Consider the following 144179-nt stretch of genomic DNA (forward strand, 5'->3'; position numbering starts at 1 on the left):
AGTGTACAAGCACACACGTTGCACAATAGTTCATAATGACCTCGGACTTCCAAGACGACTGCTGCCCAAGCATATGCCCTGCAGATACTGAGGTGGAACATGATAAGGGGCCAGCATTAGTGACACAAATCCCTAGCATTTAACCGCCATAAATGCCAATCGACTGTAACGTGAGTTGGCTTCAGAACCCTGAGCGCAGAAGGTGAGGTGTAGGTGCATGAAGCATTAATCTACAACATGAAGAAGCTCCATCAGTCGCACCACAGCCGTCGGTTTTCGGAATTAAATGTCTCTTCTGGAAGTATATCAGGACAATGTGGAGCTCTAGCATAAGGGCTTATTAAGTGTTCTACGTAAATGAATGCCAGCCTTTGGGCCTGATGACATGAAGTCCCCGGTTTTTATGACCTAATATCGAGAACCAGAGAATGGATTTTGATGCGGTTTCTACCATTGTGTCAAGCATTTATTGAGGAAGGTGTAGGTGCCTGAAGCCTTAATCTACAACATTAAGAAGCCTAGCAGTAGTGACTTAGGCCAATAAATTCAAAACACTGCCATCTGAGCGCTTTCTTGTCTTACACTGCTTAACCCGTCAATGATAGATCCGCAGTGTGTGTAGCAGTACTGTTGTTCCCGGTGGATGTATCTATCCGTAGAAAGTAGGCCTCAAGAGTCCGGCTCCATGGCTAAATGGTTAGCGTGCTGGTCTTTGGTCCAGGGGGTTCCGGGTTCGATTCCCGGCAGGGTCACGGATTTTAACCTTAATTGGTTAATTCGAATGGCTCGGGGTCACAGGTAGGGCCTCATCCTCACAGACGCGCATATCACCTATACGGCGTCATATTGAAGGACCTGCACCAGGCCTCCTCGGAGGACACACGCTATTATTATTATTATTATTATTATTATTATTATTATTATTATTATTATTATTATTATTATTTCGTATAGGCCAGCTAAGGACCACGACATTCAACTATTACATTTTGGAATGGGCTTTGATGTTTGCCCAGTAGTTGCGCATCCTCAGGCTGTGTTGCTCCTTCCTCTCCTTTGTCCAAAGGGCGCCAGTCTTCTTCGTTGGTAGTCTGTCCTGGAACTCCTTACGCTTAAGTATCTTCCTAAGTGTTGTCCGATCCTTTAAGTTTCCTTCTGTTATTCCCAGTTCCTGTAGATCATTATCCACTTCCATCAGTCATGGTGACTTGGTCTTCCTATTTTGCCAGTAGCTGAGAATCCGGTTGGTCAACCTGGTCGAATGCATCCTGTAGATGTGCCCATAGAATGCTAGGCGTCTCTTCCTTGCTACATTCGTTATTCCTTCACAGTACTTGTAGAGCTCTTGGTTAGGCATTATTATTATTATTATTATTATTATTATTATTATTATTATTATTAACAAAATAAATTGTTTATTCACCTCAATATCCTTATCAAGATAAGAAGTACCCTTTACAGCAGAGGTTCTTAGACTTTTAGCCATGAGTGAGGGGTACAATCTCTCAAAAATTCAATCTACCCCACGAAAAATCCGTAAATGATAGGTTTAACAATATGAGTTGCTGGCTAATTATTGAGGCATCGTAACTGATTATAAACCATTCTTTTAAATACACATCGTAAATAAGACGAGACTGTGGAATTAAATAAGTTACATGTTTAAAACACATCATAAGAAATGTGTTTGTGTCTGTATCAAGTATAATACTATGACAATGAAGTAACAAAGGATACCCTGTTTGTACTAAATTTTCACAAAACACTAGATTTCAGCCTCAATATCAAATTAATAAATAAAGATGAAAAATATTCCATCTTAATTCTGGAATTCAGACATTGCGAACCATCAAAATTTCAACGGGATGGGTGCTCCTGCATGGCGTGACGCAGTTTTCTGATGTGTCGTAGTCCAGGTGAAACTTTCAAGCAAAAAGTGGCTCCAAATATACACGTTTGGCCTTCTTCTTATTTATTTCCAATTTTCAGTTTTTTCTTCATTTTTCCCTAAAGACTGCTCGCGTACCCCACTAAAAGTCTCAGGTGTACCCCCTATGAGAACCACTGCTTTACAGTACACAATTTGATGGAACGTTTTAGAAATTTCGTCGTTTTAGTGAAAGGACAGGAGTGGTTTAAATATCACATGGGGTCAAAGGAACGAGCTAACATGCAGGCGACCGAAAAAGCTTTGGAGAAGCGTCGCACTGAGCTACGTATAGTCGCTCGAAAGCAACGAGGGCATAGTGTTGTATGCTCCTAGCATTTAATATTTTATCAGATTTAATTTTAATTAACAGAAATTCAGCTCCCATGTAGATACAATCCGTGTTGATACCCACAACAAACATTATATATAAAGGTCCAATTGTTTCTGAGAAAAGTGTGCCTTCGAGGAACTTATAAAATGCTATGCGCTCATTCTTTTTTTTTTTTTTGAGTGACTAAACATACATACATACTGAACCCATGGCCTTTACCTTAAAGGGTTCAATACATACATACATACATACATCAGAATAATAACAACTAATGACGTCTACAAGGAATTCTTAAAAGGTCCATCAACATACATTTTAAATTGCTCATATCTGAACCCAGCTAAAGTAGCCAGTTGTCACAATACCGAAGATGTAAATTTCTGATAACCCAATGAATCACCTCGCTTTCTTTCCAGAATCCTTGGCTTAACGGTCACCATAGTGGCCTTAGGTTCACAGGGACCGGGTTCAACTTCCGAACGGATCGCGGAATCTAATCTTAATTAATTCCCATGGCTCGGGGTCTGGGTGTTTGTATGGTTCCCAACATCCCTGTAACTCACACTAAACAGTATCTTCCACCACACTAACTTGCAGTTTATTTTTTTTGCTAGGGGCTTTACGTCGCACCGACACAGATAGGTCTTATGGCGACGATGGGATAGGAAAGGCTTAGGAGTTGGAAGGAAGCGGCCGTGGCCTTAATTAAGGTACAGCCCCAGCATTTGCCTGGTGTGAAAATGGGAAACCACGGAAAACCATTTTCAGGGCTGCCGATAGTGGGATTCGAACCTACTATCTCCCGGATGCAAGCTCACAGCCGCGCGCCTCTACGCGCACGGCCAACTCGCCCGGTCTTGCAGTTTATTAAATACGAGAGATACCACACACATCCTCACCGGATAGTCTACCTCACAAAGACTACACCAGTCAAGTAAAAGACACATGAAATTATATTTTCTTCTATATGTAGTTGTAGTAGTAGTAGTAGTAGTAGTAGTAGTAGTAGTAGTAGTAGTAGTAGTAGTAGTAACGACGTTCGTCCCATGTAGTTCCGTAGCTCGGCGCTTTGTCATCACTTCATGCGGTTGGTCGTCATCATTACAGGTCATGGTGCAGGATATCAAGCCACATTACACGCAGTCCTCAGAACCGTGATAGAGCATAGTAAGGAAGTGGCTATAACCAGAGAAACTGCTTTTCGAACGATCAGATAAGCTCCCTGGACTGAAGTACTCATGTTAGTAGTAGTTTTGGAGGTCTATTTGTCCTCCTCAGTCGCGCCATTAGGCCCAGTTTCGAAATAACAAACGTCTGGTTTACAAGTTGTGGAACCTGACGGTAAATATTTCCACCTGTTTCCAGACCATGTGGCAGCAGCTCGTTCGGAAATTCACGGAGCATTGGGTTCTCTTCTCTTGGAAGGAACTTACTTCATGCTGTAATCGTGTAAAGACGATCACAGGAAGACTGTTTCCGTCAGAGACGTAACTTCTTAGCGATTAGAACTCACTGGTAGCGACCAAGTGAGGTACCATACCTCAGGAATTAAAAGAAGGGAATTATTATTGTTTATACAGGATGTTCGGGAGATAAGCACACACATTTGTTCTGCTGGTTACTGATCGGACCCTGGCGGGCTGTGTAGCTCGGACGGTGGAGCGCTGGCCTTCTGAACCCAAAGTGGCTGGTTCGATCCTGGCTCAGTCCACTGGTATTTGAAGCCTCGTGCCCGTACAGTTACTGGCACGTAAGAAGAAATTCCGGCACCTCGGCGTCTCAGAAAACCGGAAGAGCAGTTAGTGAGACGTCAAAACAAATAACATTATCAGTAATTTCCTATTTCAAAAATTACAAATGAGGTTGAAAATTTGATATTTGTAGCTTAGGTAGTATTTAATGATGAACGACTTACGACTTTTCTGACATATATCACAACATTTCTCAGTGTCAAAACGTTCGTTTCTTGTACTTAGAATTGTTCCTTGCACATAATATATGCTTACGTCCTGAAGCCACAGTGAAGTGATGTGTACAACTGCATTGCAGTGACTGGGCTGAGTGGCTCAGACTGTTGAGGCGCTGGCCTTCTGAGCCCAACACAGCGGGTTCAATCCTGGCTCAGTCCGGTGGTATTTGAAGGTGCTCAAATACGTCCGCCTCGTGTGGATAGAGTTACTGTCATGTAAAACAACTCCAGCGGGACAAAGTTTCGGCACATCGACGTCTCCGAAAACTGTCAAATATAGCCAACAGGAAGTGAAAACAAGATTATTATTATTATTATTATTATTATTATTATTATTATTATTATTATTATTATTATTATTATTATTATTATTATTATTATTGCAGTGCAGTGATAGAATAGCTTTTTATACGTTAAGCATTCATACTCCCATAAGTATGGTACGCTGGGTTTTGTAAGCAGAGGGGTAAACGACGCTACTACCTAGCTCACAAACATCACACTCTACTTCAAGCTCCTCCTTCAGCAAACCATTCATAGTTTACGAACTACGAATATTCATCCCTACCTTCCGAAAGGTTATTTGTAATTAAAAAAATGAATAATCAACCTCATTGGTTGGTCTCAGCCGCCATGTGTAGGCATTTTAATTGAAGCCATCTAGGATTCCTGTATGTCAATTTCGATATTCCGTTTTGCTCTACAAGATGGCACGGAAAAGGATCTCTGTTGGGCAATCTACAGCTGAGTTTTAATTAATGTTATCGGGTAAACGTCAAATCTGTCACCAGAAATTTCTTACCTGCCGACATCGTACGGTATCGAGTGCTGAATGATCTTCTTTGCGCCCTTCAAAACTTCGACTAGCTCTGCGATGGTATAAACCTATGAACGTGGGATCCGTAGGCCGGCACACTACCACTGATCCACAAATGAAGCTAATTAATTGTTTACAAAAACACAGGTTTATGAGCAAGTGATACCTAATCTCATAACCATCTATACCTGATGAATTTGATGGTAGAGTTGTGTTTGTGTTTTTCTTGTGCCGTAATCCCGAAGATTGCTTGGATCGTCGACAGTTCCACAACTATCCGTAAAGAAAGCCCATATATCACTGAAAACGCGTGCTAGGGAAATGAGCGGCCAGACAGTTTCCTTTGCATGTATAAGGGTAAAATAAGCTTCACCTTGCACACAGCGGCGGATAATGAGGTGATGCTAGGGAAAGCTTGCGCGTCCCTTACTATAATCCACCTTCTCCCTCTAATCACATGATCGAAATACAGTGGCGGTCAAAATAATAGAGCCACCTCTATTGACGGGATTAAAAACTAGGATATATATTAGCTCACAAAATCTCCACCAGTGCCGTGTTGTCAGTCCGTTTTAGACAACATCAGGGAAGACGTCGCTGCTATCTGTAGTCGTGCGAAAGGAAGCGTTTGAGCTAAACGTGCGAAAAGAGGCATAAAGGTAAGAATCTTATGGGTCAAAATAATAGAGCCGATTTACAGGAGTCCCGTTCAAATTGATTTTTTGCAGTTGTTTTGGGGGCTAGCGATATTATTTGTCAACAAACCTCCACTCAATATTATTTTGTATGTAAATTAACGTTTGGTTTTGTTTACATTCTTCTAGATGGGCAGAGCAAAGCATACAAGTGATGATGAGCATATAGTAATGTTCCGGATGTTCAAAAGTGGGATGTCCATGAATCAAATATCCAAAGATTTACACGTTTCGCGAATACAAGTCCAGAACGCCATTACACTGGCAAAACAAACAAAGCCACCGGTGGAGAACAGGGGGCAGCATCGTGTAACTACTCCTCCCGTAGACAGACTCATCACTAGGGAAGTAAAGAAAAACCCATTTTTGTCAACACCACGACTGGAAGCCATTTTGTTTAGCGACAAAAATGATGTTCAACCATCAAACTCAACGATTCAAAGACGACTGAGATCCACAAAATTGAATTGGCGCATTGCGAGACAGGAGCCACATGTTTCAAAAGCTAATGTTCGGAAAAGGTTGGCCTTCGCCCGGAGAAATGAACAAAAACCTAATATTTGGTGGAAGAACATCCTTTGGTCCGATGAATCCAAGTATAATAGGTTTGCCTCAGATGGAAAAGTCTATGTGCGCCGCCCACCAAACCAGGAATTTAATCCCAAGTTCACTTTAAAAACTGTGAAATACGGTGTCGGAAGTGTTACGGTATGGGGATGTTTTTCATGGTACGGCGTTGGTCCAATACACCGTATCAACGGCATAATGAACGCACAAATGTGCAAAGACATCTTGGCAAATGTGATGCTGCCTTATGCTGAAGAGGAAATGCTGCTGAAATGGAAATTTCAGCACGATAACGATCCAAACCATACTGCAAGGATCATAAGGCAGTTTTTTCAAGATCACCATATCGAAGTATTAGAGTGGCCACCTCAATCCCCTGACGCATCACCCATTGAGATCTTATGGGAGATCGTAGACAAGAGAATTGACCACTCAAAAGCTACATCTTTAGATAAATTTTGGGAAGAAATCCAGAGAGCCTGGTATATTATCAGCAGCGACGAATGCAGGCATTTAGTCGACTCTATGGGTAAGAGGTGCAGGGAAATCCTCAAAAATAAGTGTTATCCCACGAAGTACTAATGCACTCCTATGCAAAAATGACTGTTCCTGTAAATTTCATAAGACTGAGATCAAGTACAAAATATTTGTGTCAATTGGCTCTATTTTTTTGACCCTGTGGTCTGGTATTCTTTTGAATATTATTGATTAGTTTGAGTTGTGTTATCTATATAACTGACTATGGTACAATGTGACTCTGTTGTAATGGTTCCTGTACAACGTAAAATTTTGTTTCCATCATAGTACAAACATGTCTAGTGATAAATTTGCACTTTCTTCCAAACCTTTGCCAGGTGGCTCTATTATTTTGACCACCACTGTATCTCTGTTTTAAATCTCGCAATTTATCCTGTTCTACATTGTCTTAAAGAAAAATATGCGACCATTCGCCTTTGACAAAACTAGTTACAACAGTGCAGTAGAGCATTCAATTGTTTTCCTGACCATAGTGACAACATCGCGGTCATGGCGCTACTGAACTCAAGCTGCGATTGGACATAATCATAACAACACTGCATCATTTCACAGGATAGTTACCAACAGCTGTTTTGTGAGATACAAATCTCAAATAAAATTCGATTCAACCTGGGTTACTTAAGTTCAGTTCTCTCGCACATTCATGTCGTGATGGTGACAGTATTTGATATTTCATTCAGACACTGTTTAGATGTTCTGTTAGAATATCAATATTTTTCTGTTCATCTAATATTATGTTAGGAAAGGAAGAAACATCGCAGAATATTTCCGTGAAGCATGCTCCAGTATTGATAATTGCATCAAATACAAAAGGTTGACGGAAATGTGGACATTATGGACTGTGTCGAAAGTACTTTAGTGTAGTCTGAAAACAGTGCAATGGTGGAAATCGAGCCACCTTAACCTGAGGAGGATTCATATGGCAATGATATAATGTGAATGTGTTTTAAATGCTCACAGTGTCGTGTGTGATATAGTGCAATTTTCTTACGACGCACTTCAGCACCTTGTACTATGCTTGAGTCAAACTGATTTTGGCAGAGATAAGAAAAATTTCTATGCAGCATGATATGCAGGTCATGAACGGACGGAGTGTAGTGAATTAAAAGATTCTATTCCTTTCATCCCAGCCAATTTTTTCTAAGACATTGTAATGTTGTTCCCTCTAACTTTACAAGAGGTGGGTACACACATGCTGGCATTGACCTGAGTAAATACGAGACCTGTGGTCCACACGAAGAATTTAGCTTGCTTGGAACGAACTTAAACTTTTGAAAGAGAAGGAACGTAAGCCATCTATTCCTGCAATTGTTTCAGCCGGTCACACTGAAAATGTAAGAAGATAGCATTGTAATGGTTCAAATCCCGTTACAAACATCTGAAAGATGGCGTTGATTCAAATTTCCTGCAAATCGCATTAGCGTGGCGCTAGTAGCGGCCCCATGACGTTGCACACCAGATTTGCTTCAAATATGGACTGTACTGTGCAAGATCGTTAGTTACCTGTGAGATTCGACGGAGTGACTGTGACTGAGTAGGTCAAGCATGTCTTTGCGACGACGAAGAAGCCAGTATCAACAGATCATTGCCGAGGCCGTATAATAGGGCTACGTGGAGGTGGATTTTCTTTCCGCTATATTGCAGAACAACTTGGCAGGAATGTCTCCACTGTGCGTGCGTGCGTGCGTGCTGGCAGTAGTGGTCACGAGAAGGTACGCTCGCAAGAAGACCGGGCTCCGGACGTCCCCGTGCCACTACCGAGAGGGAGAACCGCCGTATTCGGCGTATGGTTGTGGCGCAGAGGACTGCGTCTGCAGTGGCAATTCGAGCGGCAGTTGGCACCACAGTGACGCAACGAACTGTTCGAAATCGGTTACTTGAAGGACAGCTCCGAGCCAGACGCACTGCAGCCTGCATTCCACTTACCCCAAACCACCGTCGTCTGCGACTTCAGTGGTATCAAACGAGAGTGCATTGGAGGATGGAGCGGAGGTCCGTTTGTTTTCCTTTGAAAGCCTGTTCTACCCTGGTGCCAGTGATCACCGTGTGTTGGTTAGGAGGAGGCCAGGTGAGCGCCTGCATTCCACTTGTCTGAAGCGTCGACACACTGGTCCTACACCGGGAGTTCTGGTCTGGGGAGCAAATTCCTATGACAGCAGGAGCACTCTCGTGGTTGTCCCACGCATCCTGACTTCAGATGTGTACGTCCGTCTGACGATTCGACCTGTTGTGCTGCTATTCATGAACAGCATTCTCGGAAGTGTTTTCCAACAGGATAATGCACGCCACCATGCCGCTGTTGTAATCCAACGTGCTTTACAGAGTGTCAACATGCTGCCCTGGCTTGCCATATTCCCCGATTTGTCCCCAATCGAGTACATATGGAATATCATTGGGCGACAACTCTAGAGTCATCCACAACCGGCATTAACCGTCCCTGTATTGACCGACCAAGTGCAACACGCATGGAACTCCATCCCACAAGCTGGTATCCGGCACCTCTACGACACAATACATGCACGTTTACATGCCTGCATTCAACATTCAGGCGATTACACCAGTTATTAGTGGACCAGCATGGCACATTTGCGATGGCTTTTCTCGCGCGATTATTAACCTGTAGGCCTAGTCTTTCACCTTTAATCAATTAAATATTTTACATCGTCAAATATATTACCAAAATTTCCGTATTCTACATTCTTTACATCATGATGTTTGGATATTTCTTCCCGGCAGTGTATTTGATGAAGTTATGGGCTGCACTTGTTCAAAATAGTATACCGTAGTAAAGATATATTATTTCAGACGGCACATGCTTCGAGGCCATCAAAATTTCCTGGTGCGTGGTATTTGTACTGCAGCATTATGCAAGAAAACGACAACAAATTCGTTGTTAGTTAAATCTTCTGAACATGAAATCATCGCACACCTGAAAGAAGATCCTCAGAAGATGTAGCATTCCCCTCCCCCCATTTTCAAGAGTTTTGCTATTTGCTATTTGCTTTACGTCGCACCGACACAGATAGGTCTCATGGCGACGATGGGGCAGGAAAGGGCTAGGAGTGGGAAGGAAGCGGCCGTGGACTTAATTAAGGTACAAACCCGGCATTTGCTGGTGTGAAAATGGGAAACCACGGAAAAACATCTTCAGGGCTGCCGACGGTGGGGTTCAAACTTACTATCTCCCGAATACTGGATACTGGCCGCACTTAAGCGACTGCAGCTATCGAGCTCGGTTTTCCAAGAGTGTACGATTGCTAGAAAACAAACACAAAGTTTACAAAGATGAAAAAAACTTCTGTGAAATAATTATGTACATCACCAACAAGAGCATTTTCTGATGGACTGTTTATAACAGAAGGACTTACATGTGACAGAAAAAGAAAAAGGTTCAACACCGACAGAATGAGAATGCTTGTATTTTTAACAAAAATTTACAACACTGTTAAGTCACTGTTCGCTTCATTTTGATTTTTTAAATAGTATCGAATAGATGTTTGGTTTTGGAAAGATGCGTAACTAACTACTAATTATCCTCGCCGCTAGATGGGGCTTCATTCATTCCATTCCTGATCCGGTCAAATGACTGGAAACAGGTTGTGGATTTTCAATGTACTTATTCTGATCATAAACCGATCATTTTTAATCTTTCCTGGGTTCATTTTCAAGAGTCATCTTTTCCTTTGGAGAACGTTCTTAGATTCTTAGTAGATTCTCCTGGCATATAAATAAAAATTTAAACATATTTGAAATAAACGATAGAAATTATATTGACGGTGCAATTGTTCACCTCTATAATAAGGTCAATAATGCACGGAAGTATATCATTCGTATCGCCAGAAATCCCGCACAGTTGCCTACGCGCGGCAATCGTGCTGGTCACATAGTCAGCAATGACAATGGCAGCAGATGTAATTTACCGCCAAGTAGCGGTATTGCATCTTCCTGTGGGGCCCTGAACATCAATAATAATAATAATAATAATAATAATAATAATAATAATAATAATAATAATAATAATAATAATAATAATAATAATAATAATAATAATGTTCTGGACCGTCGTCAAAATGTGCGGACCGCGCTGGAAACGGATCATGGCCGGGTAATGACTACGAATACAGTCCGGCCGCGGGTTCAGTATCGGCAAGGCACCCAAGACGACACCACGCCGGATCTCCTCAACGATTTGATCTATATTAAAAATGCTTATAGGAAAAGATGGCAAAGATTTAGGGACCCAACTGACCGGGTGGAATATCTGGACCTAGCCCGGGAAGTACGAAATCTATTGCTGGAAAGAAAGATTGAAAAATGGGAGGAACGTTGCCGTAATCTCTCAGAAAACGAGTCAGATCGCGAATTTCGGCGGATTACTGTATATATAAAACGTTAATCATTCAATTATACATTTCGATATAATGCCGTAGCGAAGCACTGGTATCTTGCTAGTAGCTACATAAAACAATATATCTATATATTAAAAATGCACTAAAACAGCTTTGTCCCGTTCTACTGGACCGATTTACTTCAGTTTTGTTTTATTCTCTCCTGGATTACTTTCCTGTGAATTACTCGGCGTTGATAGGTCTCTAAGTTCAGTCATCATTGAGTTTACTTCCCACTAACGTTTCAGAAGTGTTGGAATGTTGTCTTTCATTTTTCTTTACAACTTTCTTTACGTGGCACCAACGCAGATAGGTCTAATCGTGACGATGGGATAGGAAAGGGCTGGGAAAAAACGGCCGTGGTCTTAAGGTGAAGCACCAGTATTTGCCTGCTATGAAAATAGGAAATTATGTAAAACTATATTTAGGGCTGCTGACAGTGGGGTTCGAACCCACAAACTCCCGAATACAAGCTCACAGCTGCGCGTCCCTAACCACACAGCCAACTCACTAGAGGAAGGAGTTCTTGAGCGATTTCCAAACTCCATCAGACTGAGCCGAAATCGAACACATCAACATGAAATCAGACAGTCAGAGCCACTCGACCGGATTTGTAAATTTTAAAGACTAAAAGCACGTCTGTGAACTAGTTGGAGAGTCATTCTTTCTTATTCACCCTCGTACCTACTTCCTTTGTTTCCTTCCCGCTTCCTTGTTTGTTTATTTGTTGAGGCGAAGACACTTTATAGCAGCGCAGACAGTGATTTGTCGCGGTATCAATGTAATGGGGTGACACATTCATACCAATAGGTTCCCAAGCCATCTCTCGGACAATCCAATTTAAAAATCACATCTCTATTGGCTTCGAAGCTCATAGCACGGCGCGGTGAATGGTTTTCGGATATTGCAACGCTGTTCTGGGTGAGTTAGCTGCAGACGCCCGTCCTCTCCACTCACAACAGTTCTAGATGCAAATTTCAACTACAACCATGGACGAGTCATCGGCAGAAATCCCAAAACGGCAAAGCTTACTATGCACACCTGAGTAACAGAAAGAACACTGCAAGAAATGTCTATTTCCAGGAAAATTAGTCACTGTGCTACTGAGGGAATACATGTAGGCGTACCAAAGTGTTCACCGATTTCATGTTGAGAGACAGCATTGAAATTGGGATCGGTTATTTTTTGTGGTTTATTGTAATGCAGTAATTATTATCTAGAAATTACTGGAATGATTTATCTTTTTTTTACACATTGTTCTCACGTCGCACCAACACACATACTCGTAGGTCTTATGGTGGCGATTGGACAAGAAAAGGCGAGGAGTGTAAAGGAAGCTGCCGTGGCCTTAATTAAGCTACAGCCCTAGAATTCGCCTGGTGTTAAAATGGGAAACCACCATCTTCAGGGTTGGCGACAGCGGGGTTCGAACACACTATCTCCCGAATACTGGATAACGGTTGCACTTAAGAGACTGCACCTATCGAGCTAGGTGGAATATTCTATATATTATTTTAGAGTACAAGGATGAATGCACTAGACGTGACTACGGTATGTCAGTAATGCGTATGATGTCATCACAAGATGGCCGCCCAGTTAACGTACGATTTTGGGGGTGTAGACTGGACAGTAGATGTCGCGCAAAAATGAAGGTTGTGCAATTTGGTTCGTCTTGACGAGAATCTTAAGAAAACAGCAGAAAAATTAAAATGCTGTTGTTATTGTTGTTTTGCTGCTGTTGTTTGAATCATCCGCACATAGACTGGTTTGATGCAGCCATCCATGCCACCCTATCATGTGCTAACATTTTCATTTCTACATAACTACTAAATCCTACATCTGCTCTAATCTGCTTGTCATATTGGTTTATCCCTACCGTTATTACCACCTACACTTCCCTCAAAAACCAACTGAACAAGTGCTGGGTGTCTAAGATGTGTCCTATTATTCTATCTCTTCTTCTCGCCAAATTTAGCCAAATCGATCTCCTCTCACCAACTCGATTTAGTATCTCTTCATTCATGATTCAATCTACCCATCTCACTTTCAGCATTCTTCTGCAACACCACATTTCGAAAGCCTCTATTCTCTTTCTTTCTGACCTAGTTACCGTCCATGTTTCACTTCCATACATTGCCACACCCCACACGAAAATTTTCAAAAACATCTTTCTAATTTCTATATCAAAGTTTGAAGTGAGCAAGTTTCTTTTCTAAAGAATGGCCTTCCTTGATTGTGATAGTCTGCATTTTATGACCTCCTTACGTCTGCCATCGTTAGTTATTGTACTACCCAAGAAACAATATTTATTTACTTACTTTACGACTTCATTTCCTAATCTAATATTTCGTGCATCTTCTGACTTCGTTCGACTGCACTCCATTACTTTTGTTTGGACTTATTTTCATCTGGTACTCGTTCTCCAAAACTCAGGTCATACCACTCAGCAATTTCTCCAGATCTTCTGCAGACTCAGATAAAATAACAATATCATTGGCAAATCTCAGAGTTTTGATGCCCTCTTCCTGGATTGTGATTCCCTTTCCAAATTCCTCTTTGATTTTCTTTACCTTGTTCTACATGAACATTTAAAAGGGTAGGGGACAAACTGCAGTTTTTCCTCGCTCCTTTCTGTACTACTGCTTCTTTTTCAAAGCCCTCGATTCTTATCACTGTGCACTGATTTTTGTACTATAACTTATATTTCAAAAACATTGAAGGCTTTATGACTGAAAAACTTATCAACTTTGGAGTATTTTGCAACAACAACAAAATATCCAAATATCCACTAATAAGAATTGTATAAAAGCCTATAGAAAACATATGCATGTGGACACTAAACTCAATAAGTGGCTAAATGAGACCAAGAGAACATCTGCAGTACGAATGAGACGGCTGCCTGAGCGTCGCTAACCTGAGTCTGCAGAGCTGGTTTCTTGTAACTAACGACGGAACAAACGACAAACAAATGTTTTCTCTCTTTATTTGGCACTCACCAAGCAGCCTTGCAACCAGCTAAACAACATGCACAAATACATAAAATATTTCCTGCATTACCTGACTTCGTTGGACTCCACACATCTCATTCGTCTCCACGCCGGTCCAGTTCGGGTACGTAATATTGGCTGCTAACGGAAAAACTTGCTTCTTGAGTGATGTGAAAAAATCTGCTTCTTCGTAGGAAGATATTATTTCAGAGATATGAAATTTACTTCACAAAATCGTCATCGTGCAACACTTTTTAGTCACAACTCCAATGAAGGTGAGCTGTATGTACCATTTTAACCGCATACCAGCCCTCCTGCCATTCTTAAATTTCTGCCAGTACTGGGAATCGAATCCAGTCTTTCGAGGATGGCAGCTGATAGCGCTAACCGTTACACTGCGAGGGGGTACTATTGGCATATTCTGAATACGACGAAAACTGTACTAATAGATATACTCATGTTCATATGTATTGATGCTTTCTGTTTTTTTGTTTATTTTTTCATTTTCCTACAATTAATTTGATGGTCTATTTCATTATGCCATTTCTCTGACTCCTTGGCTGAATGGTCAGTTTCAAGGCCTTCGGTTCAGAGGGTCCAGGGTTTGATTCACGGACGGATCCGGGATTGTATTCGCTTCTGGTTAATTCTTCTGGCTCCGCGACTGGGTTTTTATCCCAACACTCTACTCTTCATATTCAGTCAATAAACTACACTACCAACCAGCACAGCAACACGCAATAGTGATTACATCCCTCCAAACAGGGTTGGCGTCAGGAAGGGCATCCCGCTGTAAAACAGGGTCAACTCCACTATTTAGACATAGCTCGCGCTCGCGACCACACAGATGTGGGAAAAGAGGTAGTAGAAGAAGAAGAATTCATTGTGCCATTTATAATAATTTTGATAGTTTTACACCGCACTAACTACTTGAGATTTGGGGAGACGTCAGCTTGCCCAAAATTGGCCCCGCAAGTGTTCTTTTAAATGCCTGTAAATCTATGGTCACGATTCTGACGTGTTTAAGCACCTTCTAGTAATACTGTACTGAGTGGGAATTGTGTTCGCCAACTTGGGTTCAAATACCCGGTCCTCTATCTTCTGAGCCAATAAGGTATGCCTTCGTCTACTTTTATTAATTTCAATTTTTCTAATTATCATTTGAATCTCTTCATCTATCTTTCATTGCTCGTGATTTAAAATATCATTGTTTATTCTCTCTTCTTTATGAGTCGGATGAAGTTTCCTCTCTGCATTTAATTCCATTCGTCTAACTAGCGTGTAAATATGGCAACATACACTATTATTCCAGGTACACTAGGGCACAGTGGCTTCTCTATCAACGAATGAGGGAATCATTTCAACAATAGTGCTACCATGACATTCTATTCAAAAGTGTCGGCATTATTAGAACAATCCTGATTTAGCTATAGCGATAGGATCGAGGTATTTGTGAAATATCACGCTTTTCAGCACTTTGTCCCATTTTACGTTACATAAGCCTAAAAGATTATTATGATTTAATTCATATAGTATCTGATTCTCCTACAACAAGTGGAAGTTTGATTTTAATGTTACTGCCAGTAAACGTGGTAACGATGAATACGATATACAAAAGAACTGGCACGTTGTTGAAAAGACGTAATTAAACTAATTTGTGGTAGCTATTCTGTGCACTGCCCACAGGATTCAATAGTGTCTGCTATACATGGCACCATTTTCTGATATACAAAGAACTCAAAGCTGTGTATATCTCGTTAGTCCAAACATTCACAATTGTTCTTTTGGGCATTCAACGCGTTAGCAGATTGTCATAAATATATATACAAATATTTTATCAACTTGTCTTAATTGTAAGTTACTCTACACGGAACCTGTTAACATTCTAATCGAGGTTGTGTCTAAGCCCGGAGAGAAAATGATGTGATGTACAGGTGTCTAAGCCAGGAGATAAAATGATGCGATGTACAGAAGCGGTGCCATGTTTTTGCAGAACGATTTTGTAAGACGAAGAGTACAGTAGACGTCGGCCAGCACCAGCTGGACTCATTGATACCATTGGTTAAATGGGGTGGAGAATAGACAAAGTCTATCAGTCACATGCTTCTAATTCACCATTGGTCGTGAGATCTGATTCTTCAGATTTTGACGACTCAACACATGGGAAGATATACAGGGTGTTTCCGTAAGAGCGTGCAAAATTTAACAAGACATACCATGCTCCACTGAATAATCTGAGGTAGGGAACCTCGGGTCGGAGATAATAGGAATACTGTGTACTTTTTGATTTACAATAGTTACTGTTAACTGCAAATATCATCATTGACACAATGAACGTACCATTTGCACTGTATCTTACAAAATGTGCTGAAACTGACGGCAATGCAAGCATGACACCGGCGAACAAGATTCTGACGCACCTGATAAAAATCCCCGGTGTGTTTCGAATCACATCACAAGCAGCTACAATTCTGGCAACTAACACCATTTCCGTATCCACTGGTGTCTCATACACAAATGACTTTAGGTATCCCAATGGGAAATAATCAAGGGGGTTCAGGTCAGGTGACCTCGCAGGCCATGGAATAGGGCCTCCTCTTCCAATCCAGTGACGAGGAAATACAGTATTGAGTTGGTTGCGGACATCCACACCGAAGTGAGGCGGTGCATCGTCATGTTGTATCTACATCTTCACACGAACAGCCAAGGGTACGTCCTCCAACAACTCAGGTAGAACTCTTTGCAAGAACCTCAAGTACAAGTGGCCATTCAGACGGCCAGGTAGAAGATATATCCCAATGAGATTGTCACCTAAAATGCCGGCCCAGATATTCACAGCAAAACGTACTTCATGGTGTGACTCTACTACAGTGTGAGGCTTTGCCACAGCCAACACATGGCTATTCCCGCTGTTCGAAATTCCATCACGATCAAATGAGGCCTCGTCAGTAAACAGCGCGATATGGAGGAAATCTGATCGCTCAATCCATTGTTGGAGCAACCACTGACACACTGTGACTCTTGGTGCAAAGTTAGTCACAAGCATTGCATGGACGCGTTGTGGGTGATATGGGTGTAATTGTTGTTCGTGGAGTACTCACCACACGCTAGTATGTGCAGTGCCCATTTCACGTGCAATACGACAAGTATTTGTAGTGGGGTCCGCTGCAGCACGTTCCAGCACCTCCTCTTCAAAATCGGGTGTGCGAGTGGCCCTCATGTTGCCAGGTCCCTCGTTTCTTCTTTCCAATGAACCAGTCTCCCGCATTCGTCGATCGAGAGAAATAAACACTCGTCGTGACGGATGATGCCTGTTAGGAAATCGTTCCCTGTACAGCATTTCAGTAGGGAGAGCACTTTAACGTACTTCCCCATACACAAGGTGCATATCACCGAGTTCTGCGAAACTGTACCGGTACCGCTCCATCGTATTGTACTGTACTTCTCTGAATAGCACTGAGTAATTAATGGGTCTCTCGGTGATTCATAGCACGTTCTATCATGGGACAATGTACATACGATAAAACACAGCCACCTTATGGACAGGTAAAGTAAATAAAACCTGCATCATGACTTCCTAGTAATCAGGCTCGTCCTCCTTGTTTCCTTGCAGTAAATAAACAGCACAGAACGCGTAAACGTGTACGCATGTTGGTTGTAAATAATCTGGAAAACAGTAATGTGAGACAAAGTGGTAGACATTTTTACTTCCGTATCTCCTGAAGCCGGCTTCTCCGACCCCAGGTTGCCTACCTCAAATTATTCTATGTTCTGTCAAATTTTGCATGCTCTTACGGAAACACCCTGTAGAAGAGATTTCTTTCAGTACTACGAGGTACATACCTCTTAATTATTTTTGTGCGCGTGAATTAGAGAATACAATGAGTGATCAATTAGAGAATTACAGCCACTCTTTAAAATGTGAATAAGAAATGTTCAGTAGATTACTGTGGAGAACAAATAGCTTTTCCCATAATAGGAACATAAAAGCCTAAGTCAAAAAATAACTTCCCCGTTTTATTGCTTAGGAATGGAATTCATTCAATCATACAGTATATTGTTTCTAGTCACGACGATAGATTGCATGCAAATGCATAAGTCGGTCAAGCAGAACCTTGGCACAGCGACGGTTGCAAAATGGTGGAGTTACTGAACGAGTGGTTATGAGAGAAGGTCCGTATGTTGATCCGTGTTCTTCTTGGAAAAAGCACGGAACCTGTTAACGTTCTAATCAGGATTATGTCTACACACGGAGGAGAAAAGATGTGATGCACGGAAGTGGTGCCGGGAATTTGCAAAACGATTTTGCAAGACAAAGAGCCAGTGGACGTCGGCTAGCATCAGCTGGACCTGTTAATGCCACTGGTGAAATGTGACGGGAGAATAAACAGAAGTATAACGCTGAATTATCTGGAAGTGTCCAAGGAACAGGACACCACACACTGTCCTCAAGGAAAGGGGGAAACCCATTTTAAGTGACGACATATGCCTGAGTAGCTTTGGGAATGTGCCTAAATATAAAGAAATGATTCCGAAACAAAGCAGTGTTCTTTAGTTTGTACTATTCACCTACAAAACACAGAAAAGCTTGACAACATAGTTTATAAAGATTTTATGGTCAAAGCGGAGTTTAAGTCTGAACGTCACGTGGAATTTCAATAATTTGATTCTGTAAAGAATATAGGAGCGCAAAGAAATAGTGGCAATATATCACACAGGACAGTTACAGCGGAAGTTTTGAGAGCCAGCATGGCTGAAATATGATAAATTCCGACTTTGAAGATTTGTACTAGTCAACAGATTCAATATTACTCGAGAAGGAGCTACCAAAATATAACTGTATTTCTGAGGAATAACTAGAATGAACATCTTTTGTATTCTCATATGCAGGATGAGTCACCTAAAACTACCACCACGAATATTTCATACTCGAGATGTTCAACTGATGTACTGTTTTCACAATGGCTCATAAACGTAACCCTCACAGCGATTCTAATAACGCTCGGAAATTGGTTTACGAACACTAAATTTCATGTTCCTTTCAAATGAAACAACGCCTGCTAACACTTAGAAAATAAAAATACAGACGATAAACATCACAATCGCTTTTGTTACAGGGCCCTAGTGTAAATGTTTAATGAAACATCGTCATTTCATCTAGAAATTCTGTCTGCTGCAGTTGACAGGCCACTACCTGGGTATGTGTAGCTCCCACGGCCGCACCAGTGTGTACGTTATAGACGATGGTATTTACAAATGCGTAAAAACAGACATCAGCCGAATGTATAGTGAATATACAGTAGATAGAATTCCGTGCTTCCGCACAACGTCTACGCTAAGAGATATCCTGATGGACGTCAGTTTTCTCAGCACCTATTTCAGAATACATTTAATCATGCACGAGAAGTGAAACAATAGTGAAAACTAAAGAGTGACTGTTGAACAGAATGAAATTAATGCCCTAGCAGCTGTTTCTGTAGAATCCCACATTATCTCCTAGGCTGTCGTAACTGGAACTGACATTAGTCAGAAAAGTGTTCTCTCTATTTTCACCGTCATAATGTAGGTTCTATCCTTATCATGTTTACCTCCACCAGCAACTACACAGATACGATTTTGATAATCGTGTCAATTTTTTGTAAGTGGTATTAAGACAAGGCACACCGGAGTTGTCACCTATCTTGTTCAAGGACGAAGCAACGTTTACAAATCATGGCCAACTTAACCTTAGTAAACAATCCCCATTTGCTTGGCCAAGAGGAACGTCAACATCCATGAAGTGTGAAGGTGCGATGCGGAATAATGCGTCAATATCTCATTTGACCATTTTTCGTAGACGGGTCACTGAATACCAACATGTATGTCCACCTTCCTAACACAGCAAATTCCACAGAACTGGAGATCATTACGTTACAGACGAGTAGGAACACATGACATCACCTTGTCTTAAACAAATGTTTCCCGATCACTGGATTGACCGAAGGAGACCTGTAAGCTGGCCATCCCGTCTTCCCCCTTCCCCTGTCCCCTAATTTCACATCCCTAGACATTTTTCTGTGAGGAAAAAATAGGCCGTCTAAAAGACATGCCGATTTCACAGCATGACATGAAACGCCGAACTGGAACAGCCTGTACAGATATTTCTTCTCAAATGTTACGTCATGGGCAGTGATCTTTGCATGAAAGACTGGAAGTATGCATTGTGGTAAACAGTCATCATTTTGAACACAAATGATAAACGTACACTTCCGGGCGAGGTAGGCAAACATACCTTTGTATTAGCCAGTCAACTTAAGCAGACGGTACTCCCACATGAGAATAACGATGCTTCATGAACTATTTGTACTATGTCCGTGCAAAAGCCACTATGATTTTAACTGTCCCTACTTTCATTTTCCTTGTGTATAGGCCCTTTTCCATTCAAGAAACATGAACTTAACTCTCGGAGACCACTTTCCGAGCATTGTTGGAATAACTATATGGGCTAAATGTATGACCGTCTGTACGTACTTCCATTCAGTGAAAACAGCACATCAATTTGCACATCTCGTTTCGGAAATATTCACGATGTTAGTTTTAGAAGGTTCACCCTCTATATGAACTATGGCAGAAGGCATGCCACGTCAGCAGGAATCTTCTGCATGAAAAGGTTTCCTGTTAGACCAGGGCCTCTCAAACGCCCAAAATCTCACGCGTGCAAAAAGAGGCGCAAGAGCTCCGTGCACTGTTCATCGGTTCCACTGGGTCCGGCTCGGACCAACGCTTCGTCTCTGGGCTACTCGGCTAAGCTCGGCTCAACTCGGCTCTACTCAGCTCAAATTTGGAGCGCTGCGGAGCAAGTGAGGAAGAGGGAGACAGGGGGGGGGGGCGAGCGAGACAGGCGCACCAGGCGCATGCACCCTGAGAGGCCCTGTGTTAGACCCACAACAAGTAGAGTCACGTTTTATGTCCTCTCCGTTTGTGGCCGTGTACATATGTCTTACGTGAGGCTCAGGATCCATAGTTTTGTTTCAAAATGAAATGCTGATGTGCACGTACGATGCGGTTGGGCCCGTGTTTAATTAACTGAAAATATAGCTTCCTTATACGTGTGAATAAACGTGTGACTGGGTCGAACCTATCATGTTGTAAACTTGACATGGTCGAAATTTGTCGTATGAAGGAAAACGTATCTTCAAGGAACTATCTGAGCAATATAGTTGTGACTGTCAGTATATCTACTGGCCTCCAAACTCACGACTTACTAGACCCTTTGAGTACTTACGATATTTCATGGAAAAGCACACTGGATGTCAGGATAAATTCTTTTGTTTTCAATTTGCATTACGTCGCAGACGATGGGATAAGAAAGGGGCAGTAGCGGCCGTAGCCTTAAATAAAGTACAGCCCTAGCATGTTCCTGCATAATTGCATCAATATTATGTTCCATAGTTCCAATGTGACTTGCAAAATCGTGATCTATAAGGAATTATTTACTGAGCCCTTTGGTCCATATTGAGGGATACCTACCTTTCTTACCTATCAGCAAAGTTCATGAGATCTGTCTCTTGGGTCGTATTGGGTTCTTCGTCACTTGCTGAGGTAAAGGTAGGGTTCAGTAATTCTAATCTATCTACTGGAATGAAAGGTCTATTTAAAAGATTCCTATTTATTCCGGAAAATTCTGAAGCAATCTGATATGTCAACGGTGTCATAGTCAATTGTGTCCACTGGACACCCCAATCATTTTTACATAAAGGTCAGAACACTGGTGTGAGACTTTAACGTAACTGCCTGACGGGCATTTATACTAGAAACCATTGTCTCAATTATTAATCATTTAAGAAAGGAAAGTTTGGAAATCCTTAAATTCGGCTTCCATGTGAGACCACATGTACCATCATAGTGATTCGTTATGGTGCAGCACTCGTAGCACGAACTCTGGACTCTGGGTATAATTAAGGCAGTCCAATCGGTGTGTGCCACACAGTGGTTCTACAGCATGGACCCTTAATTGAATCGATGTGACCTGCGTCTATGTCATGGACCGACATCTAATCTTCTAAGTTACTTTAAAGTCATTGTGGATGATGACCGCAAGGAAATGATGCTACAATGACATATGGCCCTAATCTAACTCACTGAGGTTGATGACCCCTTGACCATCCAAGTTTATAGGCTGAAGGCTAAACACAATTAAGTTACATCGGTTGATGACCAAAGTTTCCACTTTACTATCCCCAGCACATTCACTGCTCAATCAATCAAAGTTCAATAATTACAACAATAGCAATGCTCACAAACTTTGTGGCAATAAAATCCATTTCCTTCGGATATGTCCCCTTAATCGTTACTTTACATTTAAATATTCTCCAGAAAACAAACTAAAATTTCCAGAATGCATCTCCAAGTTATTCGCTTGATTAAAGTTATTTCAAAATGCGGTTTCACTGAATTTAATAATTAAATAAATTTAAATGATTTAACGAAATGTTAAAGAACAGTAAATTTTATCTCCACGGACTCTGGTTTCTTCACAAATTCCTACGCAGCTGTGATGTAAATTTAATCTTGTGATATTTATCTGGCTGGAAAATAATTGTTACATAATTCATGTCCAGTTATATATCTTGTCTCATGATCTCACACTTTAATCTAATCTAGTCCTAACCGTTATTAACACTTGGATATCCTAATAATCTACGTGCAAACCAAACAACTCGCCATATAATTACGATGTCATATCTCGTCATACCATTTATGAATTTTGCACACCCTCACAGACAAACCAATCATCACAACCATCGCTCTATATTTTGGACAACCCTGAATTTGGTTACTCTGTTCCTTATACTCGAAGTTCGTGATTTCAAATGTTCATTACGTCCCCAATTAAACAAATTTTACAGTATTCCACAATACTCAGATTATTACCGGCTATGAATTTCAACTAAATCCAGCATTTTAACGTTCTCCCCGGCCGAGAATACAATCTCAATTCCACGCCTGTCCCGTTATCATATGGTGTGACCCTCACAGCTGAGGCCTCTCGTCCCCAAGTTCGCTTGGCAGTAACATGAAACACCTGGTTTGTTCCAGTTGACTGGCTTCTCAAAATGCTCACCTTTAAACTCTGCCGACATAATTAAACAAATACGATATTCTAACCACCAAAAATGCACAGATTATGCTTCAAGATGCCCACACTAATTATACGCATCGCAAATTAATACCGCTATGGATTTCTATGTATTTCTTTCCATTCCCAACATTATAAAATATTCCTCGGGCTATCATGTCCCGGCTTCAATGACAGGTCCAACCTGATTCACAAATCTCATATCAACAAAACTAACCTCTGTCTCCCAGCTCCACAACTATCATCGACAAAGAACTGGAATAAAATCCTTACTAGAAATCTCGACGTCTAATATCGCACAATGCATTAATCATGAATACTTCGCATAAATATCATATTTAATAACTAGATTTTTACGGAAAAAAATGACTGAAACATTCTACTAGATCGTTTTATTGTCAGTCAGACACAGTTTAAAATGGGCCTAGAAAAACGTTTCTCTCCGTGACCAAATTCATCACCCTAGATTCTCACCCGACAGCGCGCTTCCACTCGATTGAAAATGGGTAACCATGGATTCCTACATTACTAACGTCAAATTACAGACAGAAAAAATTTACGTCGAATGAACATCTTAATTTGACATCACAAAATATAGGCAGTACACTCACACGGATGACGATCTACATTGGACGTGATATCACTTCGAAACCCTACTCAATAACTTTTTACAACATTATACGGCACTCGCAAGACTTCAAAAATTTATCCAAGTGGAAAATAAAACAAATGACTCTTTTAGTCGTATTCTCACATTTACAAAACTTAGTAGGGGTGATCACTGCGTCGTATATCGCCATTCAAATACACTTTTAGAGATCAGGAAACAAGATATAATAGGTAGTAAGATGGAAAGTCACCTACCTCATGTAGGCACACCATTGTTCGTCATAGGGCTCACCTGCGACCCTGGCATTTTATTTAGCCATTTTTACATTCATGGCTTTACAGATCATTATTATATTTCTTCAGGTTTCCTGGAATAAAGCATTTTAAAAAGAAAATACCCTTCACTTGTTTGCTGAGCGCACACGATGGACTATAATTACTTCCGCACACGAATTACTTAATCACATTAGAATTTATTCAGTACTTTGACCGTCCTATCTGGTACAATTATTTCACTTAAGAAAACTATCTCCTCATGGAGTCGAGACCTTGCCACAATGGCTAAAATCTGCAGTTGAACTCAGTCTACTGTTGTTGTTTGATTTCGCAGAGCAGCTCAACAATTTTTCGTCCACTTTGTATCACAAATGCCGGAGAAGGAGACTTCGTCATGGCGTCCCTTCATATTTATAGCAGTTACCCCCTCTCTTCGGATATCTCCTTTCGCCGCCAAGAAAATTTCTATAAATTTTCTGACTTAACTAAACTGTAATTTCAAGAGTTTTGAAAGTGACTACATGCTTGCTACATTTCTGGCGGTAGTGTTCATGGACATTTAAAATTTATACGGGTTCGATTTGTGAGATGTTTGACCCCCTTTGATAGGCACTAAATTTTTTTGACTTGGCTTGGATCACGCCATGTACACGCGCTTTGAAATAGTTCACAAAAATGACTTGAGATTCTTCCGCCGTCGACACGTGTGGCTGACGTCACGTACCCCAGAGCGTGGGACCGAAGGTAATCACCCCCTCGTCACGTGTCAAATCCATGATATCAAGAATCGAACTAAATGATTTGTCAATTTATGCATAATGTTCTTAGGGCACAAAGGTCATGGGTTCAATACCTAATGGCAATTTGGAGATCACTCAAAGTATGACTCGAAAGTCAGAATGGCCTTGATCGAAATAAATTTTTTTTTTGTCACAATAGCTACAGCCAGCCCTAAATATCCACACTCGTGTATCAGAAGGGTTCTGGACGTGTTTCACATAGGTAAGTAGGGAATATATCTTGTCCCCAAGTAAATTACGAGGGTTATAAATAATGTAGTAGCAATATTGATAGAACTCAATATTCAATGAACTAACAAGTAGAATTGTAATACATTCCTTCAATGTAGTCACTCGCAATGTCTATTTCTTTTTGCACCGCACGAGTTGGCCGTGCGGTAAGGGGCACGCAGCTGTGAGCTTGCATCCGGGAGCTTGTGGGTTTGAGCCCCACTGTCGGCAGCTCTGAAGGTAGTTTTCGTGGTTTCCCAATTTCACATTAGGAAAATGCTGGGGCTGTTTCTTAATTACGGCTACGGCCACTTGCTTCCAACTCCTAGACCTTTCCTATGCCATCGTCGCCATAAGTCCTATCTGTATTAGTGCGACGGAAAGCCAACTCTATTTATTTTTCAACTGCCGGGAAGCCGTTGGAGACCGTTGGCAAGGCGTTCTCTGTTGATGACAGCGACGTAGTGTCCTAGTGCGCGGAGTACAGATGCCACGTCAGGAAATCGGCGGCCTCGAAGGGGTTCCTTCAACTTCGGAAACAGGTCGAAATCACAAAGAACCATGTCTGGTAAGTACGGAGGTCTTTCCTAGACCCCAATAAGAGCTTGACATTGTTTGTGGTATGATAACATGCGTTGTCTTGTAACAATACACGTGGACGTTTGCGTCCCAGGGCTGGACGCAGACGTCGCTCCAGAAACCAGCAACAATAGTCACTGTTGACGATTTGTCCTCCAGGCACAGCATGCGTAAGAATAACAGTCGTATACCATAATTAGCATAAGCTTCATCCGGCTGGCTTCCTGTCGAGATTTCTGTGGACATGGCTAACCTGGGTGACGCCATTCATTCGCTTGACCCTTTAATTCAGGCTCGTAGGGCCGTAGTCACGTCTCATCAGTGGTGACAACACGCTGCAGAAATACGTCTCCTGTGCAGGTGAATGTCAGCCAGTGCATACCGGTGCCATTTCTGTACGTCGGTGAGTTAATGTGGAACCCAACTTTGCTCATGTTAATACATTTCGTCAGTACGTGCCACACCGTTCGATGACTGAGACCAACCTCTACGGATAATTCTCGGACAGTCCATCGATGGTCTATGGAAACAAGACCACTCACGATGTCAATCTGATCTTGTGGAATGGACGGTCGACGTGTGCGGTGCACATCTGCAGTTTCATTCCGACCCGCACGAAACGCTTTGACCCATCGTGCAACCGTCTTATACGGTAATGCATTCTCGCCACAGGCATCACGCAATCCTCGATAACATTCTGATGCATTTTTTTCCACGGTCTACATCAAGATTAATCCACAAACTCTGATCACCTTTTGAAAACATGTTTTAGAGCGGTTCAATCGACCCTCTTCACTTCAACGCCACACAGCAACAACACTCCCAACTGGATGTCCCTCAAATGCATAGTAGAGTGCACATCGACAACTGCGCCACCTGACTTTCCCCATATCCTATTTGCGCAAGCCCGATCTCCTGAGAGTGTCTGGACTACGTTACCACTACTTTACTTATACCACTCGTATTTAACCACTTCAAATCAACACATTTTTACTACGCAGAGAAGTGTTCTTTTTTTTTTTTTGCTATTATGCTTTACGTCGCACCGACACAGATATGTCTTATGGCGACGATGGGATAGGAAAGGCCTAGGAAGTGGAAGGAAGCGGCCGTGGCCTTTTCCCAGGCATTTGCCTAGTGTGAAAATGGGAAACCACGGAAAACCATCTTCAGGGCTGCCGACAGTGGGGCTCGAACCCACTATCTCTCGATTGCTGGATACTGGCCGCACTTAAGCGACTGCAGCTATCGAGCTCGGTACCAGAGAAGTTTCCAATGCACACTGAACTTTATTCGATGCTAAATAATGCAAATAAACATTACAGTACATGTTAACGATCTGCAGTTCGCAGAAATTAAATGAGGAATAATTCATTTCTCTGCAACACTGAATTAAATGTCCCCTATACAATTCTACTGTGACAAGCGGTATAGTCGCCTTGAAACTCTGAAATTTAAAGCGCATGGAATTCTCGCAGAACATGCATCATTTTACTGCGAAGAAATCCAGACTAGAGAGAATTTACACTTTAACGCAGCAATGTACTGTAGTTTACTCACACACACACATACACACGGATTTAATGTTTACTTATGTCTTCTAGACGACAAAATTTGTACAATTTATGAACGGAGAGGTATAACTGGTATTTTCCAGAAATAATAAGTAATAAACTGAACAGGTATCGGTGATGAAGTCGGGAATTGGTAGAAAAATTTGCCAGTTTGAGTGGCTCAGACTGTAAAGCGCTGGCTTTCTAACCCAGCCCGGTGGTATTTGAGGTGTCCAAATACGCATGTCTCGTGCCAAAAATTTCTTCAGTATGTAGAACATTTCCTGCAGGACAAAATTGCTGGAACATTGGTGTCCCCGAAAATATTAAAATAGTAATTAATAAGACGTAAATAGAATAACAAAGAAAATAGGAACCTCACAGCAAATAAATTCCTGCTCAGGATTCATGTTCAGAAATTTCTTGCATTAGCTAGTGGACACTGATATAATTAGTAATGTTTGGACTGAACACGGGAAGTCTTAGCGCAGGTATTCGTGCTGTCATACTTTGACATGTGCTGCGGTTCTGTGATAGCAATTTTTTTTTTTTCTATTTGCTTTACGTCGCACCGACACAGATAGGTCTTATGGCGACGATGGGATAGGAAAGGCCTAGAAAGTGGAAGGAAGCGGCCGTGGTCTTAATTAAGGTACAGCCCCGGCATTTGCATGGTGTGAAAATGGGAAACCACGGAAAACCGTCTTCAGAGCTGCCGACAGTGGGGCTCGAACCCACGATCTCCCGATTACTGGATACTGGCCGCACTTAAGCGACTGCAGCTATCGAGCTCGGTGTTCTGTGATTAGAAACTCAAGTCTATGCTAGCATTGGTCATCTTAAGCTCTTATCTCCAATCCTTACCTACTCTATTCATTGAAATAAATATTTCTGAAGCGTTATTGCCTACCTACTACTTTTTCGGTTTTCGGAGACGCCACAGGAGTTCTTTTACGTAAATCTACCGACACGAGGCTGAAGTGTTTGAGCACCTTAAAATACCAGCGGACTGAGCCAGGATCGAACCTCCCAAGTTGGGGTCAGAAGGCCAGCGCTTCAATCGTCTGAGCCACTCAACTGGGCGAATAAATATTCCTTCAAATAATACATCCATACACTACTGAAAACAATATCAGTTTTACGTATCCTCGGGTCTCATGAAATGTCATAAGATCTATGCTTTTATGAAGTATTGAAATCATTTCAAAAACCTCAGATTTAAATTACATTCGCTTTGATCAGAAGTTAGTCAATGTACCATTGGGATATTTGCCTGAATAATCAGATATACAACAAAAAATCAGTTATCAAATATTTACAAGTAACAAACTATACACGGCTAATTACCAGAATGAATATATCGTCGCTGCCGGGACAAAACCTCCTATGAAATAACATTTTTTTACAAGTTGCTTTACGTTGCACTGACACAGATAGGTCTTATGGCGACGATGGGACAGGAAGGGGCTAGGAGTGGAAAGTAAGCGGCCGTTGCCTTAATTAAGATACAGCCCCAGCATTCGCCTGGTGTGAAAATGGGAAACCACAGAAAACAATTTTCAGGGCTGCCGACAATGAGGTTCGAACCCACTATCTCCCGAATACTGGATAATGACCGCACTTAAGCAACTGCAGCTATCGAGCTCGGTGAAATAAATTTAGCTTAGAACTTTGGCCAGTAAGGTTCTGTCACCTAAGGAGCAACATTTTGTGAAAATTGTCAAGGCATTCTCGCTCTTCATAATGTATGTGCTGCGGTTCACTATATCTCCAAAAATATATATAATCACATAGGAGGTTTTGTCCCGGCAACAGTGATATTAACTCTGATAAGTAAAATAATCTAGGCTGCCAGGGTAAACGAGTTGCCTGTAAGTCTGAAAATGTTCAAAACAAGAAAAGTTCACGGTGTGGGTCCTGGAAAGGATTTCGGTCTTTGGTCTAAGTAGTATAAGTTAGAACTAAACTATGTGCAAAGTATTTCATTTTATCCTAACAGTACGAGTAAACATGTTAATATTGTTGATGTCTATCAAGGGAAGAAGAGTACAAGTCATTTTCTAACTTATACTCGTATTCTCTGACAGCCTAGAATTATGAGATGATCTACAGTAACTTTGAGGTAGCCCGTAAGCACTCATCACATCCTACCATGTCATTGATAGACTGCCGTCTGTTACAATATGATCGTAAAATTGTTCACGTAACTGATTTCAAAGAAAGTCCAATTAGGCTAGGAAAAGTGTACATTAGGTTCTGATGTAACTAAGTTCTTCAGTCTGTTAAATAATAAATATAAAAACGACAGCCCTGTAACATACCTGTAAAGAAACACGTTATTAAACAAATTATAATAATGAATTTCAAAAATGAGATTTCATAGAATCTGGTGTACTTTCATGAATGAAACGTGTCCATCTTCGTTTAATAATGTGTTTTACACGTATGTTCTAAGGTTGTACTTCTATTTAGTGCTCGACAGACTGGAGAACTTAGTTATATTAACTGAATCGACATTCGACTCAGCGGCTCCGACTTCGGGGACAGTGTGTCAGTTGCCCCCCTCCCCCCAAATTCTCCTTCTAGGAGTTAAGTCCCCTTAAATAGTGGAGTCTGGTAGTCTTCGGGGGCTGCTAAGGCGTTAAATCTGGAGAAAGTTGTAGATGGTTTTATAGCAAGAAATTTTATTAGAAAGCGGGCTTTCCTTCAGAGAAGTACATTTCTCAACGGAGACTATTCAGGCGGTGCATGTGATGGTAGTGCTTTTCACATTTCATGTCATGAAATGCATACCATACCGTACGGTAATAGCATATTTATTAAAATAATGTATTTATGAAGCAAGTTCTCATTGTTCTATCTGTGATTACTTTGACAGCTTCGTACATCAAACATTCCTTCAAATTGTTTACTGTATTTATGAATTAATTTCTATTTTTCTGGTTACTTGTGAATATTGTTGAAAACATTTTACATAAGACTCGTTCAAGAATGTATTTTGAGAAACAAGCTCTATTATTGTTCTGTTTTTTCCTGTTTGTGTGTGAAAATTTGTATTATATAGCAATGTTTGCGTTAAAAGTTGTTCCCCAATTCGCATGCCTGCGTTCATTTTAATCATGCTACCCCACCCCCCAATAATTACCATAAGTCGGTGGGCCTGACTGGAAAGCATGGCTTCATTTTTCACAGACTAGATGCTGAGGTAAATTCAATCTTCCTTCCTTTTTTTCCAGTTATTCCTATTGCTAGACGCTGAGGAGTTGGAATTCTGTCGCACATGAGTCTTTTTAAGAGCATGTATGTGCACTGATACAAGACTAACGTATTTGAACACATTCCAATACCACAAGACTGACTCAGGAGCGAAGCTGCCAATTTGAGGTGACAGCTTAACGCTCTTCAGTCTGAGCTACTCAGTCTGGCCCGATTTTCCACGACTTGGGGGACAGGATAATGAGCACACACTTATCTCTCTCTCTCTCTCTCTCTCTCTCTCTCTCTCTCTCTCGCTCTATCAAACCATATCAGACAATTGGCATGGACCAATGCCGCCTGCTAATAACAAACCACCAGCAACATTTCCTTTCTCGTAGCAAGGCTATTCATGTCATATGTGGTATATGGTAAAATTAATAGCCGGCATTCATCAATCCATCACTGGCTCATGTCAGTGCCACTAACTGCCAGTAGCATTACATTTCCATGTTCTAGTAGCCGGAGTTATCCAATGGCTGTTCGAATTTCAATAAAATTTAGTACGATAAAGACACATATTCGCACATATGCCTTTATACAGTACACATATTTTCATTACAGACTGCTACACCTTTCAACATTCAATCTGCAATCCTCTGTGAATGTACTAAACCCTTCCACAATCATTTATCTGCAACCATCTGAGAGACGTCGTTCAGTTCTATAGGCCTATTTCTTCTCTTTAAACCATTTGAAACTGAGTCCAACCATCGTCGTCTTGGTCTCCCTCTACTTCTCTTACCCTCCAGGACCAAGTCCATTATTCTCCTAGGTAGCCTATCCTCCTCCATTCGCCTCAAACTACCCCACCACCGAACCTGGTTTATACGTACAGCCTCATCCATCAAGTACATTCCTAAATTAGTCTTATCTCCTCATTCCGAAAACCTTCCTACCATAGTTCCTACCGGTTTGTATCCGCGATCATTCCCGCTGCTTTCGTGTCTGTTACTTCTAACTTATGAAGAAATATTCTGAGCCCACGCAGCTTTCACTCCCGTACAAAAAAGGTCGTCAGAACAAATACAGGCCGATGTAAAGGTAGTTTCGACCGCCAGCAGACTTCTTTCTTATAGAATACTGTTGATCGCAACTAAGAGGCCACTGCGTTAACTTTGCTGCACCTGCACTATATTGCCATCATCCTAAACACATACTTAAAATGATCTACTTGTTCCAATTGTATATTACCAACCTGATATTCAATTCTCTCCATCAATAAAGTGAACTATTTGGCTGGGATTGCTCCATCTGATATCAGAATAGAAGTGGCTACCAACAGTGAAAGGAGAGAATAATGTTCTATGGCATCACACCAAACGCGGATGCGAGCTCAGGGAGATAGTGGGTTCGAATCCCACTGCCGGCAACCCTGAAGATGTTTTTCCGTGCTTTTCCATTTTCATACCAGGCAAATACTGGGGGTCTACCTCAATTTAGGCCACAGCTGCTTTCTTCCCAATTCTACCCGTCCCATCGTCGAGATAAGACCTATCTGCGTCAGTGCGACGTAAAGCAACTTGGAACAAAACTCAGGAAATAATCCTGTATCCAATTTAAACTCCAATTCGAAAGGGAAGAGTGTGGGGTAGGGCTGTTCATCAGGAATACAACTGCACGCAACATTGTTTCTGTTAGGCACGTAAATGAGCGAATGATGTGGGTAGTTTTGGCAGTGGGAGAAATTAGGACGAGAATTGTCTCAGTGAATTCACCATGTGAGAATGCAGATTGAGGATGAAGTTGACAAGTTTTATGAAGCATTGAGTGCCATCGTAGTCAGGGTCAACAGCAAGAATAGGATAGTGCAAATGGGCGATTTCAATGCGAGAGTTGGATATAGAACTGAAGGATACGAAAGGGTGATTGGTAAATATGGGAAAGATGTGGAAGCTAATAGGAATGGGAAGCGTTTGCTGGACTTCTGAGCTAGAATGGGTTTAGCAGTTATGAATATATTCTTGAAGCATAAGGCTATTCACCGCTACACATGGGAGGGTAGGGGTACCAGACATATAATACACTATATCGTAACCGACTTCGAATTCAGGAAATATTTTAGGAATATACACGTTTTTCGGCGAATTTTCGATGATACAGACCACTATACTATCTGTAGTGAACTAAGTATCTGTAGGTCTAGGACAGTGAAAGTTAAATATAACTGCAAACGAATAAGTGTAGAAAATCTCCAGAAGGAGGAAATTAGAAAAAAATGCATAGATATGATTAGTGAGAATTTCCGAACAGAAGACAGTAAGCAAGTTCAGGACATATAAATAGAATGGGCGGCATACAGGGATGCTGTAGTAGAAACAACAAGGGAATGCTTAGGAACAACTGTATGTAAAGATGGGAAAAAGCAAACATCTTGGGGGAATGATGAAGTGAGAGCAGCTTGTAAACTAAAAAGAATGATTATCAGAAATGGCTCTTAACAAGGACTGATGCAGACAGGGAATTGTACGTAGATGAACAAAACAGACCGAAACAAATAGTTGTTGAATCCAAAAAGAATTCGTGGGAAGATTTTGGTAATAAACTGGAAAGGCTAGGTCAAGCAGCAGGGAAAACTTTCTGGACAGTAATAAAGAATCTTGGGAAAGTAGGGAAAATGGAAATGAACAGTGTTTTGGGTAATTCAGGTGAACTCACAATAGATCCCAGGGAATCACTGGATAGGTGGAGGGAATATTTTGAAAATCTTCTCAGCGTAAAAGAAATATAAACCTGGTGTTGTCGCGAACAACCGAGCCCATGGGGAGGAGGAAAATGGTGTTGGTGAAATTACGCTTGTGGCAGTGGATAGGATGGTAAATTAACTTCCTTGTCATAAAGCAACAGGAATAGATGAAGTTAGACCTGAAATGGTGAAGTATAGTGGGAAGGCAGGGATGAAATTACTTCATATAGTAGTAAGATTAGTATGGAGTGTTGGTAAGGTACCTCCAGATTGGACAAAAACAGTAATTGCACCCATCTATAAGCAAGGGAATAGGAACAACTGCAACAACTATCGAAGTATCTCATTGATTACTATACCAGGCAAAGTATTCACTAGCATTTTCGAAGGGAGGGTGCGATCAGTCGTTGAGAGAAAGTTGGATGAAAATCAGTGTGGTTTCAGACCACAGTGGGGCTGTCAGAATCAGATTTTCAGTATGCGTCAGGTAACTGAAAAATGCTACGAAAGGAATAGGCAGTTGTGTTTATTTTTCGTGGATCTAGAGAAAGCATATGACAGGGTACTTAGGAAAAGATGTTCGCCATTCTGGGGGATTATGGAATTAAGTGTAAATTATTAAAATCAATCAAATGCATTTATGTCGACAATTGGGGTCTGCAGTGAGAATTAATGGTAGAATGAGTTTTTGGTTCAGGGTACTTTACTTACCAGGGGTTAGACAAAGCTGTAATCTTTCATCTTTGTTGTTCGTAGTTTACATGGATCATCAGTTGCAGGGAGAGATTCAGTTATGTGAAAATGTTATAAGCAGTCTGGCCTGTGCTGACGATTTGGTCTTAATGGCAGATTGTGCCGAAGCCTGCAGTCTAATATCTTGGAACCTGAAAATAGGTTCAATGAGTATGGTATGAAAATTAGCCTTTCGAAGACTAAATTGATGTCAGTACGTAAGAAATCCAAGAAAATTGAATGTCAGATTAGTGATACAATGCTGGAACAGTTAGATTATTTCAAGTATTTAGTTTTTGTGCTTTCCCAGGATGGTAATATAGTTAGTGAGATTGAATCAAGGTGCAGTAAAGCTAATGCAATGGCTCGCGGTTGCGATCAACAGTATTATGTAAGAAGGAAGTCCGCTCCCGGACGAAACTATCTTTACATCGGTCTGTTTTCAGACCAGCTTTGCTTTACGGGAGCGAAATATGGGTGGACTCAGGATATCTTATTCGTAAGTTAGAAGTTACAGACATGAAAGTAGCAAGAATGATTGCTGGTACAAACAGTTGGGAACAATGGCAGGAGGGTAGTCGGAATGAGGAGATAAAGACAAAGGAAGGAACGCGATGTATGAAGCTGTACACATAAGGCCGCTTCGGTGATGAGGTCATGTGAGACGAATGGAGGAGGATAGTTTACCTAGGCGAATAATGGATCCTGTTATGGAGGGTAAGAGAAGTAGAGGGAGATCAAGACGACGATGGTTAGACTCAGTTTCTAACGATTTAAAGATAAGAGGTATAGAACTAAATGAGGCCACAGTAATAGTTGCAAATAGAGGATTATGGCGCGTTTAATAAATTCAGAGAGGCTTGCAGATGGAACGCTAAATGGCATAACGGCCTATAATTATGTACGTATGTTCCATATCAATAAAATACTGTTTTTATAAAGGAAGATAGTGTAGATGTAGTGGACCGCAAACCAAGAGGAATTCGACATTAGTAATATTTGTAAAATAGATTCCAAACGTTTGATTTCGCAGTATAGATTTGTACAACAGTATTTATGAACGTTTAGAGCCAAAACGTTTCCTCTAAGAGAGGAAGGGAGAGAGAGAGAGTGTGTGTGTAAAGGTTAAATTGACCAATTTTTGTTAGATATTCTCTCTCGAACACTTCGCTTTGGAGGAGAGAACAATTAATCAATCTTACTCTAGCGAGAGTTTCAGCTCTCAGTCCGTTAGCAGAGCTGATTAACCAGATACCAGAGGCCAACTAAGTGTAGAATATAACTTCTTCCTTGATAACTTCTTCCTTGACCAATTGAAAAGAAAAAGTACTTTACCTACCAATTACAATATTCCTTAAACGTTTACTGGCTCCACATTAATGAACATTTGATCGAAGTAAATACCACAAGGAATGCCGCTGCAGGCCTTGTGTGCACTACTGCACACCCGATCAATTCCTGCCTTCTTTGTGGGATAGGACCAAATGTCGTTCAATCAGTATATTAATGCCATCTACTTGACCGTGTTACCTGTACTTCGAATCAGATAGCTTCTCGATCATCGTCCTGAGGCTGCATGAACCCCACAGAATACCTGAAGCCAATTTCAAGTGGGTGACAAAGCTGGATATCCACGCTCCTCTCCCCTTCACAAGTCGCAAGCTGAAACAATAATAATAATAATAATAATAATAATAATAATAATAATAATAATAATAATAATAAACATTAGTAAATTTTAATAGAAGTCTTGGCGGAATATTATACCTTATGCTCCAGCACATCTTCTGACTACCCACAGTATAAATTTGAAAGTGGAAAGATTCAAATAAATTGGTGAATGGAGTGAACCCAACAATACTGAGAAACTCACCATCTTAACACGTGTCAACAAGTTTGAAAAAGCCTTCTGACTCACTCAAAACATAGGTAAAAAAAATTCATCTCTCGAAATGCATTAATTATACATTTTCAAACTGTAACCAGGCCTGAAGCATTGTATGCAGCAGCAGAATTTTTAACAGTTCTAGCACATAGCCTGCTTGAAGTACTGGCAATTAAGAAAAGGAGGATTACCCAAAAAGTTCTTGTTTCCAGCCTCAAAAGTGATGTTTATGGACTTCGGAGAGACTTAGAAATATATACACTGAAAAGATATGAAGAGTAATCCGGTAAAGAAAATTGTTTACGCTCACCTCTTCAGATTGCCTTCTGAAATAAACTGTAAGTGTCTGTTATTCTAATTCAGAAGTCTGAAAACAATTCCTCCTTGGCTGGTGGAGATCGACAAGAATCTTAAGTATGCAATCATAGAAACAGACATTCACATCTGAGCACCACTCAGACACAAACTTAGACAGGTTCATCAAGAAGAAGTTCCAACTCGATAGAAGCAAGTCCTCCATTCTAATGCATGGAAGAAAGCACACTCCGAAAGAATGAATACCTGGTGGGCCGCAAGAAGACAAACAGTTGAGATCTCACAGTCCTTAGTGACCCTAACAAAGAAGAAGGATATTCGCTTTCCGTCTTAATAACTCTTATTAACTCCGTTTACGGAGACGACAATGTGCCAGAATTTTAAATCTACGGACACGAGGCTGGCGTATTTGAGCATCTTCAAATACAATTAGGCTGAACCGGAATCGAACCCATCAACTTGAGCTCGGAAGGAGAGCGCTCTATCGACTGAAACTCTCTGTCCGATTTAACATTGTTAACTAGATCAGAGGTGGGCAATATTACATCCGTTATCACAGATTTCGAAGCACATTCTGTCTGGAACACTCCGCCCTTCCCTATCGCCTATCGCCACTGAACTTCAGCAAGTGATAGGGAATTGGATATGAATAATACCGGATGCGACAAAACAAACAACGTTTTTTTAGTTGCGTTGGTACAGTATGTGTTCAAAATATGTACCATCATGTGCCACATGTTCTTCACAACGGTTCTGAAGATTACTGATTATCTTAAGGAACAAAGGTTGGTGTAAGGACATAAAAAATGGCATTATCTCCTCGCCTATTCGGGAATATTTGTACGTCTTGAAAACTGTTTCTTTCAACATATCCCATCTGTAGGCATTTGGGGCCGTGATATCCGGGAAGCAAGAAAGGTACGGGAATGGAGTGTCACGAGAAATATGTGGCTTCTGAAGTGCCGTTGCAGAAGGGTGAGCAACTCTCCACGCGTTGCGGGCTGTATCCATTGCCGTTGGAGGGGTAAGTTCCTGACGCGAAAATCCCGCATGAATGCGGAAATTATGAGGTCTCTGTTGATTCCTTGGCCGACTGTTTTTGTATTCTCTGTGGCATCCTCAACGAAAAAATTGTCCAATAGCCGATGGTTACCCTTTGAAGACTACAACACCTGTTGGAGAAGTCGTCCATGATTCGCGTTCTTGTGACTGTTATTGGGCGTTCTCTTGTCCACTTTCCTCGCCATAAAACCGGTCCCACGTAAAGGAACTTGTAGACAACAGCTAAAATTGTTCTGTTATTTGGTGCCACCTTATTAAATCACTCCTCGTACTGTTCTTTAACGCGAAAAAAACTGTCCATTCTTTTTCCTTTCTTTTTTTGAATTCGCTTTGCGTCGCACCGACGATGGTGCAGCCCCAGCACTTGGCTGGTGTGAAAATGGCAAACAACGGAAAACCATCTTCAGGGCTGCCGACAGTGGGGTTCGAACCCACTATCTCCCAGCTGCAAGCTCACAGCTGCGGGACCCTAAACGCACGGCCAACTCACCCGGTAATGTCCATTCTGACGCCCCACTCCGCATAACTGTAAACAAATACAATATATTTGCTTTACATCGCACCGACACAAATAGGTTTTGGCAACGATGAGATAGGAAAGAGCTAGGAGTGTGAAGGGAGCCACTGTGGACTTAATTATTCATAGCCCCAGCATTTTTCTGGTGTGAAAAAGGGGAAACCACGGAAAACCATATTCAGGGCTGCCGACAGTAGGGTTCGAACTCACTATCTCCCGAATACAAGATAACAGCTAGTGACCCAAACCGCACAGCCCCACTTGCTCGGTTGACCACAAGTAATATCCTTCACTTGTGAGAACCATAACAAAACGCGGAATTCATAATATATCAAGCTATTATATACAATAAATACTTCGTTGCTTGGGAAACGTAAACATATGAGCAATAATTTTAGTGTCGTTTTGTTTTGGCGAAGGCCTATACCGTACAACCGTCATAGTTCCCCCAATTTCCCCGTTAACGTTCGGCACGTTTACTCCACGTGGGGACTGTTATTTACAACGCATGCACGCTATAGGTAGAGAATCCCCTGCTATTTGCCGATAGGCGAGCCGACCACAGATAGCAGTAGGCCTATATGAGCCATCTGCTATTGGCCGACAGTCGAGCCAGCGTGTGGTCTGCTTAACGTCTGGGTCACCCGTCGTTAACGAGGATATTGCGAGAACTATGCTCAGGAAAGCTACTTCTCAGACAATTTACTCCCTCTTTCAAACTACATTGTCTTGCGGGTTGGCAGTGCCATCAGTGATAAGATTTTTGCCCACCCGTGAAGTAGACTACAGATATAATACCGCTGTTCCCCGATACGCTCAATGTGATATGGTAAATTAATACCTCGACTGTTACTGCAATTCTCTGTCAAATTATTACGCCCACGTAGCATTTGCCATTTGTATCCTGTGCAGTAGATCTTAACATTGCGGACGGAATGTTTATGAATGAAAATTTCATTTTAACACGATTCTGCATCGTCTTAAAAGTAAAAATCATTTTCCTTAACATCAATAATAATAATAATAATAATAATAATAATAATAATAATAATAATAATAATATCGGTTTTACATCCCATTAACTACCTGTATGTCTTTCAGAAACGCCAAAGTGTCAGGATTTTTTCCGGAGGAGATTTTCTGCATACTGGTCACAAGACTAGTATTTGAGCCTCTTAAAATACCACCGAACTGAACTGGGATCTAACCCGTCACCTTGGGATCAGAAGGCCAGCGCCCTGCCAAATAATCCACTCAGCCCCGTGGCATTCAAAATATTCGGGTTTGAATCTGGCCAGCAAATTTGTCCGACCTCAGTAAAATACATAAGAAGATTGCATTTACAATATAACAAAAGATTACATACGATAAAGAGATGCTTCATTGCTGATGAGCGATAATTTCAGTGTGGTTTGTTTTGTTACATACCGTACAACAGTTACTGGGGAAAGCTGCCTCTCAGGCAATTTATTAACCTTTCTCCGCCACTTCTTCATTCTGCCGCCCCTTTCAAACTAAATTGCCTTGCAGATTGCCAGTGCCACAGTGCCTACCCGTAAAGTATACTACAGGTATAACACCGCTGTTGCCTGATACGCTCAGTGTGATATGGTAAATAAATAGCACTTACAACTTTGCAGTGGAGTATTTTCTACACATTTTTGATTCACGACTAATACTTCAGTTCTCTCTCAAATTATTATACCTGCGCAGTCATAGACTGAGGGAATGTGGGAAGAATTCATGATTAACACGAACAGTTTGATTGAAAATTACATGGAGCGTGAAGGGACCCACGCATGCAACAGATAGTCAAAAAATTCATATCACGTCTAACAATAAGAGTCACTTAATCAAAATGTTAACCATTGTTAAATAGAACGAGTACCTTTGTCCAAAATACATCTTACAGTTGATACAACGTTCATCAATTTTACAAAATGCTTTCCTGTTATTTTAAACTTTGTGCAAAGTTAAAATGACTATGAAAACGGAAAGTAAAATGTCAAAGAGCAGGCGTTTTGTACACAAGTAGGCCTATAATTATTTTTGTAGAGTCCTGTACATTTTCTGCAGTTTCCTCAGACTGCCGTCATGATCGAAGAGCTGGCATATTAGTTTTCCACTTGATTTGCTTGTATGTGATTCTTGGCATTTTTACGAACTTACGAATGGTTTTAACTAAGGGAAATACAATACAACTGAGAAATAAAGTGAATTAAAATCTTCCTTTTGTGTGGTTTCTCATTCTAAATCGAGATGAATGCCGGGAAGATTCTTAAGTTATGAGCAATGAACGCAATCCTAGACCCATTCACATTTGTTTAGCGTATGTCTTTGCAGATACATACATATATACTTGTTTACTGATTTAGAAAAACAAACACACACAACAATTTGTTTTACGTCGCACCGACACAGATAGATCTTATGGCAACGATGGGATGGGAAAGGGCTAGGAGTAGGAAGGAAGCAGCCATGGCCTTACTTAAGGTACAGCCCCAGCATTTGCCTGGTGTAAAAATGGGAAAACCATCTTCTGGGCTGACGACAGTGGGGTTCGAACCCACTATATCCCGCATGCAGAGTCACAACTGCGCGCTGCTAACCGCTCGACCAACTCGCTTGGTAGGAAAATAAACTATATCTAGGTTATTTACGTAACTAATTGTCTCTGGAAACTCATGAACAAAATCAATGATGTTGCCGCTGTACTTTCTTTTTGGAGAACTGTGATATGGTGGAGGGTCTGCTTAGAGGCACCACGATCGCAGGATATGTAGAAATTATTTTCCATTTGTTGTGGAAATATGCGCAGTTACCATGGCCCCATCGTATCCTGTTGAGAATAGACCGTTTTCCGAGGAAGCTCAAATCCAAGTGGCAGAGATGAACCAATGCGTGGCATGGAAGACTCGGGCTTAATATCTTCTCTTCCCTGCCATTGTTTAGTTATACTGTAGTTGGTATTCTTCAATTATATCGCAGTTCTTATTGGTGGATTTTAAGATGCTTCTGTTTGGTTGAATAGGCCTCACACCAACCTCATAGATACCCAGCTCAACTCTACGATTCGTTTCATCACTTGCTCAATAAGATCTAAACCCGCATATTGTATACCTATCCTCAGCCATATCTCCGCACCAGATCTTCCACGTAAAAACTTTCTCCTCGGGGAGTTCAGGAAAGTAATTAATAATCTCCAATTTCCGATACATGGCGACATAGCTAATCGTCTAGCTAATCACAAATACACCAGTGAAGACAATTCATTGGCAAACATTAGATTTATAGGACTGATGACCACGATGTCTCAGGTTCCCTGCATGAAACAACAAGAAGCTTTTCTCCATGTCCTACGAACGCTAAATAACTAAAATAAGTTTCCCGTAATGTTACTGGGCTAAAGTTGCCATTAACATGTTGCCAGGAAGGAGGTATCAAACAATACACGAAAATATGTAATACATTGAATGTAACATGTGCACAAAGTAAATGAGTCATGTTTAATTGATGAATGGCAAGGGCACTTTAATTTCTGCTCGTTCCTTTGTTCATAGGGAGCAGGTTGTGAATACAGAGATATTCTTATAGATAAAATACGGAAAATTTAAGAATCTTATATTCGATATCCTTTTGAATATTAATTTCACTTTAATAACCTGCCAATCAATATTCCAGGTCATATGACAGGTAATCTTAAAATTCTCGAGAACGCTTACTATTTTCCTTTAGAAAACGATATAATTTAACTGTGTCACAAATTATTTTTTATATTATTTTTTATATGTAATAATAATTAATACATTCTTCTATTATCACTTCGAATTCTGAAAAATCATCCGTATAGCATCTATATTTTATGTTCAGAATAACTGTCTATTTGTCATTTTTCTCATTTAAATATTTCATTTCTATATCGTTGTATTTTTGTTTCTGTATAGCTGGATTTTTTTTGTATAGGTTGTACATAGCAGCCTCCGGTTGGAGAACATAATTTAGAAATTAATTGTATATTTATTTATTTATTTATTTATTTATTTATTTATTTATTTATTTACTTCCAGTGGTAAATTCTAGAGATACATTAGTATAGACAATGCGAGTTTGATTTTGTAGCCGAATACTGTCCAAAATCACGCTCGAAGATAAAATTACTCCTAGACATGAGTATATTATCTCTATTCATTGTTCATGCCAGTTTGGTACAAGTCATTAATACTGAGATATCAATTCTCATTACTCACCACTATGGCTACATTAAACATGGTGTATTGAAAAGTTATATTAAGACTTTTACCGTTCTGTTTTAGGACATCTTGGATGCGAGAAGTACTGTACATTGCAGACATTGAACGGTTCAGTGGGTATTGGCCTTCAGGTTCAATACCCTGTCGGGTTGTGGTATTTTAATCGTAGATGGTTAAATTTGTTGGCTCGAGGACTGGGTGTATGTGCTGTCTTCAATATCCTGACAACTCACACACAACACTTAACACTACCCACCTCCACACTATCACGCAGTTTTCTGTACAGGGCAGACGCCACCCATTATCATCCGAGGGTGTGCCTTAGAAGGACTGCACCAGGCTATAATTTTCGCACGAATTTAGTATTTGTTGTTTATTGTAGACATTTCTGAGAAAGGAATAGTAAGACTGCAGTTACTCAGGGAACTTGTGTTTCCTTTTGATGTGATAGTTTCGAACCCGGTATCTTACAGTTATTTATATACGTTATGTTCACTTTTCTACTTTCTTTTCTACATGCTTGTTTTAATATTGCATTTTATTTGTTCAGAAGGGCTGATAATGACTACCACAACGAGGAATACTGAGGTCTGACTGCTCTCTGTTGCAGGTCACCATGGCCGTATGAATCACTGCTCATGGTGGTCGTGTACGAGACGCTGCTCCAGGAGCCTCTTCCTTTCAACGAGAGTACTTCACTTCCGCCACCATCAGTTGGGAGCACGTCGACGCTGCCGGCGCTGAACACCAGCACCAGTAGCGGAAGTAGCTGGGGACCGCGACGAGATCCGCTCTACGTAGTGATCCCCGTGACGGCGCTGTACGGCGCCATTTTCGTGGCGGGTCTGCTGGGGAACGTGAGTACGTGTGTTGTGATCGCTCGGAACCGCCACCTCCACACAGCCACCAATTATTACCTCTTCAGCCTCGCGGTGTCCGATCTCCTGCTCCTGGTGGCCGGACTGCCTCCAGAGATGTACTACATCTGGTCTAAGTATCCGTACGTATTTGGAGAAGCCTTCTGCGTCCTTCAGGGATTCGCAGCAGAGACTTCAGCCAACGCCACCGTCCTCACCATCACGGCGTTCACAGTGGAACGGTACGTGGCGATCTGTCACCCGTTCCAGGCCCACGCTATGTCACGGTTATCTCGAGCAGTGCGGTTCGTCCTGGCCATCTGGCTGCTGGCGCTGGGGTTAGCTGTTCCTCAAGCTAGTCAGTTCGGCGTCGTGCAGGAGCGACTGCCTGATGGACGAGTGTTGGACGCCGACCACGCCGTATGCGCTGTCAAACGCGTGCTAATCCCACACGCCTTCGAGATCTCTACTTGCGTCTTCTTCGTAGCACCTATGACACTCATCACTGTCCTCTACGTGCTGATTGGAGTGAAACTCCGGCGCTCCAGTCTTCTGGCACGTCGAGACGCTGGGGGCAGCGTTCGACTCAAGAGTCCCCGCCACCCTGATGGCCGCAAGAACTACGCCCGAAGTGCACACTCTACAGCCTCGAGACACGTCGTTAAGATGTTAGGTAATATTTCTCACTCCTTATCATACGAATTACATAATCTTACCTCCCTCCTTAAAGCTTCTGATCGGTGCCTTGCTTTACTATAATTAAATTCTTATTTAACACCTTGAGATTTTTCATTTTTGAGAGGTTTAACATCTTAGGACATTTCGGTTACAGAAGATTGGGAAAATGCTAGAATAGGGAATGCACCTATCGTAGTCTCGATGAAACTTCAACCCCGTCATTTGCTTGGTGATAATTTGAAACCAAGGAACTCCATCTTAAGAACTGGCGACAGTGATGTTCGAAATAATCACCTCCTTAATGAAAGCGGACAGCTACACAACCCATACCGTGTAGCCAATTCGCTTGGTCCAGACTTTTCTCTTATAAAATTCTGTCAAACTTTATTTTCGAATTTGAAACGGTATGTGAACGGAGATTTCTCATGGAGTAACCGGGAAGACAACCATTTTATTCATCAATGGCCTCGTTCTGGCGAGGATTATACAGCCAAAGAATAGAAAATCTGAAACAAATCGCACAGAAGACGATGGAAGTATTTTCAAATAACATGTACACTTATTATCAATTACATGAAAGTATGAGATAATTAATTTTTAAAATAATTGAGGTGGTTACTCATTAGTCCGGCTCGTAGTATGAATGGTTAATATAGTGCCATTTAGTCCAGAGGTTCCCGGAGTCGATAATCAACCGAACCAGGGATCTTAACCGCGTCTTTTTTGATTCGCCAAGCTCGGAGCTAGGTATTTGTATCCGTCCTGTTACACATTTGTTTTTAATTTTCCATCTGACAAGTAACCATGCAGCTAGCAAAACAACATGTATAAATACATAAAATAACACTATATATAAAATGCATGCAATAGATGAGATATTTCAATACAGAAGGAAAAAACAACTCATTTTACTCACTTCCCAGCACACGCAAAAATAATTCGGCGGCAGATGTCTCCTTTCAATATTCAGATCAGTTACATGTAAAATATATGAGCGATTGTGAGGTAAATGTTGTTATCATATCTTCTTAATAAACATATTATACTGGTAGGAAAAGAGACTTGAATAAAGGCCAGTTTTACATATAAAAAAACACTTTGCTCATGTGGATATTTACTGCAACCGAAAGTGTTGTTATCAGATCTTGTTAATAAACATATTATACTGATAGGAAAAGGGATGTGAATAAAGGCCAGCTTTACATATAAAACACTTTGCTCATGTGGATATTTACTGCAACCGAAAGTGTTGTTATCAGATCTTGGTAATAAACATATTATACTGATAGGAAAAGGGATGTGAATAAAGGCCAGCTTTACATATAAAACACTTTGCTCATGTGGATATTTACTGCAACCGAAAGTGTTGTTATCAGATCTTGGTAATAAACATATTGTACGAAAAGAGACGTCAATAAAGGCCAGTTTTACATATAAAACACTTTGCGCATGTGGATATTTACTGCAACCGAGAATGATGCCATTAAGATCGGCCATTTCCTTTTGGTCCTTGTCGTACATAGGAGAATCCACTGCTCTAAGAAGATGATTTGGGTAGCAGCCATGACCGAGACAGATGCGTATCACGGACCATGACGTAATTTCTCAAACTAGAGTCCTGTTGGCATGTAAGGCTGATGAGCAGCGTAGTGTCGTCCTTTAATCTCCTGCGTTATTCGGCCAATCATTGTGAGATTTACTGCGTAGTAATGGTATAAAGTCCATAGACTATGTGAAAACCACCGCAACAGCGTTGGAAAGATAAGCAATGAAATAGACTTACAAATTGATGAAGATGTGTTAATCAACAATTCAAACCGGTTCGAAAATATGAAACATGTCAACAACTTGCAGGTAGTGGACCAAACAAGAATAGCTATTGCCAAAACATGGAAGAGCCATGGCGTTATCATCGCCACCAAATGCGCCCTGTCAGCACAGTTTGGCGCCTCGTCTGAATGTTGGACAGTGAATAAATTGTATCTTCAATATATTAATGCCAGCGAAATGTTCTGCTGGAGGCAGATTATAAGAATTCCATGGACTGCTACGAGAACCAGTCGGTCGATACTTGATGAGCTACAAATCAAAATGCGCCTGAATTCTATGGTGAACCAACGAATCTTTTAGGCACACGTTTATGAATGATGAATTTTTAAAACTTTGCCTACGAGAGATATTTGAAGGTTCGAAGGACCGTGGAAGACTTCCAACAAGATAGATAGACCAAATTAAACACACTGCCAAACTTTCGTTACAAGAATGCATTAAAACGACGGAAAACAGAACTGTATGGCACAACATTACAAATAAGATTTTAAAAATAGTCCAAATTTCACAATACTCGAATTATAGGATCGGTGAAGTAGAAGAAGAAAAAGATTGTTGAGGTGCGTATTATATACAGTAGTTTCGTTTAATAATAATGTTCACCTCTTTGGTGTATTGGTTAGTGTGATTAGCTGCCATTACGGAGGCTCTGCCACTAAATTTGGAAAGTGGTACGAAGGCTGGAACGGGGTCCACTAAGGGTCGGGAGGTCAACTGAGTAGAGAGGGCGCAGGGGTTCGATTCCCTCCTCAGACATCCTCGAAGTAGTTTTCCGTTGTTTCCCACTTTGCCTCCAGGCAAATGCCGGGATGGTACCTAACTTAAGGCCATGGCCGCTTCCATCCCTCTTCTTCATCCCTCTTCTTTGTGTATCCCTTCCAGGCTTCCCATTCCCCCACAAGGCCCCTGTTCAGAATAGCAGGTGAGACCGCCTGCGCGAGGTACTGGTCCTTCTCTCCAGTTCTATCCCCCCAACTTGAAGTCTCACACTCCAGGACACTGCCCTAGCGGATGTAATGGTGGGATCACCCGTTGAGTAAAAGGGAAAAACCAACCCTGGAGGGTCAGTGGATTAAATAATAATAATAATAATAATAATAATAATAATAATAATATAAATGAGGAAAAGAATTGCGCACAATGCTCTTCATTAACCTGTGTGATTGTATTTTATGATATCTGTCCTTTAGAGCAAAGCGCGTAGTATCGATCCATTTGTCCAGGAATAGAACTTGAATGTTCTGGTATCTCTCCACTATACATAGCTTATGGGGGAGACCACGAACGACGTAATGTGTCATCGTATTTCTCGGTGTGCATTTCGGTCGCGCCCATTCCGTGTTGATCATAGGGACTCTGCCGTAGAACTCTGGTCATATTTCACGTCTCGTCTTCCTCTGTATCTCTCTCGGTCCAGTATTTGGTAGTGGTAGTTGATGGCATACGTCGTCAATGGCCTGCCTACTACGTATGTCATCCGCGGAGCTTTGAAAGGCACACTGTTCATTTTATAAATGTGGCTTTCATTCTTTCTACGCGCGCGCGAGCTGGTGTGTGTGTGTGTGTGTGTGTGTGTGTGTGTGTGTGTGTGTGTGTGTGTGTGTGTGTGTGTGTGTGTGAGAGAGAGAGAGAGAGAGAGAGAGAGAGAGATTGGGAGACGGAGAAGATTCCCCTTAATGTCATGTTTCCGAATAACTTCTATTTCGTACATCATGATTGTCATGGCTGAGTTTAGGAAGCTTCATAAGATCAGCTAGCACGACGTTGTCAAAAACGGCCAGCTGAGATTGTGTTAGGATGCGAGCAAGCTAATATGAATTTACCTGGAGCGCCCTACGCCAGTATTCAGAAACTTTAAATGCTATTGTGGTACAACAGACCCCAGTGTGGTTGTGCAGTGGTAAAGATCGAATTCCCTTTTGCTTCGCAATGAAAACCTACAACCTGTTTTCCAGTCATTGACCGCGTCAGGGATGTAATGAATGAATCATATATAGGTTATTAGTTCGATGGGGTCGCCACTCAAAAAGTGATTTATTAATGACTGATAGATGCTATGAAATGAGAATGAAGAGTGTTCCTGGAATGAAAGATGACAGGGAAAACTGGAGTCGCCGGAGAAAAACCTGTCCCTCCTCCGCTTTGTCCAGCACAAATCTCACATGGAGTGACCGGGATTTGAACCACGATATCCAAAGGTGAGAGGCCGACGCGCTGACGTCTGAGCCATGGAGGCTCTATTTGCTTCGCATTATTCCTCTAAAATATGACCTCGCGTCAGTCTCTGAAGGATGTCGAAATTCTGCAGCATTTGAAAGATATAACATGCTGAAATTTCTTCTTCTTCTTCTTCTTCTTCTTCTTCTTCTAATTTATTGGATATGGCCCGGGTTTACGGTCAAGTGTTCTTCCGAATGCCAGTCCTAAGCGTAATAGTGTGGTATGTTGTTTGTTCATGAGGAGAAATGTATCTATATATTGCACCCGCTCATGCAGCGGTCAGTGCCAAGTTATCCCGGTAGCTCTTGATTTCTTCTCAGGGTATTCCATTTTCCGCTCATAAAATCTGTGATTTTATATATATAATTATTTTACGTGGTTTCGAATGAGAATTTGTCCGCTGGAATACGCACCACAGGAGTATCTACACGCATAAGTTCGAACCAGTAACCAATAACTTCAAAAGAAACTCTTTCCGATTGTAGAACTAGTCAATTGCTTATTTCTATGAAACTTATTAACTAACTTACAACTAGACGCTACCTGAACAGAAATTAAAACACAGTCACTTACTAAGAAAAAAATATAAGATTATTTATTGACTAAAATAATGTTTGATGTTAGATGAAGTGAAATCTGGGTAGTATTAATTGATTAATATTTAATCATTGAAAGACTAGAGTCAGCGCTGGCTCAAATAAAATAAATAATTAAAGCTTAAAAAATGCTTACATTCTCTCATAACTAATGTTCAAATTCATATTAATACATGTCTCAATATTCGTAGCCATGTTCCGAAAAGTATTTCATTTTCACAAATTATGTTTGAGATCACTGAGCAATCAAGGAATCAAATAAAATATACATTGTGAATACTGTCCCGTTAATTATTAAAATTATCCTCACAACATATAAATCGTCATACTGAGATAAAATAAGTGATTCGTTAACTTGAAAAATGTAATAAAATTACATGGGAAAGACTAAGATTGTAAACGTGAATCTGTTCATATTTTCACGTAATTATTTCCCAAATATACTCTTGTGTGAGTATTAAATCGTAAAAGTGTTCATCAACTTTCATTCATAAATTATTGATTCATAGATCTGCACTCTGATTATTTGGTCACATATTTCGAGTACGCACAAATAACAACTCACGGGCTAAGACAATACCCCCCTAAAGCCTACGACATATGGCTCCTAACTAACCATTATTATATTCTTCATATTTAAAATACTCGAATAGAAATCATATTGCATGAAAAGAAATAAACATCTAACTAAATTTTTCAAGTAGTTTCAAATCCACACACTCCTCTATTAATAGCTCAATGTGCTCTAGCGTTCTGCCCTATCTCAATACTTCATATATATACGAGCTATTCAACTTATATGGATAGTATAGAATTAAATAATTGTAACGTCACCGCACCACGAAATATTATATGTATACTAAGTCATGAGTCTAGTAAACTGTACATTAAAGTACACTCTTATTCATAGTACCTGTTATTTTCCAATGTCAGACATAAATATAACTGTCACGATACACTATTCTACCATAATGCTTGCCTATCTTACCTTAAAATGGTCATCTGCGCGATGTTCTCTCCTTGTCATATCCTTTAAAATATGGCACAGAAACTCACCTTAAAATTCTAATATAACGTTATCTCGTCGAATAGCAATTCTTACACATCCCGTAGAACATAAACAAACCTCTATACTTTAACTATTCATCAATATACTCCAATAAATAATCACATTTCAACACTATTCCAAAGATACTTTAACATAACACTGGCTTTCATATAGCCGTATGCATATAGCGATTACTCCCAAAACTATATGCTAAATATACTAGAATTGCCTTGTAAAAATACGTAGTCAATAACCTTTATCTTAACACCAGTAGTACGAGTTCAATGCCCTCTTTCTATGAAGAAAGGAATACTTAATTTGACAATAATCATTGTATCGCACAGGTACTTCGTGACGTAATCTATATTCAGGTAAGCGAGATTAATCGAAATTTCACTAGCAAATTAGACTCATTGCTTCTAGGTATTCACAAGTAACACTTCCACCTTTTATCCAAACTAGTTTCCACTGTAAGTATTCAAATGCGGTAACCTGTATATGTCATATTAGCATTCTAATTCTACACTTCCATCTTAAAATCTTAGATATCTCACACTTCACTTTATATTACACACGCATTCTTAATTACTCCAAAAATATCACCAAATATTCAGCACATGCCAAGTTAGATTGAGGGTGCAGATTACAAGAAACTACTCTACTAAAGAAATGTATGGACTTAGCTCGTCAGTTGCTACGTCTGATCTGGTTGTTGCTCCATCCTACGGTTGCGGCTAGACCCTCAGATCGGATCTGGATCTCTGGTTGGATTGCACGCTCATGGTCATCAGCTGGTCACATGGCTCGCCGGTCCACTCCTTCTCGTCCGGTCCTTTGGCTGGGCGGTCCTCATCCACGTCATCATGTCCACTGGTTGGCCGGTCCAATCATCCACAGCTGGTCATCTGGCTCGACGGTGCATATCCCCAGTTCAGTCCATCTTGTTAATTTAGCAGACAGTCATCATTTTGAATCTGTAGACAACGAAAAGAATCCCATTTCCGCAGTAATTAGTCATGATATATTCCATATTTCTATTATTTATAGATATCGTCGAAGTTTTTCTTTGCTCTGAAAATTTCTCCGTAAAATAGTTATTAGATTTACTGCTACGGTAGTTACTATCCTCTCGTACGAAGTTATCAATATTGAAAAATGGTGTATTCCTATCCCTTCGATCGTAGAGTGGCTCCTCACTAATCCAAGTCAATCATATATCACCAAAAATTATTTATATATATATTTTTTGGCTCTTTTCTTAGCATACACCGGTGAATAATTTAATCGTATGCTATAGCCGATTATAAATAATCAATATTCTCCACAGTAGCCAAGAATATTCTTTAAATACGTAGCTCCGCTCGTTTCTGCGTCTTGCTTCTGCGAATGTTATTTCTTGAGTATTTTCTTAAACAATCCTTCCGCTGCTATATTTTTTTTAAACAATTCAAAATGAGCCTCTACTGTTCTGCAGTGTCTTCGAAAATTATCCGTTCCGTGACGTACATAGCCTCCTATACGCTGCATTAATATGAAGTTCATTGCCTTAGTAGATCGCATGGGCCATACCTTCCTACGCCGCCATTTTGTAGCTGGTCTTCGAGATGCGAACGGGCACAATATATATATAAAACTAGCAAGATACCCGTGCTTCGCTACGGTATTATACTGAAATTTATAATTGAATGTTCTTTTAGATATATAATCAGCCGAAATTCGCGATCTGACTCGTTTTCTAATAGATTATGGCAAGTTTCCTCCCATTTTTCAATCTTTATTTCCAGCAATCGATTTCGTACTTCCCAGGCTAGGTCCAGGTATTCCACCCTGTCAGTTGGGTCCCTAAATCTTTGCCATCTTTTCTTATAAGCATCTTTAATATGGAACAAATCCTTCAGGAGATCCGGCGTGGTGTCGTCTTGGGTGCCTTGGCGGTACTGAACCCGCGGCCAGACTGAATTCTTAGTCATTACCCGTCCAGGACCCGTTTCCACCGCGGTCCGCACATTTGACGACGGTCCATAACATTATTATTATTATTATTATTATTATTATTATTATTATTATTATTATTATAGATGTTCTGGACCCCACAGCAAGATGCAAGACCGCTACTTGGCGGTAAATTACATCTGCTGCCATTGTTATTGTTGAGAATGTGACCAGCACCAATGTCGCGCGTAGGCAAGTGTGCGGGATTTCTGGCGATACGAATGACATAATTCTGTGCATTATTGACCTTATTATAGAGGTGAACAATTGGACGGTCAATCTCATTCCTATCGTTTATTTCAAATGTGTTTAAATTTTTATTCATATGCCAGGAGAATCTACTGTAATATAAGAACGTTCTCCGAAGAAAAAGTTGGCTGTTGAAAACGAACCCAGGAAAGATTAAAAAGATCGGTTTATGATCAGAATAAGTACATCTAAAATATACAGCCTGTTTCTAGTCATTCGACAGGGTCAGGAATGGAATGAATAAAGCCCCATCTAGCGGCGACAGTAGGAATTGTGCCGGCTGCCGAAGCACTCCTCTGGGGCAATGATCGATGAATGACAAATGAAATGAAATATTGGACAGTGTTGCTGGAATGAATGATGACAGGGAAAAGCGAAGTATCCGGAGAAAAACCTGTCCCGCGTCCGTTTTGTCCAGCACGAATGTCACATGGAGTGACCGGGATTTGAACCACGGAACCCAGCTGTGAGAGGCCGGCGCGCTGCCGCCTGAGCAACGGAGGCTCCTTATAAGTACATTATGAACAGCAAAATCAATTGGTCTCACCTCCTTTTACACCCCACCGCCGTTAAGTTTATTTACCCCCCCCCCCAAAAAAAATTAAAAGAAGGAGTGTTTCTTTATGTTTAAAGGAGGTTCCAAACCCTAATGTTCACGTCTATTACCTTGAGTTTTGAGATATAAGCATCCTCATAAAAATAATTCGCTTTTTTTACTTCCTTTCACACTTCTCCCCCCCCCCCCCCTTAAGTGAATTTTCCGGCAAAAAATATTTGTTTCTTTAATAGTAAAGGATCTTCTAAATAGCAATTATCACGACTCTAACTTCTTCAGTTTTTGATTTATGTGTCCTCATGAAAGGAATTCAACTCCTTTCCACTCCCGCCCCCCAAGATGGTTTCCCCCACAAAACGCGTATTTCTTTGTTTCTAAAGGAGATCAAAATACCAATTTTCACGTCCGTAACAACTTTAGTTTTTATTAGATGTATGTATTCTCATACAATTAAGTCAATTAATTTTAGAATTCTTTCCCCCTCCCCCCTTTTCATTGGATTTTCCGAGAATACGCGTTTCTTTATTTTTAAAGGAGATCCCATACACAAATTTTTAGTTCTGTAATATATTCAGTTTCTGAGATATATGTATCCTCATTAAAGGCATTCAACCCACTATTCATCCTTTTATACCCCTCCTATTGGGATTTACAGAAAACGAAAAAATACTTATTCCTTTACTTTTAAAGGAGATTCTAAATACCAATTTTTACATCTGTAAACTTTTAAAGTTTTAAGATATAGACACATTCATTTTAAAAATTCTCCCCCCTTTTCACCCCCCATTATCCGGATTTTTCAAAAACGAAAATATACGTGTTTACTTATTTTTAAAGTGGATCCCCAATACCAATTTTCAGGTCTGTAATATCTTCAGGTTCTGAAATATAAGTAGCCTCGTTAAAGGCATTCAACCTCTTTTTCACCCTTTTCCACCCTTCCTATCGGGATTTTCCGAAAACAAAAAAAACGTGTTTCTTTATTTTTAAAGGAGATTCTAAATACCATATTTTACATCTATAAAGTTTTGAGATATAGATACACTCATTTTAAAAATTCACCCCCCTTTTCACCCCCATTATTTGGATTTTCCAAAAACAAAAAAATACGTGTTTCTTTATTTTTAAAAGAGATCAAAGGTACCAATTTTCAGGTCTGTAATATCTTCAGTTTCTGAGATATATCCTCATTAAAGGCATTCAATCCATTTTCACCCCTTTCCACCCCTCCTATTGGGATTTTTCGAAAACAAAAAAATACGTGTTTCTTTATTTTTAATGAAGATTCTAAATACCTATTTTTACATCTATAAACTTTAAAAGTTTTGAGATATAAATGCACTGTTTTTAAAAATTCACCCCCGTTTTCACCCTCCCATTAATTGGATTTTTCAAAAACAAAAAATACGTGTTTCTTTATTTTTAAAAGAGATCAAAAGTACCAATTTTCAGGTCTGTAATATCTTCAGTTTCTGAGATATAAGTACCGGTATTCTGATTAAAGGCATTCAACCCCCTTTTTTACCGTTTTTCACCCCTCCTATTGGGATTTTCTGAAAACCAAAAAATACGTATTTCCTTATTTTTAAAGGAGATTCTAAATACCAATTTTTACATCTGTAAACTTTCATAGTTTTGAGATATAGATACACTCATTTTAAAATTCCAACCCCCTTTTCACCCCCTTAGCGAAGGAATATCCAAAAATCCTTTCTTAGCGAGCACCTACATCTTAATATGAATCTATGCCCATCGCCGAGCCAAAACTACTGGACATACAGAAATGAAATTTTGGGGATACATTCATATTAAGATGTAGGTGCTCGCTAAGAGAGGATTTTTGGAAATTCCGTCGCTAAGGGGGTGAAAAGGGGGGTGAAATTTTAAATGAGTGTATCTAAATCTCCAAACTTGCAAAGTTTACAGACGTAAAAATTGGTATTTAAAGTCTTCTCTAAAAATGAGGAAATACGTATTTTTTTGTTTTCAGAAAATCCCAATAGGATGGGGGGAAAGGGTGATATTAGATATTAGATATTAGATATTAGATATTAGATATTAGATATTAGATATTACAGACCTGAAAATTGGTACTTTTGATCTCTTTTAAAAATAAAGAAACACGTGTTTTTTTGTTTTTGGAAAATCCAATTACTGGGAGGGTGGGAAGGGGGGTGAATTTTTAAAGTGACTGTATCTATATCGCAAAACTTTGAAAGTTTACAGATCTAAAAATTGGTACATAGAATCTACTTCCAAAATAAAGAAACACGTATTTTTTGTTTTCGGAAAATCCCAATAGGAGGAGTGAAAAGGGGTGAAAAAGTGGTGGATGCCTTTAATGAGGATACTTATATCTCAGAAACTGAAGATATTACTGACTTGAAAATTGGTGTTTGGGATCTCCTTTAAAAATTAAGGAATACGTATATTTTTGTTTTTGGAAAATCAAATTAATGGGGGTGTCAAAAGGGGGTGAATTTTTCAAATGAGTGTATCTATATCTCAAAACTTTCAAACTTTCCAGATGTGAAAATTGGTACATAGAATCTACTTTCAAAATAAAGAAACGTGCACTTTTTTGTTTTCGTAATATCCCAATAGGAGGGGTGAAAAGGGGTGAAAAATGGTTGAATTCCACTAATATGGATCCTTATATTTCAGAAACTGAAGATGTCACAAACCTGAAAATCGGTATTTGGGATCTCCTTTATAAATAAAGAAACATGTACTTTTCGTTTTTGGAAAATCCAAATAGTGGAGGGTTGAAAGGGGGGTGAATTTTTAAAATGAGTGTATCTATTTTTCAAAAATTTTAAAAGTTTACAGATGTAAAAATTGGTACTTAGAATGTCCTTTCAAAATAAAGAAACACGTATTTTTTTTTTGTTTTCGGAAAAACCCAATAGGAGGGGTGAAAAGTGTGAATAAGTTGTTGAATGTCTTTAATGAGGATACTTATATCTCAGAAACTGAAGACATTACAGACCAGACAGTTAGTATATGGAATCTTCTTTCAAAATACAGAAACATGTATTATTTTGTTTTTTGGAAAATCTAATTAATGGGGGTTAAACAGGAGTGACAAATTGGGGTGAATTTTTAGAAACACTATATCTACAGTATATCTCAGAAACGTAAAATGTTACAGGTGTAAAAACCGGTATTTGGAATCTCCTGTTAAAGTAAACAAACAGGTATTCTCGGAAAATCCAATGAAGGGAGGGTGGGTGGTGGGGGTGAAAAATTGAAAAATAAATTGAATTAATTGTAAGAGGATTCTTACATCTAATAAAATCTAAAGTTGTTATAGACGTAAAAAGTGGTATTTAGATCTTCTTTAAAAATAAAACGACGCGTTTTGGGGGAGGGGGGATCGGGGAATCATCTTTGGGGGTGGATCTGAAAAGGAGTTGAATTCGTTTCATGAGGACACATATCTCAAAATCTGAAGATAATCGGTATTTTGAAGATCCTTTACTATTAAAGAAACAAATATTCTTTGCCGGAAAATTCACTTAAGGGGGTGGGGGGAGTGTGAAAGTAAGTGAAAAAAGTTAATTATTTTTATGGGAATACTTATATCTCAAAACTGAAGGTAACACACGTAAACATTGGTATTTGGAATCTCCTTTAATCATAAAGAAACACGCCTTCTTTTTTAGGGGGGGGGGTAAATCAACTTAACCGCGGTGGGGTGAAGACGGCGGTGAGACCAATTGATTTTACTGTTCCTAATATACTTATAAGGAGCCTTCGTGGCTCAGGCGGCAGCGCGCTGGCCTCTCACCGCTGGGTTTCGTGGTTCGAATCCAGGTCACTCCATGTGAGATTTGTGCTGGACAAAGCGGAGGCGGGACATGTTTCTCTCCGGGTACTCCGGTTTTCCCCGTCATCATTCATTCCAGCAACACTCTCAAATATCATTTCATTTTATTTGTCATTCACTAATCATTGCTCCAGAGGAGTGCGACAGGCTTCGGCAGCCGGCACAATTCCTATCCTCACCGCTAGCTGGGGGCTTTATTAATTCCATTCCTGACCCGGTTGAATGACTGTTGATTTTCAATGGACTTATTCTGATCATAAACCGATCATTTTTAATCTTTCCTGGGTTCGTTTTCAAGAGCCATCTTTTCCTTTGGAGAACCTTCTTAGATTACAGTAGATTCTTCTGGCATATGTTTAGAAATTTAAACACATTTGAAATAAACGATAGGTATAAGATTGACCGTGCAATTGTTCACTTCTCTAATAAGGTCAAAAATACACGGAAGTATGTCATTCGTATCGCCAGAAGTCCTGCGCACTTGCCTACGGGCGACAATGGTGCTGGTCACACTGTCATCAATGACAATGGCAGCAGATGTAATTTACCGCCAAGTAGAAGTCTTTCATCTTGCTGTGGGGTCCAGAACATCAATAATAATAATAATAATAATAATAATAATAATAATAATAATAATAATAATAATAATAATAATAATAATAATACCTGAATTCAACTAATTTCACCCACCCTAATAATAATAATAATAATAATGTTCTGGACCGTCGTCAAAATGTGCGGACCGTGCTGGAAACGGGTCCTGGACGGGTAATGACTACGATTGCAGACCGGCCGCCGGTTCAGTACCACCAAGGCACCTAAGAGGACACCACGCCGGATATCCTCAAGAATTTGATCCACATTAAAAATGCTTATAGGAAAGCATGGCTAAGATTTAGGGACCCAACTGACCGGGTGGAATACCTGGACCTAGCCCGGGAAATACGAAATCGATTGCTGGAAAAACGATTGAAAAGTAGGAGGAACTTTGCCGTAATCTCTCAGTAAACGAGTCAGATCGCGGATATCGGCGGGTTATATATAAAACGTTAAGCATTCAATTATAAATTTCAGTATAATACCGTAGCGAAGCACGGGTATCTTGCTAGTTAAGGTATATAACTGCATCACCTCTGGTGGTGATGTCGGAAGAGCCAACAAGCCTCTGGACTAATGACGTAAAAGAGAAGACTATAGTGATGCCAGAAGGAAAGAATGAAAGAAAGCTAACAGGATTGAATGTCAGGTCAGAAATACATCCAGTCTCCGAGCCAGAAGAATTAACAAACGTAGTTAAAATCCCCAACCCGTTAGGGAATCTAACTCAGGGCCCTCCGCATCGAAGATCAGTACGCTGACCATTATCCGAACAATGTTAACATCTCTTATATGTATATAATTATAGTATTGAAATTTTATGACAGATTTATAGCTCATTCTCAACCTCATTCAGATAATGCACGGCATCATCATCGGAAATGAAAATCCACAACCTGTTTCCAGCCATTCGACCGGATCAGGGATGGAATGAATAAAGACCTCATGTAGCGGCGAGGATAGGAATATTGCCGGCTGCCAAAGCCTGTCGCACTCCCCTGGAGCAATGATTAATGAATGATAGATGAAATTAAATGATATTGGAGAGTGTAGTTGGAATGAAAGATGGCAGGGAAACCCGGAGTACCCGGAGAAAATCCTGCCCCGCCTCCGCTTTGTTCAGCACAAATCTCACATGGAGTGACCAGGATTTGAACCACGGAACACAGCGATAAGAAAGTGGCGCGCTGCTACCTGAGCCACGGAAGCTTTGGTATCATCATTCTAAGTCCAAATGAAACTACAGTGCAATTAACATTAAATGTCAAAATAAAAAATACATATTTAAAGATTAGTATTCGTTTTGTCCGCCTGTGGTGTAGTGGTTAGTGTGATTAAGTGCCACCCCCGGAGGGCCGGGTTCGTTTCCCGGCTCTGCCACGAAATTCGAAAAGTAGTACGAGGGCTGGAACCGGGTCCACTCAGCCGCGGGAGGTCAACTGAGTAGAGGTGGGTTCGATTCCCACCTCAGTCATCCTGGAAGTGGTTTTCAGTGGTTCCCACTTCATCTCCAGACAAATGCCGCGATGGTAATAACTTAAGGCCACGGCCGCTTCCTTCCCTCTTCCTTGTCTATCCCTTCCAATCTTCCCATCCCCCGCAAGGCCCCTGTTCAGCACAGCAGGTGAGGCTGCCTGGGGGAGGTACTGTCATCCTCCTCAGTTGTATCCCCCGACCCAGAGTCCGAAGCTCAGGACACTAACCTTGAGGCGGTAGAGGTGGGATCCCTCGCTGAGTTCGTGGGAAAAACCGACCCTGGAGGGTAAACAGATAAAAAAGAAGAAGAAATATTCGTTTTATTTCGTTAATTCTGTTTTATCTTAACCATATATTCCTATCATTTCAGCTAATAAAGAAATTATATTTATCTGAGTTTAACGATATCCACTGCTCTTATACTATAGAATGCATGTATAAGGTATGAGTTCAGTTGCTGAACATGCCAATGCTAAATCCTAGCTTAGCATAATATTACAAGGCATTTACCAGAATGATTTAGAGTCACCCATTACACAAACAGAACGAGTTTACTGCAGTTCCATGGCTGTGTTTCATCCTTCTGTTCAGAACATTAAACACCTGCTAATTAGAGTAATTTCAAGCACACGCTCGCTAACAGACATTACAGAAAATAAATAGGCCTATAATGTAAAATGAAAAATAAAGTACTACCGGTACAGGATACTGTATGCTTTCAAGTAAAAGTATACGTGCTATGTCACGTGAATAAAATGCACTAGACAGGTTACAGACGCACTTATCATAAAGACAACGGCAAAAGGGAAATATTGTTAAACCCCGAGGGGCAGGAGCGGACGACGGTAACGAGTTTATGGTACAGTTTAAATTTAATCTGCGCATTTCCTAGTCCGCATGGACAAAGGAAAAAACAGAAAAGACAAAAAAAGAAAAAAATTGAGTTGCTGGGGCATCCCGAACCCAAGTTTTACAATACGAGCTTTCAGTTTTACGAATAATCCGAACCACAGAGATGTCGCTTTTCAGTTCAAAAATCTCTCTTACATTGGCCGAGATTCGAATAGCAGTAACAAAACTACTTGACTCCCACACCGTCAGGCATAGAAGACAGGGTGAAATATCTAATGTCAGCAGATAGTAACTTATTGAACTTCATTGTCGGTTCCTAATCCTCTCTTATTCTTTGACGGTTCTTCCTCTTCTTCTTCTATTTATCCTCCAGGATCGGTTTTTCCCTCGGACTCAGCGAGGGATCCCACCTCGACCACCTCAAGAGCAGTGTCCTGGAGCTTCAGACTCTGGGTCGGGGGAGACAACTGAGGAGGATGACCAGTACCTTGCCCAGACGGCCTCACCTGTTATGCTGAACAGGGACCTTGCAGGGGTATGGAAAGATTGGAAAGGATAGACAAGGAAGAGGGAAGGAAGCGGCCGTGGCCTTAAATTAGGTACCATCCCGGCATTTGCCTGCAAAACCACGGAAAACCACTTCCAGGATGGCTGAGGTGGGAATCGAATCCGCCTCTACTGAGGTGAGCTGAGTGGACTCCGTTCCAGCCCTCGTACCACTTTTCTAAAATTTCGTGACAGAGCCGGGAATCGAATCCGGGCCTCTGGGGGTGGCAGCTTATCACACTAACCACTACACCACCGAGGCGAACGATGCTTCTTCAATGTTCGAAAAAGGTGAATTATCAGTCAGTATGGGGCCTGGGAAAGGTGATCCAGTACTTCCGTAACAGTTCATGTGCTTGGTTGACTGAGTGTAGCCTAGTGTTATCGTGCAGAAATACAACACTTATCCGTAACTCAGGTCGCTTTGAACAACTCTTTCTAGTGTCGACCTTCCCCTTAGATCCGGAAATCGGAGCACACTGTGAATCACAACATTTGACTATATTTCATCCAGATCTGCCCACTTATGATTCTTATTAAGACATGCGCTCTAAGGAGAAACGGAGGTGTGCTTGCACCCGAAACTGAAATAAAATAGGTAATACGCATTTTGAAGGTCATGTTATATTTTACGAATGCATTTATGCGGCTAATGGTATAGGCTATTATTATATATTCTGGAATTATCTAACTGGCTTACGTATCGATGACGTAATTGTACCCACGAATTACACATGTTATCAGAGCTGCTGTAACAACTACTATCAATAACCATCAGTGAGCGCCGTCAACAGGATTACTGCAAATAAGTAAAGGGATAATCTTTGTTTACGAGGTGCGAGCGTTGTGACGAAGATTTCTGCTCTGCTTTCCACGTTTGAAATACTACACCGGTATATAAGTTCTAATGCATGTACATAGTAACAGAGCTGTTTTGTTTGATTCATTTTGATCATCATCATCATTATTATTATCATTATCATTAGTATTGCTATTACATAAGTGTACACTTCCTCTATTGTATAAATATTTATGGTTGACAACACGTTTCCCAGAAAAAAACAAACAATTTTCTTCACTAAAGTATAAGTACTTTCTTAAGTCACCCGTAGTTGAAATTGCTTGACGTGCATTTTCCTGGGCTTCTCCAAGCCTCATTTACTATTTCTATAAGCATATTGTAGTTGGTAACAACAACTTCCATCTTAATTTATTTCTTCTGTCTCTTCCAAATGTTTTATGTTGGGTCCACATCAAGAACATTTTCTGGTCAGTCCTATACATTAATTTCATGATTCTATAGGATAGATGGAACAGATTTTGCCCTATGTCGCGGTGCAGCATTAAGTATGGCAATATAATCTTTGTTTGAGATAGAAATTAGTTACTTAAAACTAACTCGTGCTGATTATTCTCCATTGTTCCTTGAACAACATACGGATGTTTTTAAAAATGCAATAACTACCAGAGAGGATAATAATTTGGCAGACCACTGTATTATTTACTTGTTGAAATGCCAGTGGTATCGGCCTTAACCCTCTTCGAATACGTACAGAGTGTCCCAAAAGTCTATCAACACTTGACGAGGCAATACTTCAAGGAATACTCGAGATAGAGAGGTAGTAATTGGCACACATGATTGGCAGGACATGGGGTTTTACTGATAACAAAATAAAACGACCAACAGATGGTGTTGGAAAGCAACACGTCATTGATGCAGCATAAGAGATGTGTACGGTATAAAAGGAGCTGTCGTGTGAGAGGGCTTCATATGTGGCTGCAATTGCGGCATGTCATGCTTGGCCTCCCTGCTCTCCCGACCTCAATCCATCTGATTATTGGTTGTGGGGTTACCTGAAGTCGCAACTCTACCGCGATCGTCTGACCACATTAAGGATGCTAAAAGACAGCATCCGACGACAATTGCTCACCATACCTACGGATATGCTGTACAGTGCTGTTCACAACATTGTCCCTCGACTACAGGTATTGTTGATGAATGACCGCCGATATGTTGAGCATGTGTTATAAAGAACATCGTCTTTGCGAAACCTCGATTGTTATGCTATTTATTGATTACGTATCGTATGAAGCGCCATCTGTTGGTCATTTTGTATACTTTATTTTGATGTCAGTAAAACCCCATGGCATGCCAATCATGTGTGTCAGTTATTACCTGTGTACATCCAATAAACTGTGAAGTATTGCCTCATTAAATGTTGAAGGACTCTTGGGTCATAGGCGGATTAAAACCCGAAGGACAGGTCTATACTCTGATATTTTAAGAGGCCAAAAAGAGTTCATTCGACACTCCATGTCGTGTCATGTCGGAGTGTAATGAACTCTGGTGTTTACCCGACAACAGTAACCAAAACTCAGCCGAATATCCCCCACAGAGTTTCGTTTCCTCTACCGTTTGGTAGAGTGAAAGGGAACATCAAAATTGACACACAGGAAGCCTATATGGCGTCAAATGACTGATGCCATATTTTTATTTTTATAATAATTATTATTATATTTAATTATTATTATTTTATATTATTTTTTTGTGTGCGCACAAACGTCATTCAATATTATGGGGTACCTCACAGTCAAGAGAGTTAAAAGATGTAACATTTAGACGAAGTATTATAAGTAAGAGGGCTGCCTGGCTGAGGAGCTTAAAGGCGTTCTCGGTTCACCCGGAAGCACGTGGGTTCGATTCCCCGTCAGGAAATCGAAAAATTTAAGAAACAAGATTTCCAACTCCGGAGGTGCATATGGCCCTGAGGTTCACTCAGCCTACACCAAAAATGAGTACCAGGTTAATTCCTGGGGGCAAAGGCAGCCCGTTGTATAGCTAACCACTCTACCCCACCAAGTGCTGTGGTTACGGAGAGTGGAAGCCTTTACCTTCTACCACTCCAAGGGGCTTCATGGCGTGTATGGAGATCAGAAGTAAGGCCGGTCCCGCGGTGTAGCGGTACCATGCCTGTCTCTTACTCGGAGGTCCCAGGTCATCAGAGATGTACCGAATTGTCCGCGTTAATGCTGGTTCTTTTCCTGTTACATCCTTTTAAGGATTGGGACATCTGCGGTCATCAGGCCCATGCTGTAGTGAGGATGGAAATGACCTGAAAACCTGTGTCGGTAGGGGGTTTGTACGAGCGTGTGATATAATTATTCAACCGTAAGGTTGGGATAGGCGCTCCGGGACGTGAAATAACGCGCAAACCCGGTTTTGCATTGCGTAAAAGTAGAAGAAACAGGGCAAATTCGAGTTGACGTGTATGTAAACTAAATTCTTTACATCAACGAAAGAATGCATGGGATAGGTTGTCCAAATGACTAGTGTCGGAATTGAATTATCGAAGCACACCGAACGTTTTGTTTCAAACGAATAATGGACAGTATATGAAATTAAATACAATAAATGTACTGGTACCTACATTTCGTGCTTTCTACCGAGATGAGTAGCTCAGACGCTTGAGGTGCTGCCTTCTGACCCCAACATCGCAGGTTCTATCATGACCCAGTCTGGTGGTATTTGAAGGTGCTCAAATACGTCAGCCTCGTGTCGGTAGATTTACCTGCACGTAAAAGAACATCTGTGGACTAAATTCCGCCACATCGGCGTCTCCATAAAACGTAAAAATTGATAGTGAGAGGTAAGATAACATTACCAAAGATGATTGGTCCAACGTCTTACTACACCCATCCAGATATTAATTGAGAACCGGTGGTGGATGTTACCTCGATGTAGTGAGTGGGGATGATCCACAGTCCATAAGTGAGTGTTGTGCATATTAAATATTCCTTGTCGTGTGAAAATTGCCTCATTTGTCACGAATATACTCGACAGAAAATCTGGATTGCGTGCTAGATCAATTAACCAGCCGCATAAATCCACTCTTGATTAGTAATCATCACCGAGCGCGAGCGCGATAGCTGCAATCGCTTAAGTGCAGCCAGTATCCAGTATTCGGGAGATCGTGAGCTCAAGTGCCTACTGTCGGCAGCCCTGAAAAGGTTTTCCGTGATTTCCCATTTTTACACCAGGCTGTACCTGAATTAAGACCACGATCGCTTCCTTCCCGATCATAGCCCTATCCTGTCCCATCATTGCCATAAGAACTATCTGTGTCGGTGCGACGTAAAGGAACTTGTAAAAACAATAGTAATCAGCTGGTGAGAGACACTGCACCCGTTGAATATGGTAAGGATGCATTCGCTCTTCATGCAGTGTCCTACGCATGGTCCAAATTCGTACACCAACGGCACGTGTTATACTACGCGTACTGCGCCCGGGACCATCACCTACCATTGTCAGGATGTCTTCTTCCACGTCTAGGATTGTACGTGGCCGTTCAGACCCTCGCTTTTCATAGCGTAATGTAACACAACCAGTATTGCGAACACGCTGTACTACAGCAAGTATCGTTACTGGATTCGGCACCCATCTGTTAGGAAACCTTTCCCCATAGATTCGCTGAGCGCGACCCCTATTCTGCTGTGCCCCTTCATACGCTAGAAGCATATCAAGGTATTCGTGGTTTTCATACACTGGCATTATTCAAATACTACTACTACATAACTCGCGTACGGCTAGTACGGACGGTAATTCGCCTCTCTTTCAGCTGTTATTCAGGTGAAGGTCAGGCAGGCAGGTCATATCTCTAGTTCGGGCTCATGGAGGGGGCGGGAACACGCCTAACCACATCCCCGTCGCTAGGAACAGCAGTCAACCGTGACACGTCTAGTGCTGTCACCGAATTGTTTACACTGAATGTTCTCCCACAGCGTGATTTCATTATCATGAATTTTTGGCAGAACTACCTGCCGAATGCAGGAACACCCTGGACCCCATTTCTTCATTTTGTTTATAATGCACATCATAGCGCAAACACAAATCCTATAGCACGTCCGGTTAGTCTGCTAGACAACTTTAAATACCATAAGGCGAACATTTTTTCCGCTAAACCATGTACATTTTACTATGCGATTTGCGCGTTTCCCAAATGATTGGAATACGTAGAGTTATCAGTGTGTTGAGGTTAAGAAAGAGTACATTTGAAGTAAACAACAATAATTCATTTTGGAATAATCAGTGGAGCGAAGTCATATAATAATAATAATAATAATAATAATAATAATAATAATAATAATAATAATAATAATAATAATAATAATAATAATAATAAAATTAAAATCTACAGACTGTTTCCAGTCATTGGATCAGGTCAGGAATGGAATTATTCAAGCCCCATCCAGCAGCGAGGATAAGAATTGTGCCGCCTGCCGAAGCCTGTCCCACTCTTCTGGGACGATGATTAATGACTGACGGATGAAATGAAATGATATTGGAGAGTGTTGCAGGAATGAAAAACCGGATTACCCGGAGAAAACCTGTCCCGCCTCCACTTTAGCCAACACAAATCTCACATGGAATGGCCGGTATGTGAACCACGTTATCCAGCGGTGAGAGGCCGACGCGCTGCCGCCTGAGCCACGGAGGCTATGATTATTATTATTATTATTATTATTATTATTATTATTATTATTATTATTATCATCATCATTGATTACTCGACAATAATGTCTGCCCAGAAAATGTCCGACTCGTTGGATGAATGGTCAGTGTACCGGCCAACGGTTAAGAGGGTCCCCAGTTCGATTTCCGGTCGGGTCGGGGATTTTAATCGCTCCTGATTAATTCTTCTGGCTCGGGGAGGACGGTGTGTTTGTGTCCGTTTCAACACTCTCCTCTTAATATTCAGACAACACACCGCACTACCAACCACCACAGGTACACACAATAGTGATTACATCTCTCCATATAGGGTTGACGTCAGGAAGGGCATCCGGTCTTAAAACAGGGTCAAATCCACATGTGCTGCGCAGTTCGCACCCGCGACCCCACATGTGTGGGAAAAGCGGTAGGAGAACAGACGAATGTCTGCCCAGAAAATACATCTCGCCGTTTATAACTATGGACCTCAACATTTGTATAATGTCCTAAATATGATTACATTTTAAAATTGGCCTTACGTCGCATCGACACAGATAGGTCTTATGGCGGCGATGAGACAGGAAAGGGATAGAAGTGGTAAGAAAGCGGGCGTGGCCTTAATACAGATACAGTATGGTGTGGAAATGGGAAACCACGGAAAACAATCTTCAGGCTGCCGGCAGTGGAGTCCGAACCCACTACTTCCCGAATGTAAGCTCACAGCTTCACGCCCGTAACCGCACGACAAACTTACTCTAAGCTCCAAAGCCGGGCTGAGTAGCTCGGACGATAGAGCACTGGCCTTCTGATCCCATCTTGGGAAATTCGATGGCGGCTCAATTCGGTGGTATTTGAAGGTGCTCAAATACGTCAGTCTCATGTCTATAGATTTACTTGCATGTAAAAATCCTCCTGCGGTGCAAAATTTGGCACCTGAGTGTCTCTGAAAACCAAAAAATTAGTTAGTGGAACGTAAAAAACATTATTAATATCATTAGTAGTAGTAGTAGTAGTAGTTCGGTCTAGAAAGCCAAGAATAACAGCCGAGAGGATTCGTCGTGCTGACCACACGACCCCTCGTAATCTGCAGGCCCTCGGGCTGAGCAGCGGTCGCTTCGTACGCCAAGGCCCTTCGGGGCTGTGGTGCCATGGGGTTAGGTTTGTAGTAGTAGTAGTAGTAGTAGTAGTAGTAGTAGTAATAGTAGTCACAGTATTATTACGTAAGCTCTAATTAAACGGGTCAATTACAGTCATTATTTTATCTATCGGCACTTAATGTCCAATAATAAGCCCTCTATTGTAAATACCCGGCGGCACTTCAATAGTACGACTAGCTCTTTATTTCGAGCAATGTTCACTCATGGATGTAACTAAGGGTTTTGAAATTTGTCTCATTAATAACAATCTTATTGAATATTTACAGCCTTTTCTCAGTGTTCACCGTCCTTTCATTGACCTGAAAATATTATGAAAATAGCATAAAGAACTCGTATTGTGTACTGTCAGAAATTGAACGTAGACTGTCACAATAACAGCACGGAAATGTTGCAGCCATTTTTCATTAACTCATCTACTATTTCCCTTCATGTTCGTCAGCTTGGATGACTGAGCAATGTCATTGACGTCTTTTAAATCACACATAACTGTACAACACTTGATTCGCATGTACGTACTGGTATGGATATTCGACGTATCATTCTCAACGTAAACGAAAACAAAGTAACAGTCGGTGGCAACATGAGAAGTTACAAGTTACTTAGGTAAGGATTATGTGTACATTTCAACAGAGTAACCTAGACCAGTTTTCGAGTACAGCAAGTGGTCCGACACGTGAGTCAGCCTCCCCTACTTGCCAAGCGGTTAGAGGAGGAGCACAAAAGCATGATTTAGCCTGCGATAATAAACAGGTTCAACAACCCCTATAGTCTGCTACTGTACCTTCACTACACGAGGACAGAATGACATAACCGGTGTATCCTACTACGGCCGTTCAAAACACATTAGGTCTTGAAGTATTTGGCTCAGTTATTGGAAAACTAATAGAAAAAGGTAAAAGGTACATAGCATCTATTTTTTCTTTACCGACTAGCAAAATGCCCTTAACATCCTGTATATACCGAGCTCGATAGCTGCCGTCGCTTAAGTGCGGCCAGTATCCAGTATTCGGGAGATAGTAGGGTCGAACCCCACTGCGTACAGCCCTGAAAATGATTTTCCGTGGTTTCCCATTTTCACACCAGGCAAATGCTGGGGCTGTAGCTTAATTAAGTAAATGGCCGCTTCCTTCCCACTCCTAGCCCTTTCCTGCCCCATCGTCGCCATAAGACGTATCTGTGTCGGTGCGACGTAAAGCAACTAGCAAAGAAAAGCTTCCTGTATATATCGAATTTTCGTTTTTCATGGAAAGAACAGTAAACTGCTGGGCCGATATCACTGAATGAACAGTAAATCAATCGGCGGAATGGTTTTGGTCCTAGGAGTGAAATAATTTGGCACTTGGCATGAAGCCGACGATACTTGGCCTGGGGAATGATGTAAGTCACGTCTTGCGTTCCATGGGGAAGGTTACTGTATCCAGGATTGTTGATGTCTCTGTATACTTTGAAGCAGCGATGCCGTCAGTTTGTTAATGTTATTATTTTCGGTTCGTGAGGTCCCATTCACCAAAATGCCTCCGAATACAGTTCCATACAAAATGGTAAATCTGTATGCCGTGTGATCGCGACTTACGCGTAATAGAAAAGAGGAAGAAAGTTTGAACATCAGTGGTTCCGGAGGAACTCACAAAGATGGTCTGAAATACTAGGCATTCTTGCCATTTCAAGTGATTTTACTGACAGAGGAGGATTTTTGACTTCGCTAAAGAAAGCGACACATTTTTAAACACGGAGGCTCTCAAAATCAGTACCCTGTTATATAGGCCTACTGTACAGACTAGGTAGAGAACTGTCAGGGAATCTACCCCAGGGCGACAGTCCTAAATGCACATAGTGGCGGTTGGTTGGTTGGTTGGTTGGTTGGTTGGTTGGTTGGTTGGTTGGTTGGTTGGTTGGTTGGTTGGTTGGTTGGTTGGTTGGTTGGTTGGTTGGTTGGTTGGTTGGTTGGTTGGTTGGTTGGTTGGTTGGTTGGTTGGTTGGTTGGTTGGTTGGTTGGTTGGTTGGTTGGTTGGTTGGTTGGTTGGTTGGTTGGTTGGTTGGTTGGTTGGTTGGTTGGTTGGTTGGTTGGTTGGTTGGTTGGTTGGTTGGTTGGTTGGTTGGTTGGTTGGTTGGTTGGTTGGTTGGTTGGTTGGTTGGTTGGTTGGTTGGTTGGTTGGTTGGTTGGTTGGTTGGTTGGTTGGTTGGTTGGTTGGTTGGTTGGTTGGTTGGTTGGTTGGTTGGTTGGTTGGTTGGTTGGTTGGTTGGTTGGTTGGTTGGTTGGTTGGTTGGTTGGTTGGTTGGTTGGTTGGTTGGTTGGTTGGTTGGTTGGTTGGTTGGTTGGTTGGTTGGTTGGTTGGTTGGTTGGTTGGTTGGTTGGTTGGTTGGTTGGTTGGTTGGTTGGTTGGTTGGTTGGTTGGTTGGTTGGTTGGTTGGTTGGTTGGTTGGTTGGTTGGTTGGTTGGTTGGTTGGTTGGTTGGTTGGTTGGTTGGTTGGTTGGTTGGTTGGTTGGTTGGTTGGTTGGTTGGTTGGTTGGTTGGTTGGTTGGTTGGTTGGTTGGTTGGTTGGTTGGTTGGTTGGTTGGTTGGTTGGTTGGTTGGTTGGTTGGTTGGTTGGTTGGTTGGTTGGTTGGTTGGTTGGTTGGTTGGTTGGTTGGTTGGTTGGTTGGTTGGTTGGTTGGTTGGTTGGTTGGTTGGTTGGTTGGTTGGTTGGTTGGTTGGTTGGTTGGTTGGTTGGTTGGTTGGTTGGTTGGTTGGTTGGTTGGTTGGTTGGTTGGTTGGTTGGTTGGTTGGTTGGTTGGTTGGTTGGTTGGTTGGTTGGTTGGTTGGTTGGTTGGTTGGTTGGTTGGTTGGTTGGTTGGTTGGTTGGTTGGTTGGTTGGTTGGTTGGTTGGTTGGTTGGTTGGTTGGTTGGTTGGTTGGTTGGTTGGTTGGTTGGTTGGTTGGTTGGTTGGTTGGTTGGTTGGTTGGTTGGTTGGTTGGTTGGTTGGTTGGTTGGTTGGTTGGTTGGTTGGTTGGTTGGTTGGTTGGTTGGTTGGTTGGTTGGTTGGTTGGTTGGTTGGTTGGTTGGTTGGTTGGTTGGTTGGTTGGTTGGTTGGTTGGTTGGTTGGTTGGTTGGTTGGTTGGTTGGTTGGTTGGTTGGTTGGTTGGTTGGTTGGTTGGTTGGTTGGTTGGTTGGTTGGTTGGTTGGTTGGTTGGTTGGTTGGTTGGTTGGTTGGTTGGTTGGTTGGTTGGTTGGTTGGTTTCGCGAGCTGAATTACCACTGACCAAAACAAGGCGATCACTCAATGAAATGGATGTGTGGAAGGATCACAACATATTTTTAAAAGGACGATCTCACAATGCCATAAGTAACATATCGTCCATCTAGCCTCTCGCAAAATTTCCGGCCATTAGCGATCCCAAGTAAAAGGACTTACTGGATATGGTGGATTATTTAGGGTAGAAACACCATGGGTGTTTGCCATGAAATCTGTGCATGAATGCTCATAATATTGTGTAATCTGCCAAGAAACTTATGTTCCGTTACAACTGAAATGTTTATGGCTAGCCACGAACGTTACTAAAAAATGGACATTTTTGGCTTATACAACTCAGCTTGCTATTAACTTATACTGATTGTGGAACAGCTTCCGTTAATTAATTGTCGTTTTCTACACTGTAGAATTTTTGTTGCTTCTCCTGTAAACTGCAGTTGTAGCGACTGTCTTTTCCATGTCAGGGCCTCAGTTGTCATCCCATGTAGATACAAACCCTGAGAATACCCATAACATACAGAAGGTCGTTCGGAATCTTTAGTGACAAGTCTGAAGGCCCCTAGCGGCCCTCTTATCAACTTGAGTGCGTCAAACAGGGGGAGTACTGAGAACGTGTGTGTAGAGTTTCGTGACATTGGCTGAAACGAAGCCGAAGCGGATTGACCATTACTGAGAGGGCTACGTAACAGCCTTTTCCGATGCTAAATATAGCTACTCTGCAATCCAAGGAATGTGCAAGAAGCGTGATTTCTGATATCAAAGAACGGGATCAGTGCTGTGTTGAATAAAAAGGTAGAGGTCGACCGGGATTAATTCCAGAGGGGAAAAAACAGTCAAATCGACGACCAGCCGCCAGCCGTACACCAGAAGTGGTGAGGAAAGTGATGCCCTTGTCTCAAGTGGTAACCTTGCACCCCAAAGGACAATCGCACGTAAGTTGGAGATGTCTCTTTCAACATTTAATACCATAAGCAACAAGGACCTGCAGTTAGAAAAGCGGAACAAGCGCCGAGTTCACACGCCGTTGCCTCGTCACATTTCGTAACGTCGTACTAACGCCAAAAAGCTATCTTCCAGGGGACAGATGAAAAAATGTGGTGACCTTAGACGAAGCATATGTGTACCTTAGTGACTGTAACAAACCCGCTCGATTTACTACCCTCCTAGATAACTGCTGTGGTGACCTTCTCTAGGGAGTGTCACGTTTCCGGAGTATCTGATGGACCTCATGGTATGCCCAAGGAGTCTCGTGGGTTTTTCTTTGTTTGTTGTAAGTTGTCTGTGCATGGAAATGGGCACTGTGAACATATGTCTGGGCTGAACGCCTGTTACGTTCAATAAATACTAATACTAAATACTACCGTCCTAGAGACAAAACAGTATACAGTATATATTGTATAAAGAATGCCAGAAACATTTTCCAAGGGGTTTCATGATCATCGCTGGCTACTGCTACACTGTCAAGTTAACCATTCGCCGTGTCGCTAATAATGTGAAGGTGAACTGTTGTTACAAGAAGTTCTAACGCCCATTTACAACACAGATATCCCAGCACTGTATGGGAGGGCGAAAAAGCAGGTATAGGTACATCAAGATAAAGCATCCAGCCACACCTCTCGTTCGACTCGTCTGTTCTTAGATAGAATGGAGATGGAAACTGGAATCCGTGCAATTCATTTTACTCGCATTCCGGTAAAGGCACTCGATGGGTTACCCATGGACTTCTGTGCATCTGGACTCCTAAAACAAGTCTTAGGAAACAGACGTCCACGCATTATCAGTGGCCTCCGGAAAGCCTGTCCGGAGGAGTAGGTTAAGATAGATATGCTAGCTCTGCGAAAAAATCTGCTGCAATGGAAATTACGTTGTCGGGCTATAGCTGCAAATGCTGGCTTTCCAATTAAGCATGATCTCTGGTGGATACATAGGTTTTCATAAGCTAATTACCCTTCAAACTTCGTTCCCAGAGATCCAGAACGACCTCCTGTACATTCATTACTTCTGAGAAAAGTGTACCTGCGAGAAACTTATAATAGTCCACGCTTTCATTCTTCTCTTTAGTGACTGTACATCTAGCTACAAACTCCTTCCAAACTGAAGATAAATGAGACACGTCAGACTGTTCTCAGGGATGTTACCTCACGCCTATAATGGGTGAAATATGATTGTTAAACTAATTCTAACCCACATCTTGTCCTCTAAAAACCAGCCGCCTGATTTAACTCAGTTCTCGCGCTGTTATCAGCAAACAAGGTTTACTCCTGTCGGCTAAAAAGAGCTATTACGCTCTCCAGGATAATGTGAAAGCTTTATAGCCAGCACACCGGTCCGTGATACAGCGCGCACGTCCAGCTAAATGACATCCTGGTTCTAATACAACGCAGAGAGTTCTAATCCTTGTTTTCCCACCGACATCCTGGAACAGAAATGGGTCGAGAAATTACCTCCCTCCCACTGTAATTCCAACTTTGACCTTCTGACGTAAGTGTGTGAAATATTTATTTTGGAATGTAATTTACTGACTGTAGGCCTAATCCCATTTTTGCTACACCATTATCTTAAAATTCAGCCTATGGCCAGCTGACTTGTCAGCGCCTTGGCCTTCAGTTCTCCGGGTCCGAGTTTCGATTCCCGGCTGGGTCGTGAGATTTGTAAATGGGTAATTCCCTTGGCTAGGAGATTGGTTGTTTGTGCCATCCCCAACAGTCCTACAACTAATAATGATGTTATTGGTTTTACGTCCCATTAGCGATACTTTTGCATGGTTTGAGAGACGCCGATGTGCCGGAATATTGTTCCACAACGAGTTCCTTTACGTTCCAGTAAATCTATCAACACTAGGCTGAGATACTTGAGAGCCTTCAGGATTCAACCTGCCAAGTTGCGCTCAGAAGGCAACTACATATTACACCAATCATTACCCTACATCACACCAACATACAGTTTATTATACCCGGCAGAGGTCATCCACCTTCTGCCTAACAAAGGCAGCAACAGGGTAATAATAACCAGTCGAAATTATTTTTATTTTTACTAGAGGATCCGTGCTGCTCCCCCTGTGGGTGGGGGCGGTAGAATAACACCCACGGTATCCCCTGCCTGTCGTAAAAGGCGACTAAAAGGGGCCCCAGGGGCTCTGAACTTTGGAGCGTGGGTTGGCGACCACGGGGCCCTCAGCTGAGTCCTGGCATTGCTTCCACTTACTTGTGCCAGACTCCTCACTTTCATCTATCCTATCCGACCTCCCTTGGTCAACTCTTGTTCTTTTCCGACCCCGACGCTATTAGGTTTGCGAGGGCTAGGGAGTCTTTCATTTTCACGCCCTTCGTGGCCCTTGCCTTCCTTTGGCCGATATCTTCACACTTCGAAGTGTCGGATCCCTTCCAATTTTCCTTCTGATTAGTGTTATATAGAGGATGGTTGCCCAGTTGTACTTCCTCTTAAAACAATAATCACCACCACCACCACCCGTGCTGCTCCGCATCATTCGTTATAAATAGGTCAAATAACTCGTCTTGACATACCTTTCGTAGTTATATTGTATTCCATACCCTTTTCAATGGTTTTGTCAACATTTAATAAGAAGTGCATTATGGTAGGCGCCAGTTCGTAGTCAGAATTCGCCTATTGTGACGTCATCATGCCGTCTGTTTGATAAAAATCTATCCATATTTTCGCTCTTTTATCCTGCAGTTGTTGATGTAAAAGCTTTGGTATTGTGTCGTAGAAGGTAACGGTGTTTTAGATCGCAGTTCTTCTATATAGAACGGTTGTCCTGTGAGCTCATACGATAGTCTCGAAGGAGCGTTTCTAGCCAGGCGAAGAACTACAACCTGTGTATGAAAAGTTCGGTGAATGGTCTCATGAAATAAAGACAACGTAAGTTACACACAAAACTCCTTTACTGGCCTTCAAAGAAATCCCCATTAGGTACAACACACCTTTGAGAGCGACTGCAAAGCTGCTGGAAGCTGGTGGCAAACTCTTTTTTGGAATCTCCCACAGAACCCTTGTCACGCGTTGTTGGTTGCCTGCTACACCATCGACCCGGTGGCCTTTCACGGCTAGTTTAAGACTGGGGAACAAAAAATCTGACGGCGCCAAATCCGGAGAATACGGAGGGTGTGCAAGAACAGTCACCTGGCGTTCAGCGAGAAACTGGGTCACGCGGATTGCGGTGTGCGGACGGGCATTGTCCTTGAGGAGCGTCCACTGTCCACTCCGGTACAGTTCACGCCAAACCCGTCTGATGCGTTGCAGTAGCCGTTTCAAAACTCCCTCGTAGAATTCCACGTCGACAGTTGTATCTTGGGGTACAAATTCATGATGAATTGCACCATTGCTGTCGAAAAAGGCGATCGGCATTGTCTTAATCTTGGACATTGTGCTCCGACTTTTCTTGGGAGGCGAAGACAACGCTGAACACCACACCATTGACTGTCTCTTGGTCTCCGGATCATACTGGTAGCACCACGATTCGTCTCCTGTAATGATGGTTTTCAACACCTCCGAATTTTGGTCACAAACGTCAATGAAATCTTCCGACGTTTCCATCCGAGTTTGCTTCTGCTCGTCTGTCAGCTTGTGCGGTACAAACCGGGCACAAATCTTCCGCTTTTTCAAATGTTCGTGAACAATGGTCCTTACACTGTCCTTGCCTACACTCACTTAATCTGCTATCATTCGTAAGGACAGTCGCCGATCATTCGCAAGCATCTGTCACACTCTTTCGATGTTGTCTGGAGATGTGCTTGTGGTTGGTCGACCCGAACGCGCCTCGTCCTCAACACCTTTCTTTCCATCTCTAGAGCGTTTAAACGAGTCAGAAACGCACTTTTTACTCACTGCTTGAGCGTGGTAAACTTGCACTACCACTGCGTGTGTTTCCGTTGCCGTTTTGCCTAGGTGGAAGCAAACCTTCATGTTAACGCATTGCTCCGTTTTGCACCCCATTGTGCAATGACACGAGTCCTCACACTGTGCGATGTGTTGCAGCTTTCAACTCCGTTTAACTGTGTTGAGCTGACCGATAAGGGGCACTTGGTGTCATGTCTCGCAATGCGTATGCGCGAGCGCATCGTCCGAACTAGCACGGTGTACAAACTAGGAGACCATTCACCGAACGTTTCAGACACAAGTTGTGTTTTATTATACATGGCCTCCACTCTTTCTAGTGTAGGTGTTCCCAGATAATGTCTAAGGCGTATGTCATGATGGGGTCTGTTTGTACATAGACATTTTTCTCTTAGCAGCATATACGTTATTACGAACGAACTGCCATCTGTTGAATATATTTGGAAGCTGGAAAAGGTTAGAGAATCAAATGGTGTCTATCTAGCAGGGAATACTATTCGTCCGTGATCAGAGGAAGTGCATACTCTCTGGTTTGATAGGTAGTAAACAAAGATGACTGCATGCACTCACATTACCAAGGATGAAAATAACATATATCAGAATATTAACGAAAGTGTTAGTCGCTTAGCAACGTGCTGAGTACAGAATGTATCGCGGGTTAGGGCAAAATTTCGCCTGCAATTATTGGAGTGACAATTTAATGATTTGATTTTATGATTGCTCGAAGTTCGCTGAACTTTAGAGACCTATCAATGTCTCATGGTTCACAGGCAGGTGATTCCGGAGATAACAAAACAAAAATGAAGCAAATCGGTCCAGTAGAACGGACGAACGGATTTTCCAAAGCTGTTCTTAGTAAACTCTCTTAATATCTACATTTTATTTTTAATTCTCGTTTCGGCCGTCTATGCACCACGTTTGCCAATCTTTGTAGTATTTTTAGCCTTCTCTGCCTTCACTCTCTGCCAGTATGTTTTCATCCTTTCTCCTACTTCCTTCTTCTGTACAGGACCTCTATTTTCTCACTAGCGTTTCCCCAATCTCCTGGAAACTACGGAACATTTTAACGAGTTGTCAAAATTAATTTCTCTCCATGGTATAAACTTCCGGAACCGCTATCTTCGTCAAGTCTAACCTCACTTCTGGAAACTATTTCAGGTCTGTCTTCCTCTTCCTGAAGAATTGAAAGATTCTTTTCGTTAGTCTGTTATTGTCCATCCTCAAACAAGTGTCCATAGAACTGTAACCTTCGTTTTCTTATCAGTTCAACCACTCCTTCTATTCTTTCATACAATTCTTTATTAGATTTGAGTCTCCTGTTCCTTTTCTTTCTTTTTTTTACATTTAGGCCCAGATTTTTTCTTAGCATTCTTCTTTCTCTCTTCCGGATATCTACAAGTCTACCTTTTCCAATCATGTCCAATATTTCCGCTGCACACAGGCAGTTTAACAGCGGTGTCCAGAAGCCTCAATTTGGCCCCATAAGGTAAAACTGTATTATTATTATTATTATTATTATTATTATTATTATTATTATTATTATTATCATTATTAATATTTCTATATTAGACCGCAGAGTGTTTCCTTCAGTTTATCTAGATTACGTAGAAGAAAATACTTTTAAAATGTTCTCTCTTACAAGATAACTGTTTGGGCTGAACCAGGTCAACTGCAATGAAACTTGGTACGATGATCAATCACATCAGAACACCGCTGAACGCCTGCTGTTGTTACTTGGGCTGTCCACACCAATGACAAGCTGAGCGATTATGAAAAGGAATCCGGCAGCTTCCTCGTATGTGCCAATGAAAGGTGATACGTATTAATAATAACATACACTTTTATACACAGATGGCTAAAAGTTCATGCTACATACTATTCCATCTTTCAGTACAAAATAAACATCTTAAAATCTTAATATTTTTATATATTTGTATACTGTACGTGTTAGGTTTACAGAGCGTGGAATGCCGGGCTGAGTGGCTCAGACGGTTAAGGCGCTGGCCTTCTAACCCCCAACTTGGCAGGGTCGATCCTGGCTCAGTCCGGTGGTATTTGAAGGTGCTCAAATACGACAGCCCAGTGTCGGTAGATTTATTGGCACGTAAAAGAACTCCTGTGGGACTAAATTCCGGCACCTCGCCATCTCCGAAGACCTTAAAAAAGTAGTGGGACGTAAATCAAATAGCATTATTATTATTATTATTATTATTATTATTATTATTATTATTATTATTATTATTATTAGAGCGTGGAATTCCGTTCGTGTACTCAATCTCATTTTCACTATAAAATGTTTCAGGTTACTTTAAAATAGAACTATAATGTTCCTACTTTGCAGACCAAACAAGTGGGTCGCGCAACTGTGAACTTGCATCAGAGAGATAGTGGATTCGAACCCCACTGTTGGCAGCCCTGAAGATGGTTTTCCGTGGTTTCCCATTTTCACACCAGCAAATGCTGAGTCTGTACCTTAATTAATTCCACGAACGCTTCCTTCGCACTCCTAGCCCTTTCCTATCCCATCGTCGCCATAAGACCTATCCGTGTCGCTGCGACGAAAAGTAAAGCAAATTGTCTACAATTCAGACGCAATGGTCATTTTGTGTCATCGTTAACTAATTCCTCCGAGCCACCCAGCCATGTTTAGCAATTAATTATAGTACCACCATCCATTTATGGAGAAATAATTATTACCATTTTTTTCGTGTGGCTATTTCTAGCCGAGTGCAGCCCTTGTAAGGCAGACCCTCCGATGAGGGTGGGCGGCATCTGCCATGTGTAGGTAACTGCGTGTTATTGTGATGGAGGATAGTGTTATGTGTGGTGTGTGAGTTGCAGGGATGTTGGGGGCAGCACGAACACCCAGCCCCCGAGCCATTGAAATTAACCAATGAAGGTTAAAATCCCCGACCCGGCCGGGAATCGAACCTGGGACCCTATGAACCGAAGGCCAGTACGCTGACCATTCAGCCAACGAGTCGGACATTATTACCATTAAATTTAGGATATAGCCTTCGTGGTTCAGGCGGAAGCCCACCGGTCTCTCACCACTGGGTTCAGTTGTACAAATCCCGGTCACTCCATGTGAGATTTGTGCTAGACAAAACTGACGCGGGAAAGGCTTTTCTCCGGGTACTCCGGTTTTTTCTGTCATTTTTCATTCCAGCAACACTCTCCACTATCATTTCATTTCATCTGTCATTCATTAATCAGTGCCCCAGAGGAGTGTGACAGGCTTCGGCAGCCGCCACAATTCCTCTCCTCGCCGCTAGATGGGAGCTTCATTCATTTCATTCCTGAGCCGATCGAACGATTGGAAACATTCTGTGGATTTTGAAATTTAGGATATGCTAATTGATCAGTCACCCAAGTTTCAATGAAATCTATCTGCTCGAACGCAGACAGTTTTGTTAGAGTGTAGTGGTCAGTATGTAGCCTGATCAAGGGTTGATCATGACCGAGGTCGGTACATTTTTGAAGATCTTTTGTCGTTCATGCTGGCCAGTAAAAAATAGAAAAAAAACTTGGTGAACACATCAGCAGTTTACTCGACTAAAATTCTCATCCCGTGTATCTGTACGAAAGAGAGCTCTAGTTTCCACTGATTGCAGTGCAATGGCGCGATCTGTTACAGAAGGGAATGTTGAAATTAATATGAAAATCGTCCAACTCAGAATGCTTGCAGTTTGGCAAAATTGGCGTCATTATTATTGTTACTGCACTTAGAAAGACCACAAAATGTGACAATAGGGCATTATTGTCCGACTTAGATCTAGAACTCAGGTGTCCTCGCAGAATTAATGAGGTATAATTTTAGAAATATAATAACTTAGATGTTGTACTCGTAACCCAATAGGGGGCCCGCTGTCAATCTTCAGGAGAGAATTAAATCATTGAATTAATAAAAATATACCTGTAGCAGAATAGTTCCATATTTGGCTCCTTAACACAACAGACATCATCTTATACAATGGTCGTTGACAAGTCAGTTGTTGAGCAATAATTACAAAGAGGACATCTCCATTCTACCTTAGCAATATAATTATGTATTGTGCAAAAGCAATAATGGTAGTCTTCATCTAGCTGGCCTGAGTTGTGGTGATATTTGAGGGTGCTCAAATACGCCAGTCTCGCATCGGTAGATATATTGGCACGTAAAAGAACTTCTCCTGGACAAAATTCTGGCACATCGGAGTCTCTATAAACATGTATATAGTGGGACGTAGAACCAATAGCATTATTATTATCCTTTCTTTAGGGAACGTAAATAATCCGGCCACTTGACAAAGACACATGGAGTGTTGAATCGGTATATTTCCACACTTCAAGAATCCGTCTTCATCTGCCGTTTGAACCCGCCATCTTGGGATTCGGAGATCACACTCTACCACGGTTACACACAGGGAAATAAATAGTGGGGCCCTGGGGAAAAGGGCAGTGAAGACAAGGGCGAAGGCAACGAAGGCGTTTTGGCCTCATATCGGTACATGAATAGAAGTAATTTTATTTGCTTTACGTCTCACTAACTACTTTTACGGTTTTTTGGGGACGACGAGGTGCCGGAATTTAGTCCCACATGAGTTCCTTTATGTGCCAGTAAATCTACCGACATGAGGCTGACGTATCTGAGCACCTTCAAATACCACCGGAGTGAGCCAGGGTGGAACCAGAAAAATAGTTATCGAAGGGAGTTCGGATGGAACATACGCGGTATACGAAAAATGACACCCAGGTATAATAGACCGTGATAAATGGGATCAGAAGAGTTAAAACGAGGATAGGATACCATCATGTACACTATTTTCATCTGGATTTAAATGGGACGATCAATGATTGGTGTTTTAAAGGAGATCTGCGGTTCAAATGCCTCGAAAGAAGCCTCCGTAATGTCTTAAATCACAGATATGTTGCGAAACGCAGTTGGTCATGGACCGTCAAAACCTGTTAAAACTGAATGTTGAATGTTTACAGGAATACAATACTCTCTCCACTCACACCGCCTTTCGAAAGTAAAAAACGAAATGAGACAGAGCAGAACGCCTGCGGAGACTCCAGCTATGGTCGAAAAACTACATCTTACTTCCCTCTGCCTGACTCCGAAAGAAAATTGCGACTTAGAGGATAGGTTTATGCCTTAATTTTAACTGCCCTGACCCGCTTTAACATCGCAGTGACTGCTGAACGGCATTTCTCCTACGCGCTCTATATCCATATACTACTTTTCGAAATAAATAAATAAATAAATAAATATAATTTCGTGAGGCTACTGCTAGCCTGGTGAAGTCCTTGTAAGGCAGACCTTCCGACTACGATGGGCGACATTCTTCTCTTTTGCTAGTGGTTTAACGTCACACTAACACATCGAAGGTTTCCGGAGACACAAGTATGGGAAAAGGCCAGGATTGGGAAGGACGTCGCCGTGGCCTTAATTGCGGGACAGCCACAGATTTTGTCTGGTGTGAAAAGGGGATACCACGGAAAGGCATCTTCAGAGCTGCCGGCGGTGAAATTCGAACCCATCATTTTCCATATGAAAGGTCGCAACTACGCGACCCTAACCGTGAGGCTGAGCAGCATTTGTCATGTGCAGGAAACTAGGTGTTATTGTGGTGGAAGGTAGTGTAGTGTGTGGTTTATAAGTTGCACGTATATTGGAGATAGAACTAACACCCAGTCTCCGAGCCGAGGCAATTAACTGATTAAAATCACCGATCCGATCGGGAATCAAACCCGGGGTCCTCTGAAGCGAAGGTCACTACGCTAACCACTCATCCAAAGAGCCGGACACTGTACGAAATTTGCGACAAATCGATACCTAAGAATGACAACCTCCTAAGCCGGATTTGTTTATGAAATTGAAATATTTGGATCATAGTTTGCAAGCCTAGTAGCCTACGTCAAGCTATTCAATGACGGAAAGTAGAAAAATTGTACTATATCCCCTCCAGTGAGCCGTTAGTAAACCATCTGAGTAGGTAAAATACTCGTTGTCCGTTGGTGATGATTATATACAGTATTTTAGATTTAGCTGTCTATAATCATAGTATACTTATTCATTAAAATAATTAAAGACCAAGTTCTCGAAATACTTGTTAGTCACCTACTTATAATAATAAACACTTTACTAATCATCATAATTAATAAAGATACAGCACACAAATTGTGCATTGCATAAACAAAGTTTGTCATATGTACTGTCACTTCTCACTATTACAAAAATTCACAATAGATAATCCCCGGTTTTTGCTTGTGATCACGTGATATCGACTGCAATGCTCATTGCATAGCTTGCAAACACAGGTTTCGTCGGGGTCATGGAAGTACTCGGTGTTGCACAGTTTATGGTGATACCCATGGACCGCCATCGAGTTAACAAAATGTCGCATGTCTTGATTAGTCTTTGTCCATGTTCTATTCATCATCGCCTCCGTTGAGTAGAAATCGAGCCAGATTTCTTCCCTCTTCTTCACTCTGTCCTGCATTAATTTTTCCCAAGCATCTGTGGATGGAAACCCTCGCTTCTTTCGGAGGTCCTCGATGACGAAGGTTTCCTTTGCAAGCTCATATGCAAGCCTTGATTTTGTATATTTTGATATTCCCAGTGTAGCTTTCAGGAAGCGCGACTTGACTGCTTCAATTGTCTTCAACTCAGCCAGACCCAATTTATTCCACCTAATTAAGTAATTTTTTCAATAAAAATTAAATTATTTCCACCTTTCATGCAATGTGAGTTACACTGAAATCTCTGAAAATGTATTGAGACATATTGAAGAATTCGTAGCTCTTAACCGGTAAGCTACGAAAACTCTATTAACAAACGTACTAAGTAAACACTTTGTACTGTAAGTTGTCAATACATCTATGTTTCAAATATGTTATACAACATAATATCATCAATAAATCTATTGAGAGAGACTTCAAAATCTGAAGTAAATCAGCTTTTTTGCTTCTCCTGTAAAATGAGCTAAATCGGACATACTGACGACGTCTTCGTTCTTAATTGTCGCAATATTGCTATTTGGGATCCATTTGTCCCTCCAGCTTTACTCTTAAATCGATAAGAGGAAACAATTGGGTATTATCAGCACGAGTTGAAATTGTGTGTTTACACGCACATATTAATAATATCATAAATTGCATAACAAACCCTTCATTTTCCCGGCCTTTTCCCACTTCTTTCCCGGAGTCGGAACTTTGTATAGATTTAGCTCAGGTTTTCGGCCGATTGACTTTCCTGACGCGAATCCTATGTGATTATTTTTTTGCTAGTTGCTTTACGTCGCACCGACACAGATAGGTCTTATGGCGACGATGGGACAGGAAAGGGCTAGGAGTTGGAAGGAAGAGGCCGTGGCCTTAATAAAGGTGTGAAAATGAATCCTATGTGAAGGGATGAATTCGCTGTTGCATGTTTCTTGGTGGTTTGTATTCTATTCTTTTGTGTATAAATGAATATGCATATTAAGACGAGCACAAACATCCAGCCCCGAATGTGGGAATTAACCAAATAAAAATTCCTGACCCAGCCGGGAATCGAATCAGGGGCTCTCTGAAATAAAGGCCACTAAGCCGACCATTCAGCCAAAAAGGTGGACACATCATATAACAACCAATAAGAGAAAATAAAGTCTGCCACTGTGAGGTGATTTTGTTTTACGCGCAGCGGTATCATAATATATCCATTATGAACCAATAAGGGAATATGAAATATCAGCAGAGGGAAACAACCTCTGTCATTAATTCTTAATGGTAGCATTTACTGCCCAATGGGCTCCGTTATAGTCCGCCTACCGAGCGACTGGCTACGCGGTTTGCGTCACGTAGCTCTCAGCTTGCATTCGGGAGATAATGGTTTCCAACCCCACTGTCGGCAGCCCTGATGATGATTTTGCGTGGTTCAGTTTTCACACCACTTTCCTACTCTCCCACCCCAGCGTCGTCGGAAGACCTGTCTGTGTCGGTGCGACGTTAAACAAAGACTACGAGTAGTTAAAAAATAAAGTCTACTTATGAATTCCTTAAGGTCGGTCGCACTGACAACATCGAATTCTTTTGGTGACGAATGGATGGGAAAGGTAACGACCATGGCCTTAATTAAGGTACAGAGCCAGCATTTGCCTGGTGTGAAAATGGGAAATCACAGAAACCATCTTAAGGTCTGCCGACAGTGGGATTCGAACCTACCATCTCTTGATAGCTGGCTCACAGCTACCTAACAGCACAGTCAACTTTGCACGGTGTGAATAATTCTGAAAATGAGCAAACTTATTATAGTCTATTATTTATCATTAGAATAAGGCATAATTACAGCGCACTTGCACCCCGCACATGGAATAAACCACAAAAGTAGCACAATATTCATGTGCTTAACAATATCCATAAATAGCTCATAACCTATGATCTATGTTAGTGACTGCATTATCTTGGTAATACGTTCAGTAACGTATTAAGTATCTTACTGGATATCTTACAATCGTCATGAATACAATTACACGGGTCCATGTTCGACCTTATACTAATTGAAGTACTCTATGAGACTCTGTTGTATGATCTACAACTCAGGATGCAAATTATTCATTAGGTATGTGTTGAAGGATCTATGGCATCAAGGGTAGGCAGAGAAAGTCTGTCGGACTCGAGGAAAGCACCGCATTGCTTTTGCAGACTCCTTTCAAACAGGATGGTCTTTAAGTATGATCCAATATTTCGAGCATAGACAATGAAATTTTTATTTCGAACACACTAACATAATACCATGTAAAGCAGCTTACAAGGAACACAGACACAGGTAAATAACTTTTCTTAAATATTCGTACGGTATTAAAACGCCCGTCGTTCCTACCTGTTTATTATGCTAAACAGCTCAATAGGTTACATGTAAGGACGCATGAAATTAGAACTATTACGTTGTGATAGCATTCTAACTTGTCCTGTAATGGGCCCTAATTTATCAGTTTCCATATTACTTCAATTTTGAAACACAAAATCATCTTATCCCCCTATCGTTGGACGTCGAAGAATATATCCACAGTACCCTCTGTCTATCGTAAGAGGCGGCTAAATGGAATTACACCCAGGGGCTTTCAACTTGGGAGCGTTGTTTAGTGACCACCGATCCTTACAAGGGATGTGTCACACCTTTTATGCGAGAAAACCACCTTGAGATAACTGATGTCCTACGAGAAAACCACAGCGAAAAATGAGTGGCCTGTTTCCACTGGAAGGCCCTGACATATTGGATTGTACAATCCTCAGTGTGGGCAAGCCAACAGTAGAGCGATGAGCAGAAAACCATGAGTCAAGATCATTAACACGAGCGGTCGCGGGCAGCTTGAGGCTGCGAAACAGAATGTACTGTCGACGTAGTATTCCAACTTCGACTGCAGTAGAAACAGGCAGCTAAATGTTTGCATTTTGTCTTCTCGTAGAACATCGGTTATGTCACTGAAGTTTCAAGGAAGGTTTCGGAATAAAGCGTGTGAAACGTTCCCTTGTTGGCTGCTTCCACTTATTTGTTCCAGGCTTTCAATTTCATCACTCCTGTCCGACCTCAATTGATCAACTCTTGCTCTCTACCGACCTCGATGGTATTAGATTTGCGAGGCCTAGGGAGTCTTCCATTTTCATGCTCTTTGTGCCCCTTCCCTTTCTTTTGCTGCTACCCTCATTCGTTGAAGAGTCATACTTCTTACATATTTTACTCTTATTTGTATTAAGAAACGATGCTTATTTACTAGTTCGTACATTCTCTTATAATAATAATAATAATAATAATAATAATAATAATAATAATAATAATAATAATAATAATAATAATAATCACCACTACCAAAATCCGTTAAATATAATGTATTACCTTCCGAATGAGTAAAGCCTACCTTGGTAATTCTGTTTAGAACTCATTCGTTTCGTTAGTTAGAACTTCATCCTTTCGACCTCAAGTAGTGTTAACTTAATTGTGTTGAGAAACAGTGACATATTCCGGTTATCTTCTGTCTTGAACCTCAGGAAGTCTCGACTATAACGTACCTGTGGAAAGCTGAGTGGAAGGCATGGCCTTCTGGAAGTCTATGATGCTTGTTGTTTAAAGTAGCCTAACATCTACGTCATCGGCCCCCTCTGGAAGTCTTAGCAATAACATTCATAAGTTCAAGTAGAATGCGTGGCCCTCTTAAAGTCATTATGATCACCTTCCTCAGTTACAGTCATACCTCCTGGACATCTTGGTAGCAATTTCGCTAAATACCGAGCTCGATAGCTGCAGTCGCTTAAGTGCGGCCAGTATCCAGTATTCGGGAGATAGTAGGTTCGAATCCCACTGTCGGCAGCCCTGAAGATGGTTTTCCGTGGTTTCCCATTTTCACACCAGGCAAATGCTGGGGCTGTACCTTAATTAAGGCCACGGCCGCTTCCTTCCCACTCCTAGCCCTTCCCTGTCCCATCGTCGCCATAAGACCTATCTGTGTCGGTGCGACGTAAAGCAAATAGCAAAAAAAAAAAAATTTCGCTAAATAGGTGACATTGTTTTAAGTTATGATGCAGCAGAATTCTTGCTTCAAAATACTCCTTTAATCATTTTTCTTTTAAAATGTTAGCTTCAGCTATAATATCAGATATTGATAAGACCGTCAATTGCAAATTTCCTTGCCTTGATAAAACTCCTCAGCGAATGAAAAATGTTCTCTGAGCCACTTAAGAGTGAATTATTCGTGTTCACGCAACCCTCTCAAAGTAAACTCACCGGCGTTCTTCATGCGTTAATTTATGAGGTGACACGAGCGCTGATTGATGGCTGACTTCCCATCCTACGCCGATAAGTTTGTAAGTTGAGCCTCTTGGAGGTAAATTAATGGTACCTGATATCTGAGAAGTATTACCTCAAGCTGAGACAAATGGTGCAGCTATGAAACGTGCGATGCCGTGCGTCCCTCGAGTTTCCAAGTAGACTCGAGACATCCTCGGGGAGAGCGTCCGTAGGATATTATCCCTCTGATTAGCATCCAACAACTTATGAAAAAAATATATGTTATCACACAAATTTAAGTAAAATGCGAATATGAAAAGTAATTAAAACCTAAAGAAAATGGGAGCAGCACTGAAATGTTCCATGCCATGCATCCTTCATGTTTTCAAATAGGCTCCAAATTCCCGCGAGCGGTACCTATAGGATATTCGCCCTAGGCTAGTAATCCACAGTCTTGGCCACGTGCTCTTGTTTGTAAACAAACCCAAGTGCTTAGCCATATGCTTATTGACAGCTGTCAATGTGACAACTGTCATCTTGGCGGACCCTAACCTCACTTTTAAGGACAACATAGCATCGCTAATCTCACTGCTGCCATCTTGAAGGGTATTCATTATACAATCAATGGCTGTCAACTATGTATAAGAAGACAATACAGGATGGAACAATCCCATATTTGAAGTAGTAGTACAACCTGGAAAGTATATGCTGTATGTAATCGTCCTCCATTTTGGTGCACATGGTCCTATTCCGAAATCATTCGAGAAGTTTCACCACACTGCCGACTATCTGCGAGCATCGGTGATGACATTGTCTCTACTGACCTTCCAGGTCATGTCAGATTTTACTTCATTGTCTGAGCACTCACTGACAAGCGACATGACATTGACCTATGTACACTTAATTTCTCGGATATACGGATACTACGCTTATCATTATACGACAGTGTACTGAGTCCTCAGGGCTATCTCTGTTGAGATGCAGCATCTATGCAACTTTAAATCAAGAATTTGAAACTGTCCAGGACGGCTTACTGTATTAAGACCCGTATGGTATCACTCAAAAGATAAGCGACTTCGAATATTCCCCATTATCCATTCCGTCTTAATGCTCGTCAATCCTAACATCAGTTAGCCTTCAGTACGTCCATGGTGCTAACAGTTAGGGGGAACGGAGGTCCCTGTCCCTAAACAACCCAAGCATCTCCCTCTCAGAAACAAATTCGTAAGGTGTGTCGCTAACACGGCTGCGGGCTTCCTGGTGTGGTAAAGAGCTCGCTTCTCAAAATACACATTCGTGTTACGGTTACTAGAGTTCAAAACACTAAATTAAACACTAAATAATTACCTTCGACGTGTTCCTTGCCTGAATGGTCAGCGTCGAGACTTTCGCTTCAGAGGCCCCGGGTTCTATTACCAGCCGGGTCGGAAATTTTTATCGGGTCTCGTTAATTCCTCTGACTCGTAGAATGAGTATTTTTGTTTATATCAATACATTCCTCTTCATACATACACAACACACCGCACTAACAAATACCAAAGAAACATGCTATAGTAAATATAGCGTCGGAAAGGGCATCCGGCCGTAAAACAGGGCGAAGTCGAAATCTGTGATGTAGTTCACACATGTGGGCAGTAGCTTGTACCGGACTGAGCAGCGCCTGTGCACTCACATTTCTAATCTCTTCAACCTTACTCATAGCGGACTTTTCCCGGGTGTTCTGATGCGCTTGATCAGTTTGAGCAGGCTTTTCAATTTCAACAGATTGCGAATATTCTCTAATACGGATATCCCGTTACTAGTTTCCTTTGCGGATAAAAAAATACTTCCAAAATATATTAATATTTCAGTGTCTCGATTGCAGGCACTGTTTCTTAGACATAATTCGTGAAATAAAGCATGTATGTCATACTTCTATTACTAGCGCGAGGTTCATTGTTAGCGGCAGCCGCGATTATGCACCTTGTATTCATTTGCAAGTTGCTTTACGTCGCACCGACACAGATAGGTCTTATGACGACGATGGGACAGGAAAGCGCTAGGAGTGACAAGGAATCAGCCGTGGCCTTAAGGTACAGCCCCAGCATTTGCCTGGTGTGAAAATGGGAAACCATGGAAAACCATTTTCGGGGCTGCCGACAGTGGGGATCGAACCCACTATCTCCCGAACACTCGATACTCGTGGTGATTATAGCTTTAAGAAGCAGTACAACTAGACAACCATCCTCTATATAACACTAGTCGGAGAGAAAAATCGAAGGGACCCGACACTTCAAAAAATAAAGGTATTCGAAAAATAAAAGTATCGGCGTGAAAATGAAAGACTCCCTAGGCCTCGGTACCTAACATCGTCAGGATTGGAAAAGAACAAGAGTTGACCAAGGGAGGTCGGATAGGATAGATGAAAGTGAGGAGCCTGGCACAAGTAAGTGGAAACAATTCCTGGACTCATCTTAGGACCCCATGGTCGCCGAACTACGCTCCCAATTTGAGAGCCCCTGGGGCCCCATTTAGTCGCCTCTTACGACAGGCAGGGGATACCGTGTGTGTTATTGTACCGCCCCTACCCACAGGGGTTACTGGATACTGGCTGCACTTAAGCGACTGCAGTTATCGAGCTCGGTCCTTCTTTCCTTTTTTCTTTTAAGAGACCCTCACTTATTCTCGAGGTAGGCGTGCCGTGTGGCTCCGCACACGAAGCTTACGGCAGGGGGTCGGAAGACCCACGGACGCCATAAACCCGCAACCGTTAACCGTACTCGGCCTTTAAATTAATAAAGACCTAGTTCCACAATTTATTTATTTATTTATTTATTTATTTATTTATTTGCCTTGTCAGAATAACTGTTTCCGCGTTTTAAGAAGTTCGTCATTTTTACAGCTAATTAATTACATGTTCATTTAGGCTTATAATTTCTCATCCTTAACAATCGTCATTTGTCTAAATACATGCAGCTAATAATTACTTAGTTGAATAAACTTCTCTTACGCTTACTTCATTCTGAGGACAAATGACATTACGTCCTAACACCTTTCCATGTTGCTACCTTCTTCGTACTTCGAGCAATTCTTTCATCCAGTTTTCCAGTACTGTTTTTCTTTCACTTCCTTCCAAATTTAAGTCCGTCCGCATTACTCTATGATCTGAATTCTCTTCTTCCAACTTTAGACAGGTGATGAGATCTCTTATCCTTGGGTGAGGCCTTCCACTATTACCATTGATTTTGTGATTCCACCCTTCAATGGAATTGTTTGTTCTGTGTCGAACTTTAAAAGAGTTCTACATTCCCAGAGAGATGGACCCATTGTTCAATTGTTCAATAAAATAGTTGAAAAATTCCGCTAACTTCACATCCTGCGGGGCTTGACTGTAAATACGAATCCATCCGCTCTCTACATCATCAGGCTTCAGGAAATCAACTGAAACGCATCTTCTTACATTTAGTCTGATTTCTTAGTTTTTATTGCAAAGAGTTGACATTCCGATTTCCTGAGCCTTCCTCCACTGAAATCGCGTAAAATGAAAAGAAAATATCGTATATCTCAGCTTGAGGAAATTTCTCCCTTACAGCAAAAATAGCACCAGTCTGGAAGTCGACTGTGAATTACTCAGGTTTCCATTACGGTACAACTTGCACAATGTTTTCAAGCATCCGAATATACGTTGTCCAGAAGTAGTGCGGATACTTGGAGTGATCCTGGTTTCACTACTCCTCAGATCCATATGTTCCGTGCAGTTGGGCGAACTGGCTCCTTACACTCTTACGGCATTTTCACACTACGTCCTCGACCGAGGTGGAGCTATTCTTGTTAGTGCTTCTGAACAGGAAGAGAAGAAGAAGGAAAAGGAAAAGGAGGGGAAAAAGTTCAGTACATGTACATTCTGTGTTACGTGATCGTCTGGAGAAAGGGCTGTTTTGCCCTCTATAAGATGATCCGAGACAAGATGATACTTCCATATGTAAAAAATAAGGTTTATTTAATGAGCTACTCGAAAATGTGAAAGAAAACATCACAGACCGGGCGAATTGGCCGTGCAGTTAGGAGCGCGCAGCTGTGAGCTCGCATCCAGGAGATAGTGGGTTCGAACCCCACTGTCGGCAGCCCTGAAGATGGTTTTCCGTGGTTTCCCATTTTCACACCAGGCAAATGCCACGGCCGCTTTCTTCACATTCTTAGGCCTTTCCTGTCCCATCGTTGCCAAAAGACCTATCTGTGTCGGTGCGACGTAAAGCAAATAAAAAAAAGAAAGAAAACATCATAGGAATGGACACGATACTAAGGAAGACTGTCCCAGCAGAAGAGAAACGTGTTCTTACTTTAAGGTACTGTTGTATTATTTCCGTTTCTTTTACTGAAAGCATATTTTGGTGGATTGTAGGTAGTATACCTAGTATTAGTACACATTATAAAATATTAAATACTAAGTTCAGCGTTGCTATTCTTGTGCTGCTGGAAAGTATAACACATATTCGTCCCTGTACTCCGTATAACTGATCGGTCAACCTAGTCTACCCTCGTGTGTTGCCTTGAATGGTTGCACGGTGTGCATGATCATGATACTAATACTGTCCCCAAGCTGGGTAGTTTCCAACAAATACAATCTGGGATGAAGTAAAGGAAGCATCAGGGCTGTAGTATTATTGGGTATTAAAAAGAATATTCAATAAATCAGATTTTACCTTTAATCATGTATGATCTGGGATTTTTTTTTCAATTCAGGTACTGAAGATAGCATGAAAAAGGTGTCTTCGTCCTTTTTCACAGATAAATTGCCTGTCTGGTGCACATATCCTTTAAAAAATTATATACAGCGTTTTCTTCTTCTTCTTCTTCTTCTTCTTCTTCTTCTTCGACTCAGGTGGCAGCGCGCCGGCCTCTCACCGCTGGGTTCCTTTGTTCAAATCCCGTACACTCCACGTTGTACAAAGCGGAGGCTGGACAGGTTTTTCTCCGGATACTCCGATTTTCCCTGTCATCTTTCACTCCAGCAACACTCTCCAATATAATTTCATTTTATCTGTCAGTCATTAATGATTGTCCAAGAGAAGTGCGACAGGCTTCGGCAGCCGGCACATTTCCTATCCTCGCCGCTAGACGGGGTTTAATTCATCCCATTCCTGTTCGAAAGACTGGAAACAGGCTGTATATTTTCATTTTCAACTTGTTACTTGCAACGCTGACGTTCATGCGGTCGCACAATTATTTATTTTCACGAATTTCCCGCTCTACATTTTCTCCTCCATCAAACTCATTTCTGTATTCACCATAATCAGCATCAACACAAACAGCTTCTAAGAAACGCAGCTGATCGAAGTAAATATACTGCTTCGATCCCGTTGCTGCTGAACAGTTCTCTTCGCTCCCTTTCCTTAATAATTTACTTGTATAAATAGCCCTTAAACTATTCCGTTTCCTTTGAAGGGTTGCCTCTAAAACAAACACTACAGAGTGAGTGAGTGAGTGAGTGTGCGCTTCATGTAATTTTTTCTTCGCAATTACTTGGGGGCCAGTTCATCGACCTTTGTTGTTCGTACTTTACATGGATCATCTGCTGAAAGGTATAAAGTGGCAGGGAGGTGGAAGCAATGTAGCCTATGCTGGAGACTTGGTCTTAATGGCAGATTGTGCCGAAAGCCTGCAGTCTAATATCTTGGAACTTGAAAATAGGTGCAATGTGTATGGTATGAAAATCAGCCTATCGAGGACTATGTTGATGCTAGTAGGTAAGAAATTCAAAAGAATTGAATGGCAGATTGGTGATACAAAGCTGGAACAGGTAGATAATTTTAAGTATTTAGGATGTGTGTTCTCCCAGGATGGTAGTATAGTAAATCAGATTGAATCAAGGTGCAGTAAAGCTAATGCGGTGAGCTCGCAATTGCGATCAACAGTATTCTGTAAGAATGAAGTCAGCTCCCGGACGAAACTATATTTACATCGGTCTGTTTTCAGACCAACTTTGCTTTACGGGAGCGAAATCTGGGTGGACTCAGGATATCTTATTCATAAGTTAGAAGCAACAGACATGAATGTGGCAAGAATGATTGCTGGTACAAACAGGTGGGAACAATGGCAGGAGGGTACTGGGAATGAGGAGATAAAGGCTAAGTTAGGAATGAACTCGATGGATGAAGCTCTACGCATAAACCGGCTTCGGTGATGGGGTCATGTGAGGCAAATGGAGGAGGATAGGTTACCTAGGAGAATAATGGATTCTGTTATGGAGGGTAAGAGAAGTAGAGGGAGACCAAGACGACGATGGTTAGACTCAGTTTATAGCGATTAAAAGATAAGAGGTAGAGAACTGAGGGCACAGCACTAGTTGCAAATAGAGGATTGTGGCGACGTTTAGTAAATTCACAAAGGTTTGCGTACTGAACGCTGAAAGGCATAATGATCTATAATGATGTATGTATAATTAAATGAATAAGAGTTGAAACTTAATGGAAAGGTTTATTTATTAACATTATTAACATTGGTTAAAATTAGTAAGTTCTGTTACATACAGTACGTTGATTTAGTAATTTTACTTTGCACTTCTTCGTTTTCTTCAAACAAATCCATGTGGTAACACCATCTTATTAACTCTAATTTGTCTGCAACTATAACCGTGTAATAAAGCATTCCATAATAGCACAAGAGGATTAATGAACACGGAAAATAAGAACAATCTTAACACTGTGGTAGAGCTCACGTTCTGTATGACAACTAGAGCAGAGGGGCGTGACAGGGGCGGGAAGGAAGACAACCCTGGCATGAGCTGGAACTCTTCCCAAATATTTTGTGTCCACAACCGAGACTAATAAAGGAGTGTCCGCAATCGAGAGTGTTTGTAATGGGGAAGATATATTTCATCTTGGGTGAGTAGGTCATTGAAAGAATTGTTACGCTAATTTTCTACTAACATTTGTTTACGCGCTCACAACACCCATACCGAAATTTCTGATTAAATATCACTATCCGTCCGAGAAAAAAAGTTTATACAGTAAACGAGTGTCATTTATTGCATCTAAATCGGATAACGCATATAATCGTAGCACTATCTGGGCATCCGAAGTTGTATTCAAGTTATCCATGCCGCCCTCCGCTGCGGCTCTCCCACGTGGCACACCTCGTCACGTAGTGTTTGGGGTTATGCTCCACACGTTGGTACCTAAATGAACAAAATCTATCAGTAACTTGCTATGGTACGTAGGCGTCAAAATCCTACCGAATTTCATTACACAAAATTCTGTAGCCAGCACATCTACTGCCGGACCGAATTATAAGACGTTACATGCGTACGTACATTATAGACCATTAGGACTTTCATCTTTCAGTCTACAAGCTTTTTTGAATTAATTAAGTGCCTTCACATCCTTCTATTTGCTCCTCTGAGGATGTTTTTATAAGACGTTATCACATAAGAATCGAAAGACACATTTAAGTGATATACCTCTTTGTAATATTTTAGAATGATGTTAGAAGTGAAGGAAGCAGAGTTCAATTCATTCGTTTCCATGTCCGGATTAAATAATGTTTCCCCAGTGCAGCATATTAAAATCCAACAAATAGATGTGTCTCGATTTAAATCCATTTTAAATGTCGAGGCGTAGTATTTGACAGTATTCTGATGGCACTGGAAAAGAAATCGAAAATTACAAACCACTCAGTGGCTTAGATACGTGGATCAAGTATATAGAATCTTGCATTCGGAAGATTTTATTATTATTCTTCTTCTTCTTGGCTACTGCCAATTATCAAGGGTCGGCACTATGTATGGATTAAGCCCAATTTTATGACGGGATGTCCTTCCTGACGCCAACCCTATGTGTCACTATTGTGTGTTTTTAAGGTTGTTGGTATTGCGGTGTTTCGTGCGTGAACAAAGGTGTATGAATACTAACACGATCACCCATGCCATGAATAAGAGGAACAAGATGCGACTAAAACCTCCCGCCCGGCCGAAAACCGAAACCAGGGTTCTCTGAACCGATAGTTGCTAGGCTACCATTCAGACAAAGAGCAGAAAAAGTCTGCATTCGGGAGATGGTGGACTAACCCACTGAAAATTATTTTCCATTTTCACACCAAAGGAGCCAACGGCCGTAGCCGTGTTGAAACACCGGGTCCCGTGAGATCTCCGAAGTTAAGCAACATTGGGCGTGGTCAGGAGTTGCGTGGGTTGCCACGCGCTGTTGGTTGGGGGGTAAGGGAATGGAGGAGCGGAAAGGAACTGGCCACCCTACCGCACGTAAACTCCGGCTCAGGAACACCTCTGCAGAGGTTCGGATCTGCCTTCGGGCAGAATAACCCTTACCTGCGTACACCAAAGGCTGTACCTTGATTAAAGTCATGGTTTCTTCCGAACCTGCGTTAGGCCTCCCTCATTTCAGGATCGCCCTTAGTGCCATGTAAAAGACTAGGAAAATATGTTAACCATTTAGTTCACGGTGGTCTTTGAGAGATCGATCTTCCGAGGTTATATTCATATCCACCCAATTTCCTTTGTACTGCTCTGATGTAAAGACATTTTTTGCTGTCCACGCCTATTCGTCACTTGCAGAGTTCTTTACAAGCTTAAGTGGATAGAATTATCATCCTGGTATAGATGTGATGCTTTCTAGAGCTGTGGTTCCATCTTCCCGTAGTGATGGAAAGATAAATAACCCGTACGTTCTCCTCATATTGTCACCTCAACCCGTGACAGTGAGAAACGAGCTGGGGCGACGAAACTCAGAATAAATTTGCAACTTCCCGCGGCTCGAGGCTTCCAGAGACGACGATAACACCAAACCTGTATCATTCATCTCGTAGAAAACCTTTACATATATTTCTAGGCCGCATTAGGAACAATACTAATCAGCGATATAATGAATACCCATGAATGAAAGCCTACAACCTGTTTTCCAGTCAGTGACCGAGTCAGGGAATGAATGAATGAAGCGAGGATAGGAATTGTGTCGGCTGCCGAGGCCTGTCGCACTCCATTTGGGCAATGATTAATGACTGGCAGATGAAATGAAATTATAGTGGAGAACGTTGCTGGAATGAAAGATGACAGGGAAAACCGGAGTATCCAGGGAAAAGCTCATGTCCCGCCTCCACTTTGTGCAGCACAAATCTCACATGGAGTGACCGGGATTTGAACCACGGAACCCAACGGTGAGAGGCCGATGGGCTTCTTCCTGAGCCACGGAGGCACCAATGAATGCCTATGTGGTTCCAAAGCCTTGTTTCTTCAATGCAACTTTCTTGTGTTTACATTGAAAAATTTACTTTTTGATTCCCTGGAAAATTTATAACTACGGGAAAATGATTCTTATAATTTTATATCAGTAATTCATAGAGCGAAGAACCATTTTTCATGTTGCATGTACAGCATTCTACAGTACATCATGTTTCACAAATCAACCTTTTATTACGTATAACTTTTTAGAAAACGTTATTTTTGTGGAGTTGCTTTCTTAATTCACAGAGGCTTTAAGATGGAACGCTGAAAGGCATGACAGTCTATAATGAAGTTGTACGTATGTACGTAAAGATAAGCAGTATCATTGAAATTAAAATCTTATTTAAGATTCCGTTGTACACTCCAAGAAAAGTATAGAGTGCAACTACAACTAGCGCTTTCAATAGTATACCAATTGAAACGAACAATTGAATTGACCACGCAACCCCAGAGTAAAAAGGTCATCCCTTCTGGTAAAAGCTACTGACCGATTAGACTAGAAGACGTTCCTTTCTTCTTTTCTTTCCCTTTTGCATCAAATTAATTCCCTTTTTACTAAAAACAGCATAATATCACCAGTATGCACGGTGATTTCGCTTCTGACCAGCACTTACCTTTAGGTAATAATTATATGATCTCGGCTCTTACATGTAGCCAGTTTTATCTGACAACAAACATGCTCCCTTCATAAAAATTTCATCGTTGCATTTTACTCCACCAGAAGGTAGTAAAACCGAAACACTACTGGGCGACCTATCACTGAGATTTTTAACATTTTGTCGAGTGAACACCAATTGAGCCACCAGAGATCTTTTACACGCCGACATCGTACGATATTGAGTGCCAACTACATCTTCAAATCTCCCGCAGCCTCTGTCAGGTTTGAACCCGGGATCTTGGGATATAAACGCCGACAATTTGTCACTGAGCAATAGGAAAAGTTATATTTGAATTAAAAGACATTGTTTTATAAGAAATAACAAAACTTTTATTATCCTTTGAATGTTTATTTCCATATTGGACAGAAAAGAGGCCGATTTTAAGTTCACAAGAAGACTATGGAACTCCTGTATTGACCCTTTAACAGTTTGGGAACCAGCAAAAGTGTCTTCTTGAATATCTTTGGGAACTAACTATAAAATTTGTAAACAAACTCTAGTGTCTCCTCGAAAAAGTTTGGACATCAACTAACAGATTTGAGAATCAACTCTAGTATCTACTGAAATATGGTTGGTAACCAACTAACAGATATGGAAACCAAATCCAGTCTCACCCTCTTTGGAAGATCTTCAAATCCCATGCACCCATCCCTCAACACTCCGTTATTACAATTATATGTTTCTTCAGAATCACTAACAGTTGAGGTTAATGTAGAATGATTGAGAGGATTTCGATATTCACAATAGCACAGTAACTAATACCAAAAAAATGTGATATCTGACTGGAAAAAGAATATGAATTGAAATATTACAAAGCAATCATAACGGCAAATAACAAGCTCCTGCTTCTGACCCAGAGGTCTCAAGAGAAGTCCATCCACATTATTTGCCTGAAAATGTGTAAAAAAAACAATAGTTTGCCTTTAAGAATTGAATGGTTGCTTCAGTGCACAGACATTCAGACACAAGACTGGAAGAGGCATGTTGCGAGAATGAACAGAGGAAACATCCCAAGACAAACCGTACAACATGTGTCCACTGCGATTGGGAAACGGGTTTATGTGTGGAAATATATATTGAATGTCCAACGAAAAAGAAATCTCACTCAGAAGTTTCAATGCCGTATGTACAGTGTTCAAAAATATTTTTACATATTCTGGTTTAGAGCATTTGGCAGAGAAAGTGGAAATTGCAACACCCAGAAGGAGTGGTGCTACATTGCTGCAATTGAACATGCAGGACGAGTGTTCGGTTGTGCTTCGATGATTACGCTTTCAGGTCCCTCTGATCGCAAGTTTGGACAACAATCAATACAGGAGGTGCCCACCACGAGCAGCAATACATTGATGAATTCGTCGAGGCATGGAGTCAGTAAGGCCCTGGATCGCTTCCTGAAGAATTGTGGCCTATGCTTGCTGCACTGCACGGGTCAGTTGTTCCAGAGTTGTGGATGGCTGAGGACGGTTGGCCAGTTGTCGACCCATCATGTCCCACACATGCTCAATAGGACTGAGGTCCGGGGATCTGGCGAGCCATTCTAAGGTTGTGATGTCGTGGAGAGCTTCTCTGGAAATGCATGCAGTGTGAACTCGGGCATTGTTCTGCTGAAACATCCCATTAGCAATGTTCGCCATCATAGGGACAACCACTGGATTGAGTACCCTGTCAACGTACTGTCGAGCAGTCATAGTGCCCTCAACAAGCACTAATTGTGATTTCGCATTAAAGCCAATAGCTCCCCAGACCAGAATGCTTGGTGTTGGCCCTGTGTGCCTCTCGACAATAACATCTGGGCGGCCCCTCTCCCCGGTACGTCGGCGCATACGATTCCGGTGATCACTGCGGGCAAGACAGAAGAGCGATTCATCACTAAAGATGACCCTATGCCATTCGTCGACCCACGTCGATCTTTCTCGACACCAGGCCAGCCTTACACGTCGCTGTTGTGGGGTAAATGGAACACCTTCTGCAGGGAAAAGGGCTCGTAAGCCAGCTATATGCAGGTGATTACCAACTGTTTGTTGTGTAACGTGGGGTCCACAGCTGCTCGAATTTGCGCTGCTGTTGCATGGGGTTCCTTCTGGGCCATCCGAATGATGCGGCGATCCTCTCTCACAGTTGCTTGTCGCGCTGGGCGTGTGCCAGGTCTACGAGTGTGGGTACCTTCATTTGACCACTGCTGCCATACACGTTGTACCGCAGATGCCTGTCGGTCAACGCGTGCAGCGACAGTCCTTAGCGATAATCCAGCCTCACACAGCCCAATTCCCCGAGCCCTCTCAAACGGCGACAGTTGCTGATAGCGTGCTCTTATCTGTCGTCGAGGCATGTTTGACGGGGAACACTTCACTGCACAGACTGCAAGTCAACTACGCTACACCAGAGTCCGTATACTGGAGTTGATTCCTCCGCGACCAATCACGTTGTGAGACCTGTAGCAACAATCCAATGGGTCTAAAACTTTGATCGTTTACATACCTATATGGCATCGTTCCATATCTTGAAAATCAACATAAACGACCAATGTCTTCATGGTGTTGCAATTTCCATTTTCTTAAGTGTATATTACGATGGGTATGCATACAAACGGAATCAACAGGCAGTCAGCTATGCAAAAGCAATATAAATGCGAAAAATTACAAAGTTGATAATGCAGGATTTTGAACACAAAATTATCGCTCAATATGTGGCATATCGCTCTCGTGTATAGACACCTCGGCCCCAGAGACGTCCTTGAACGCAAGAGGCCTACTCAGTACCAAAATATCCAACTTGTTTCGGGGCAGCTTATCACACTCTTGTATAGCAGATTCAATTATTTGTTGAATGCCTGCAGAAGGATTAGTACGGTGGGCAATTGTTCTTCAGTTCACACCAAGCATGTACAACACAATTCATATCCGAGAATATCCAGCCACACTATTCGCCGTATCGGTATATGCCATGCCATCACCAGAAACTGACTGATCACTCTGGATCAATAGCCACAAGCATTATCAACCCCTCGTGTCAAGCCCATGTCCACAGTGGTACCAACATCTTGTAACTACAGGTTGCAGGATGTTGTCTCTTCATACCAGACCAGTCATGTAACCCTGATAGGACGTAGAGGAGTACTTGGAGCATGACGGAATCCCAGTACTGCTGATGGCTCTCCAAGATGAAGGGCTTGTTCTATCTCTTGCTGGATGGTCTCCAGACTCGAATGCTCCTGTTGTATGGACGCAAGTTTACGTTTACCTCATCAGAAAAGAGGGTACGCTTCTACTGTTTCTGACGACACAGGCTATGAGTTGTTGCCCAATTCACCACGTTTAAGAGTAGCGTTCGGCCCAGGCCTCCTTGACATCAGTCCTCCGTTGTACAGTCGGTTTCGCACTGAGTGCCGTCCAAAGATACTAGAAGAATGGGGTGCCGGTAGCAGTGGGCCCATGACGTGCTATAAGTGAAGTCAAAGATAAATTGTTTTCTTTCTTGATACTCAGAGTGGTTTAAATAACTCCGTTTTGCCATTAGAATTGATATTAATTTCAGATGGCAGTTGCGATGAAATGAAATGGCGTATGGCTTTTGGTGCTGGAAGTGTCCGAGGTCAAGTTCGGCTCGCCAGATGCAGGTCTTTTGATTTGACTCCCGTCGGCGACCTGCACGTCATGATGAGGATGAAATGATGATCAAGACGACACATACACCCAGCCCCCGTGCCAGAGAAATTAACCAATTAAGGTTAAATTTGCTGACCCTGCCGGGAATCGAAGCCGGGACCCCTGTGGCCAAAGGCCAGCACGCTAACCACTTAGCTATGGAGCCGGACGGCAGTTGCGATATATATAGCAGATATTATGTGAACCCCAATATTTACAGTGAATTCCAATATTGACATAAAAATGTAATATGGTGGGGGGCATCTGAAAATTTGCGTTACGGAACTTAGCGTGATGGAAGTGAAACCCTAGCAACCGTGCATGCTATGTCTTATAGCTGATGGTCATCTGAAATTAGCAGCCGTTGATGGATGGACATGACCAAGAGACACATTTTTTGTCATGTGATTTTCGCATGTCTTATTGAAAAAATTGTATAATGAATGCTGCCATCCGGCAGGCAGGTGCGAGAGCAAATGTTTTATTGTCATAACTACAAAGCGTTAAAATATATTATTTAACGATAAAATGGTCCTATAAATGTTAAAGCCATTATATATGTTGGCAATTTATAAGTGAATATTGGTAGAACATCTGGTCTAGTGGCCAGCGTCACTGACTTCCAAGCAGACGCCTCGGGTTCGACGAGTGCTGACCCCTTAGCTTTTTTTTCTTTTTCTCTTTCTTTAATTGATTTGCAAAAACACTAGTTTTCATTCACGAGCACTAATTTTTGTTACAAAATATGCTTTATTATATTTAGCTGATCACGAAACAAAAATATATACAAGAAATGTATAATTTATCATGTATTTGTTTGTAGATCATACATCGGTATAGCTGATATAGGTCCGTTAAGAAAAACTATAGGGCGAGTGCGGCTGTAAGCTTACTCAGAGTTACCGAGCAAGTGGCCGTGCGGTTAGAGTCGTACAGCTGTGATCTTGCATTAGGGAGATCGTGCGTTTGAACCCCACTGTCGGCAGCCCGGAAGATGGTTGTCCGTGGTTTCCTATTTTCACACCAGGCAAATACTGGGACTGTACCTTACTTAAGGCCAAGGCCACTTGCCTCCCACTCCTAGCCCTTTCCTATCCCATCGTCGCCATAAGACCTATCTGTGTCGGTGCGACGTAAAACAAATTTGTAAAAGAACTCACTCAAAGCTTTTGTTAAGTTCCTTACCATTGTTCCGGCGCATGCGCGTGATGTCACTACTTCCGGACGCGCCTACTGTTACAACCAGAGATGAGCAATATTGACTGGAAACCAATATCGACTATTCGGGCGATAGGACCTTCGAACTATCGGCTGAATAGTCGAATGTTTTCAGTCGAAAGTATTCATTAATCGTCACATAACGTAAGTAGTCGTTCCATGACAAAACATTCGAATGTTTCTAGTCGATACTCTGTGTAATAAACGTGGACAGTGGTACTTTTACGAATTTATTTATTTATTTATTTATTTATTTATTTATTTATTTATTTATTTATTTATTTATTTATTTATTTATTTATTGACTAGCAGTGGCGGCGTTAGGGATCGTGGCCCTCTCTTACGCTTAACCACATAATTTACATATACTACATATATAAAAGAAAATGCACTATTCTCATAATAATAATTACATAATAAAAATTACAGATTTGGACAAAATATAATGAAGAAAAAAAGCAACGTTCAACAAATAAAATAGAATAAAATACTATAAAAGAAATCCGGAGCGTAAAGATAAAAAGAAAGGGATAAAGTCGTAATGAAAAAGTAAGATACAAACAGAAAAATATAAACAATTGCATAAAGATAACACAGTACGTAATAAATTAAATGGAGATAAGTATGGCCATAAAAAGTGATCTATGTGCATGAGTAAGAAGCTAAATATTATGTCCATTTACACTATAATAATAATAATAATAATAATAATAATAATAATAATAATAATAATAATAATAATAATAATCACAATCACACAACCTTTCATGCGTCACCATACACACGAAACAATCAGCGGTATTTAACAGGTAATCTCTACATGCAATCTTAATTTTTGTTATTGAGTTCCTGACAGCGACTGAGAGTGAATTCCAAAGTCGTGACCCAGCCACACCGGAGGATCTATTATACATTGAAGAGTGGTTGACGGAAATAGCGAGGGAAGTGCCAGATCATGTGTTTCAATTATGGAATGAGGACAATAAATGAAATTTTGAAGAAATGTATTGGGGGGAGATTTTCCTTCTGAGTTCTTTATATCAACGTACGTATGTGGAATTTCTGTCGTCTCTCGGGTTTCAGCTAGGAAAGAAATGTGTAGCTAGGGGTTATGTGAGCATCATAACTCAAGTTAGAAACAAATAGAAATCCAGAATTCAATGCTCGTTGAAGTTTCATAGTTTGTTCAAGGGTCGCATCAACAAGGACAATGTCGCAGTAGTGAAGTATTGATAGTATCAAAGTTTGGAGAAGTTTTATCTTTACGTCTTGTGCTAAAATGTCCTTACGTCGTTTCAGAGAGTGTAGCGCCGCCTACATCTTTCTACGTGTATTTCTTACGTGTGCAGACCAATCAAGAGTTTCAGTCAGTGTCATACCTAGGTTCTTCACTTCCTTACTGAACGGGATTACGGTGGCATTTAATGTCACCAGAGGAACCGCATAATTTTTATACATGATGTTCAATAATTTCTGAGAACCGATAATGATTGTTTGAGTTTTTTGTGGTTGAGTTTTCACTGGCGTACACATCGAGTTGTTGAAGGTCGGAGTTAATATCTCTTATTGCATTCGATATATCATTTATATTAACGTGGCAGTAAATTTGGAGGTCGTCGGCAAAGAGGTAATATCTATTATACTTTATTTTAGAAGAGATGACAAACAAAAGGGGACCAAGAAGAAAACCCTGGGGGATTCCTGTCTTCCATAGTTGCAACTGTGAATCAGTATCTTGTACTATAACACGCTGCATACGATCTGTAAGATATGCAGTGAAAAATATTAAACCAACATTACCGAAAAACGATTTGAGCCTCATCAACCATGTCTGGATGTATATTGTGTCAAAAGCACTGCTGAAGTCAAGGAGTGTATGTATTGTCACTTGTCTTTCGTCCATTGCTTTTCTGATGTCCTCAGTCACTTTGAGTAAGGCAGTTGCTGTGCTGTGGCCCTGCTTGAAGCCAGATCGAAGTGGGTCAAGAAGAGAGTGAGCGTGCAGGTATACCAGTATTTGTGCATGTACTAACCGTTCTGACGGTTTGAAGATAGCAGGAAGAATCGAAATGGGAGGATAATCGGATAGGAGTTTCGAACCTGGGATTTTAGGAAGTGAAATTACATTGGAGTACTTCCAAATCGTCAATAATGTTCCTTTTCTGGGACAGTAATTAAAAATATGTGTGAGAATGGGTAGAATAGTGCCCATAAAATATAAACACACTGTCGTTCTCCAGGTTATTGTCGTAAATATATCTTATTTATGAAAAACTCAATATAAACAATATACAGCGAAAACAAAGATCACGTAACAAAATACCGAAAACCCGCGGTAGCTACAGGAAACACACGAAGTGATCATAAACTGATAGTTTCTTTCGCTACCGTGTCGCAGTGACGGGAATGCGACTGAATTTAGTCGACTGTTACGACAGCTGAAACTATCAACTAGTTCGACAGTTATTAGTCGATAGTACACATCTCTAGTGACAAGCTGTGACACGCATTCTGCTATCTTCAGATATGGTGTAGACCTTACAGAATGTGCTATGCGCCTATGTATAAGGAGTCCTGCTGTCATTAAAAGGCCATTGTTTAATACTAGTGCTAGTGCAGATGGGGGATGATTATCTTGCTTATACCCGGTGTATCCCCGAGCTGTTTTAGAGTGTTAACCTGCAATGACTTATTCTGCAACAAATGAAAGTGATTTATAAAATTACCAAGAAATACTGTGGCAAACTGGCACAATTTACGTTGTAAATAACACTTTCACAAAACAATTCGCAGCGTGAGTGTTTCTCCTTTCTTTATTGACTTTTCATTGTAAAACGTAAATAGGTTCACTTCATAATAACTGCTGCAGTTGTTGCAAAAATCGCAGAAAAAGCAACGATTTGCTAACCCCTGTGTGGCAAGACGGACGATAAGGAAAGGAATTAATATTTAAGCTGCGCATTTCCTAGTCCGCAGGGACAAAGACAAAAACAGATAAATATATCAAGGAAAAAGAGAAAGGGAAAAGAAAATTAAAATAAAGCACTGACGTGCCTCGAACCCAGGCGACCGCGTGGTAGTCAGAGATGCTGGCCACTAGACATCAAGAAGAAAATTGCCAGCAGGTCCAGAATGAAGGGTATTAAATTTAAGGGATTAGTTTCTCCTTAAATAAAGGCTGATGACACAAACCCTCGGGCACGTATCTGTATTACGTAGAACATCCTCCCGAAGTCTGAACATTATGTATTATTGCACTGGCCTGTTCTTGTTAGCTTACAATTAGCTTGTCTTGTCGTTTGTTTGTTTGTTTGTTCAAGGTAGAAAATTTCCAAAGGATAAATCCACATAGAAAGAGTATTGAATGTTGTCGTGATGCAGATTCAAATGCATGAATTTCAACGTCGGACTTCCCTCACATTGTGTAATTAGCACGCTCCGCCATGATGGCTACCTTGCTACCTAGGATGTTGTTTTATGTTGAGATCACTTTACATGTATGCACTTGCTGTTCCAGTGGCTGTGGTGGTGGCCTTCTTCATATGTTGGGCGCCTTTCCACGCACAGCGCCTCCTGGCTGTGTACGCGTCTCCGAGCGACGCCGGCCGTCCCAGTCACGTCACTGTGGTAGTGTACCATGCCCTGACGTACGTGTCTGGAGTATTGTACTACTTGTCAACGACAGTCAATCCCGTACTCTACCACATCATGTCCCACAAGTTCCGCGAGGCCTTCAAGGTATGAGCATCATAAGTGACTAATGAACATGTTTCTTGTACTTCTTCATTTTTCCTCAATGATAGGTCCTTACGATGTATTATCTTTCGCATATGTATGTCCCTTTAATGACGGAACCAACCTCCCGTATTTACAGGCTGCATTGGAAACAAGGTAATGCATGTCAAATTGTACTGTAGATGCAGAGTTGTGCTAATTATCAAAACCTCTGAATTGCACGTAAAACTGAACCAGGATGGATGGTTTTTGACGAGCGTGATACTTCCACACTGTAAAGATGGTGTCTCGGAGCCACGGAGGATGAGAGTCATGATTTCACGGATACACTTCTTTGGAAGTTGGAAGCGATTCCACATGGAGTTAAATTGATGAGGTACGATACCACGTGCTCCGACCATTGACGCTATTAGGTGATATTTAGATTTATAGAAAGGGATGGTAGGTCCATATGTTTCTTTAGATTGACCTCATCTGGCTGGCCGCTATGATGCTCGAACAGTCGGATCTAAAATGAATCCCTGAGAACTATTTGTCAGCATGGAGTCAGTAAGGCCCTGGATCGCTTCCTGAGAAATTGTGGCCTATGCTTGCTGCACTGCACGGGTCAGTTGTTCCAGAGTTGTGGGTGGCTGAGGACGGTTGGCCAGTTGTCGACCCATCATGTCCCACACATGCTCAATAGGACTGAGGTCCGGGGATCTGGCGAGCCATTCTAAGGTTGTGATGTCGTGGAGAGCTTCTCTGGAAATGCATGCAGTGTGAATTCTGCTGAAACATCCCATTAGCAATGTTCGCCATCATAGGGACAACCACTGGATTGAGTACCCTATCAACGTACTGTCGAGCAGTCATAGTGCCCTCAACAAGCACTAATTGTGATTTCGCATTAAAGCCAATAGCTCCCCAGACCATAATGCTTGGTGTTGGCCCTGTGTGCCTCTCGACAATAACATCTGGGCGAGGGACTCCTTGGAAACAACTTGGCGAACGAAATGGAATTCGATGGGGAGCTATCAACATTAATGGGGCTTATGGAAGAAAGAAGGTAGAACTGGCTGAGTCAGCAAAGAGGATGCATCTGGATGTGCTAGGAGTAAGTGATATTCGGGTAAGGGGAGATAAGGAGGAAGAGATAGGAGATTATAAAGTGTACTTGACGGGTGTTAGAAAGGGAAGGGCAGAGTCTGGGGTAGGGCTCTTTATCAGGAATACCATTGCACGCAACATAGTTTCTGTTAGGCACGTAAATGAGCGAATGATGTGGGTAGATTTGTCAGTGGGAGGAATTAGGACAAGAATTGTGTCTCTGCGAACTGCAGTTTATTGCCAGTCCGTGTATCTGTTCAAGTAGTCAGGCCCCGCGGGGTAGGGAGCAACGCGTCCGCCTGTAGCTCGGCGGCACCGGATTCGATTCCCGGCGGGTTCAGGGGTTTTTAATTGTAATGATTAATATCCCTGGCTTTGGGACTTCCTTAATCTTCCTTTCCTCACACACAACATTCCACACTACCGCTATTCCAACTACACGCAGGTTCATACAATATGGTGCCAGTAGGGGTAAAAGATCCACATGGGTCGACACCCCTAACAAATAGCATTTTTTAAATCTGTTCAAGTACATTGAATCCCTTATTTCTCAGGTCTTCGGCATAAAGGATCTGATCTGATGGTGCGATGAGTTTCTTCAAAGTTCTGCGAGTCTAAATAATCATGACATAAGAGGACCAGGAGCAAGCACTGTGAGTGACACCGGGGTTCGAAACACTTGCACGGCACGACACTTCACCGGAGTGCCACTTGCACGGAACAAACTCTATAGCGAGCGTCATTGCGCTTTCGATTTCGGAAAAATGGAGGTCATGAATGTCATGACGCAGGATTCGCTTCGGATCAAGTGGAAGTGATAGAACACTGTTCGAAAGCGTATTGACCTAAACCCTTATACACGAGTTACTGTTGAGTGTCCCCCAACAGGTACACTGAAGCTCGTTGAAATCGGTTCGACGCAGGGTCTGGCCTCCCCTTGTTAGACCGGACCTATTCAGATTTTGTGCACTAGGCACAAGCGATCCAACAATCACTGTAGCGTGCCGACCCCCCACTAATTCACTTGCGGTCACTTAGCGCAATAGTAAGAACAACTTCTAATTTTTTTTTTTGCTATTGGCTGTACTCACACCGACACAGATAGGTCTCATGGCGACGATGGGACAGGAAAGGGCTAGGAGTAGGAAGGAAGCGGCCGTGGCCTTTATTAAGGTACAGTCCCAGCATTTTCCTGGTGTTAAAATGGGAAACCACGGAAAACCATCTTCAGGGCTGCCAACAGTGGGGTTCGAACCCACTATCTCCCGAATACTGGATACTGGCCGCACTTAAGCGACTCCAGCTATCGAGCTCGGTGCACACTTCTTTTAACGGCATTCGAACGCATTTTGCGGAGTTCTCATAAATAGAATAGAATTTATTTCCTTCTTTTCTTACGAGTTTTCCACTAAATATCGAAATTTCGAATTACTGAGAAAGTGTGCAAATTTTAGATATGGGAATCATCATCAAATTTTGCAACTAGCTTTTTTAGTGGGTGTTTACATTTTGTGTTTGTTAACATACATACATACATACATACATACATACATACATACATACATACATACATACATACATACATACATACATACATACATACATACATACATACATACATACATACATACACTTGGGCATTGCGCATATTGCTAATATTACCTGTATACAATTCTTTCTATACTGAGAACAATAACCCATTAAACCACCAATCGCGCACAGTGACGGAGGTTGTCATATGTGGTATCTGCTTGCTTCATAAGCTTTAAAGCCAAAAGAAGACTTTCACAGTACTCAACACGAGGAGCACATTAACCACCTCCTTATGGAGTCTGATACACTTGCTACCGGAATTTCCAGTAAAACTCCTGCAAAGCAGGAGAGTTGTTGAACATATCGTTCATCCTGAAGTTATGCTGCCTCCAACTACTAAGTATGAGGAACGTCTTCACCTGACAGAGTTAATTTTTCAAACAGATACATCAGTCAATCACTACTGATCTGCATTTATGGCAGTCACCCAGGTGGCAGATTCCCTATCTGCTACTTTTCTAGCCATTTCTTAAATGATTACAAAGAAATTGGAAACTTATTGAACTTCTCTCTTGGTAAGTTATTCCAATCCCTAACTCCCCTTTCTACAAATGAATATTTGCCCCATATTGTCGAACTTTATCTTCATATTGTGATCTTTCCTATTTTTAAAGATACCACTCAAATTTATTCATCTACTGATGTCAACCCACGCCATCTCTCCACTGACAGCTCGGAACATACCGCTTAGCCGAGCAGCTCGTCACCTTTCTCTCAAGTCTTCCCAGCCCAAACTTTGCAACATTTTTGTAACACTACTCTTTTTCGGAAATCATCCTGAACAAATCGAACTGCTTCTCTTTAGATTTTTTTCCAGTTCTTGAATCAAATAATCCCGGTGGCGGTCCCATGCATTGAAACCATACTCTAGATAGTGCCTTAGCAGAGACTTATATGCCCTCTCCTTTACATCCTTACTACAACCCCTAAATACCCTCATAACCATGTACAGAAATCTGTACGCTCTATTTACAATTCCTTTATGTGATTACCCCAATTAATGTCTTTCCTTATGTTAACATCTAGGTACTTACAATGATCCCCAAAAGGAACTTTCACCCTATCAACGCAGCAATTTAAACTGAGAGTACTTTTCCTATTTGTGAAACTCACAACCTGGGTTGAGCTCTGCGAAGTAAATGGACCATGTGGAATATTCCTCTTTTAAACTTCGAAAGTTTTCCCGGTGTTTTCGGTTGTAATGGCGTTCTAGGTAATGTTGTTTTAAATTTAAAATGACGGAGCTCTAGAAGACATTTAGCGTTTCCACTATGTGGAATGAATAAATAAGTCACCACAAACTCCTACTTGAAGACCAAAGACACTCTGCTTCTTTCTTCGGCCAGTTGCATTGTCTAGGACGCGCTGGAACGCAATTGCACAGGGAGCGTTGTCTGAATAGCTCTGGCTTAGACGGTACAAACGCTGGCCTTCTGAGCCCAAGTTGACGGGTTCTATCCCCATTCAGTCTGATGGTACTTGAAGGTGTTTCAATACACCAGTCTAGAGTCAATATATTCACCAGTACCGGTAAGTAAAAACTCCTGCGGAACAACACTTGCGCCACTATTGTGTCTCCAAGAACCCTATTAACCAATATTATTATTATTATTATTATTATTATTATTATTATTATTATTATTATTATTATTATTATGCCAGTAGTTTTACATCCCCTTAATACACCGAAGATTTTTTCCAACGCAAGAATGAGGAAGGGCTAGGTTTCGCAAGGTAGTAGCCGAGCATTACATTGTGTGAAAATACTACGGAAATCCATTTTCATGATTTTCGACTTTAGGATTCGAACCGACCATTTCTCGAATGCAAACTCACAGCTACGCAATCCGAACCACGTGTCCATGTCACCGGATTATTATTATTATTATTATTATTATTATTATTATTATTATTATTATTATTATTATTATTATTATTATTATTATTATTATTATTATTATTATTATTATTCATTAGCTTGGAAATATGTATTCGTTCACATGTATTGGAGATTTGGAATATCAGCTCAATGCGCTACAATTAATTTTCCGAATTCACTTTCTATATTTCTTGATTACTCTTTTCCAGTACATAATAACTTTACTAAATTTAAAACTTCCTTAGTTCACAAAGTATATGACCGAATTTTGACGGGCTGAATAGCTCGGACGGTAGAGCGCTGGCCTTCTGAGCCCAACCTGACAAGTTCTATCTTGGCTCAGTCCGGTGGTATTTGAAAGTGCTCAAATACGCCAACCTCGTGTCGGTAGATTTACTGGCACGTAAAAGAACTCCTGTAGGAAAAAAATTATTTCACCTTGGCGTCTCCGAAAACCGTGAAAGTAGTTAGTGGTCCGTAAAAAAATATATATTTATTGCCGAAATTATGTGACGTAATTTATGTTGTTGAACTTTTCTGCTAATCTTTATTGTAATTAATTTATTCCATTTTAGGGATATTAAACAAAATATCATAGTAATGTGCCGAGATATTTCGGTGTCTTTTAAGCATGTTTGCTTACTTATCCACACCTGGGATTCATTAAACCCAAAAGCGGATATTTAATCGATCCAGACGTCAGATTCGAAACGGATTCGATACAGCCAATACGATTTGACAAAAAGTAAACGAATAGATACAACTCGTGTATCCCCTACAATCTTAATAAATCATCGCTGCGCCAGCGAAAATCTCTATGTGACAATGTTGTTGAAGAAATACTGACCCGCAACACAACTCTCTTTGATGATCACCGCACGATATTGAACTTTAGACTATAGATCCTTGCCAGCCAAAGCTCTAAGCTGAAATATTTCACACAGTTGTTTTCGCAGGCGCAATGACGAAATATCAGCTCAATAACCTTGAAATTGTGTGACTAATCACTGACACGATTACATCTTTCCTTGTCGACTTCTGAAGTAGACTCTGAATCAGGAGTGAGCTCGTCCATGCTGTTGCTGAGGGGTGGAGGTGGTGATGGTGATGGTGATGGTGATGGTGATGGTGATGGTGATGGTGATGGTGATGGTGATGGTGATGGTGATGGTGATGGTCGTGCTGATGATTGTTTCAAGAGGATGTACAAGTAGGCATCCATCCCCTATATAAATCAGAGAGAAAAATGGGAAGGAATCCGACATTTCTAAAAATGAAGATACCGGGCGAGTTGGCCGTGCGGCTAGGGGCGGGCAGCTGTGAGCTTGCACCCAGAAGATAATGGATTCTAACCCCACTGTCGAGAGTCCTGAAGGTGATTTTCCGTGGTTTCCCATTTTCACACCACGCAAATTCTGGAACCGGTTCCTTCCCACTCCTAGGCCTTCCCTGTCCCAGCATCACCGTAAGACCTCTCTGTGTCGGTGCGACATAAACCAACTTCCGAGAAAATGAAGATATCGGCCAAAGAAAGATAAGGGCCACGAAGGGCATGAAAATGAAAGACTCCCTCGAATTCTCTAATAGCATCGGGGTCGGAAAAGAGCAAGAGTTCGCCGACAGGTTAGATGAAAGTGAGGAACCTGGCACAAGTAAGTGGAAGCAATGTCAGGACTCAGCTAAGAGCTCCGTGGTCGCTAACCCACACTCCCAAGTTAAGAGCCAATGCGGACCCTTTAGTCGCCTCTTGTGACAGGAAGGGGATACCGGGGGTGTTATTCTACCGCCCCCACCCACAGGAAGTTTGCTGAGGGGATCCTTTAAGTTGTACAGACACCATGTACACCCATAACACAGTCAATGTGCTGCAAATCACGAATTTATATGTTGGTGTTCGTATCTCGTTTCCTTTGATGTCCAGCTCCTTGGGTGAATGCTTCGGTTCAGAGGATCCAGAGTTCGATTCCCAGCTGAGTTGATGATTTAAATCGCATATGTTTAATTCTTCTGGCTCAAGGACTTGATGTTTTTGTTCGTCTTCATTCGCTTCCCTTCGTCTACATACAGCTAACCACACGACCAACCATCACAGAAACACGGAATAGTGAATACATCCTTCCAAATAGAGTTGACGTAAGTAAGGGCATCCGATCTTGAACCCGGGTCAAATCCACCTCAAATTCTGACCCCAACAAATTGGCGAAAGGCCTTTCTTTATCAATTTGCTTTACGTTGCACCGACACATGGCGATGATGGAATGGGAAGGGGACTACGAATGGTAAGGAAACGACCGTGGCTTGAATTAAGCTGCAGTTCCTTTATTTGCCCAGTGTGAAAATGTGAAACCACAGAAATCCATCTTCAGAAGTACCGACAACGGGGTTCCAACCCACTATCTCCCGAATGCAAGTTGATAGCTACGTGACCCACACCACGCGGCCACTTGCTCGGTATTTCCTTTGCCCATAAGATCTGTAAATTTCAAAATTTGTGTTAGTATCTACAACCTTGTGGTCCATCTATAACTTCAGGCAGATTAAGAAGTATACACACTGTCCATATCTTGCGTCTCAACCCTATTGACAGCGACCCAGATCTGCACGATATATTTTCTTAAAAGCTCTACTCAGGACTACGGCAGTGAAGTGATATACACAAGCAAATGAAAAGCGTAATTAATCAGACACCTGAAAATTCCTGTTGGGATCATTGATATTTTCCCCCCACTTGTCCGTCCTGAAGTACAAGGGCAATTGACCTCATTCACACCCGCTTGACAGGGCTGCTTTCAAGACATGATTTTCAATATCTCCTAGCTAAATACACTGGCGGAAAATGAAATCGCAACACCAAGAAAGAGTTGTGCTAGATAAACGAAATTCGGGAGGCGCGTTTGAACGTCTGGAAGATTATGCCTATTCAAATTGGCGCGCTTGTGGACGAAGAGTTGTGCTAGTAGCACCACTATGATCATCTATTCAGTATTATGCTATAGACGCAGTCCCTTGGTCATTACTACTATTATTCCACGTCAGTTTCTGTGAATGCGAGACATTGCGTGTCGGATCTACATTGTTTTAAATTCATATACATTCATTCATTCATTCTTCGTCCTCACGTTTTGCATTCTGGTCAGTGGAGGATTTTGGACTTTTAATTTGTCATTCCATTTCGTCTAATTTTGTACCATTAGGGGCCGATGACCTAGATGTTAGGCCCCTTTAAAAATAAGCATCATCATCATCATTTCTCCTTCAGATGTTTTATCTACATCCATGGTAGAAAGTATCGAGCGTAGACAACCAGGTAACTGGAGATATTATAGCTGTATTAATAATAAGAAGAATGTTACTGGTTTAACGTCCCACCACCTATATTTACAGTTTTCGGAGCCGAAGAGGTGCTGGAATTGTGTCCCGCTGGAATTCTTTAACATGCCAGTAAATCCACCGACAAGAGGCTGACGTATTTGAGCACCTTCAAATACCGCCTGACTGAGCCGGGATGGAACCTGCCAAATTAAGCTCAAAAGGCTAGCGTTTTACCACCTGTGTTATACAGCCCAACTACCACAGCTGTAGAGAGAACATCTGGAAAGAAGAAAATATTCAGGGGACCACAGCTCCACAGTCCGAAAAGAATTGATACTACATTACTAATGTTATGCTTTATTTCTATTTAACGATTGTTCTTTCGTCGTTTAAATTGATCAATTGATCACCAACACACAAACTACGTAGGCTATATATATATATATACACATGTATTTTCTAATTTATCATATGTTCGTCGAAGGAAATCCCCAAGTTATTATATAGTATTTTAAAAGCACAGCCTGAAGGGAGAATTATCATCATTATTATTATTATTATTATTATTATTATTATTATTCTACCGCTTTTCCTACACCCGTGGGGTCGCATCACACCTGCGTCACACATGTGGATTTGGCCTTGTTTTATGGCCGGATTCCCTTCCTGACGCAACCCTATATGGAGGGATGTAATCACTTTTGCGTGTTCCTGTGGTGGTTGGTATTGTGGTATGTTGTCCGAATATGAAGAGGAGGAAGAGGAGTATGTTGGGACGGACACAAACACCCAGTCCGCGAGCCAGAAGAATTAATCAGAAGCGATTAAAATCCCCGACCTGGCCGGGAATCGAATCCGGGACCCTCTGAACCGAAGGCCAGTACGCTGACCATTCAGCCAACGAGTCGGATTATTATTATTATTATTATTATTATTATTATTATTATTATTATTATTATTATTATTATTATTATTATTATTATTATTATTATTATTATTGAAGGCTACTTTTACGAATTTTGGAATCGCCGAGGTGCCTCGACGAATCTTAAACGGTGTACCAATTGAACGGAATTATCGTTATTGTGTCCGCTTCCGCATCGTGACGGTTAACACTATGAACTGCTGATCTCAGTGACCTCGGTTCGACCGGGTGGGAACAATCAAACTGGCCCGAAGTTATTTATAACACTGACGTGGAATAGACCCTTGTTAATGAACAAGAGAACTATCTATCACAGGAAATGCTCGAAACCGCAATATCGATTCATCAGTCGGTTGCTGGTACCTGTCTGCGCGAGTGCGTCTCCCGCATCCTCAATACGCGAAGGTTCGTCTGGCCGCTTTAAAGCATGCACAGCTGTAAATTTGTAAGGATACAGAAGCCGGTCCTCTTTAGTGTGTTTCGACACGACGATCTCTACATTCAAACTTGCACAAATATACGGCGTTAAGAATTCGTCGGACTTCGTCCCATTTCCTTCACTCGAGCAATGTTTTCTGGTGTCCGAACGTTTTTCGGACAGTTACGGTTTTTACTCGCCACAGAACCCGTTTCGTGCAATTTTGCCACTAAGTTTTGCATTGCAGACGTTGCTGGAGGTTTCGCCCAAACACTTCCAGTCTTAAACTCTTGCGCAAACAGTTCCGCACAGGTTTTCCACGAATAACACTCGACAATGAACACGCGCTGTTTTATCGTGAGCACCATGTTGTGCTGCATTCAGTTGTTCACTAAACATGTCTGCTCCTCTCATTCACTCAGACGTCATGACACAGCGACGTACTCGGGACAGAGCATGCGGGCTATGTGCACGCGCACACGTGTGACAGCAACCGATTGATGCATCGAAATCGCGGTTTCCAGCATTTCCTGTGATGGGCAGTTGTCCTATTCTTTTAAACGAGGATCAATTCCGCTTCAGCATTATAAATATTTTCCGGGCCAGTATTATTTTTCCCACCCTGTATAACCAGTAGGGACTACCAGAAATTTAAGAATGGCAGGATAGTTGGTACGTGATGAAATTCGTAGCCTACAGTAAGTCCAACTCACAACCATTCGTGTTGTGCCTGAAAAGAGCTGCGCCACCTCGGGGTGAGGACTCTAGTGTGTGCGGCTCCGTGGCTAACTGGTTAGCATGCTGACCTTTGGTCCAAGGGGTCCCGGGTTCGATTCGTGGCTGTGATCAGGTATTTTAAACCTAATGGAGTATTTCCTCCGGTAATAAATAAAAACTCGTGTCCTCGCCCCGAGGTGGTGCAGCTCTTTTCAGGTACACCCCCAATGGAGGTGAGCTGCGTGTACCATTTCTACTACATGCCAGCCCTCCTGACATTCTTAAATTTCTGGCAGTATCGGGAATCGAACCCGGGCCCCCGATGATGGCAGCTAATAACACTACCCGTTACGCAGGTGGTTCGAGTACTGGATGGTTGTACCGCCTTTGACACTAGATTTCGTCCTATTTAGCGCCCCATCCTCACAAACGCGCAGGCCGCCCATGAGCGGCAACTCGAATATCCCAGAAGGTGAACGTCTACGCTACATCCCACACAATTAGATCTTCATCATCAGGTCGACACCATTTCGTACTCCTGAAGAATATGGCCATTACCATAAATTACCATTAACCTGAGACCCTGTGGTTACAGCCTTTCCAGATATATCCGAATCTAATCACCATCATTCTCAAGCGATGGCAAGAAAGTCTTCGTAATCTCAACTCGCCGACCACAAAAGACGAAGCAATTTCGTAGCAAGTGCTTGCAGGTTGTGTCTCGAGCCGCACGCAAGTGAGTACTGAACTATAAAGTACTTAAGATGACGTTCTCCGGCCTTAATGGGAGGAAGGCTCATTGGCCATTCAGGACAGCCAGTCTCACTTTAATTGGCTAGGGAAGTGTTCCTAAACTGTGCACATGCCGCCAAGCAACTCCACACGCGTCTAGCAGTGTATAATCCTCACCACCCAACTTGCACTTTGTAAAATACGTTACTCTCCTAATGCGAGAACTGCTTGCGTCGGACCGGACATATTTAAATGGAACTTGGGGTTAATTATCAATTAATATATCCTAACTTTACTGGTAATAATCATTTTTGTCGTAAAATCAACTATAATGTTCCAATCAATTGCTGAAAAATAGCTGGGGATCTTAATAGATGGTGATGTGGAGTGACAGTAGAAATATACCTACAGTTCCATTTAAGTTACAGAACACTTTATACTGAAACTTTGACAGCACGAACAGAATCTCACATTCTACAGACCTATTTTACTAACACCTGTAGTTGACAAGACATTCTGGTTTTAATTCTTCTGTAACACTTATTTTGGAAGATGAAGTATTAGGCCTAGTAGTACGAAATCTTGATCATCTATACCGGGTTGTTCACCAGCCCCTCATTTTTTCGGCGATAGGCAACCCAAATAACGCGTACAACCTAAAATGATCACCAAATAACTTGAAATAATTTACTTTTATGAACACCAAACAACTTGAAATTTCTCCTTATGATCGATAAGGCTCTCCGCTACCTGCGTGTAATCACCGTAATCACTGTTAAATTAATCCATGGACCTAGCAAAGGAAAAACTACTATGCACAATTCGGCGCCAAATATTAAGGACCATTCTGCACACATGTGATTTATTTCACCTTGAAATAAAACAGGTACTCGTAATACAATCAAATTAATAGGTTATGCCACATGTTCTGTAATGTAAAGAAGTAAAATTAACACCGTAAAACACCATTGAAGACTTTGACATGGATATTAAATTTCAAAGTGGAACGGCCATACTTAATTATTAAAGCATCAAGGAAATACCACGCATGTTGACTTCGTGGCCGAATCGGTTAAGGACTGGAGCACCGGGTGTGTGAGTATCGGCAACGTTGTGGTTCGAATCCAGCATAAGGGAAATATTTTAAAGGACAGAGGTGCTCCATTTCAGCGGGGATACAATAATAATCAATACATTTTTCCTATTCGATTTTAAGGGAAGCACTTTGATTTTGTTGCCTTTTCTTTAAGGATGGAAGGGGGAAGGATTGGAAGGAAATCGGCCTTGGTCTTTTACTAAGGTACGGTCCCCCGGCATTTGTCTGGTGGTAAATATGGGAAACCGAAGAAAAGAATTTTCAGGACGGCCAGCATGAGATTAGAATCCACAACCTCCCGAGTCCAACGCACACAATAATAATCCATACCTACGAGGTCACATAACAGCACTTGTCCATTTCCTCACGATGTATTTGCAGGAAAAGTACGTTGAGTTGTTGCCAATTTATGGAGAAAGTACGGTCGAATTAATATGTATGCCACGTGCTCCCTAATGGTAAAAAGTTAAATGAAAACTGTAAAGCATTATTGAAGACTTTGACACGGGTATTAACTTTCGATGTCGAACGGCCGTACTTTAGTAATAATCCTTTAGCGAGCTTGTCTTCTGTTGTATTTGTGGTTGAGTCCGTTAAGGGCAGGTGACACATGGTGTACGAATACCGGTAATGCATGGTTCGATTCCAACCTTATGCGTGTTTTTAAAATATGTTTTTGCTAGTGGTTTTACGTCGCACCGACACAGATAGGTCTTATGGTCACGATGGTATAGGAAAGGCCTAGGAGTTGGAAGGAATCGGCCGTAGCCTTAATTGAAGTACAGCCCCAGCATTTTCCTGGTGTGAAATTCGGAAACCACTGAAAAACATCTTCAGTGCTGCCGATAGTGGGATTCTAACCCACTATCATCCAGGTGCAAGCTCACAATCTCGCGCCCTTAACCGCACAGCTAACTCGCCTGGTTTAAATATTTTTGATCGGCAGACCGAGCTCCATTTTAACGGACACATGTTGTTTATGCACACTTACCAGGTCACATCACAGCACGTATTCTTTCACTCACGATGTATTCAAGTGACAAGTACGCTGATATGTTGCTCATTTATGGTAAAGCAAGAAAGAACGCAGTCCAGTCGCAACGTCTCTAACACGAGCGGTTTCGTCGCAGGAGACTGCCGACTACCAATACGTTCCGAAACCCGTCTTCGACGGACATCTAACGGGAGCTCGCTACCTTCATCTGTTTTTCTTCTTTCTGTCATCTGGGAATCTAGAAAGGGTAACTTGCGTTACAGATGTTCCTATAACGTCTGGTCCAAATTAAGAGGCTGTTTTAGACGCTATCCATAATAACCCTTATATTAGTATTCGTACACATGCATAACAGACTAACATCAGGCGGTCATCACTCATGCATATACTGCTTGACAATAAATTTCACCCATACCATCTGCAGTTACACCAGCAGCTCAACGGGCGTGATTTCTATGCTAGAGCAACATTTTGTCAATGGGCATTACACAGGGTGACCAATAACGTAGCCTTTTTGTCAAGAGTCCTGTTTTCAGACAATTGCGATTTCACAACAATGACATCGTGAATCGGCACAGTATGCACTGTTGGAGCGCGGAGAATCCCCATTGCGTAAGACAGGGCCCATTTCAAATGCAGTTGGGAGTAAATGTCTGGTGTGAGATCTCGGGTGACTCCATATTTCTTCGACGGACATCTGACGGAAGCTCACTACCTTCATCTTTTTTCTTTCTTTTTTAATCTTCTTACCCTCCAGGGCTGGTTTTTCCCTTAGGACTCAGCAAAGGATCCCACCCCTACCACCTCACGGGCAGTGTCCTGGAGTGTGAGACTTTGGATGGGGGGATACAACTGGGGAGGATCACCAGTACCTCGCCCAGGTAGCCTCACCTGTTATGCTGAACAAGGCCTTGTGGGGGGATGGAAAGATTGGAAGGGATAGACAAGGAAGAGGGAAGGAAGCGGCCGTGGCCTTGAGTTAGGTATCATCCCGTCATTTGCCGGGAGGAGAAGTGGGAAACCACGGAAAACCACTTCCAGGATGCCTGACTCAGTTGACCTCAGGGAGCTGAGTAAACCCCGTTCTAGCCCTCGTAGCACTTTTCAAATTTCATGGCAGAGCCGGGAATCGAACCCGGACCTCCGGGGGTAGCAGCTAATCATGGTAACAACTGCACTACAGAGGCGGAAACGGTACCTTCGTTTTCTTCAAAATGAACTCCCACAGCTGCTGGAGAAAGTGCCACTGCGCGAGCGATTACGAATGTGCTTTCAACAGGACGGGGGTCCATCTCGTGGATCAGTAGTCGTGCGGGAACCATCTTCATGATTCATATCCGAATAAATGCATAGGAAGGGGCGGACTCGTTCACTGGCCCGCCATATCACCCGATCTTGACTTCGTCCTGTGGGGTCACTTAAAGCATGTAGTATATGCACAGGAGCCTAAGTTCCTGGTCACCTTCGACAACTGATCACCGAGGCATTGCCAAGCTGTTACACCTGACATGTTAGAATGTGCAAGAATGGCTTTAAAACGTCGTGATAACATCTGCATTAACCAAGGTGGTCAACATTTCGAACACTTGTTACACTGAATATATAGGGTACTCTACTTCCTATCTGCAGACCATCATGTAGTAGTCCAACCTGGCTACATAACATCGGATAAAACGGTCCTTTTCAGAACCCAAATAAAAATTCACTCTTTCGAATACGGTGATATGTGGCCATACTACAGTCACTGTAAACGCCGTTAAACGAAAGAAAGGGTGTACCAGCCAGTGGATCGAACCTACTACCAGACAGCATGGCTGATATAATAGCAGCGATCCGTGATTTAGCCATCTTAGCTACCGCAAGCCGTAATGCATAGCTAGCACGTTATAATCATTATAGACACTTTCTGTCCACACGTAACATAGTGTTATTCGCAGCAGTGATCGTTTTACACATTCATTATAGTTTAAATAATAGAAAAAGCACTGTCGCTAATATTTTCTACCACATTCGTGAGCATTACATAGAATGTATAGTTGTAAAAAGGCCATAAAGGAGCAAGGACTAATGTTTTTTTGGATGCCTATGATATACGCGTTAGTTGGGTTAACTTCTTCTTCTTCTGTTTACCCTCCAGGGTCGGTTTTTGCCTCCGGACTCAGCGAGGGATCCCACCTCTACTGCCTCAAGGGCAGTGACCTGGAGCTTCAGACTCCGGGTCGGGAATACAACTGGGAAGGATGACCAGTACCTCTCCCAGGCGGCCTCACCTGCTATGCTGAACAGGGGCCTCGTGGGGGATGGGAAGATTGGAAGGGATAAACAAGGAAAAGGGAAGGAAGCGGCCGTGGTCTTAAGTTAGGTACCATCCCGGCATTTGCCTGGAGGAGAAGTGGGAAACCACAGACAACCACTTCTAGGATGGCTGAGGTGGGAATCGAACACACCTCTACTCAGTTGACCTCCCGAGGCTGAGTGGACCCCGGTCCAGCCCCCGTACCACTTTTCTAATTTCGTGACAGCCGGTAATTGAACCCGGACCTCCGAGGGTGGCAGCTAATCACGCTAACCACTACACCACAGAGGTGAACGTTGGATTAACTACCTACGAAAAAAATAAGGGGCTGGTGAACCACCCGGTATATACTCCAGAGATATCCTCTATTAATAAAATCGTCTATCAGCGCAGTCGAGGGAACTGCGCTATTCCTGTTCAGAACCACTCATATTATCATGCTGTGGTATTTCTTAACTGACAACGATAGAAATGCAGCGGTGTTCTGATGTAATTCATCATCCTACCAAGATTCATTGCAATCGACGTTTTCTTCAAACTGCAGCAGCAAATTAGCTACTATTAATAATAATAATGCTACTTGCTTTACGTCCCACTAACAACTTTTACGGTTTTCGGAGACGCCGAGGTGCCGGAATTTTGTCCCGCAGGAGTTCTTTTACGTGCCAGTAAATCTACCGACACGAGGCTAACATATTTGAGCACCTTCAAATATCACCGGACTGAGCCAGGATCGAACCTGCCAAGTTGGGGTCAGAAGACCAGTGCCTCAACCGTCTGAGCCACTCAGCCCGGCCAAATTAGCTACTATTATTTAAGCACTTTTTGTTCCTCTTTTTCCACTGCTTTTCCAACACCTGTAGGGTCGACGGTACGAACTGTGTCGCACATGTGGATTTGGCCCTGTTTAACGGCCGGATGCCCATCCTGACGCCAACCCTAGGTGGAAGGATGTAAACACTATTGCGTATTTTTTGTGGTGGTTGGTAGTGTAGGGTGTTGAGTGAATGTGAAGCGGAGAGTGTTGGGACAAACAACCAGCCAGCCAGAAGGATCAATCGAACACGATTAAAATTTCCGACCCAAGCGCGATTTGAACTCCGGACCCTCTGAACCGAAGTCCCCAATGCTGATCATTCAGCCAAGCATTCGGACTATTATTTAAGAAATAAGAAGAACACGGAATCATCGCAGAACTATTGAAAAATATAGGATCACTATCATTACAGGAAATCACACAGATCATTCAAGACATTTGGCGAAGTGAAAAACTACCGGAGGAATGAATGCACACTCATCCACCCACTCCACAAGAATGGAGATAAATCTGATGTAAATAACTACAGCCGCCTCTGTGGTGTAGTGGTTAGTGTGCTTATCTGCCACTCCCGAAGGCCCGGGTTCGATTCCAGGCACTGCCACGAAATTGGAAAAGTGGTACGAGGGCTGGAACGGCGTCTACACAGCCTCTGGAAGTAAACTGAGTCGAGGGGTGTCGATTCCTTCCTCAGCCATCCTCGAAGTGGTTTTCCGTGGTTTCCCGCTTCTCCTCCAGGCAAATGCCGGGATGGTACCAAACTTAAGTCCACGGCCGCTTCCTTACCTCTTCCTTGTCTATCCATTCCAATCTTACCATCCCCCGACAAGGCCCCAGTTCAGCATAGCAGGTGAGGCCGCCTAGGTGAGGTACTGGTCATTCTCCCCAGTTGTATCCCCCAATCCAAAGTCTCACACTCCAGGACACTGCCATTGAGGCGGTAGAGGTGGGACCCCTCGCTGAGTCCGAGGGAGAAACCAAGTCTGGAGGGTAAACAGATTGCAAATATTAGCTGTGTGCTTGGAGTCATCGTCTTGCTGAAAGATGTAGCGGGACCCCAACCCCATTTTTACTGCACTCTGTTTGACATTGGTCCTTAAAATGTTGAAATAACCTCATCTGTCCATGATGCCATTGATGATTCCAATATTTTCCACTCCACAAGACGACATGCACCTCCAAATCAAAATTGATCCACCTCCATGTTTTGCGGTGGCTAGGGTATTTGCAGGTTTATTGGCTGTATTTACTTGTCTTCATACATAAATGTTTCCACCCGAACCGTATAGAGATTTTTGGTCTCATCTGACCAAATAACGTTGTTCCAGAACGTACAATCCTTGTTTTCACACTCTCTGCAAAAATTCATTTTGGCTTTTCGATTGTCTTAGTAACAAACGGCCTTGTCCATGGCCGTCTACTGTGATAATCATATTTCCATAACACCCTACGAATTGTTTGGCGACATTTTATTCTTCGTACTTCCTTCCAGCATTACGTGGATCTTAGGTGCACTTAATTTTGGATTCTGTTTTAATTGTTTCACAATATAACGTTTGTCTCTCCTATTCGGTATCTTTTCTTTTGCTTTTCTTGGAAAATTATTTGTGGTTCCTCTATATCTGAATTTGTCCAACACATAGTGTATTGTGAAATGCGGTTTATTTACTTTGCGTCCAATTTCAGGCAAAGAATACCCTTGCAATCCAAGAGATAAAATTACATTTTTCAGTTCGTCACTTAACTCTGTTATTTTACCTATTATGTAGCTCACGGCCTGGTGTAGAAACTGCGAAAGTATACGAGGTAGTGAACGTGTACAAACAAGACTGTTGCAAGCAAGTAGGCCACTACACAACATATTTCACTCCTATTCTTTAAAAATGATGTACCGAGACTTTTGATCGCTAACATCAAGTTCTCAACACCTTTTGCAATAACTTATCCAAGTCTCGTGCATTGGTTATGTACTATTTAGAAATTATAAAGACATTATATCTATTAAATGGGGTGTACAAACAAGACTGTTATGCACTGTACATATTGCTGTTTAACAGTTGACAATATCACGAGCGCTCGTATATGTATAGCAGGGCCTCTCAGGGTGCATGCGCTTGGTGCATGCACTGTGCACGGTGCAAAAGACGACTTCGCTTGGTTGACCAGAGTGCAGACCACCCACTCGTCGATTTGGAGCAATAGCGCTGTCTTTCTCGCTCCCCCTGTCTCCCTCTTCCGCACTTGCTGCGTAGCGCTCCAAATCCGAGCCGATTTGAGCCGAGCTTAGCCGAGTAGCCCAGAGACGAAGTGTTGGTCCGAGCCGTGCCGAGCGGGAGCGATGCACAGTGCACGGAGCTCTTGCGCCTCGATTTGCACGCGTGAGATTTTGGGCGCTTGAGAGGCCCTGATGTATAGTATAGTATAGTAAGTTGTAGCATTTTCAGTTGATCTGATCATAAGCATCTCTTGTCCAACTCCATTGTGTAGTGTCCTTGAAACTTCATCACCAAATTTCTCTACACTGTATGATCAATAAATGCCATATACAGTATTGGATATCAACTTATTATACACGCACTATCCTCGTTAACGATTGGCAGTCCTTTGATAACAGCATGACCGAGCTCGATAGCTGCAGTCGCTTAGGTGCGGCCAGTATCCAGTATTCCGGAGATAGTAGGTTCGAACCCCACTGTCGGCAGCCTTGACAATGGTTTTCCGTCGTTTCCCATTTTCACACCAGGCAAATGCTGGGGCTGTACCTTAATTAAGGCCACGGCCGCCTCCTTCCCACTCCTAGCCCTTCCCTGTCCCATCGTCGCCATAAGACCTATCTGTGTCGGTGCGTCGTAAAGCAAAAAAATAATGATAACAGCATGTGACAATGTTAACGGAGTAGCAGAACCTGTTTCTCCTAACCGCACCACTAAGCTGCGTTCATTTATCTCATTCTCCAAAAGTAGTGATTCAGCAGCATATTGACCTTTGCATGTTTACTGCAATATTTCAGAGTCATTGAGGAGCTTACCCTATAGCGTAGTGGTTCTCAAACTTTTAGTGGGGTACGCGAGCAGCCTTCGGGGAAATAATGAAGAAAATGTAAATATGGAATAGTTAAGAATTAACTTAAATATGTATATATGGAGCCACGCTTCGGTTGAAAGTTCCACCTGGACTAGGAAACATCAGAAACCTGTCTCACACCATGCAGGAACATCCATCCCGTTGAAATGCTTATGGTTCGTAATGTCTGAATTCCAGGATTAAGATCGAGAATGTTCCATCCCGGTTTATTAATTTGATATTGAAGCTAAGATCTAGCCTTTCGTCAATCTTTAGTACAAACAGGCTATCCTGTATTACTTTTATTATTATTGCATTATACTTGATACAGACACAAACTCTTACATTTGTGATTTGTTATAAACATGTACTTAATTTCACAATCTCGCCTTATTTACGATGTGTATTTAAAATAATGGTTTATAACAAATTTAAAATGTCTTAATAATTAGCCAGGTACCCATATTTGTTAAACTTATCATTTAGGATTTTTTTCGTGGAGGAACATTGAACTATTGGCCATGTGTGACGGGTACAATCTCATAACGGTTAGAGAACTTCTGCTGTAGGGTGAATGTCAGTTTCGGTGATGTGCTTCTATGCACTACCTAATAAGAGTGCGAAATTCCTTGAGGACGAATGACACACATCACGCTAATTAGGTTAATGACCAAGAGGAAACACATTGAGAAGATAGAATGATATCTTTATGAACACTTGTATGTACAGTATGTTTACCCCGTCGTCCAGTTTCCTAATACGGGCATGTTTATACGGACGGATGTCTTCCCTGATGCCAGGCTCAGTCGAGGAGCTAATGAAGACGACTTTTTTTTTTTGCTAGTGGCTTTACGTCGCACCAACACAGATAGGGCTTATGGCGACGATGAGATAGGAAAGGCCTAGGAGTTGGAAGGAAGCGGCCGTGGCCTTAATTAAGGTACAGCCCCAGCTTTTGTCTGGTGTGGAAATGGGAAACCATGGAAAACCATCTTCAGAGCTGCCGACAGTGGGATTCTAACCCACTATCTCCCGGATGCAAGCTCACAGCCGCGCGCCCCTAACCACACGGCCAACTCGCCCGGTATGAAATGAATTATTGTGTTTGAAATACTGGGTAAGGAGATGGAAGAAATCGGCTGTGGCCTATGAATATGAAGTGTCGCGGCATTTGTCTGGAAGTGGAAATTGAAAAACGCCAAAAATCATTCTCAGGACAGCGGACGGTGGGTTTCGGAACCCACTCGTCTCCCGAGCCGTAGCGAGTTCACACGCGCGACCACTGTATTTAGCAACTGTACTTCATTCTCACAATAATGTGTGCGTTAAACAAAAAAAGTTGCAATCTGAGTGACATCGAGAAAAAGGTTGCTGGTGGCCGAATGATCTAGATCGTTGATTCTAATTATGTCGGATAGAGGTTTGATGAAGACGATGCTGATAATAATAATAATAATAATAATAATAATAATAATAATAATAAATTATTCTTAGAATAAAACCAAACCCCACGGCCCAACAGCCCCGAAGGGCCATGGTCTACCAAGCGACCGCTGCTCAACCCGAAGGCCTGCAGATTACAAAGTGTCGTGTGGTCAGCAAGACGAATCCTCTCGGCCCTTATTCTTGGCTTTCTAGACCGGGAATTATTGTATGTAAAATGTATTATTATTATTATTCTTTCGAATGGGCCACCAGAGGACCACGTGCCAATTTCAATTCCTTCTTCTTTGTTCTTTCCTTTTCTTCCAGTACGCTTTAATCTGTTCACTATGTTTCTTCTTTCTGTCTTCAGACCACTTTGAACCAGTCTTTTTTACTTTCCTACCTTGGAATCCTTCTATTTTCAATACTTTTTCCCGAAAGCCTTCTCTATTATTTATTTCTTCTGTTGTTATATTGTTTTTTTTCTAAATCCTTTCTTACTTCATTGACCCAGCTTGTCGTTGATTTCTTACCCCACAAATAGCTGAAAATCTTACTGGTTAATCTACTATCTTGCATTCGATATAAATGTCCAAAAAACATAAGTCTCCTTTTCCTCATTACATCTGATATAGTTTCTATTTTTTTATATATTTCAGCATTACTTCGTAATTTCCAACCTTCTGCTGTGTTTTGTGGGCTTAATATTTTCCTCATGATAAAATGAATTATTATTATTATTATTATTATTATTATTATTATTATTATTATTATTATTATTATTATTATTATTATTATATGTGCAGCAGAATCTTTAACACTTCAAACACGTAACCTTCTTGAAAACCTGGCAATTATGGAAAGGAGGATTATCCGAAACATTCTTGGTACCAACCTCAAAGATGGTGTTTACAGACTTCGGGGCAACTTAGAAATGTACACCCACACCGAAAAGATATCAAGGGTAATGCGGAAAAGAAGGATACATTTTTATGCTCACTTCTTCAGATTGCCAGCTGAAAGAATCTGTAAACTTATGTTATCCTACTTCACAAGTCTCAAAACGATTCCTCTTTGGTTGGTGGAGATCGATAAAAGATCTTTTAAAATATGGAATCACAGAGACAGACGTTCGACTCCGAGCACCACTCAAACACAAACTTAGACAGGTTCATCAAGTCCCACCTCGACTGAACCATGTCCATTCTGATGCATGGAATACACTTTCACCCAGACTTGGGATTGGCAATTTTGCAATCAACCGTTGCTGGCGATTTAAAAGTTGCAGGAAACAAATGTCATTTCAACGTTGTAATTCATCCGCGTTATCTATCCCATTATTGAGTAAATATATTTATTTACACCTGTTTACGGATGGTCACGCTTTTCTCCGGCATCGAATCTACTTCTTGTAGTTTGACATGGGCTTTACGAAACTGAAAATAATATACCCCTTGCAACTCTTTTTAATTTTTTAACTGAACATCTGGTTGGAAGCAAAACAGTCGATGACATGGGCAGCTATACAGAGATTGTGTAAACAGTGAAAATCTGAGGAGCAGATTTGTATGGAATTTTGCGATAGCGATCCATCAGGAGAACTCTACAACCCCATACTATAACAGTGTTCACAACAATTGCTGCTTGCAGTGCATCGCATTCATTTAGATTTCTGGTTAATCGCATGTTCACACGAGCGTATGAGGAAATATAGCAACAACACATTCGTCGACACTTGTTAGGTGACGTAGATCTGGATCACTTAATGTGCCGCTCGTTACAAGGTTAGCGCTGTAGTAATAACTTCGGACCTTTTTTCACCTGCAATATATTTTATATTCAAGTGGACAGGAGATTTTGTGCAGCGAATTCGCGTCTTGGGCATGGATGTATGTGTTACCGTTAACTGCATATTTAATAAAATACAGCGTTATTCTTAAGTCCCTCCGGAGTCTGAAACACCGATAGTGCAATAACAATGATAGATGCAGTAAAATAACGCATATTAACAGATAGCAACTGCATCAAATATAAATCGGAATTTAAAATTAGCGGCACTGGTAGCAAAATGAAATGGGTGGGGCTTGGAGAGGATGTTGTTGGGGATATGCACAGAGCGACCGCTCGCTTAAGTACGTCATCAGCGAGCAAAATGTACACATGTCCGTTGCGCAGCACAACATCATCATCATCATCATCATCATCAAGTTTCTGGCGAAGGAAGGCACCAAAACTTCGGAAATTTTTAGAAGGCTCCGTGTACAGCTTAGGTAAGCAGCCCTTTCTCAACCCAGGTGTATGAGCGGCAGAAACAATTTTTGGCAGGACAGAAAGAAGTGGAAAACGAGCCACACCAAAGACGATTGCGAACAAGCATCACTGCAAACAACATTCATGCTGTATGTGACCTTATTGGAGAAGATCGGCGCATAAAAATTTCTGAAATTGCTTCGTTCGTATGAATAAGCTTTGGAAGTGTTCAAGCCATCATCAACGACGAACTCGACCTTCGGAAATTATCTGCCTTGTGGGTTCCTTGTCTTCTCGCCCAGAAACAAACAAAATCCGTCAGGATGTTTATCAGAGGCATCTGAATCGCTACGAGGAGGAAGGATATGTTTTGTTTTTGCGTCGCATCGTGACTTCTGAAGAAACTTGGGTTCATCATTACACCCCGGAGTCAAAAACAAGCAAGCACGGAGTGGCGGAAACAAGGTGTAGCTGAGCCAGTTAATGCCAAAACACGCCTTTTTCTGGAAAGGTGATTGCAACTGTATTTTGGGACTATGCGGGCATTTTCCTTGTGGATTTCTAGTTTGAACGAAGGACAGTGAACGCAGCATCTTTTGGTCGAAACAAAAGCTGCCGCTTCCTTCCCACTCCTAGGCCTTTCATATCCCACCGTCGCCGTAAGACCTGTCTGTGTCGGTGCGACGTAAAGCAAATAACATTTTTTAGCGAGAAATAATTACGCGTGCATTCATTGGCATCGACCGTTGGATGTTGGAACGTGTGTGGCAGGAACAGAAATACAGGATTGACATCTGCCGTGCCACCCAGGGAGCATATAATAAACATCGAGAGATTCTGTATCTGTGGATAGCCGGACTGAGTGGCTCAGACAGTTGAGGCACTGGCATTCTGATCCCAACTTGGCAGGTTCGATGACTTAGTCCTGTGGTATTTGAAGCTGCTCAAATACGCCAGCCTCGTTTCCGTGGTTTCCCATTTTCACACCAGGCAAATGCTGGGGCTGTACCTTAATTAAGGCCACGGCCGCTTCCTTCCAACTCCTAGGCCTTGCCCATCCCATTGTCGCCATAAGACCTATCTGTGTCGGTGCGACGTAAAGCCACTAGCAAAAAAAAGAAAAACGTCAGCCTCGTGACGGTAGATCTACTGGCACGTAAAAGGACTCCTGCTGGAATAAATTCCAGCACCTCGGCGTCTCCGAAAACTTTAAAAGTAATTAGTGAGGCATAAAGCCCAATAAGATTAATTATTGTATCTGTAGATACGAGTCATTTTGCTGTGTCTACCGTAGTTATTGTACTAAAAATATTTCAAATCCCTGAGGTACTTATGAATAACACTGTATAATCGTACGGTTGTCTCTTTGCAAAGGCTAGAGAAAAATGTAGCTTCCACCAAAGTCTCAGTCTCTTTTTCTTTTTTTTGTTTTGCTAGTGGCTTTACGTCGCACCGACACCGATAGTTCTTATAGCGACGATAGGGTAGGAAAGGGCTAGGAGTTGGAAGGAAGCGGCCGTGGCCTTAATTAAGGTACAGTCCCAGCATTTTCCTGGTGTGAAAATGGGAAACCACGGAAAACCATCTTCAGTGCTGCCGACAGTGGGATTGGAATCCATTATCTTCCGGATGAAAGCTCACAGCTGCGTGCCCCTAACCGCACGGCCAACTCGCCCGTTAGTCTCAGCATCATTCGTGGTTGTGACAATATAGAAGCTGCTGAGTTATGGGTGGTGCTGAGTAGTAATGGCATTCGGGACACCACTCGTGCGTCCGGATGTTATGAAAGGTGCTCCTCATAGGGTCAGACGTCCTTCAATAGTGCTTTCTGGTCCAGTGAAGAAAGCAATGGCAAACTACCTCGCCTCTCATCATGCCGTGCACGCCATCGGTTTTGGTTGTTTCCCTATAACCGCAAACCTTGGGCGGAGCTGTTTGAAGATCTAACCAGCCTCCAGGCTGAAGAGTTAACAGACAGTTGTGTAGTACAGAGTGTAAAATACGAGTGGATTTCATAGCGGTCAAATGGGGCAAATCAAATTATGTAGCAAGTCATGATGTTGGCACTTTTCATTGACATCTATTGTTAGTTGCTATAGTGCACTTTATTCCTGATAGTTTATAATTTCAATAAAACTTAAAGTAATGTTCCAAGGTTCGCGAGACATCTTTGGTAATCATTCTGTAGGAAATTCATCATTCTAACTTGAAAAACATATTAGTATTTCTTTAAGCGCATTAATGTCTCGTTAAATAAAACTTTTTTGTATCCGGTAAAATGATAAATAAAATGGCGTATGGCTTTTAGTGCCGGGATGTTTCCGAGGACTTTGACTCGCCAGGTGCAGGTCTTTTGATTTGATTCCCGTCGGCGACCTGCGCGTCGTGATGAGGATGAAATGACGATGAAGACGACACATACACCCAGTCCTCGTGCCAAAGGAATTAACCAATTATGGTTAAAATTCCCGACCCTGTCGAGAATCGAACACGCGACCCCTGTGTCCAAAGGCCTGCACGCTAATCATTTAGCCATGGAGCCGGACTTTGTATCCAGTGTTCTGGTTGTCATTGTAATGCCTATTCACTTGCCACCTCAAAATCCGATATTTTAGAGGATTAAATACCGAGCTCGATAGCTGCAGTCGCTTAAGTGCGGCCAGTATCCAGTATTCGGGGGATAGTAGGTTCGAACCCCACTGTCGGCAACCCTGAAAATGGTTTTCCGTGGTTTCCCATTTTCACACCAGGCAAATGCTGGGGCTGTACCTTAAATAAGGCCACGGCCGCTTCCTTCCCACTCCTACGCCTTTCCCGTCCCATCGTCGCCATAAGACCTATCAGTGTCGCGGCGACGTAAAGCAACTAACAAAAAAAAAGAGGATTGAATTGAAAATTCAAGAATAAAATTTTCCATTGTACACCACCAAAGTCATAATTCCTAAAATTAAGCTCATGATTTTCAAATAAGTTGTGACTAAAGAGATGTTGCGCACCTTCCGGATTAGCAACATGTGTTGCGATTTAAAAGTGTTTGAAGCCGATTGATTGCATTTGGCGAGAATAGCATTAGGTTAGAAACCATCTTACCATGGTCCCTCATTTTATAAAAAAACATTTACAAAGCCCAACCCATAATAACTGCGGACTCATCTCAAGTGTCTAGGTTAAACCAATGAATTCCATCTCCCTTTCCATTGCCTTCAAAATATATTATTTTCCTCCTAACAGGGACCCTAGGAGCCCTGTAAAGGAGATAGCGACGTATATAAAGTCTAATCATCACGCTGCCTTAACACAACAATGAGCAAGCTGAGTCTTGCGCTGCAGTGAGCTCTCTGCCTCTGATGTCACCCCACGAGGGAATCAAAGGACTCCCACTGAAATACAGTACAAGCCAATAGCTTTACATCGCACGGACACAGATAGGTCTTATGGCGACGATGGGATAGGGAAGGCCTAGGAGTTGGAAGGAAGCAGCCGTGGCCTTAATTGAGGCCTGGTGTGAAAATGGGAAACCACGGAAAACCATCTTCAGGGCTGCTGACAGTGGGATTCGAACCCACTATCTCCCGGATGCAAGCTCAGAACCGCTCGCCCCTAACCGCACGGCCACCTCGCCCGGTTGAAATACAAGCGAGATAAATTATCGCAATATTCAATCTCCCTGCTATCAAACAGTAAACGGTGCCACGATATTCTGTATTAACTTATTACCGGGACTAGCCATTTTTCGAACTGTTATGACCCACAAGACAGAAAGAAGTTACCACACAAATCATAGTTCCCAAAATTAAGCACATGGTTTTCAAATAAGTTGTGACTGAAGAGAAGTTGTTCACCTGCCGGATTAGCAACATGTGTTGCGATTTAAAAGTGTCTGAAGCCGATTTATTGCATTTGATGATATTGTCGATATAGCAATACCAACTGAAGCAGTAGGACAAATATCAATTAACGTTGTCGCAGGGAAACTGTGAATTAAAAGTAAATATATGAAATGGCTATAATATCGTATCTCTGTTATCAACGTCATAAATGTTATTCGGTACAAGGGAATCAAAGGACTCCCACTGAAATACAAGCGAGATAAATTATTGCAATATTCAATCTCCCTGCTACCAAACAGTAAACTGTGCCACGATATTCTGTAGTTAACTTATTTCCAGGGCTAGCCGTTTTGCGAACTGACCCACAAGACAGAAGGAAGTTACGAACGCAAGCACCTCAGTAGGACCCGGTCCCTGTGTAATCGAAGCTGATTAATGACAGCCTGAAGTACGTGGTTATTTAATGTTGAGAACATAAGTGCGGATTTAATGTGCCGTGCAGTTCTAATAAATCTGTAAATCTGTCAAAAGTGAAGGGTCGAACAAAACACCAACATATACAATTTTGAAAGTCTTGGGTTGTAAGTAGGGGTGACCTATTCAAGGTGGTAAAGGAGTATTCCGTTCATCCGAAAGGACACGGGTTCGATTTCCCGTCAGGAAGTGGAAATATTGAAGAAATTAAATGTTATCTGCTAGAGGTGCTCATGTTACTGAGCTTCAGATAGCCCATACAGAAAATCAGTTTGAGGTTGATACATGGGGGTAAATGTGTCCGGGCATGAACCTAACCACTCTATCACACTTAGTGCTGAAGTTACAGATAGCAACACGTTTCTACCGATGGAGAAACAATCACCTGGTAGGCACGCTACACAACTGTAAGAGGAAGAAAACGACGATTTGCAAATGAACAGTACAATACAAAAAACGTTAGTTATAACTAAAGTAAATTATGGAGAATGTAGATATCTTCGACTTTAAAATCAATATCAGACTTGAAGTGTGGGCTGTTTAGGGATCACCTCTATTTCAAATGAGCACTCACCACGTCTTTTGACGTGGAGAGGACATTGTCCTAGTTTAAGTCGTGTCCCTGCCCCACACTATTATTATATATTATTAAAATATTTTCTACTTACATTATTACGAACCGAGCTCGATAGCTGCAATCGCTTAATTGCGGCCAGTATCCAGTAATCGGGAGATCGTGGGTTCGAGCCCCACTGTCGGCAGCCCTGAAGATGGTTTTCCGTGGTTTCCCATTTTCACACCAGGCAAATGCCGGGGCTGTACCTCAATTAAGGCCACGGTCGCTTCCTTCCACTTCCTAGACCTTTCCTATCCCATCGTCGCCGTAAAGACATATCTGTGTCCATGCGACGTAAAGCAAATAGCAAAAAAATAAAAAAAATAAAAAACATTATTACGAATAATTTATAAATATATTTGTCTTCGCGTTAATGTTTACAAGCATACTGGTCCGAAGTCAGAGCATTCAACTTCATTTGAAAAACGGCAAACTTCTTTAGATCTAAGCTATTACTTTTCTTCTTATTCTTATTCCTCATCACACCCTCGTGGGGTCGCAGGTGTTTTATGGCCGGATGTCCTACCTGACAATAACCGTATGTGGATGGATGTATTCAATATTGCATGTTTCTGCGGTAGCTGGTACTGTGATGTGCTGTGTGAATATGAAGAGGTGCGTGTAGGGACAAACAAATTCTGAGACTCCCAGTCAGAGGAAGTAACCAGACAAGATTAGAATCACCAACACGACCGAGAAATCGAAACCAAGTCCCTCCGAACGGTGGACATAGACAATAACTTACAGTAATATTGTATTCTAGAAAGTGTGTGAAATTCAGTAAACTCAGGGATGTGTCTAACGAGGAACCCATTCCATATCGCGGCCGGGAAAGGTGATACCATCGAAAGCGTCCCACTATACCCATTTCGCATGCTAATTAAAAATCATATCCATAGGAAAGCGATGGAATATTTACATCTGGGTGATGCTAGAAGCATGTTTTAAAACAGGACGGTGATCTCTAGGAGACAGGAGTTGCATTTCACAAAGTGGTCATTATCACAAATAACAAAATTATTTCTTTTGTACAATTTGCTTTACGTTGCACCTACACAGATAGGTCTTACGGCGACGATGGGACGGGGCCTTAATTAACGTACAGCCCCAGCATTTGCCTGTTATGAAAATGGAAAACCATGGAAAACCATCTTTAGGGATACCGACACTGAGGTTCGAACCCATTATCTCCCGAATGCAAGCTCAAAGCCGAGCGCCCTTACCGCACGGCCAACTCGTTCGGTTCACAAAATGATCTAACAGACGTTTAATTTTCACAATGAATAGCGAATGAAGAATGAGTAAAAGCACTAACTACAAAATTTCATTCAGTAAAAGAAACCTGGCATTATCGACCTTGGCCTAGCAAGCGACCACTGCTCAGCCCAAAAGGCCTACAGATATGAGGTGACGCGTAGTCAGCGTAACGAATCCTCTCGGTCGTTATTCTTGGTTTTCAAGACCGCGGCCACTACCTCGCAGTCAGAGAGCTCCTCAATTATAGTCGCGTAGGACCTGGAGCCAGTCCTCAGATCCTTATACAAATCTCTGACCTGGCCGGCAATAGAACCCTGTGCCTCCATCTAAGCACTGCATCTAAGTGAATTCCTTTAATATGGTAAACCACTCAGAATGATCAGATGTGCAGCTACTCTTCAGTCTCCACGCCCTTCGTTGCTCTGTCACCGATAACCTACTTGTGTTGGTGTAACGACAAGAAGCAAGCAAATAAAGAGAAACTTCATAACAACGAAACGTAACGTTTATTGAAAAACTTAAACCAGGTCACTCTCAAGATTTTTATTAAAATTTCCATCTACACGATCTAGAACACTTCCTAGATAGCAAAAAATAAACTCGGGAACTGCTATGCGATATTCGTAATTCCCTAAATGTTTTCTTCCAAACATCTTAAATTTTATTTGTTTACGTTCATTGACAAAAATATTTCATACATTTACAAGTCATGAATTACTGCTTATTTTAACATCGCACAAAGAGTTTCTATGCCGGGCTGAGTGGCTCAGACGGTTGAGGCACTGGCCTTCTGACCCCAACATGGCAGGTTCGATCCTGGCTCAGTCTGGTGGTATTTGAAGGTGCTCAAATACGTCAGCCTCGTGTCCGTAGATTTACTGGCACGTAAAAGAACTCCCGCGGGACTAAATTCCGGCACCTTGGCGTCTCCGAAAACCGTAAAAGAGTAGTTAGTGGGACGTAAAAGAAATAACATTATTATTATTAAGAGTTTCTATAGCTGTATAACGTATAGCCTACATAATATTAATTCTGAGATGGTTGGTGACTGTGTATTTTATTACAATAACTAGCAATAATGTTCCCGGTATTCTACGTAAATTACTGCACACAAAGTAGGTAATATTATTTTAAATTGCATGTCTCTTATCATTGTTTTCGACGTAAGATGCGCGTTGGGGAGTTTTGACGATAATGGCAGGTCACGTTTCCTACTGCCATTCACAATCGAATTCGGGAGTTTCTATTATAACGCTAGGCTCACTTGCCTAGGCCTACTGTCATTCACAATGGAGATGGGAGTTTTCATTATTAAGTCAGAACCCTTTTCCGAATGCCAGTCACACTCGAGTTGGGGAGATTAGATTTAAATCGAGAAATGCAGCTCCTCTTCTTTTTCTTATTCTTCTTCCCTACCGCCTTTTACCACACCTGTGGGGTCGCTGGTGCGAACTGCATCGCACATGTAGATTTGGCCCTGTTTACGGCCGGATGCCCTTCCTGACGCCAACCCTATATGGAGGGATGTAATCACTATTGCGTGTTTCTGTGGTGGTTGGTAGTGCGGTATGTTGTCTGAATATGAAGAGGTGAGTGTTGGGACGGACACAAACACCCAGTCCCCGAGCCAGAATAATTAATAAGAAGCTATTAAAATCCCCGACCCAGCCTGGAATCGAACCCAGGACCCTCTGAACCGATTGTCTGTACGCTGACCATTCAGCCAACGAGTCGGACCGAGAAATGCAGCTCTATCTAGCGTATAAAGTAAACCAATCTCTCCGAACTGAGCCATGATTGTGCGATTGTGTGATACGACTTACCGTTTAGTCATCAATTACCCCGAAACGAAGGTTTGCATCGTCATTAAAATTGCCTTCATATTTCAATATTTATCGGTGTCAAAATGTTACACATTTGAACAGCTTGGAATTTTCCCTCAAACGAAAGAGTGTCCAGCTTTTGGGATTAGCACTCGCATACATACGGTGAAATTAAGGAAGAAAATAATACAGTTAACATTAATTGAAAATAGGATAATAACTGAGGACAGCCGGATAATAAAATACGTAAATACCAAGTGGATGTATTGCAAAAATGGAATGTCGCTCACTAAATTGTGATGATATGAGTTACAGATTTAAGAAAGCGATAACAGAGGAGAAAATTAGGCTCAGGGGTTCTCAGATAAGAAGATGACTTATCGTGTTATTGTTTAAGCCTAAAGAGGCAAGGCAGAAGCAAGAAAATGAAACAGAGAACGGAAGTAGAGAACTGAAGTAGAAGAGAAATGCAGTAAAAATTGTAGCAAATATCATAAAACACCTTATGGTGTGAAATAATGAGCTACACTCTGTGGGATTGATGGAATATTAACAGCTACCCATAGTTCTATTCGAAGACGATTGTAATCTCGAACGGTATTCCCCGCAAGTAGAAAGGCAGCTTGACGTCTCTCTCGCCTTCTACCCAACGAACAACCACGAGTTTACAGGAATAATTATGAAAACGGCATTACGTTACTTCCCTGCTGGCAAGAAGCCACACGAAGGAACATAATAATAAGGTTTTAGAGGAGGGGGATATGGGTTTGATTTCAAATTAAATGTATGATTATTATTATTATTATTATTATTATTATTATTATTATTATTATTATTATTATTATTATTATTATTATTATTGTTGTTGTTTAAAGGTACCTAACATCTAGATCATCAGCCGCAATTAAATGCATTGATTAAAACGTTACTTAATTACTCCTAGAAATTTAAAGGATGACGGATGCCGGAACCAACCGGGAAAAATAATTTAGTCTAATGGCTCCCGTTGGTGGTAAACCCTTCTACACTGTTCGCCCTTGGAGGTCTGTACTGATTGTATCAAATAGTACCTCAATAATTTCATTCCAGGCTGTGTGATTCCTGCGCAGCAGACACCACCTTACCCTCTTTTTCTACCACTTTTCCCACACCGGTGGGGTCGCGGTTGCGAACTGTGTCGCACATGTGGATTTGGCCCTGTTTTACGGACGGATGCCCTTCCTGACGCCAAACCTATATGGAGGTATGTGTTTCTGTGGTGGTTGGTAGTGTAGTATGTTGTGTGAATAGGAAGAGGAAAGTGTTGGGACAAGTACAAACACCCAGTTCCCAAGCCAGAAGAATTAACCCGAGGCGATTAAAATCCCCGACCCGGTCGGGAATCGAACCCGGGACCCATTGAACCGAAGGCCTCAATGCTGACCATTCAGCCAATGAGTCGGACGACAACAGCCAGACACTTTAACCGATTGATTACTGTGACGCTGTGTAAATTCTCCTGCCCAATAATATCTTACCTCAAACCCAGCACCCACAAACTCACCCACACCCATACGCAAACACACATCTTAGCCTAATTCTCATCTTCTGACTCCAAAACCTTCTGATGGCCGGCTGGAGACTCCAAAATTTTCTGGTGATCAGCTGGCGACTCCAAAATCTTCTGATATCCATCGTCAGTCAACTTCACGTCCATCTTGGTAACACGTTGGGAGGGCATTGGATGGATACAGCAGTCCTACTACCAAAGGAGATAGGTTATAGGAATGAAACTACCTCGCTGATATGGCTCTTCTCCTAACAACAGTGTAACTCCCGACACGGAGAAGGCGAAAAGTGTTAACATATGACCCTAAGCACTCATTGTAGGTATGTTACTTCGTACGACATTAGAGTCCTGCGTTGTTGAAGATCGTGCTCCTTACATAGCCAAGGTAAACAGCACCGCTCGACAATAGTAAGTTTATCATTTACTTCGGGCATTAAATTTTCCCAGAGAAGAAAGTCTTTCAGGGATTCCTTCATTTCTGTGTCAAACATTTATTTTATTTCTGAACAAATATAAGCCACTATACAGTAAACACTTTAAATAAATGCAGAATAGGTGAATTTTCATTGAAATTGGATGCAACTCTATTCGCATTTATTTGCTTTTTAGTGTTAAATGTCATTTTTTCTTGTGTTTCTGTTCCTCATAGTATATTTGTCATATAATCATAGATTATTAAGCCCCACTAAAAGCTAAGAAAATTTGATCAGTTCAGAATATTCATAGTCGAACAATAAACACGATATTAATAACAATTTTATTCGATGAATAAGAAATATTTCCGTGAAAACTAAAAATATTTCCTCCCTAGTGCATTAACATTTTTAATTAAGTAAGCCACCCTGTATTTATATGTTATTGTTCATACGGTGTTTGTACTTTCAAGTAGAATGTGAAGAGCAGGGACGTGACGTTTCGGTTCGTGAAAATCCCACATCAGAATTGACTGCCTGCTGAGATGCCAAATACGATGTTACCCAGTTATACGCCCCTAGCATGTGTAATTAATTGAAACTAAAATATACCTATTGTCTGTACTTTTTAAAACTTAACCTCTGATTCTTGGTTCTTATACCGTACAGGACAAATAATAACCTACTGCCATTTGTACCCGTTCTTCGCACGTGAATTTGTAGTGGAGTACATGTTTCCTTCATTAACTTATGCGAAGTTACATGCCTGTATTCAAACGTTTAATACAGAATATCAAAACTGATATTTTTCTGCTAAAGCACGTGACAGTAACATGAAGTGCGATAAAGCAGAACAAAGTTGAGATAGAATGAGGACGATTACAGAATTTATTGTACGGTTTATTAGCCCGAAAGTGTGCGAAATTCTCCCTGCTTCTTGGTTGCATATTGTTGTTTCTCTGACCACTGGAGTGGCGTTGCGGCTGGAGACACATGAAACCCATCGTCGATGATAACCTCCCTTATTATAAGTTCTATCTAAAATATTAAAATGGCTCTTTAGTTCTTCTCATTAACCCACACTGAAGTGACATGCACCAAGTGTTCCAGGGGACTTGGACTAAAATTCCGATTTTTCGTAAAAGGCATAAAATGACAGAAATAACGTATTATTAACAACTTATTTTATGGGACTGTAAAATCACTGTTTCTATATTCCTATAAACCCCCTGTCCATTCAGGGATTCATAAATAATATCGGCCCTAAAACCTACCCAAGGGCAGTTAGATTCTAAATATTAAATCTGGTAGAAAAATATATGTATTCATTCATTTATTCCCATATTTTTATTTATCATGTTATAACAACTCAGAGAAACAGACACACGATCCTTACGATTTTACTTATATACATAAGGAATCTTTTCCACGTACTACACCTTTTCGGCTACGTCCGCTGGACTTAGCCTGTAAAACCGTCCCTTAATGGCATATCCCTTATTAATCCTATCGAAAAAGTGCACATGAGGAAAAAGTTCTAGAAATGGATTTCCATCAAGATTAGTTGATTTCCATTCAGGCTGGTCTTGTATATTTTGTGGGAGAGTAAAATCAAGGTCTCAGCTTCCTATAAACCCCCAGTCCATTCAGGGAATTTGAAATACTATGGACCTAAGAAACTACTATTGGACAGGTGATTGCTAAATATGAAGTTTGGTTAAAACATTTCCAGTAGTTTTGCAGTTATAAGAAATATGCTTTACACCCACCCTCTCTGGGACTAAATCTGCTCGGACTTAGACCGAAAAATGGTCGGTTAATGATTTCTCCTTTATTAATCCTCGTATTAAAATGATGCACATGAGAAAAAAGTTTTAAAAATGTATTTCCGTTAAGGCAGGTAGACTTCCAGTAAGTTTCGTTGTGTATACTGAACCCTTGAACTTACCATTCCATCGTTGGTCGGCCACGGCTGCTACAGTAGAACAATCTAGAACTCTTAAATCATGGGTCGTTGCGGGAATAAATTCGGTCACGATCTTAACCAAACGATGGGGTTCAGAAGAGAGCCTAACTACTTGAAATGAGGAGCAAAATGTGCTTACTAACTTTTATTAAATTGAAATAGCACGATAACATTATTAATTTGATATGCATTCTTGAAATAAAAAAATTATAAATTATTGATTTTTGAATGTTTCAAACACAGTCACATTACATAACGTTGATTTGTTTCTTACAATATCGAAGAGTTGCTTCGGAGAAGTTAATATATTAGTGGACAGCGAAACTGAAAAACTGAAAAAGGGAAGACCTGAAAACCGGGCACCTATTATTCCAAACGAGAACTGAGAGTTAATCCACACGATCCGTGGAAAATCTGACTTTCAACAAGTAGAACGCCTGATTTTCTCTCAATTAAGGTTATCCACCAGTCGAATACCCTTTACGGATACGGAACACCCGCCGAATGGACCCTTAATCGAACCAAACTGACTATCAGTTGCTTTGGATAGGTTGCGAAATATTATGGGAAAGCATGGTGTTCACTACGAGTTAACAGCATCATTCACAATTGAAATAACATTCCACCATGTATTTGTCATTCATGACACCCTTAAGTGATAAGGTAATCCCGATGCTAAATGTGCATCACCCCAAAACAGCTGTTCGGAAGGAACCAACAACAACATGATCCGTGAGGATCTTACGTTATGTCGTTCTAAAGGAACAAAACTGCGAAATGCAGGAAACACTTATTCATCATGCATTTAGAAGAAATGCCAAACACTGAAGTTAATTAAAAGTGGAAAGTCACTTGAAAAGTATTATTATCGAACCGATTTTCAGGTTAGAAATGGTTTTGTTACGCTAAATAAAATTACCAGTCCACGTTAGAAATTATTACAACTTTAAGGAATTTTTTCCCTTGAAAAACAATGCTACCAGTACAGATCTATCTATTTATTGTCTGTCCCAACACACTACTTATAAAGTGATTACTTAATTACTTTCAACTATGAATAAAATGAAAGTACGACAAGATTGAAAATAAAATATTGTTACTGGCTGACGAATCGAAACCGCATTCGCAACTTAAGTCTCACACTAATACGCTGAGTGTCAATACGCACACTATCAAACGAGACGGACGTCAAAACGATAAAACAATTAAGTCCGTAAAATAAATTAACATCTCGAAGTCATTAAAGCTCAACACGCGCGGAGAATTACAGTAAATAATTTAATCTATATCGGGCCGATGTCCAACATTTGGGCAACCCTCACTCACTAGCGATCCCGTTATCTCAAGGAGAGCTACGCATTGACCCTCTTCATAAATCATATCCTACTGTAGATGCTACCTTCGTCCAGGCCACTTCAACAAAAAAAAAACAAAAGAAACATCTAATCTGAGACTTGAGTGTGTACAGCTGCCATCCCAGACCTATCGTCGGGCTCACTTGAAATCTGTACATCCTAACACTAATCACTATGTACATGATACCTTCCAAATTCTATCGTCGGGCGTGAACTAGGACGTCTCATCATCAGCGACTCCAAGGATAACATGTGACGTCCTAAATCTATCGTCGGGCGTCAAAGTGGGTCGTACTACGCCTCCCTTAACATATCAGTCGAAATAGCAATTTCAAACAACTCCGACATTCAATACTAAACCTGGTCAGACAAATAACGCACGACGGAACCACGTCTCTTACTATCAAACGAATGCAAGTCGAAAAATACAGTAAGTCTCTACCTCGTTACAATACGTGAACTCAAAAATAAATATACGTGACGAACAATTCTCCACCTCAAACCCAATCTCAGCCTGTGCACTGAAGTTTAGGGAAGCAATGATAATTCCCAACACACGTTTACCATAGTGGATGCCTTCAAAATAATAATCATCACTACCGCATTCGAAACTCTCAAATCGCCTATCGTCAATTCCAACTATTTATGTCAATGACATATCCAGTGAACAAATTCAATACACCCCAACCATGGGTCCAAAGTGCTCTTTTATCCTTGAGGTCGCATTATCTTAATATTCATACGGGCTTTTAGTAACAAATCGCTGGACGTTTACTACCAAAATTTTAACCTTTTACTAGAGTCGTTTTCACTTGGGATCTTACTAGAAATCTACGGTGCTTCACACAGTAGTCGTCTCAAATTCGGATTGGTAGCGGAAAACAATACAGCCTGCCTCAATACAGCCTGTTCCCAAATACTTCCTCTGCAAAAATATAGCCTGTCTCACACTCATTCTCCTCGCTTTATTCCAGCGGTATCACTTAAAATCCAGGCTTCATTTCATCTATCTCTCTCTCATCTCCACATACATATAAATTCATCGCTCTCAATCCCCTTTTCTTATATTTCCAAGACCCTTTTTCATAATTCAATCCCCTGGTGAAAACAACAATCACTATAAAACACATCTCTTACTTTACTGTTATTACGACTTTCGGACCTCGAGAATCCAAGAACACACCGTGATTTTTCGTATCATTGATATACACGATGTCTCGAAAATTTCCTTCCCATGAATAACTGTAACGCTATCAAATTTCACTGAAATTATCTAAATATGCCTGCGATCCTTGTAAAAATATACTGGTTAAATGCACTTTTAACATAGAAAAATTTTCTTTATCCCGCGGTAGACATTATTATTATTATTATTATTATTATTATTATTATTATTATTATTATTATTATTATTATTATTATTATTATTATTATTATTATTATCGACAAACATTTCCGAATTCAACTGATATTTGAAATTTAGATATTCGCCACGACTAATTTACACTTATAACTTTCCAAAAATCCACGCTTTGGACAATATCTCATCGAACATTAACACCAAATTTTAAACGTCGCATTTTACCGTTTCTTGACATGAAATTTACACACTGAAATTTTCACACGCTGACCAAAAATTACAACACCTTTCGCCTGATAATTACGAATATCAACCCGACAATCATCTTGAAAAATTTGTTGGGACAGAACAAATAAAATTAACAACAACATAATACAAATATAGACAGACCTCCACATGGCGTCATTCCCAGTATTCTGGTTACATCGTCACCAGCAGACCTCGTGCTTAGCCGTACATTTTCACAGATAACATTATCATTTCCAACACCTCACTCTTACAAACACTACCCTTCTCACACACGATATTAAAATTACCACATAAATCGCGCACTTTTCTCTGTAATTTGCACCACGAACTTCCCTCGTTCTGCAGTCGGCTGCGACTGTCTGGCCCGTTCCCGACGTTGTCTCTCTCTGTTACTCCAATAAAACAGGTGTTCAACAGATAAAGGGAGCAGAACTACTCTGAATAGCTTCCCTAAACCTCTTCACTTTCAAACGTACATGAGATGATATAATAAAATCTGATGTGTATAATTTTAACAAACGCCTACACTTTCATGGTTCGTCGGTAAACGTTCAGAACTTTTCCAATCACCTTCTCTTCTTAACCGAGTATGTGGACCTTAGCCACGGACATGTATTTAATTATTTGTCGATCAATCTGGCGCGAATTTCCAATGACGACGGGCACAAGCTCCCGCGGCTTCAAGTTCCAGATCGACACTCAAAAATATACGGTGGGGGGTTTCTTTTATAATCTCAGAAGGGACGCTATCCCCACTATTAAGCTTGATTATGTAATCTGCCAATTTTGCGTCCTATAGACCGATTTTGATGAGACTTGTCCCAGACTTCCGGACAGGCTTGGAATTATTTTAGATGTTAATCTTATAATTTTACCACACTCACAACAGGGGAAATAAATTATTTCTGCCCGTGCGTTTCGCGCGTTTTCTTCTTCCATTGACCTTGGCACGTGTAGCTGGTTCACTGATCTGACGCTAACATGTACTTAGACTTAACTGCATTTATGTTTTTCCCTGGGGGCTCTGTCTTCACGTAGGGTGTACGAATAATTTAACATTTATTTCTTTATTTACTATATTGCCAAAATCCCTCGTTGTATAGAATTCCATGAATTTAAAGAATTGTCGGGCACTCGAGTTCCGCCGAGGTGTCCCGGTATTTCACGAGCTAGCCGTGAGTGAGATCCTTCCCACGCGACATCGGGGCTCTTAGGAGCGCAACATGGCTGCCCTCAAACATAAAAGTAGCTTCTTGATACCGAATAAATATTGAGAAAAAAAATATTTTTCTCACCGTAGAATTATGGGTTCAATACTTTGTGGGAGTGCAAAATCAATGTTTCGGTTTCGTATAAACCCCCAGTCATTTCAGGGATTTGGAAATAATATTGACTGTGAAACCTACCCAAGGACAGATGGATTCTTCTAAATATGAAGTTTGGTAGAAATATATCCAGTAGCTATCAAGTTAAAATAACTCATAAAAACAGACAAACTGACAGACACCAAAGCTAAAACATGTACAGATGGTTTACTAAACCTGAAATGGATAACTGAACGAAAGCTTCTCCATAATAGTCAATATACAGTCACATGGTTTAATTTATAATAATTATAATAATAATAATAATAATAATAATAATAATAATAATAATAATAATAATAATAATAATAATAATAATAATAATAATAGGTCTAATAATAATAATCGTTTGACCTCAGTATTCTTTTTCAAGTTGCTTTACGTCGCATCGACGATGGAATATGAAAGGGGTAGGAGTGGGAAGGAAGCGACCATGGCCTTAATACAGCCTCAGTGAAAATGGGAAAGCACGGAAAAGCATGTTGAGGGCTGCCAACAGTGGGGTTCTAACCGATTTTCTACTGAATACAAGCTGACAGCTATGTGACTCAAACGTTGCAGCCACTCACTCCGTCACAGAAGTAATCAAAATGGGAGTAACTGAAAGTGACACCGGGGACAGATCACCTCTCAGAAAGATACCGAGACAAACCACCGTGTAAGAAGGAAGGCAGGCAGGCAGGCAAGCACTGGACGAAGGAGAGAAAGGAACAGGAGAGCCAGATAATGCGTAATTACTGGGTAAACATCAATGCCGGCTCTAAGCGGTGAAATTGACTATTGTGGTCTTTAGTTGGTCCATTCGAAATAAGAATCATAGTTCCTCAACGCCAAGATATATGGTGATCTATTGTCCACGGGAACTCAAAATATTCATAACGACGACGAAAACATGAATCCGATAAAAGAGCTGGTAGAAAAGAACGAGAAAATCAGGCTAGTAATGCCCCCTAGGTTCTACAACAACAGGGACCTTTGATATACGTGATGTGCCGGCATGGTGGCAAAGCATGTAGAGTTTCTAGCGGTCGAGAAACCTATAATTGGAAATGCTGATGCACTCGGAAGACAGTAATGGTTATATCCGCCAGCGGATGAGTGTTTATGATTATGATGATGAAAAATGAAATGTCGTATGACTTTTAGTGCCGGGATATCCCAGAACGGGTTCGGCTCTCCAGGTGCAGGTCTTTCGATTTGACTCCCGTAGGCGACCTGCTCGTCGTGATGAGGATGAAATGATGATGAGGACAACACATACACCCAGCCCCCGTGCCATTGGAATTAACCAATTAAGGTTAAAATCCCCGACCCGGCCGGAAATCGAACCCGGGACCCTCTGAACCAAAGGCCAGTACGCGGACCATTCAGCCAACGAGTCGGACATTATGATGATGATTAGCTATGATGACGATAAAAATAATGGTGTGCGGCCTCCAGAGAGACCTGATGCAATTCTTTAGATTTGAGGCCGTGTATGAGAGCTGCCCATCCGTGAGGATGAGGCCCTACGTAGGATGTTTTCCAATGCTTAAGACAAAAACACACACACACCTAACCCCGAACCATGGGAACTCACAAATTAATGTTAAGATCCCGGAATGGTAACCGGGACCCCTTGGACCAAAGGCCAGCATTCCGAAACATTTAGCCACTGAGCCGCACTTTGTGAAGAAAATAATAATAAGAAGAAGAAGAAGATTATTATTATTATTATTATTATTATTATTATTATTATTATTATTATTATTATTATTATTATTATTATTATTATTATTATTATTATTATTTTCCTACCGCTTTTCCCACGTGTGGAGTCGCGGGTGCGAACTGCGTCGCACACGTGGATTTAGCCCTGTTTTATGGCCGGATACCCTTCCTACCGCCAACCCTATACGGAGGAATGTAATCACTATTGCGTTTTTCTCTGGTGGTTGGTAGAGTAGGTCTGAATATGAAGATGAATGTGTTGGGAC

At 41.5% G+C, this 144179-nt stretch overlaps 1 protein-coding gene across 1 annotated transcript; it reads left to right on the plus strand.

The window, feature by feature from the left end:
• The first annotated feature begins 37165 nt into the window (after positions 1-37165).
• LOC136857623 (pyrokinin-1 receptor-like) lies at positions 37166-103350 on the plus strand. Its single transcript, XM_068225120.1, has 4 exons — positions 37166-37263; positions 42679-43504; positions 43544-43598; positions 103124-103350. Exons 1-4 carry the CDS (start codon positions 37166-37168, stop codon positions 103348-103350), a joined length of 1206 nt encoding a protein of 401 aa, XP_068081221.1.
• Positions 103351-144179: the final 40829 nt, after the last annotated feature.

The sequence above is a fragment of the Anabrus simplex genome, chromosome 1 (assembly GCF_040414725.1).
Source record: "Anabrus simplex isolate iqAnaSimp1 chromosome 1, ASM4041472v1, whole genome shotgun sequence".
Classification (NCBI taxonomy): domain Eukaryota; kingdom Metazoa; phylum Arthropoda; class Insecta; order Orthoptera; family Tettigoniidae; genus Anabrus; species Anabrus simplex.

What these genes read in the sequence shown, in the direction of transcription:
- LOC136857623 (XM_068225120.1), top strand. Translation starts at nt 37,166, where the DNA reads ATGGAGTGTCACGAGAAATATGTGGCTTCTGAAGTGCCGTTGCAGAAG. An exon ending in GTCGAGACGCTGGGGGCAGC is followed by an intron (nt 43,505 to 43,543) that starts GTTCGACTCAAG and finishes GATGGCCGCAAG; the next exon opens with AACTACGCCCGAAGTGCACA. An exon ending in ACACGTCGTTAAGATGTTAG is followed by an intron (nt 43,599 to 103,123) that starts GTAATATTTCTC and finishes TTGCTGTTCCAG; the next exon opens with TGGCTGTGGTGGTGGCCTTC.